At 47.9% G+C, this 120,409-nt stretch overlaps 2 protein-coding genes and 1 pseudogene across 2 annotated transcripts; 2 read left to right on the top strand and 1 right to left on the bottom strand.

The window, feature by feature from the left end:
* Positions 1-45,654: 45,654 nt before the first annotated feature.
* LOC149325109 (arylsulfatase B-like) lies at positions 45,655-113,644 on the bottom strand. The gene is made up of 10 exons (XM_089562567.1): positions 113,430-113,644; positions 110,317-110,410; positions 102,191-102,350; positions 90,971-91,083; positions 74,550-74,660; positions 62,717-62,842; positions 60,340-60,466; positions 54,931-55,227; positions 49,816-50,333; positions 45,655-46,853 (listed from the first exon to the last, which is right to left on the bottom strand). Exons 1-10 carry the CDS (start codon positions 113,474-113,476, stop codon positions 46,671-46,673), a joined length of 1,776 nt encoding a protein of 591 aa, XP_089418693.1. The 5' UTR covers positions 113,477-113,644; the 3' UTR covers positions 45,655-46,670.
* Positions 75,437-79,801, top strand: LOC149325111 (uncharacterized). Its single transcript, XM_089563313.1, has 2 exons — positions 75,437-75,470; positions 78,009-79,801. Exons 1-2 carry the CDS (start codon positions 75,437-75,439, stop codon positions 79,799-79,801), a joined length of 1,827 nt encoding a protein of 608 aa, XP_089419439.1.
* On the top strand, positions 79,885-80,417 carry LOC149325110 (adenylate kinase isoenzyme 1 pseudogene; annotated as a pseudogene).
* Positions 113,645-120,409: the final 6,765 nt, after the last annotated feature.

Below are 120,409 nucleotides of genomic sequence, written 5' to 3'. Positions count from 1 at the left end.
TTCTGCGAGAAGAAGCACGTACCAGGGCCATCGGAGTTCTGTGAAGATGGCTAAATGAAACTAAGCTGCCTGCATTAGAAAGGCAAGCCATAAGGAGCCTACGCGGTAACGAAGGTGTTGTGGTTCTGCCTGCCGACAAAGAAAACGCAACTGTGCTACTTGATAGAGGCGACTATGACCAGAAAATGTTGGACTTGCTGGAAGACAAGAAAATCTACGTTCCTTTGTCTTACGATACGACAAGCAGGCTACAAAGGAAATTGAAATATACCTGCGCTTAAAAGACACGGACTGAAAGATAGAGACACACACACATAGCGCTGGACTTACAACTGAATTTTTCGTTCAAGTTCAAGATTTCGTTCAAGTTTTCGTTCAAGTTTTCGTACAAGTTCGTTCCTCCGGAATAAAAGAAGTTGTACTACCACCTTCTCTGCACCAACAGCTCAGCCCCTGCAATTTACGGCTTACCCAAGATCCATAAGACCGGCGTCCGCTTGCGATCCATAGTGGACTTCATCAGGTCTGCGCTACACGAACTATCAGGATATCTGCATGGAGTACAGCATGGAGTACGCTGTATATTACTTTCTCTGTTCCGCATATTTACAAAGTATTATTTGCGCATTAGGCACGTGCCAACCGGCAAGGTACAAAACATGCACGTAAACGTTAAGTACCGGCTACCACAAACCAACTTCCCTGGTGTTGTTTACCGGATTCCTTGTGGCGGCTGCAGCCAGGACTACGTCGGCGAGACAGGCAAGTTCACGCGGCGACTCAAGGAGCACCAGCGCGACTCCAAAAACAAAGATATCGCTTCCAGTGCGCTTGCTGAGCACGCACACGAGTCAGGACATCAGATCGACTAGGAAAACGCAGCAATTTTAGCCAAAGAACGAATCTTGACAACCCGGCTTCTCCTTGAATCATCACGCATCCATTCGGCAACTCGGACCATGAACCGCACTGTAGGCAGGTAGCTTTCCACTAATCTATTACCAGTCGTTACGTCAGAAATTCCCCGCTTAAGATACGCGTACTTGCTTTGTCCGCTCATTGCGGACAAGGAACTCGTAGAGGTTCCGAAACGTCATTCTTCATTGCTTGACTTGGTCAGTGACTGCAATTCCTATTTTTTTTCTCACTAATCTATGTCTGACCAGATTAATTTCCATCGAACCCTTGACTAAATCCATTTATTGGGTTTCAAGCACCAGCTCACTTAATTTTCTCGCATTGGCACAGCAATTTTCTCGCTCCTCGTGCCAGCACTCGGGCTCTTTCTTTACTGTGTGTTGACGATCGCTGCGCTTTTCCCTTTGAATCTGTGCACGCTTGCGCCGCTTCTCCCTTTCGAGCTATTCCCGCCCGCAGCGCTTTTGGCTTTGAAGCTTGCACTTACGGCGGCGGGCTTGCTCATGCTCACGCCATGCGTCCATTTCAAGCTCTTTGTGTTCGTGGAGCTTTTTGACAATCTCAAAGATCACGTTCTTGATGGTGGACCCCGTCATGCTCGCGCCGTGTCGGTCTTTCAAGCTTTTGGGGCTTGCGCTCACGGCTTTCCAGCCTTTCGACTTCCACCACTCTCACTCTAGAAAAACATCCCAGGCCTCGTTATCTTCTTCAGAAGTCACCTCCTCTGCCCACATGACATCAGGAATCTGCGTCCTTTTTTTTTCCAGGGTTGAACGAAATGCCGAATCCTGACAAATTTTTCAGTTCCTGCACCTGAAAGTTTCCCATCATGCACGATAGCCTCTTGCTGTTCGCCCTTCATCCATTGCACAATAGGGACCATGAACTGCACTGCAGACATTCGTCAAAATTTTTCGCTTAATTTACGCGTGCTTGCTTTGTCCTTCTCATTGTGAACAAGGAAACCTGAGACGACTTAGTCACAACGGGTGACATCGTGCTGGCATTCGCAGACGCAACAGGTGACACAACACAACACCAGCTCTCCATTCATTAATCCCGAGCTACTGGTATGAAACGCACAACACTGCCATGTTTACTCCCACAACACCAGCTTTGCTTTCAATACACTCCTAGTAAGCTTGAAACAAAGAAGCTCTCCCGAATGCTTCACACAGCCCTTCTCTAGAATACAGTAGGGTGTGTTAGACAATTCTGGAGAATTGAAAGCAAACATCAGGTGCTCGCCCAGCCGAGGTAGCTGACGTCGGTCAATCGTGCAGCTGCCATCTACTGTTGGGTCTGCGTATCCCAGCACGATGTCACCCGTTGTTACTAAGGCGTCTTAGGGTGGGCAACGTCGATCGAAAAAAACGAAGGCAAGTCCAACGAAAAGGGCTTTATGTATGCACTTATGTATGTATGTATGCCCCCGGGGCCGCTTTTATACCTTCTAAGGTTGGCCAGCGATGCATCAGCCGGTCCTCCAGAAGGGCGATTTATCAGCCACCTTCGAGCTGGCCCGGGCACGTGTGGGCACGCTTGAAGAAGCTGCTGCCGGGAACCAGGCAGCGAGGAGAGCTGGCGCTGAGCTGATGAGCTCGTCTCGTTGCTTGACCATTATGCCAGCGAAACAAATTTTGTGGGAAAAAACTGGCACAGAACTGGAAAGCGCAATAAAGAGCGGCTAAGAAATTCAAGCTGCAATCCAGTTTGCGCAGTTCACGCGGCCGGAACTCTTATTAATCGTATAGACGCCCCTTTGCAGCTTTGGTCTTTTATTTTCGGCGTTGCTCCGTATTATAGATCTAGACTTGTCACCAAGGGGTAAGTGTCGTGCGCAAAATTCGTAATCAATTTCGGTATTTCTGATTTTCGCCTTATTTTCACGCGGACACGCAGTAGTAGCTTCACACTAACTGGAAGAGGTAGAAGCGCTTCAATGAAAGGCATTGAATTTGGCCTGCATTAAAATACAGCTGGCATGCTATTCTGCGTTGCGGAAAGGTTTTAGGAGAGAAAGGACACAGGAGAAGTGTGTATAAAAGATAAAAATAGAAAACCGATGAACATGATTCTAGTAAGCGCTAGTTGAATTCTAAAGATACAAGAAGCGAAATTTCGGTAAAGTTTTAGAGTTGTTGACAAATCAGATGTCCTGCATGTAGATGGATGTACGCAGCCCCAGCAGCGTGGTTCGTGTGTGTTGTTCCCCTGTGTGGAAGAAGCACATTCTCAGGACGAGGCTTCGGGCAGGGTTTCCTGCACATGCGTTTCCTCACAGCTCCATCGTCTTCGGCGCTTAGCTGGCGCTTACCATTTTTATTTATTTATTTATTTATTTATTTATTTACAGATACTGCAGTCTTGTACAGATCACAGCAAGGGGGGGGGGGGGGGGGGGGCAAAACAAAATACAAGCATATAAACACACCCAAATTCACAACATTTGCAGGCACTTTTCAAACAACAGTAAAGAATTATGATTAACAATCTCGCTATTAAGATTGTTCCACTCAGTAATTGTCCTCGGAAAAAAAGACTATTTAGAGCAGTTATTTCGCGCGTTCAAAGCGGTTATTATTAGTGCATGCCTTCGTCTCGTGTTACAACCTGACCAGTAAGAAAAATAATTAGAAGTATCAACTTTATAAAGTCTTTTTATAAGCTGGAAGAAAAACTTTAATAGACAAACACTATTGCGCTCAACGACGGGCGGTAACCCACTTCGCCTCACGAGCCGACTTCTCAGAGGTGGAGCCGATAGAACCACAGAGGCCCGAACACGGCGCCTCGTCTCGCTCTGTGCTCTTCCAGGCACAAATGTAGCTGCTATATGCTGCATTTTGCTCTAATTTCTGATTGTTTGTTAACGTGAAAGGCTCCCATGTGATTACGGCATATTCTAGTAACGGACGGATTAGGGAATTGTACGCCAATAGACGAACACTAGGTGGGGATGACTTTAGTGAGCGCCTCAAGAAAAAGAGTTTCAGCTTTGAATTTGCTACTACAGCGACTATGTGTTTTGACCACGAAAAGTTGTTAGTAATCCATAGGCCCAAAAATTTATACTCTGTGACCTCTAATAATGATATGCTGTTAGTACGTACACAAAATGAACAGGAATTTTCTTCTGTGTAATTTTCATGAAGACGGTTTTTCAAAATCAATACACATCTGCCATTGGTTGCATCACGCAAGCACCTTCGCTAGGTCAATATTTAGACGCACCTTGTCGTGAATTGAAGACATCACTTGATACAGAATACAGTCATCCGCGTACTGCTTCACGAGGACTGAAAGATCTGCCACAATGTCATTATTAAACAAAGAAATAAGGGTGGTGCCAAAAGAGATCTCTGGGGGACGCCAGACATAACCCGTACAATGCTAGAAGAAATATTGTTTAGAGTGGCGAATTGGCATCTGTTCGAGATGTAAGCTGTAATCCATGTAAGTATCCTGTCGTTTTTCATGTAATAGCTTAATTTCTGAACTAGTTTGTTATGTGACACCTCATCAAATGATTTGCGGGAATCCATGAATATTACGCCTGTTTGCTTTCCCTGGCTAATCGACCGAGCAAAGTCATGCACAGTTTCAACTGTGTACTCGTAGAAAACCCAAGCCAGAAACCGTGCTGAAATGTAGAGCTTTGGCTAATCACAAAGACTAGTTAGTCCGTGAAATAACCAAGGCAGCTTCGATAGCGAGGCTGCGGGATAATTGTGTCAGCACGCCGTCTGTTGCTTTGACTAAGAAAGAATTTTAAATGTTAAAAATGTGATTATAAATCTCCCTGATTATTTGTCTTAGGTCGTCATCTTAGGAATTTTAGGACGCTTGAACGATATGGTTGTGACGCATGTGTTTTGAGAGTTTGAAGAAGGTATAAGAAGCAGTGTTTCTTCGAAATAAATATCAGTTGAAAGTCAGCGCATGTCTCTTGTGCCGGTGTTTTGCGCTGTTTCGTCACAAATGAGTAACCAACATGCCCAAGTTGCTGTCCTGGCGCAAATGAGAGAGTCCAGATGTGTCGCGAGTCTAAATGAGCGATTCCCGATGAGTTGTTAGCACTAATGAGTTAGCCAGGTTAGTCGTGAGTCGGTGCGAATTCCAACTAGCAGTGAACCTAAATGAGCTTGAGTTCATGAGTTCAAGTGAGCCCGGGCCTAAAGTAAGTCTGAATTTGAGTGAGCCCATAGGTTGGCCAAAACTTTTGTGAGCGAGCACTCGTGACTTTTCCGAGGTATCGCTGCAACGTTGTAGCAAGGGCTGCGTTGTACGAGGAAGGAAGGAAGGAAGGGAAAGCTTTATTTTGACTAATGGTTTTTCTTGCGGTTTTGGGGCATCTTCAGGGACGTCTTGGTTCTACCCCCAGGAGCCTTCTCTGTAGAAGTCGTCCGCCTCTAATCAGTGGTCGGTTGGCCTCAGTCCAGGGCTCCGCTGGCCACTGCCGCCCGTTGAGCTCGCTGTACCAGACCTTGTTGGTCTTCATAGCGGTCGCTCGACAGCAGAGTCTTCCACTGCTCCGCACTCGGGTTTTGTATTTTGGGGACCACATCTATGTTTTGACAGGCCCATGTGAAGTGGTATAGAGTAGGTTTTTCGTCGCACCAGGGACATTTGTCCGCGTATATCGTAGGGTGCATTTTGTTTAGTATATGTAGGTTTGGGAAAGAGCCTGTTTGTAATTATCTCCAAGTGACCGCTTCCTCTCTGCTGAGAGATTTGTGCGTTGGGGATATCGCATTCTTCATCCTCTATAGTTTTGTAGTATGGCCGAGTATTCCCTAGGTGCTGGCGCGAGTTCCGCGGTCTCGTCGGATGCTCGGAAAGTAATGTATCCTCGAGCTATCCTGTCGGCCTCTTGGTTCCCTGCCATCCCTGTGTGCCCCGGTACAAACACAATTTTGTGTGGGATCTTTTCGTTTTGTTCTGCCTGGTTTTTAATTCTGTCACTCGCTGCGAGGAGTATACGGAGCGCGTGACGACCTATCCTGCCATTCATGTAATTTCGGCAGGCTGTTTGAGAGTCCGTGAGTATTGTTAGCGACCTCCCGGTTCTATAGCCCTCCGCCACCGCTAGAGCAACGGCTACTTCCTAGGACTCTGCAGCTGTGCAGCCTGGGAAAAACGCGGTGGTCATTTCGCGTAAAGATGAATCGACCACCGCCGCCACAGCGATTTTGGTATCTCCTCCTCTCCAAGACGCGTCTTCATACACGGTCGTGGCTTGAGGAGCGTATGTTTTCTCGATGAATTCGGCCCTCGCTTCTCTTCTGCCTCGATGGAGGTTAGGATCCATGTTTTTTGGTATTGGCGCTACATTGAGGGTCTTGCGAAGCTCGTCGGGGATCGTTGCCGTCCTTGACATTTCTCGCATCTGCCCGCGGTATCCGAGCCTCTGCAGGAGCGCTCTTCCAGTCGTTGTTTGCAACAGCCTGAGTTTTTGCCACTCAAGCTGCTCCTCTCGTAGCTCCTCAAATGTGTTATGTAGTCCCAGAGACGAGTTTTTCTGTAGACGTGTTGCGTGGTAGTCGGAGCGCTGTCTTATACGCTTTGCGTAGCAGGGCATTCGCTTGTTGCATTTCGTTTTTGTTGAGGCACTGGTATGGAAGGCTCTACGTGATTCGACTAACTACTAGGCTTCTGACTAGTTTTAGTGTGTCCTCTTCAGGCATGCCATGTCGCCTGTTAGTGATGCGGGTGATCATGGGTGCGACTTCTAGCGTTGTTGCTTTCAATAGGGCAAAAGTGTGAGTACTGCGCTGGTTGGATTGAACCCACATGCCCAAAATTCTTATTGTTGTCTTTTCGGGTCTGGGCGTCCCTTCTAGGTAGACGTTGAGTTCTTTGTCCTCGTTGGTTGGGACGGTCCGGTTTTGCTTGCCTCTCCAGACTCTCAGCAGTTCCGATTTCTCGGTCGAGCATGCGAGTCCTCTTTCTGCGAGGTATAGCTCTACGCAAGAGGCCGCTTGCTGTAGCCTTTCTTCCTTCTCTCCGAGAGAGCCCGTGTTTGTCCAGACTGTTATATCGTCAGCATACATTGCATGCCTGATGTCTTCGATGTTCTCTAGTTTTCGAGCTAGGCCTATCATAGCTATGTTGAAGAGTAGGGGTGAGATAACTGACTCTTGGGGTGTTCCCTTGTTTGGAGTGCGAATTTTGTCCGATCGATGGTCTCCTATGCTGATGGTGGCAGTTCTATCGGACAGGAAGGCTTTGACGAAGCCGTGGATTCCGCGTCCGCAATCCAATTTGTTTAGGCCCGTAAGGATCGCTTCGTGGCTGACGTTATCGAATGCCCTCTTGATGTCCAGGGCCATTATGACATTTTCTCCCGTCCGAGGTACATTTCGCAGGACATCTTGTATTTGGAGGAGAAGGTCCTGCGTCGAGATCTTCGCGCTCAAGCCGAACATGGTATGTGGTACACAGTCCTTTTTTTCCATGTAATTTTGCACTCTTAAAATTACAAACCGTTCGCAAAGCTCGCCAAGGCACGACGTGAGTGATACGAGCCTGAGGTTTTCAATTTCTAGCTTTTTACCAGGTTTAGATATCATTATTACTTCGGCGTGTTTCCAATCTCAGGGAACCGTCTCCGCTTCCCAATGTTTGTTAAGAAAGCTGACGAGCTCTTGTATGAGGTCCTCGCTCAGGTTGCGGATTAGGGCGCTGTCGATTCTGTCCGCTCCGGCAGCCGTGTTTCTGGTGGTGTTTCTGATGGCCGCGTAAACCTCTTCCAGAGTTGTGGGGCGGTCGAGTTTCTCGTTTTCGGCTCCTCGATACGTTCCTTGGTATCGCGGGGGGTTGTGATCGCCGAAACATTTTTCTCGTGCCTTCTCCATAGGGCAATGTCTGATCCCTCGAAGGAGTGGATGAACCTGTAGATGGCTTTATTGTTTTTTGATTTTATTTTGGTCGGATCGATTAGTGCTCTTAAGAGATTCCAGGTTCTGGCCGTGCCTAGAGTTCCCCTAGGGGAACTCTAGGCACGGTCCCGAATGACGTGGCATTGCCTGAAGATGTTGTATGTGTTCTTAGCAAAGGCCCCAAGTACAGTCTTGAGCCTTCAGTCCCAGCCCACGACCTGCTAGCAATCAACCGACGGATTTCAAGCCAGGCTGACCAAGAAGATCAAGAAAGGTGCCTGTTGGAAGGTGTTGAAGCTTTGACCAAAACGGTCAACACGGCGTCTACCAGGCGTGCCAAAGACCCAACCAAAAGGGTGGTCTCGTATTTTAGGCAAAATGAACTGCGATTGCTTCAGGCAGACAAGAACGGGGGCTTTGTCGTACTACGTCATAAAGATTTCAACGAGAAGGCGGGCCAAGCCATCGCAAAGAACTTCGTCCGGGTGAAACCCAGCGCTACAAGGATCAAGACCAGAGCTGCCGCTTTCTGCAGAGACCTTGAACTGTCCAGGCTCGCAAGCTCAATAACTGCATGTAAAACAAAAGCGCTGTCTGTATTCTTCACTGCAAAAACGCACAAGGAGTTAATGCCTTTTAGAACAATTGTTAACGAGAAGGGATCATGGCAGTTCTTAATAAGCTAGTATTTACTGAAGCACCTTAATGCTTTACAAATTGAGGACCCCTTTTTTACAAAGAATTCGACTGATGTTGTAACCTTTTTCAACTCCAATGACCATATCGGCTACGCCTTTTCAGTAGATGTCGAGGATTTGTTTTATTCATTGCCGCATCAAGGGTTGTTTGTTGCTGTCCGAGATTGCATTGAAAGAAGTGGGTTAATAGGCTTCCAAAACTCGGCTGGTGTATCAGCTGATAGCTTCATGTCATTGCTCGAATTTTATTTGCAAGCCACCTTCATATCTTTTAAAGACAACTTTTACATCCAGAAACAAGGAATTTGTATCGGTTCTTGCGTCGCCCCTGTTCTTAGTAACATATTTTTAGCTGCCATTGACCGTTCCCTAAATGACGAGTTTACTAGTCTGGGGGTATGTAAGTGTTTTAGATATGTGGACGATTTTTTGATTGTTTTATCCAAACAAATAACCTTGACCAACACTGATTCAGTCAGTAGGATTTTAACTGCCTTTAGACAGTATGGGCGAGGTTTGACCTTTACGCATGAACTTCCTTCTAGTGGGTCCTTGCAATTTTTAGATATTAACCTGAACCTCGGCTCGCAACACGCCTGCTGGCACTATGCCCCACGAGCGAAGAAAGAGTTGCTTCCGTATGATTCCGCGCATTCGAAGATAGTCAAAAGAGCAATTGCAAGCTCGTGCCTGGAATCCGCTCTTACCAAGTCATGCCCGCATGCAATGCATATAAGTTTTAACAATCAAATTGAAAGGTTGCTTTCAGCCGGCTTCCCCTGCGACGTCATATCAGCTGTGGCCGAGAATCTTCTCAGGAAGATAAAAAGAAGAAATCGAGGTAGTGTGGATGAGCCGCTGCCAAAAAAGAAGATCGTTGTGGTGCCTTATATACACAAAGTGGCGCACAACGTAAAAAAAGTGGCCAAGAGGCATGGCGTCCCTGTTGTTTTTTCTGCCCCACGGAAACTCGCAGCCTTGTGCCCGAGAACCGGGAACCAAGGAGCTAGAGGCAGTGGATGCGACATAAAACATGCCGAAAAGTATGTGAAATGTGCCACTGGAGTGGTGTATGAAATCCCACTGAAGTGTGGAGGCGCCTACGTGGGCCAAACAGGCCGATGCGTGAATGAACGCGCAGGGGAACATGCCCGATCCATTCGGAATAAAGAAGGAGCGAACTTGCCTGCTCATTGCCTTGCTTGCAGTGGATGCGAGCCTCTGCTTAAGCAGATTAAAATACTAGGAAGAAGTAAAAACAAAACAGCGCGGGAGATTTTGGAGGCCTATCACATAAAAGAAAACGGTGATAAATGTGTAAGCGACACTTCTGTAAAACTGTACAATAAGGAAAACCATTTTCTGCGCACCTGTTGTTGACCAGGAGTTGATTGGCTGTATCCCCCCTCTCATTCCCCTTGTTCTTTTGCTGTGATTCTGACTATATAAGGCACTTTCACACAAATAAACTCAGTTGATAGTTTGCGCTCTGTCTGTCTCTTCGCTTTTCCTGTGGCTGTCTTTTTTGTAGCGCAACTCGGTTCCTTCAAGCAATGCACCAACTTGCCCAACAAGAAGTTCTTCTAAACCCCCTAGGGGAGTCGCTGAGCTGTTTCCAATTTTGTTTCGCGAGTTCCATCGCGTATTCTTCCGCCTTTGCCGTAATTTCTGCTATCTTTAGTTTTAGTTTCCGGTTGTGTTTTTTCTTCCGCCATCTTTTTGTGAGACTGCGTCTCGCTTCCCATAGTCTGAGGACTTCGGGCGTTGCTGTCGTTCTCCTTAGACTTTTTGTGCATCGTTGTCGCGTTTCTCTCAGCATGCCGCTCCATTCATCCAGTGATTGGATACCGCCTTCAGATTTGTTGTAAGCCCCGCGAAACGCGTTCCAGTCAGTGATTTTCGCCTGTCCAATCTGGCGTCTTATGGTGTCGTATGCTATTCGTGTCCGGAGGATAAAGTGATCGCTGCCTAGATTTTCCATCATGTTTTCCCAATGTGACTCCCTGCTCTTCCTTACGAAGGTGAGGTCCGGGCATGTGTCCGTGCTCACGCTATTCCCGATTCTCGTGGGGGTCGCAGGATTTGTGATTAGACTGCAGCCAACGTATTCCGCTACTTCCACTAATGTTCTTCCCTTGATGTCTTGTTTCTTGTATCCCCAACTCCTGTCCATGGCGTTGAAATCTCCTACGATGATGAGTGCATTTTCTTTGGCCAGCTTCTGCGCTCCTTAAAAGAGTTCGAAGAGTTTGGCTTTTCTTTGTCTCGGCGGGCTGTACACGTTCGGTAAGAACGTGCTGCTTCCCTCTCGCTTTTTCTGAATGAGTTCAACAAGCGCGTGCTCAATGTCGGTGTCGGTGATGGTATCCTGCCTGATGGCGGTGATCGTTTTGCTGACTAGGACGGCCGCTTTACCTTCGTTTTGACTCTTGTAAATCTCGTACCCTTGTAAGGTCGGCTTGATTCCACTCTCTTGGAGCGCAATTACATCAGGAGGTGGGATTGTGTGTTTATATATTGTTTTAAGAGGGCCTGCTTTTTGCGGTAGCCTCTGCAGTTCCATTGCCAAATATCTAAGTATTCTTGTTCTTGCCGGTACGTATTGATCATGTTTACGCGTTACTGCTGTTGCCTTGTTCGCTTGCGAAAGCTATTACTGCTGGACGGTTGTGCGCCCTTTCCCTAATGTTTTCGGTATGTTTTTGTTTTCGAAAAGCGCTTCTCATCTCTGAGATCTTCCCTTGGAATTGTACTTGCATCTGTTGCATTTGCGATTGGATTTGCTGCATCATATCCTGCATCTCTCAAATACCGAAATCACTTCATAATAATGCTCTCTCGGACATTATATTCGCATTTAACTTGATCCAACTTGTCCACACACCTACTCGCATTCAAGGGTCGTCCAGCTCGATACTCGATCTGGTTTTCGTTACTGATTATTTTCCATCAACTGAAATAGACACTGAAATACTAGGAGGCTTGTCAGACCATAAGCTTGTGTTTTGCACTCTGCCTTTCCCTGTTCCTCTGGCTGTGAAAAAAAGATAAATCGCCGATTTTAGCATTTCGAAAGGCAGATGACGCAGCCATTCTGACATATCTCGTCCATGAATACACCAATTTCCTTGAACTGTGTATGGATGGTTCGTCAACCATTGATCAGGTCTGGGCATGTTTTAAGGTTCACGTGAGGCATTGCATTGACAATTTCATTCCCACTGTAACTAAATGCACAAAGAAAAAGAATCCATGGATGACACGCGATGCTATCCACCTCAAGCGTAAAATCAAACGACTGAGAAAATCAAACAAAATACGCCCGATTGCAAACTACCTTACTCGCCTTCACTCTCTAACTAACTTATTAAAAAGCAAAATAAAGTCTGCTAAACAGACTTATTGTAAAACCACACTTAATGGGTTCATTAAAACAGCACCCAGGAAATTCTGGAGATATCTAAGTTCCCAACGCACAAGCAGCAAGGCAAAATCCACCGAAGGACTTGACGCTGACACCTTTAACACTCACTTTCAGTCAGTGTTCACATGATAACTCCTCTGACCTTACCCCTGCATTCGAATGTAAGACCACGCTGTCAGGCACTCCTTCAATATCCGAGGAGGGAGTGCTTATGATGTTGTTAAACATGGATGATAAGAAATGTGATGGACCAGATGGAATCCGAACGAATTTCTCAAGCGATATGCCGAACCTATAAGTAAATACCTCTGCCTGATATATCAAAAATCAATCGACGAGTGTAGCCTTCCTGCAGAGTGGAAAGTAGCGAAAGTAATTCCGGTACATAAATCTGGCAATATTTCATCTGCTCCTAATTATCGACCCATATCACTGACATGTACATGCTGTAAATTACTGGAGCACATTATTTTGAAATTTCTGACAAATTTTGCTGAAGTCAATAACATACTCCACAGAAACCAACATGGATTTTAGTAGAAATTATGCATGATTTTGCGCAGTGCCTCAACAATCAGTCAGAAATCGATGCCCTTTTCCTGGATCTGTCCAAGGCTTTTGACCGAGTCTCTCATGCTAAACTCCACTTTAAACTTAGAATTATATTTGGTGATGGACCACTCGTACGATGGATTTATAATTACCTCTCGGACCGTTATCAATTTGTACAATACGACCATCATGCCTCCAAGTTAGTAACTGTTCTTTCAGGAGTACCTCAGGGTACAGTTTTAGCCCCGCTGTTGTTTATACATTTTATTAACGACATATCAAATGAAACCGAAGTAAAAATGCGACTATTCGCGGATGACTGCGTGCTGTACCAAGAAATAAGACTCTAATCACCAGGAAAAACTTAACAATGCTCTAGGAAAAATTGCAGAGTGGTGCAATAAATGGCAGATGGTAATTAATTTTGAAAAAACGGTCTCTATGTCTATTACAAAAAAAAGTGTAAATTAGATTATGTGTATTCTTGGAATAACATGAATATCCGTAGTGTCACCTAATATCGTTACTTGGGTGTGGTCATCACTTCTGACTTAAACTGGTCTACGCATGTTCAAACCATAGCCAGCAAAGCATTGAACAAGTTATTTTTCCTTAAAAGGGCCCTTCGTCATTCTACATCCGATACAAAACTTCTTGCTTACGTCACTTTTATCCGTCCGGTCTTAGAATACGCCAACATAGCCTGGTTCCCCCACACTAAAAACAACGTTAATACGCTGGAGATGGTGCAAAGGAAAGCCGTGCGCTTTATCTTCAACTGCTACGGCCACATGCATTCAGCCACAGATCTTTCACACACGGCAGGGCTTCACACGCTGACCAGCCGTGCCAAATTACACCGTTTAAAGTTTTGTATCTACTTCTTAATAATGCATTAAAGATGTCTCCCACAGACATTGTTCGTATAAACACTACACGAGGAACACGTCACAAGCATGCACTCACCCTTGAAGAATATTTCCGTCGCAGTAATACTTTCCAATATTCTTTTTTTCCACAAATTGTTCGAGATTAGAATCAATTGCATCCGTCAGTCACAGCCCAGCGCACCATAGACAAATTTATTACCCTCGCTGAGAGTTCTGTACTTTCATTCCTCTCATCATAACCTTGCTCGTATTCTTGTATTGCAGTACTCTTATCAGTGTATCTGTCCTCGCAACACCCAGTTGCGGAAATAAACCTTCAAACCTTCAAACCTTTATTGTAATCAAGTGACATCATCAGTTTGATGACATGATTGCTTTATTATTGCCATTTGTATTGCATGTTTTGCCTTTATTTTCTACTCTTAAAAAAAATTAGCACTGAACCTGTATTTGTATGTTTTGCCCTCTCCTGTAAAAATCCCAAGATGGGATTGACAGTATTCCGAAATAAATAAATAAATCATCTGCTGCATCATCTGTTGCATTCGTGTTTCAATGTCTCCTTCGTTCGATGCCTGTGGTTGTCGTTTAGGAAGGGGTCTAGTCGTGTCGAGTTCCCACTGTTGTTCCTTTAGTGTTGTTGTGAGTTCCTCAACTTTGCGTTCGAGCTCGTTTTGTTTGATTCTAGCGAGTTCTAGCTCGCGTCTGAGCGCATCGCTGTTCGCGTCCTTCGGTTCTGTGACGCGACTGTCTTTGTTGTTTGTGTTGTTTATGTCACTACCCTTTCCTACCGAGTGGGAAGCAGTGGTAGAAGCCCAGCTCACCTTGCTGCCCCTTGTCTGGGAAAGCTTCTTCTTTTTCTTTTTCTCTTGCTTCTCCCCCTCCTGTGGCCCGGCTGGTGGTAGAGGCGGGAAGGAGTTGCACCTCGATCGGCTCCTCGATGTCTCTCCCTCTGAGCTGAGCCATCGCTTGGGTGGTCGCCCGCGTTGGTCGCTCCGTCCTCTTTCTCCTGTGGGTTTTGGCCTCGCTTTTTTCAATTTCTCTCGGCACTCCTTCGATCCGGTCCGGTGTGCCTCGCCACAGATTATGCACTTGGGCGCGCAGTCGTGGTCGCCGGCGGGTTTGAAACTCCGCACAGCCCGCACACAATAATGTTCGGTGTGGTGCACACGTCGGAGCGGTGTCCTTGCTGGAAGCAGACGTAACACACTTGCCTAGTCGGGCGGTACTGGTAGCATGGTACTTCTCCTCCGTAATATATGACGTATTTCGGCAAGACTGGGCCGTCGAACGTGACCACTGCCGTCTTGGATTTTCCGAGCATCCTTGCCTGAAGTATGGTCACTCCTTCAGTTCTGACTCGTAAGTGTGCTTTCAGTTCTTCGGGAGGGGTACCTGGGTGTACACCGTGGATCACGCTGCGCAGGACGTCTTCCGGTGCTGCCACGTAAGCGTTTACATCGTAAGTCTTTCCGTCAAATTTCAGGCGGGTAATGTGCCGCACTAGCTGAACCATTTGATCGCGCGGGGTGCTAACGATAATGATATAGGATCCGGTGCGAAGCCTTACAAGTAGGTCCTCGTCCTTGCATTGCTGGCCGCACTACTTGGTGGGTGGTGAGGGACTTCACCATGAGTCCTTTCTTAGGTCGAATAATGATCTTGTAGTCGCTTCTGGGGAGTGGCGACATTCTTCGCCTAGGCCTGCTCTTCTACCTTGATCGATTCTTGTTGCAGCCGGTCGCATCACCCGGTAATTTTCCAACGTGAAGTTTGGCGGCCGGGCCAGTTCCCGTGCATTTTGCGTTCTTTTCGCCTTTGAAGTTTTCTCTGGCGCTTGGATTATGCAAGCTCCCAGCTGGCATCGTTATTGTACCCGGCTGGCTTCGACGAGGAGTCGGACGGGATCTCGTCCTCACTTCCGAAGTCGGCGTCTCCGAAATCGTCTTCATACATCCCTTGGAATTCGTTGAGAAGGACTTTTGATGATTGTAGTAGCACATCGTTGTCTTGGCTGGGCCCCGCAATATGGTCCGTCTTTGAAACGGCGTCGATGCTAGGCGTCGGCGTCGTCGACAAGGTTAGCGGCTCATGCTCTCACGATGTCGAGCTGGGTGGCCCGTTAGGGTTAGCGGGCCGGCGCCCGCTTTATAACTTTCAACTCCGGTAGAAAGCTGAAAACTGGTCCTACCGCTTGAAATTTCTAACCTGGCGATCCAGCACTTGAAATCTTTCCGTTACGAAGAAAATCTGGTGGCGAGAATATTTGGTCCGGTCGAATTTGGTCAAAATGTGCGGAACCGATGCGATGCGCGTCCGCTTCCTTGAACCGCCATGTAGCGTCCCCTGTACGAGGAAGAAAGTACTTGGGAAACATAGAATGTTCGAGGATTCTCTGGGGCGCTATAAAGGGCAGCCTGTGCGTCGACAGAATTTGTTGCTCCCTTGATAAGGTCTGCTGAATCCGTCATGTACAAGGTCGTCCACACTTATTTAGAATACTGTGAAGGCAAGCTAGACCGAGACGGCAAGACGCTTGGGGAACACGGCCGTGTCCGGTGTTTATTCTATCGACGAACCCGAGGCACGAGCCACCGGCAGAGCACCCGGGAAGATGATGATGATCCGTCCAAGTGAAAGAAGATGATGCGTAGAAGATGACGATGGTATGTACATGTGAAAGAAGATGATGCATGGAGGTCAAGACGATGAAGAAGGCTCAGACAATCTGCCCGGGGGGTCGGAAGCGGCCATCCTGGCCGCTGCTAAGGAACCGATGTACCGCGGCGCACAAACGGCTTCAGGCGGGAAACATGGACAATTTCAGTACCGCGGTGGCGTCGATCGGCTGGGGGAACAACTGGTGTGACGGAGTAATTGACTGGAGAAGTCTGGTTGATGACCGTATAGGGACCAAGGTAGCGGTGGCGAAATTTGTCACTAAGGCCAGTGGTGCGCAGTGGCGTGTAAAGGAGAACTTCGTCACCAGGACGGAAATGGACCACACGATGAGTAGAATCGTATCGACTCTTGCGATCTTCGTGGCAGGCTTCAGTGTTGAGGCGCGCAAGGTGACGGCATCTGGCCACACGGGAGACGAACTGGGCAGGCACGGACATGGAGGAATACTCGGGCGTAGAGAAGAAACTGGCGAGAATTGTGGTGGGAGGGCGGCCGTAAACGAGGAAAAACGGAGAGGAACCGGTTGTGCGCTGTAGTGCAGTATTATAAGGGAATGTGACGAACGGGAGAATAGTGTCCCAATTTCGATGATCCGGTGTCACGTACATGGAGATCATATCCGACAGGGTGCGATGAAATCGCTCAGTCAGACCGTTGGTCTGAGGATGGTAGCTTGAGGTTGTTTTGTGAAGGTGGATGAGGCGTGGAGAACGTCGACAACGACTGTAGATAAGAAGGTCTTCCCGCGGTCGCTTAGGAGCACCCGAGGAGCACCGTGCCGCAATACAATAGATCGCAAGAAGAATGTTGCGACCTCTTGAGCTGAGCCAGTGGGCACGGAGGCTGTCTCAGCATAGCGCGTGAGGTGGTCGACAGCTGTGATGATCCAATGATTTCCTCAATCGGAGAGAGGCAGCGGACCATATAAGTCGATGCCGATGACTTCGAATGGCGTGGCGGGACAGGGAAGGGGTTGTAGGAGGCCAGAGGGTGGAGAAGTCGGTCGTTTGCGACGCTGGCACAGGGGGCAGGAAGCGACGTATTTAGCGACGCTGGTGGTCAGGCCAGGCCAAAAGAAACGTCTCTTTATGCGGTCGTAGGTTTTGTGAAAACCTAGGTGACCGGCAGTGGGGTCATCGTGGAGAGCCTCTAGGATATGGCGGCGAAGCACTCGCGGCACGACTGGGAGCCAGCGGGTTCCATCAGGGCAATATACGTAGCGGCGGAGGATGCCATCTTCAACCTTGAAGCTGCGCAGCTGTCGGCGGAGCCTAGCATTGGGTGAGGTCGAAGCGCCGACAAGGCGGTCGATGATGGGGCGACAGTAGGCGTCGGCGAGTAGCTGCGACCGGAGAGCGTGTTTGGTGTCAGAGTCGTCGAAAGAAACTGCTGTGATGTGCGTCGGAGGGAGAGAGGGTCGACTGTGCTCAGAAGAGGAGAGGCGCTGCGTAGAAAAACAGCCGGCGGGCTCCGAAAGTGGGCAGCGAGAAAGGGCATCGGCGTCTTGGTGTTGGCGACCCGATTTATAAGTGATGTCGAAGTTGTACTCCTGGAGGCGCAGAATCCAACGGCCAAGGCGGCCGGTCAAATTTTTGAGCGAAGATAACCAGGACAGGGCATGGTGATCGGTCACGACTGTTAAGTGGCGACCGTATAGGTAATGGCGGAAATTTTTTGAACTCCCCAGACGACTGCAAGACATTCCTGCTCAGTAAATGTGTAATTTTTCTCAGCTGTAGTCAGGATCCGGCTGGCGAACGCAATCACCCTCTCACGCGAGGTTGCGTCGCGCTGCAGAAGTACAGCGCCGAGACCGTGACCACTGGCATCAGTATGCAGGATGGTTGGAGCGGTGTCATTGAAGTGGGCAAGGGTAGGATCCGATGTGAGGGCGTGCTTGAGGCTGTTAAAAGCAGTATCACACTGGTCAGTCCACGCGAAAGTGCTGCGCGCTTTAAGTAGCTCATGAAGTGGGGCTGCAATAGTTGCGAAATTTCAAATAAAACGCCGGAAATAGGACGCCAGACCAAGAAGACGGCGCAAATCTGCAGTCCCTTGCGGACGAGGAAAGTTTAGAGCCGCGAAGATTTTGTCAGAGTCTGGACGAATGCCGTCGTGGCTAACTAGATGCCCCAAAATGGTAATTTCCTTGTGTGCAAAGTGGCACTTCTTGGTGTTGAGCTGAAGGCCTTCTGAAGCGAGGCACGTGAGAACTTCATTGAGGCGCGTAAGATGGTCGTTAAAAGTTGAAGAAAATATAACAATGTCGTCCAAATAACATAAACAGGTGTTCCACTTCAAGCCACGTAGGACAGTATCGATCATTCTTTCAAATGTGGCTGGAGCGTTGGAAAGGCCGAAGGGCATGACATTAAATTCGTAAAGTCCATCGGGAGTGGTGAAAGCGGTTTTTTCTCTGTCGTCCTCGTGCATGGGTATTTGCCAGTAGCCTGAGCGGAGGTCCAAGGTCGAGAAATATTCGGCACCTTGGAGAGAGTCAAGGGCGTAATCAATCCGTGGCATCGGGTAGACATCTTTGCGGGTAATTTTGTTGAGTGCACGGCAGTCACCACAAAATCGTACCGATCCGTCCTTTTTTTAACTAACACTACTGGAGACGACCACAGGCTTGTGGAAGGACGAATTATATTTCGGTGGAGCATATCCTGCACAGTTTCTTCAATGACTTTTCGTTCGGAGAGAGAAACCCGATAAGGCCGGCGCCGTACTATCGAGTTCCCCTCGGTAAAGATGCGGTGGTGGGCAAGGGTAGTCCGTCCCAGCGGTGGGGAAGTAGCATCAAAAATGGCTTGGTGATTGCGAAGCAAGGTGAGCAATGCCTGACGTTGACGCGGCGTGTGGTACGGATTGATCGTCTTGAATAGGGAAGTAAATGTGACGTCTGAGGACACGGGATGCTGAGGCAGAGGGGCGGTGAGCCCCATCAGGGACAAAGGCTGAGCATCCACTACACATGGGAGTGACGTTCCTTTAGGCAACACGAGGGATTCACGTGAAGTGTTCATGGCCGCTACGATCGCGGAGCCGCTGCAGAACCGTACAAGGCTTGACGGGAAGGCGATGCCGCGTGCAAAATGACGATGAGATGGTGTGATGAGTACGTCCGCATCTGCGATGCGATCACAAACAACGGAAAGGGGTTGTTAGCTCTCAGGAGGCAAAACAGTATCAGCTGCGGCAATGAGCGGATGAGGTAGGGCAGAAAAATCAGGTGAAAAATCACTGTCTGTCATATGGATGACACGGGCACCACAAGATATTAAAGCTGAAGCTCCAGACAAGAAATCCCATCCAAAAGTCATCAGATGCGCACAAGGGGAGGGCACAGCAAACTGCACATGATGGCGGACACCGTCGATAACAACGCGCACAGTGCACTTCACGAAAGGGCGCAGGGTAACATTATTTGCTCCACGAAGTTCAGGCCCATCGTATGGAGTCGTAACTTTCCGCAAACGGTAGCACAAATCAGCGTGAATAACAGAAATTGCACCTCCTGTGTCAATCAAAGCTTCAACCGGTAAACCTTCAGCTAAAACAGAAATCATATTGTACGGGTGATCTGGAGGACTTTTAGTGAGTTCGCAAAGTGCGGTTTGACCTCCAGAAACTGTATCGCCTAGTTTTCCGAACGGGCGCCAGGGAGAACGGTTGCAGGTCGGAGTGGGGACACTGAGCGGCGATATGGAGATGGAGACCGTCGTCGGGAAACATAGGCCTCACTTGGTGCAGACGAGGATATCTGTGGCGAAGAGGAGCGGCGAGCAGAGTTGGAAGAAGTTTGGCGCTGATAATAAGAGGTGGAGGGTAGCTCACTCTCGAAGGGCGCGTAACCGCGGCGTTCGTCCTGAAGGCGTCGATGACAGAAGCCGGAGATATGGCCTCTGATACCACAGTAGTAGCACACTGGTCGGGATGGGCGCCAAGGTGCGTAATAAGAGGGCGGAGTTGGAGGCGTCGCCATGGCGTTGATGTGGTTGTATGTCGGAGCCGGTGTGGGTGGGAGCATAGAGGGAGGGGATGATGCAGCGACTTGAGCGTAAGTTGGAGCTCGGCGGGGAGGAGGTGGGTCAGATGCGGCAGATTGCGGTGGAGGGCGGCAGATTGTGGCCAACTCTTCTTTAATGATGCTGCGGAGACCGGTGTCATTAGAAGGTGCGGGAGGATGATCACACCCGTGGCAGCAGAAAGGGCCGAGAAGTTCGAGCTCTTCGCGAATGATCGATCGAATCAGTGTGCGCAGATGGAAGCCAGCGAAGGTTTGGGTGGTAGCAAGGCCGTGCAGCTAGAGCGAGGCCGGGCTGTGCGAGGCCGGGCTGCAATCGAGAGGATTGTAGCTGCTCGAGGCGTTGGCAGGTGGAAATAATGGAATCAACACTTGATGGATTTTGGGCAAGTAGGGTGTTGAAAGCCACAGAATTGATTCCTTTCAAGATGTGGTGCACGCGTTCAATTTCCTGCATGGTGGGACTAAAACGCTGGCAAAGCGCTAGTATGTCATTTATGTAAGAGGCATAAGATTCATCCGGGACTTGAATGCGGGAAGCGAGCTTTTCCTTCGCGACCTCAGTCCGAGCAGCCTGGTCGGCAAAATACTGACAGAACTGCTGTTTGAAGGTAGGCCAATTGGTAGTGTGGGGTTCGCGATTTATGAACCAGTTTCGGGCAACCTCAATGAGGTAGAAAGAAACGTTGAGGAATTTTAAAGCGTCGTCCCACCGGTTGTAGGCACTGCAGCGTTCATAAGTGTCGAGCCAGTCATCCACGTCTTCATCTCGACGACCAGCGAACATAGGCGGATCGCATTGCCGGGTGGGCGTGGTTGGCGGAGGCGGTGCAGGTGTAGTCGATGGAGAGGGTCCAGCAGGGTCGGAGTGGCCTTCGGTTGACATGACGATGGTGGTAGGGCCGAAACGGCGACCGGAACGCAACCCCAGCGAGAGGCAGGGTAGAAGGCAGCAAGGGGATCGAGTTTCACCTCCACCACTTGTGAAGGCAAGCTAGACCGAGACGGCAAGACGCTTGAGGAAGACGGCCGTGTCCGGCGTTTATTCTACCGACAAACCCGAGGCACGAGCCACCGGCAGAGCACCCGGGAAGATGATGATGATCCGTCTAAGTGAAAGAAGATGATGCGTAGAAGATGACGATGGTATGTACATGTGAAAGAAGATGATGCATGGAGGTCAAGACGATGAAGAAGGCTCACTGGAGGCTCTTTGGAGGGTCACTGCGTTCGAAACGGTTGCGCATCGAAGCGAAGCGGCAGATAACGCGAAGCACCACGTTCAGGTACACCTTCTCCTGCGCCACTTTGCTGCGATGAGCGACTGTGTCGCACGTGGTGGCACTCTGAAGAGTGCGGTCGTGCGCTAGCGAGTTCTAAGTAAGAGTGGACGACCCTGTACCTTTTAACGCAACAGCGTTTAGGAGCTCGTGTCGGAAACAACCCGGCGTCGCCATCGATGTTGTCATTGGCATCGCTGACCGCGAGCGAAACATGCCCAGAGGAGCAGCCTAGGGGGCAGGCGCGCCACCTATAGGTCCCGTAATCTAATTAGAAAAAAATTATTTACATATGTACACATGCCAAGGTTACAAGATACATTCACATTTACAAAAACACATGACATTAAGCATGTAAGGTGAGCCAATTAAACAGGTACCATAAACATTTCTAAGTAACTAACAGGAATAGGCAATGTAAAATAGGAATGCATATATACCGATTGACAGAAGAGCGAAAAGTCGATAATTAGACATTGAAACATTGAAAGGGAGACCTTAGCGCCAGTTTGGCCTAAAAACCAAGACAAGACGACCGTTATTAACAGAAATAAATGGGCATGACCATTGTCGGAGAAACTCTTCCTCACCCAAGAAAAAGAGTTCCTCGGACAAAAAACTGATCAGCTCCCGTCGGAGACGGCCGAGAATTGGCCACACAGCGCGGCGTCGAAAGCCACTTGCGAGCGCGGCGCATGGATTGCGCCATAAACTAAAAAGACCTGCAACTATTAACAGGCGAGCAAAACGGCCGCTGGGGAAGCGGCCGCGGGAGACGAAGCCCGAAATGCCCTGCCCACGAAATCCCGCATGAACCGCGCGCCAAACGACACGCGCTACAACACAGGTGACTGTAGAGTGGCGGTTAGATTCCGGGAGCGGGCAATTCGGACGTGTACTGGAGCGTAACACACGCCACCGCTCTAACCGATCACAAGTAGGGAGCACTGCCCAGCCAAGTTTCCAGACAAAGTCACGTAGATGATCTGGGAGAGGTGTCGACGCTAAACGCGTCCACTGAACGCGGCGCATAGGTGAGCGGCGAGACGCCGGCACAACAGGTAACAATAGCGTGCCCATAATGTCCACCACACGGTCTGCAACGATGTTGACAGCAGGTGCTACTGCTCTTACATGCCTGTAAAAGGCCACTGATGAAGCGTAGAAAGCGGTGGGTTGCTCTGACTGGGGTCCATGATTAACAGGGGCCGCCGGATCCAAAAAACGTAAAGAAGGGCCCAAGAAGTACCGAGCCAGGATTCGCGCCGGAGACGCGTTTCCTAGCAGGATACGCAATACTCTTCAACGCTAACAGCGAGGACGTGACGGACAAATTTGGAAAGGCAAACCCTCCTCTCTCCCGTGGTTGTCCAAGAACAGCACGGGCCACAAGCTCGGTTCCGCCTGACCAAAAGAACGAAAAAACTGTAGTCTGCACTCGCCTTATGACACGGAGGGGTGGTTTAACAGTGTAGCACAGGTACCAGAAGGCACCGAGCATGACGGACTGAACCAGGTAGCGCCTCTCAAGCACAGGCAAATCGAATGTCTGCGCCCTTCGCACACGAGCTGTAATGTCTTCGACGACCGAAGACCACACACCATTCCATATTCCAGCACAGTCGTAGGTCACACCTAAAATGCGCATTCGCGCGCACCACTGCAAAGGGATCGAAGATGTAATACGAGTCTGGGTAGACCCCACAAAAAAGTAACAACTCTTCGAGTAATTAAGAGCAGCCCCAGACAAGGAGGCGTACTCACGGAAAACATTTAAAGTTTCAAGCAGGCTGCGTTCATCAGCTAAGTACAGAGTGATGTCGTCTGCATAAGCAGTGACGCGTACCGCTTCGCTGCCTGGCAAAGCCAGACCTCTAATAAAGGAGTGGCGACTGACTGCCAAGAGGAAAGGCTCTAATGCCAAGACAAACAAAAGGGGGGAGAGCGGACAACCTTGACGGACGCCGCGGCGAACATCAAATGCAGTACTTTCCCGGCCATCGAGGAACAGAGTGCTTGAAATATCTCTGTACATCTCTTTAATGAGAAGCACGAAAGAAGGTGGGAAGCCGAAAGCATCCAGCATCCCGTAAATGTACTCGTGCTCTAAGAAGTCGAACGCCTTTTCCTGATCAAGGGAAACAAGAAGACCCTGTGCGCGCCGTCGTAAAGTATACGCTAGGATGTCTCGCGTTACAGACGATAAACTTTGTATTTCACGGCCTGGGATGGAGCAAACCTGGTGGCAGGAAATAAGTGACGGGAGGAGAGCTCGTAGACGACGAACGAGTAATTTTGCTAATACTTTGTAATCTGAATTTAGCAGGGTGATAGGGCGCCAATCTGCCGGACATGTCGACATAGGAGACTTTTTAGGAATAAGGACAATGCGGCCTCTTTTGAATGATTCAGGAAATACGTGCTGAGTAAAGCATATTTTTAATACTTCAGAGAAAATAGGGCCCATAATGTCCCAAAATTCTAAATAGAACTCCACAGGAAGGCCGTCTGGACCAGGCGCTGAGCCTCGTTTCATGGAGTCCAACGCCTCCTTGATTTCATCCGTTGTTGGCACAGCCATAAGGCCGTCATGGAGTTCAGTGGAAACCTGCGGCAAGCCTGCTAAAAATGGGGCTGCGGAAACGACATGGCGATCAACTAGAATAACCGACTGAGCAATACCCCTGAAATGGCTAAAAAACGCACTCAAATCCCTGCCACCTTATTGGGACGTAGCCCCGGTGGAAGATGTAAACGCAGGGGCACCTTGAGTGTACAACAGCTCTTGGCGGGCCAACCGAAGCACCTCGGGATGAGCAGTTAGACTGCGTCGACAACGCCATGCAGCCGCTGTCAAAGAGGAGGCACGTAAAAGACGCTGTAGGCGCTCCGAAAGCTCTTCTCTCCATGCGCACATAAGCGACGAAGGCGACGGGGTGCGTTGAGCAATACGTAGCTTCGCCGTCACCACACGCACCTCATCTGACACGCGTGCCCTAAGGGCTCGACCAGATGCGGCGCAATGGTGACGCCACTGCTCCTTCAGACGGTCCCAGTCACCAGGCACCGCTCCAACAACCGAAAAACGCAAGACCCGTGTGAGCCCGTCCTTAGTGCTGGCGTCGTGAAGTATGCGTACATCCAACCGCCATGGTCTATGAGGTGATACTGCAGGCGCCGGAACCGTGAGTGATAGAAGAAAAGGGCGGTGGTCTGATATGTGCACCGGCGAGGATGGCAGCGTCAGTACATTAGCTACACACACTGACCGCGAAAGGCTCGCCGGAACGTATGCCCTATCTAGCCTACTCGACGATAACCCGCGACGCCAAGTCCACACAAAGACGTTGCCATAGAGGAGCTCATACGCATCCGTGAGCATGAAATGGTTCACTAAGCGGCGCAACTCACGCGCATTCCAGCCTGGCCTACCCCTACCAGGGCCTTGCACATCTGCGACCGTATCGAGCACGCAGTTGAAATCGCCCAACATCACAACATTACGCCCTCCAAGAAAATACACATCTAAATCCTTAAAGAATGCGTTTACCAAATTGGAATGCGCAGGCGCATAAATACAAAGAATTCTCAGGTGAAGTGCGTTAAACGTGCAGTCGAACGCCAACACGCGTCCAAGCGCATCATAGATAACATGATGATCGCGCAACAGTGAGCGGTTCAAAACAAGAACGCCAACGCCGCTAGAACGCGTGCTGGCGTACGAAAAGAAGGCATCGACACCAAACCTACGCTTGAATTTCAACACGTCACTGAGGCGAAAAAAATTGGTTTCCTGCAGGCAGACGATATCGCAACCCGAGGAACGAGCGAATGCGACCACCGTTGCCTGCTTCAAAACACTGCGGAACCCCTGCACGTTAAGAGTAATAATTTGAAGGTTAGTCATTTTGGAAATGAAAAATGAAACCTGAACAGTCGTGATGCTTAGTCAATACAAAGCGCGCCGCGAACGGCGCTAAACCATCTCACTTTTTGCGGAGGGTCGGACCAGAGGAGGCACGAGGCCTTCTAGGCCGACCAGCAGAATTGTCCGAGTCCGTAGTCGACGCATGTGGACGCTTTAAGCTCGAACTCAAAGCGACCATCTCAACATCGGACGACTGTGCGCTGGAAGTGCTGGCGCTGGTCCTCGATTTCGAAGAGGACGGCGATTGCACAGGGTCAGCGTCTGGAGATGATCTTGGCTCCTCTCCAAGCGATGTCGACGACGGCGACGGCGGCGTCGGGTCCTCCTCAGGCGTGATGACTGTCTCGTCAATGACGAGGTTGACTGAAGAGGCTGAGGATGGCAAGCTGCTGTCGTCACCGTCAACCTCAGCTATGTCGGCGTCCCTGCTCAAATCCGCAGCGCTGGCCGCGGGCTGTAGCACGGGCTCCGAGAGGGGCACGTTCTCAGCATCAGGGTTTTCCAGGGCCACAGTAGGCTCGGCCCCTGTGTCATCAGGGACGCTCGGAGAGACTGAGGCCGACGCAGCAGGAACCTTTACTGTCTGCTCGTTTGTTGCAGCACTGGACGCCTCAACACCAGACTCCGGCTCTTCAACGCAGTTACGCTGAGACGCAGCGGAAGCACCCGTAACGGCGGCGGTGTTGGATCCGCCGGTCTCCTTGATTGCTTCAACCGCTCCCTGAGCGGCCTGCGGGGGCGCAGGACGGGCCGCAGCCTCCGAGTACGAGGGCTTGATAGCGCACGCCACAGTAGCGTGCGGATCACCACAACGACGACATGGCAGCACACAACCCTGGCCTTGGTGCCCAAAGACCCCACAGCGGGCGCAGAAAGGAGCCGTGCACTGTGCCCTGAAGTGCGCAGTGGACCCGCAACGCCGGCAAACGCGCTGCATGCCCTTGTAGTCGCACGTCACGCGGTGGCCCGCTGCCTTGATGTAGTTGGGTACGGGTGACTCTGGCTTCATTTCCATACGCACGTAGCGGGTCGCGGTGGTGACAGTGGGACGCGATCCCATGACGTCGCGACTAATGTGCAGCACCTTGCCAAAAGGGGAGAGAGCCTTGGCAAGGGCGTCACTGGGTACACGTGCGGGCAGAAAAAGAACAGTCACCTGGGTCACCTGCGGGCTCAGGGGAACGATGGCGACGCGTTCCTTGCCGATGGTGAGGCAGGAAGCTTAAACGATTTTAGCCATGGCGGCTTCACTTTTCACAGTGACTTGGTAGTTGCGTCCACCGAAGTGCTGGACGCAGTACACTTCCTCCAATCCAACTACGGAGGCTGTCGCATCGACGACATCCACCGGACTAGCCCCCTCAGGGACGACAACATCAAAGGCCAGAGCCTTTGTAGGTGGCTGGCTCACCATAATGAGGCGCCCGCCAGCCGAAGGACACCTTAACAAAAGAGTACGTCGAAAGGTCACACACCGGCCACCGACGCAAGCCGGCGGCCGGAACACACACCGAAGCGTCCACCAGCTACCGATGCAACCGAATTTATCCGTAATCTTGTCCCGTAATCTTGTAGCCTCATCACAACCTGCCCATCGGGTGGCGCATCATGACAGGTGGCAGTTAGAGAAGATTGGCCGCTAGACGTTGCTCGTCGAGAGCAACCTGGATAGCACAAGTTGCATCGGTGGCAGCGCCTGCCATCGCAGGGCAGTAACGGATCACTTACCCGCTCCACCACTGCGCCAGGAGTGCTGTGGAGATTTCCGGTGATATATGAACATTAACCATGCAAAACCATTTCTCATATATGAAAATGAACCCATTAGCTGTCCCGTTATACCCGAGGCGGGCATAACGCGTTATCTAATGGGTTGATTGCCATTATATGCAGAAATTGTCTTTCTTTGGTTAACGTTCATAGATCATACAACATTCATAGATAGGTTGCTCATGCCGGAGAAACCTGCACAGCACAAATTAGACGCAACGTCTAGCAGCCAATCAATTTTAACTGCCACCTGCCACGGCACGCAGTTTGCGCGCAACCCGGTGGGCAGGTTGTCATGACGCCACAAGATTACGGGACATAGGTGGCCCACCTGTCTCCTAGGTTGCTTCTCTGGGTACCCGGTGGGTACCACCAATGATAGCAGGTGTACAAGCTTCCCCTGGTCTGGTACTCGGCTTATTGAGGGTGAAATGCTTAGGAAATGGGTCTTTGACTCCACCTTGAGCGAACGAAGAAACCTTTTGCCATGGCCTTCTTTGGCCATAGATTTCCTTGTACCATATAAATTCATCTTCATCATCATATCACCTTAAGGCGGATCAGCACGCCGATCAGAAGGGGTTCGGCATCAAATTACATCAGGCGGCAGCACACGCCCACTGCCTTTACGAAGTAAACAGGCGAGCTTACGCCTTCTAAAACTTACGTAAGCAGACAATGTGTGTCCGCCGAATTTTTTCGTGAGTGGCTATTTTTCGTGAGAGATAAGGTGGAATTTAAGTGTCGCCTCTAGTTTTTGGGCACCAACTTGCTTCACGGTTCTCGTTTTCTAAAGCCATAAACAACAACTTACAGGCAGCTGTACTTAATAGGCGGCGATGTTCTGGTCTGTCTTTTCTGACATGGTCGTGAGAGAATTTATTGGTAATACATTCCGTTTCCTCACTGTTCGCTTTTCTTTAGAACACCTGTACAGCCTCTCCAGAAGGCAAATGGTAAAGATTTCTGATGGGTCACTACTTCCGTTGCCCACAGGTGTGCAGCCTTACCCTAACCTTTCTTGCCACCGGTGTTTGAAAGAGTTCAGCGGGTGTAGATTCAGTCAGCCTTTCAGAGGCTTCAAACATCGCCCTTGCGCGTGAGGAGGTGCCTTCGCATCGATGGGACACTTGTGCCGTGGTCATTGCTGCCTGTGCGAGCAACGAGAATCTATTGAGCGATGAAATTATTTTTGGGTCGTGATACTGTGTTCTTTTGGAACTTTTCGTCCTAATACGACTGTTTAGCGCGTGGAAAAGCCTGATGATGTATAAACACTCAGAACCACCGCTTTGAACGCGGTCACTGTTCAGAGAAACAGGGCATGTTACTGCAGAAAGTATATGCTGAGCACGTTCAACCGCGTAACTAGTTGGCCTTCCTTGCCGTGCGCGCCTTCAGGAATTTTTTAATTACGCCATGATGGTCGCGCGATAGTGATTTGAGGCCGTGTGTTGAGACTGCTGAATTGTTGCGGTCATATAATGCTCGAGGGTCAGGGAGGTTCTTGATATCGTATGCAACATTAAAAAAAAACTTCGGAAATAGCCGAGTAGCCAAAAAAAAAAAACGTAAACGAAGCTTCTGTGTTGTGCCGCTTCCCGTATGAATCTCACTCGAGGTTAGAGTATGATAGTTGTTTTTTTACTCCATTAGCAGTATATCCTTCTTTCCCAAAAATAACCATGGGGTGAAAATGCGTCTGGTAAAAATGCTTCTGGACCAACCTCCCCCCAACAACCATCTAGCCTTGGCGGATTGCTGTAAATACTCCACGTGTGCTGTTGTGCCAGGGTTCTGCAAAAATCTGCGGGGGCTTAGCTTTTGATTAAGCCTGGTAGGTTGCGAAAGCAAAAGAGCAGCGCCTTCAACTGAAGGAACCCAGTGCGCCGCGTCTACAGGTCACGCGTGACTACCGGCCGCCGCTGCGCGACGGCTCAAAGCGTCTTCGGCAATTTTTTTTTCATATTTTGTTTTTGATGTTGTTGCGACTGAGAGAAAGAAAACATAATCTACTGCTGGTATGACTTCACAGCGGCAGTAGCGCCACAGGTGCGCAGCGCGGCAAACACATACCGTAGCTTCAGCCAGGCTCTCTGAAGGAGCGAGTTGGTCGCCAATAATCTACTGCTGGTATGACTTCACAGCGGCAGTAGCGCCACAGGTGCGCGGCGCGGCGTAACTGCAGCCGGGCTATTTGAAGGAGCGAGTTGGTCCGCTAAAGGTCAAAACGTAACTGCGGCCGGGTCACGCGAAGGCTTGAATGTGCCGGTAGTATTGCTTTCGCAAAAGAACGCCAACAAGCATAAGCCTCTCGTGCCAGATACCAGGAATGTGAAGTGCGCGACTGCGAGAGGCAGACATAAGCCCCCCGACAGAGGGCTCAAAATCCAGCAGCCCGAGAATGGCGTGACCAAGCCAGCAGCTGGTGACTGGGATCTATATTTTTTTCATAACCACAACAATTTCAGCGCCTCCGCATAGCACAAAACCATTCAATCGCAGTTAGATTTCATTAAAGTAGCATTTTTCTAGGCGTAACCATAAGCGCGCTTGCTAGCGAGCGCATGCATTTCTACATTATACCTTTCTGTAGTCACCTATTCAATTTTTAAGGTGGAAGCCTTTATCATGGAAGACAGTTGGGCTAGTTGGTGTGAATTCGTTAATGACTGCGACATTGCAACTAGCGTGGAAACACAAGGACAGCGACACAAGAAACCGACGGGACAGCACGCTAGCGTGCTGTCCCGTCGGTTTCTTGTGTCGCTGTCCTTGTGTTTCCACGCTAGTTGCAATGTCGCAGTCATTAACGGAAGCCTTTAATGCCTCATCGTTGTAAGCAGGTGCTGTCGACAGAAATGTCACGCTTTTCAATTGGTCGAAACGGTGGTGACGTCACAGTGCGCGAATTTCAAACGGGGCCAATTGTACTTTGGCTACTAACCATGCAACCAATTAAAGGGGTCGTATAGTGATGCTGCAAGTAAGTTTTACTGAGTTTAGTTAATTGCTTACTTAACCAATTAGTCTAATTAACCTTTCTAGTCACACCAGATAAATAAATAAAACCGAATCGGAAAATGGCCGAACTTGGGAATCGAGTCTCCGGAGTGCGAGTCGAGCACGCTAGCACTCCGCCATTCCAGCTTTTTTTTCTTTATTTCCGGTATTGACATGTACAGGTGCGGCCAGAATAATACGGAGCACGCGAAAGGCGACCAAGCTAGCAGAAACTGCATCTAAGCGCCACCTATCAGCACAACAAAGACACCCCTGGCTATCCGCGCGCAACGAGAGTGCCTGCCGCCGAGCCCCCCTCTTTGCTGCAACCCTGCCGTTATCACTGTTCGAAAGATGCTGAGCTGGTTCGGGCAACACCGCCAGGTGCTGCCTTCATCCAGGCGTGCTCACTTCAGCCTCGGTGTCGCACGCCGTCGACTAAACTGCAAAGCGGTGGCCGCGCGGACTGAAGGGCCGAGATGACTCGTAATGCCAAAACGGCCGTCTTGCGCCCGTTTACAGCGCGCGCCGCTCCTCGATGCGAGAAACGGAGCAACGAGGCGAATGGCGCTGTCAGCAGAGTATCAGTCGATCATAGAGCAAGGGATTGCATGCTATATGCTGTGATGTTGATAGGCCTGCGGAAAAAGTTGGTCCGTGCTACCGGCGCCATCTCGCCGCGTCCAAATTAAGATAGTTCCTGTCGCCGCTGCTGGGCAGCGCGCATAAGCACGTTTCCGCTGCTCCGCGACCGTTCCTGTGCTCCGTATTATTCTGGCCGCACCTGTACATACAAAACAAGCCGCAATCACCAACTAAGTTAAAAAGTTTCCGTCAGCTGTCACAAAATTCGGCGCATTTTAGGAACAAACAAAGAAAAAACGCCGCGCGCACGGCGTCTCGCCGGCGCGAGCCCAACGGGAGAGAGAGAGAAAGCTCCGCCGAGCGCGTGCCTCTCTCTCCACCGCCATGGCGTGCGCCGAAGGAATGAGTCATCCACGCCGAATTCTCTGGAACAGACGAGTCGGTTCTACAGGTGACGGGGGGAAGAGGGCGTAGCCTTGCGTGCACTAAGACACCTCCCCCTCGCCCGTCGGCGTCGGCGCCGCTCAAGAACACGCTCGAAACTTCGAGATGCGACCCCCGACCTCTGACCAATGGGGACGCGCGGCCGGTGAGAAGAGGAAAGGGAGACAGCACTGCCAATGCTGCGTGTATGTGCGCGCCTACTCGGGTGCGAACAACAAACAGACGGGAGAGCGAGCCTATAAAAAGGGCGTTGGCCGCTGTCAAGTCAGTCCGGACCGCCGTTTAAGCTTCGTCGAAGCGCGCCCGTTCGACTCCCGGGAAAACACCACTCGGCCAGCATCGGACCAACGAGGCAACGTTCGCCTGTCTGCGGGACGGCATCGTCGCGGAACTCTGGTCGTCGGACTGCCGCAGTGCCCGGTGAACAAATTGTGTTTTGTTTGTTTACCTCTCTCTCTTGTGTTAGTGCACTTTAGGTGCAATATTACCTCTGTATTGCATTCTCTCTCGAGTTTAACTTTGCACGAATTGCATTGTTTGTTAATCAGTTGGTGTGTGTTTGTACGAGTGATTGTGAAATCCTCTGTATCGTCTCTTTGCTATATAAACCTTGTTTTGTTTTGTGAACCTTTGGCTCCGACCCATTCTCTGGCTTGCGACCAGCGAAAGCTGGGCACCGAACGCCCAAAAACCTCTTGTCACTTGGTAGCTGGTCTCCGCTGAGTTTGCCACGCTGAGTCGAGGGCATCTCCTTCGAGTCCGAGACCGCTACCCCCACACGCTCTAATGGTGTCTGGGAGCTTCCCACGTAAAAGTGCGCGAAGTCTGGGTGACACAGCCAATCAAAGACTGGGGAAAGGATGTTAGCTAATCAAATACTTGGGAAAGGAGAGGTTCCGAGCACGCATACAAACAGCACTGAACTCGCTGCGTTCCGAACCTCTGCCTTCCTCTTCGTTTCCCTCTCCACGCACGTGCATACGGGACACACGTATGCCACGGGAACAATCACTGAAGTTTCCTTATAAAAAAAAAAAAAGAGAGCTGTCGCTGAGCGGTCCAGCGTTCAGGGGCAACTACAGCGCCTCTTCTGAGTATCCGACGCTCATAGACCCGGCGTGACGTCACCACACTGCCGACAACGGGAGCTAAAAGCATTTCATGCTTAAAACGACCGCACACCTTGTGCGGACGACTCCGCCATTCCAGCTCGATGGTTTCGAATGAACAAAGGTGGGCCTAGTGAATACGGTTCCCATCTTCCTCCCTTCCCGTTACGGCGAGGTGTAGGTGTCCACCGAGCTATGAGAGACAGATACATTTCCTTTCCTCAAAAACCAATTTACCGACGAGCAAGGCGTATTTGTCCGCGTTTCAGATTGGTCCAAATTGTCGTGACGTCACCGCGCGCGAATTTTGACGGGTGTCCACCGAAATAAGTGAGGCAGTTACTGCGCAACTTCCTTTCCTCAAATACATTTTTCGACTAGTGTCTGCTGAGATATGTGAGACAGGTACTGCGTTATTTCCTTTCCTCAAATACAATCTTCATTTTCTTCATTACGGCCCCTCTTTCTTCTTTCACTCACACTTCCTCCCTTCCTGTACCGTGCGGCTGAGGTGTCCACCGAGATGACAGAGAATTACAGCCCCATTTACTTTCCTCTAAAAGCGTTGCGTTCAAAGGGCAATGCATCGCGCCGAACGGGTGTTGGCGTTCCTTGGACTCCGTGGCAGCGCTACAACACGCTGTCGATTCCACTCCTAAAGGCGAAGCTTAAGCGTCATTAATTGGCAGTTAATGCATAGAGTAATATAGAAGTAAAGAGCGGACACTCCCGTAGGCCCCAGCGGCCGACTTTTGTGCACAGCGCACCTAGCGGACCCGGGGAAACGCACTGGCCTCGGAGATGATAGGCGATAGCAGGAATCTTGGAGGATCTACTTTCATTGCGTCTAGTTCGTTCTCCACTCTCGCGGAGGAAGCGGTGTCACATTGCCCAGCTGAGCAGCCGGCCACCCGCTCGTCAAAAGCGTTTGGCTTTGATTGCTTGCCTGGACGCCGCGGCGAACACATCACCCACAAGCCCCAAAGGCGTTATGCCACGCATCGCGTGCGCTTGTCAAGCGGCAGTGAACTTACTACGTGCATTCTGTCAGGGTGACAATGAGCGCATCAGTCACTCCGCAGAACGAAGCCAAGACATGCCAAGACCATACTCTTTTTCTTTTTTTTATTTGCACGTTCAGTGCCATCTGGCGGAAACGGGGAAGCGCCGAACTCGGCCGCGAAAGGGCCCGAGTGTCCGCTCTTTACTTTTATGTTACTCTATGGTTAATGCACCAACAGAATGTGAAGTAGCAGAATGCAGCACAATCGCGTAGCAGAATGCAGCACTCAGGCTTTCGCGTTTCACCACTTCAGCCGCTAAAGTTCCCCGTATTTTTTTCTCTCTTGAGTATCTCTATCGCTTTAGCAAGCCCGCCTTCTCTTCCTTATTTGCGTCAAGTGCAACAGGTAATGTTCGACTTCCAGGAAAAACGTTTGGAGGACGCATAAGCCTAGTCTTTAAGGCTGGGACGCAACAGCGTGCTGCAGTGTTCCCAGGGGGTCCCGGAACGTCATCGCCCGTTCGGCGCGACGCCTTGCCCGAAGGAAAGGAAATGACGCCTGTCCCTCATATCTTGGTGGACACCCGAACCGCGCCGTAAGGGAAGGAAAATAAAATGAAAACCGGTTTTTAAAGAAAGGAAACGACGTCTGAATCTCTCATATCTCCGTGGACACCCGAAAGAAATGGACACCACGGTACGTCTCCAAAGGACCCTTCTAAGTCAACACCGTATTCAATAGACGTGCCTTTGTCCATTCCACACCATCGAGCTGGCGTGGCGGAGAGGTTAGCATGGTCGTGTCGCACTCCGGAGGCCCTGGTTCCGTTCCCCCATTCGACCAACTTCCTCCTTTGTTTTATTTATTGAAGCGAAAAGCTTCACTACGGCGATCGGAGCCGCGCTTCGCGTATGCTGTCTGCCGCGACCGAGTGACGTCACGCGCAATGCAGGTTCAGCCGCGTGCTACTGCGCATGTGCGCCGCCTTCTCTCTGCCGCTACAATTGCACGCATCGCCTCCTCACCCACCGTTTGACGTTTCGTTGCAGCCCCATGTTAGCCGCGTCGCAGCCGGCAACCCTCCTCTCCGCATTCCTGCGGGAAGTTTTAACCGCGCCGATTTCCCCCTCCTCCTCCGCCTCAGTAGAGGCAGTGTGTGGACGGCCGAACGCCTCACTGTTATCGTGGTGCTCCCCGTGCATTGTCCACGAACTGCGGCAGCCATGACGTCAAACCAAGCATAACTGAAGCTTTTCGCTTGTAAATCCAAGCTTAACCAGCGCTAAGGTACTGCCTAATTTTTTACTCCTTCTAGGATTTTTCGCTCACGGCCAACGCCGCCGAAGACGACACACCGGCTTTTCTGCGACACGGGGCCCTTAGCGCTGTCGCGTTAAAAGTAAGTTGAACCGATTTATACACCCTTCATTTCGTAATAGTAGTAGTAACACCTGGGATTTAACGTGTCGAAGCGACACGGGACGCTGTGGTGGATCGCGTACTCCGGACTAACATAGAGTACCAGCGGTTTTTCAACGTGTGCCGACATCGCACAGCTCACGAGCGTTTTTAAAATTTCACCGCAATGTAAATGAGACCCCGCAGCCGGTATCGAACCCGTGACAGTGAGATCAGCAGGTCAGTGCCACAGTCACTGAGCCATTTTTTTCCTTCATTGAACCACCGAGGCATCAGGAGGGGATCTACGACAACAATGCCTCCGAAAGCAATTGTTGCACAATATGGTTGGGTCGTTGGCACTATATGTTATACGCGTTTATGGTACACGACACAAAGAAAATGAAGCCATTCTTCCTAGGTGCATAATGCAAACAAAGAACAAATGAGGGGAAAGCTTCAAGGTTCTTGCCACCTTTCCGACAGGAGGACTGGTTTTCGCCCGGGCAAAGCGTTCATAGTTGGCGGGATTCAAATAGAGCCTTCACTCCGAGGAGGAAGGCCTTATGACTTAGAGCACTACCAAAATCTGATTCAAACAATAAACAAACATCTAGAAGGGGGAGACTCTAATAAAGCGATCATTTGAAATCATTCTGGCTTACAATGCTTTAAAATTGCCGAAAGCGCATAACAAAAGCGCCATTTAAGTTTTTTTCTAAGCACCGGCCTCCCTTCATTTTTTTTTGTTGCACAGACTTGGTGCCATTTTCGCACTGTCTAGCTTTCAGCGGGTAAAGCTAAGCAATAGCACACCTCAGTTTGTCTTAAAAACGTTCGGTTCCAGTTCAGGTTCGGTTCAGGTTCGGTTCCAGTTCGACACCCTGAACCTAGTATCTAGCTGCGTACGATACATGCCGTCCATGATGCGATGCGATGCGATTGTTTTCTGCGTTAGGATTTCCATGATTGAAATGTCTGTGCAGGCTCATCCATCAACTCAGGGGTTATGTGGCGTTATTCATGCATTCCGCGCGGAGCCTCAAATCTAGAGCCTCTGTTTGTGTATTCTGTGCAGATTTTTATTAGCCATTGTTTGTGGCTCGAAGTTATTCTCCAAGAGAACTCCTGGACGGGGCATGTCCCTTTCTTTGCCATGAGCACATACAGTCTAGCCCGGTTATATAGAAGTTGCCGGGAATCGGAAATCACTTCGCTATATCCGCTATTTCGTTATATGTGGACTACGAAAAAAATGCAAACATCGGCATACCGATTTATTGCCGCTGAAAGAAGTCGTCCAGCGTCCCCTGAACACGTTTCGCGAGTGCGGACTTCAGGATTGCGGCTTCCATACCATCCAACTGCGAACCAAAGATCTGGTCGAACTCCGCGATAAAGCGATAACGATAAAAATGAGCCACGCTTCCAACATGCACAATGCTGCCGCGCTTTCTCCCTGCCTTGCGCACCGCAGCACCGACATAAAACAAAGCGCGCGCTGCCACCCCTCCTGCAGACTGCAGTCCAGCCGTGGCGCCGACTGCCTGGGAGAAATAGAGAACCGAGATTGGCCAAGACGGCAGCTCTCTGCGACGTCATCGAAAAAAAAAATCGTCTCTGTTCTTTTTTACATTTTTCCCCTGCGCGGCGTGCTCTACCGCTCTACGCCGTGACGCCGTTCAAGGACGGCGCAACACGAGACCGGCGTGCCATGCGATGCAGTGAAGCAACCTTTCGCTCCGCAGGAGAGCAGACGACGCCACGAAAGGACGCCGTCAGCCGAATTTTGCTCTTATTTTCGCGGAAAAAAATCGCCTCAAGGACGCAAAAATGTGTTGATTGGCAGATTATTTTTCGGTTGGTATTAAATCTCTTCGTTATATCCGCTGACGCGCTCTTATTCACTTCGTTAAAACCGGACCCAAAATGTATTGAAAATGCAAAAATGGGAATGGGAAATTGAAATCCTTTCGTTATAACCGCTATTTCACTATAAGTGGCTTCGTTATAAACGGGCTAGACTGTATTTCGTTGGATGTATCAGCAGGCGAAAAGCTGACGGTGCTCATGAGTCGCGTCTAGACTTGCGGCCTGGCTCTTCAACAAACGCTACAGTCGAAACGAAAGGCAGACTCGCAGGCAGGAATCGAACACAGAGCTCCAGAATCCCTCATTTAGGAACCTTGTCTGTCTGGTTATTCACTGAGGTCAAACCATCACTTGCCGACACTAAAAGGTAAGTTTCGCTAAAGCTTTGCCGTAATGACCATCAAAAAGGCGCAAATGTGCAAACGATTGCAGCATCATACATGCAATGATCGATCAGGTCCACGTATTCAGCAGAGTACGTCCGTAGAATAACAAAAAGCGTTTAAAAGTATATATATTTCAATTATGATCTCGCAAAGCGCAAGCAAGTATTCATAATTCCTCAATACTCCAGAAGAAATCCAGAGCTGTCTTAAGCAGCACATATATGGACTGATGTCTTTGTAGAGCGGTTTATTGGCACGTTCAAGCGGTATTACCGGTAGACTACGGTAATATCGAATTCCTGAAGACGGAGCGCCCAACGGCCAAGGCGTCCTGAGGGATCTTTGAGGGAGGCCAACCAGCACAAGGCGTGGTGATCAGTAACGACGGTGAACGGGCGGCCATATAAGTATGGGCGGAATTTCGTGAGAGCCCACACTACGGCCAGACACTCCTTTTCAGTCACGGTGTAGTTCGACTCTGCTTTGGTGAGAGCACGGCTGGCGTACGCAACAACGTATTCAGAAAATTCGGGCTTGCGCTGGGCCAGGACAGCACCGAGGCCAATTCCGCTTGCGTCGGTGTGCACCTCAGTAGGAGCACTGGGGTCATAGTGCCGAAGAATAGGGGGTGAAGTAAGAAGGCGACGGAGCGCAGCAAAAGCTTCATCGCAGGCAGAGTCCCACGTAGACAGGTCGGCGGGACCATTGAGGAGTTTCGTAAGGGGCGCGACGATAGAGGCGAAATTAGGGACAAAGCGCCGAAAATAGGAGCAGAGGCCCACAAATTGGCGCAGCTGTTTCGTAGAGGTCGGTGTAGGGAAGTCAGCCACAGCACGGAGTTTGTCAGGATCAGGTAGGACGCCATCTTTGGATACGAGGTGGCCGAGTATTGTCAGTTGCCGGGCGCCAAAGTGACATTTCTTGAGGTTAAGTTGGAGGCCAGCACGGGTGAGGCAGCTCAATATCTGGCGCAAGCGCTGGAGATGCGTCGGAAAATCGGGCGAAAACACAACATCATCTAAATAGCAGAGACAAATGTTCCACTTGAGGCCGCGCAAGATGTTGTCCATCATTCGTTCGAACGTGGCGGGAGCGTTACACAGACCGAATGGCATTACGGTAAATTCGTATAGGCCGTCAGGGGTAACGAATGCCGTTTTAGGACGGTCGGACTCAGACATCGGGACTTGCCAATAGCCGGAACGGAGATCCAGAGAGGAGAAGAACTCGGCGCCTTGCAAGCAGTCAAGGGCGTCGTCAATACGGGGTAGCGGGTAGACGTCTTTGCGCGTAATTTTGTTGAGCCGGCGATAGTCCACGCAAAATCGTATCGAGCCATCCTTCTTTTTGACCAGGACAACTGGGGAGGACCAAGGACTGGCAGATGGCTGAATAACGCCGCATTGTAGCATATCGTCCACTTGCTCAGCGATGAGGCGGCGCTCGGGAAGGGACACACGGTAGGGGCGCTGGCGGAGAGGAGTATGTGTACCGGTTTCAATGTGGTGCTCGACAGTGGTCGCACGGCCCAAAGAAGAGGACTGGTGGTCAAACGATGAGCGAAACTGATTGAGCAGGACAAGAAGCTGCGCGTGTTGAGCTGTGTCGAGGGCGGGATCAATAGAGCAGTCGAAAATGTCCGAAGGCAGTGGGTGATCGGGAGGAGCGCCACGTGGGGTGAGGGCAGCGAGGTCGAGACTGGAGGAGGGCGCATCGGTGTCCAAGGAAGAGATGAAGTCAGCGGTTTCAAAATAACCAAGGCACTCGCCACGAAGCAGGGGAAACGCAGAGAATGAGGTGTTGGAGACAAGGATTGCGGCAGCACCGTGGTGAATGTCGATGACGGCGAAGGGAAGAGAGAGACGTCGGCGAGAGGCAAGGAGGGTGGAAGGCTTGAAGAGAACGGTGGCGTCAGAAACAGAGGCGGCGCACACAGGGACGAACACAGCACTCTCAGGGGGAATATCGGTGTCCTCAGCAACAACAAGCTTATCATCACAGCGAATCGGAGGTACGTCGAAAAGTGTATCACAGAGCGGAGAAAAGACGACGTGCGCACGGGCACAGTCAATGACGGCGCTATGGCGGGATAGAAAGTCCCAGCCAAGGATTACGTCATGGGAACTTGCACGGAGGACTAAAAATTCGACAACGTATAAAACATCGGCGATGACGACGCGGGTTGTGCAAGCGGCAGAAGGATGAACGGGCTCGGCGCTAGCTGTACGGAGGGAGAGTCCAGAAGATGGGGTCGTAACTTTTCGAAGCGAACGGCAGAAGTTTTCGTTAATCACAGAAACGGTGGCCCCAGTGTCCACAAGCGCAAGTGTCGGTACGCCGTCCACAAACACGTCAAGAAGATTTGGCGGTGAAAGGCGAAGACTTGAACAGGGCGATGATAGCGCAGTTCGTGCCCCAGGAACTGCGGCTGCTAGTTTTCCGAATCGGCGGTGACGGTGCGACGCCTCATGGGCGACAAGGAGCGGCGGCGAGGGGACGGCGATCGGTGGGAAACGTAGGGCTGACGACCATGAGCGCGATCAGGTGAGGTGCCCCGATGGGGTGGTTCGAAAGATGGGCGAAAGGTGCGATCCGTAGCGGGGTAATCCGGCATGGGGTGTAGGGGTGCAGGCAGAGTACGTCGACAGAGGCGCGCGACGTGGCCGGGACGACCGCAGGCGTAGCAGGTAGGTTTGTTGTCAGGTGTGCGCCAAGGATTGTAGGCAACGGGCGCGAAACGGTGCCGGGGAGCAGCAGGCGCAGACACCGCAGGAGGAGCGTATGCATAGGCCTGCGGCGGCGGTGGTCTTCTGACAACGTCGGCATATGTGAGAGGCATGGGTGCGGGCGCAGGCGGCACTGTTACTGCAGGATCGTAGCTCAACGGGGCGGCAACAGGAGTGGGCTGGATTGGGAAAAGACCGGCCTGGGGAGCCAAGGGTGCCGGTTGCCGAAGACTAGGAAGTGCATCGGCGACCTCCCGCGTGATGGCGTGCCGGATCTCAGGACTGATGACGGGCGGTGACGGGTGTTGATGCGATAGGAGCGAGAGTTGCCTGGCTACCTCGTCCCGCACGAAGTCTTTGATGGTAGCGAGTAATTCATTGTTGATGCCCAGGCCGGAGATGGAGTCGGCAGGTGGGGGCGAGCGACGAGCGCAAAGGCGTTGTTTGCGCAACTCATCGACACCTTGGCACAGGGTGTACACCGAGGCAACGGTGGTGGGGCTCTTCGCCAACAACATCTGAAAGGCGTCGTCGTCGATGCCTTTCAGGATGTGCTTGATCTTTTCAGCCTCGGTCATAGACGGGTCAACACGCTTGCAAAGGTCTACTACATCCTCAATGTAGCTCGTGAAAGTCTCATTGGTGTGCTGAGCTCGGACACGCAGGCTTTGCTCAGCGCGCAGCTTCCGCACGGCGGGACGACCGAAAACCTCCGCGAGGGTGGTCTTTAGAACGGCCCAGGTGGGAATGTCGGCCTCGTGGTTTCGGAACCACAGGTTAGCGACGTCGCTCAGGTAGAATATCACATTTGTGAGCTTGACGCGGTCGTCCCAGTTGTTATGGCGGCTCACCCGTTCATACGACTCCAGCCAATCTTCCACATCTTGATCGCTGTGGCCGCTGAAAACAGGGGGGTCCCGCTGCCGGACGGCACCGGAGCAGATGACTGGCTCCGGCGGGGGGGATGGCTGTTGACTGGGGGCTGCTGACCGGCCTTGGACATCGGGATGGTGCGACTGCGAAGTTCCACGGTGAGGGGGAACGGTGGTGACCGCAGCAACCTCCACCAAATGTAGAGCGGTTTATTGGCACGTTCAAGCGCCGGCGACGAAGACCCTGGCGCAAGAAGTCTAGGAACGAGCGAGGCGAGGGACCGGCACACAAGCGGCAGTTCTCCAGCACGAGCCTCCTACGGGCGGCGCTAGCGCTTCGTCGTCGTTGGTGGCGGTGCTGTATCATCTTCTTCATTCCATCTTCACCAGTCATAATTTGTGTGTGTATATTTCGTGCATGATATTCGTGGAAGATATATTCCTGTTTCGCTGTCTGTTTTAGCGCATTCCTCCGTTACAAAGTATTCGCCGGCGAAAAAAATTGACATGTGATTACGATAGCCTGTAATGCCAGATTTGAGCGGATCTCTTCACACGTCCCTGAACCGTTGGCAGATGGCAGATGGCATGCTACGCTGCTAGCGCACCCTCCGAGATCTTCCCGAGGCAGCTACCCTTCGTGTGGCTCTTCGCTCTGCTACTTTGACAACCGGTTACACTGACAAGGCCAACACCTAAGACGACGCAGTTAGTACGAACCGGTGCCTAAAAGCTGGGATCTAAAATCAAGGCCTGCGAGACGCGACGTCAATCCCGCAACCTGCGCGCCACACCGGGTGATGGGAGGACCCTGTGACGTGGTCGCAATAGCAGTTCTAATTTTTTCAAATAGTTTCAACGGGCATCTACTGCAGTGCGTATGAGAGACGCTAGGAGCTGAGGCTTGGAACGGATACAAGGAGCATTTGCTAAGATTTTAAGCTCAGGGGTGCTATGTGCTTAGTTTTGGGTAATTATATTAAATCTTTTCGCTTGTTCAACCCAGAAGGCTGGCGCAATATAATTCACCTGAATTTGCGGCCCATTTCAAAATCAGGGAAGAGAGGATCCAGTTTATGCTATTTTCGTTGTCGCCGAGGGTCTTTTACATGCTACATCGGGCACAATTTTTTTTAAAGCGCAGCTCTTTGGCTCCCGTTGTCCGTTGTGACCAGCTGTGGACACCTTACTCGCGCTTTAAGCTGCGAAGCCAATTGAGCGGGAGCTCGGAAAGGAGATGGAAGGCGCATAACTCCTCTCTTGAAGCAGTGGATACCTCATTCGAGCTTTAAGATACGTAGCGGTAAAATTGGTAAATTGGCTTTTGAGGACAGAAAATCTCGCAGCATCTGTTTCACTTATCTCGGTGGACACCTGAACCGCGCCGTAGGGAATAGAGGAACGTGGTAATGGAAGAAGAAATTGGCTGCGGTTTAGCTGCAGTTAACCATAGTTGAATTGCGAAAGCAGTCGACTTTATGCAAAATGCACAGCGCCATCTCTCGGTGCTCCGAGAACTAAGTCGTCCATGTTGGTTTCGGTACACGTAACGAAACCGGGCCCCAGCCTTGGATTAAAACGGCTGCGCTTCATTGGAAAAGGGAAATGCCGATGCACTCTTCCGCTACGCTCTCAACTATGCAATGACACTACGATGTGTACCAGAACCATGTGCGTTCCAGCTTTTCGCTTTGGTGTTTTTTTTTTACTCTGTCCCGACGTTCACCGGATGCCAAGCGATCGAGGTATCATATGTGTCAGCACGCCGATCACTGCACAGGTTTCGCTTTCTGCGCTGATTTTTCCGAATGCTTTCTGGGTGATTTGCGTTTAAATTCAGATGGGGACCACAGCTTTTGTTGGCTCCGAACAAAATTAGAAGCCGATTTCTTGCATTAATTAACTCTCCGATAGTGCATAGTCGGTCGGCCGTGAATTAGCGGCCTGCGCCTGTGTTCCTCAAGCGGGTGTTCCAGTCGCGAAGAAGCGCATTCATTAATGTGTAGGCAAATCGTGGCCATGCGCACTCAGGGCGTTCTATCTACGAACCTCGATAACTCGTGCGTGGCGAACTAAGTGCACTCGAAGAACCACACGCCAATTACTACTTAGTTTGCAACGTGTTCCGTTAATTTTTTCGCGTGTTTAATTAGTTATAGAAGGGCTAGCAATCTCTGAGGATCATGCTGTCGTTGCAAGATACCACATACTATTTTCTTATAACGCTTTGCGATCGCGCCCGCATAGATCTTGTGCGCGTTTATTCGTCTTTGTGAAGGAATAGACCCTAAGTATAAAACTGTGGTACGAATGCATTATATTTTTAGGACTCCTACATTCGACATCTGTGGCGATGAGTCTATGCAAAAAAATTCAGGGAGCACTTTGGCTCTTTAAAGTGCTGCAAGGCAAAAGCGTTTCCTGGCCACTGTTTTTTTTATTTAGTTTTTAATTTTTCATATTTTGATATTTATTTATTTTTTGCTGCTTATTTTAATTTTATTGTTTTTTATTTTTATTTTCACATCCTATGTTTATTTTGTTTTCATTTTCGTTTATTTTCTTAATTTTATTTTTTATGTCCCTTTTTGACTTTACTCCTTTTATTTATGAAGCCCATACATTCACTAGATGCTCCTTTATTCATGCTGGAACCTTGAGCCTTTTAAGCAGTGACGCCGAAAGGCGGACGAATATGCCGACGCGTCTGTCGACACGGCTGCCGACACGTCTGTCGACACTTCTGCCGACGCGTCTGTCGACACGGCTGCCGACGCGTCTGTCGACACTCCTGCCGACGCGTCTGCTAACGACAGTATGAGGCATTAAAGGTTTTCGCCTTAAAAGATGGATAATGTATAGCTACTTTATTGTGAGGGAGGGACGCCTTTCCAAACTGGCCATAATTACGTGCGACAGTCTTCTGAAAACGCTTCAGGCTGTCTGATTTTAATATTGTTGTGTCAAGCTCCAATAGCTTGCTTCGCAGGAAAGCCATTCGTCCAGGTTTGGGAGCAAGCTAATTAAGTGTCGGAAGCAACCGAACATGCGAACGAATTTCACACCTGCACACACATCTTGGCCAGCGTATCAAGTCCGTGCATGCACCTATACAACTGTAGCGTCATTCTCTAATCAAGCCGCCGTGGTGGCACAGAGCTGATAGCGCTCGGCTGCTGACCCGAAAAACGCGGGCTCCACCCCGACCGCGGCAGTCGAATTTTGATGGAGGCGGAATGCTACAGGCCGGTGTGCTGTGCGATGTCAGTGCACGTTAAAGAACCCCAGGTGGGCGAAATTTCTGGAGCCTTTCACTACGGAGTTAATAAAACCCTCAGTCGCTTCGGACGTTAAACCCGTAAACCTAACCATGTAATCAAGCGCGCGTTTCATAGCAGCAGGGAATATAAAGTTCCCGCACTTCCGTCTGTGCTGTTATTTAAAGAGGTTGAGAGATCGCGATTTATTCTTTGGCGAAACTTTTTTTCCTGGCTTTTCCCGCAACATATTTTTTCAAAATAGGGATAATGTTTGACTCAATAACGTAAGTAGGAAATCTGAAAACAAAATGAAGATAACTGCATCTTTCCTAACAATATTTTATTTTATTTATTGGCACCTCACAGGCCCCGAAGAGCATTGGGTGAAGTGGGCATATCGAAAAAGGAATATGCGGAAATGAACGATAATAACGGCACAACAGACTCGGTACAAGGCAAATACATGATAGGAACATGAAGTTCATAGAAAACGCAGTTAAACTATAAATGTGCCTACTTTCCTCTTCTTAATATCGATTGATATCATTGCAATACTCGCATCAGCTGCGTTTTTAAGCAAGACGCGGTTTCAACAAAGTGTGCCGAAAATCAACCGGCGCCGGGATCTGAAACAGTGACATTGAAAACCGCAGATGTGCTCATTGCAATATAGGAATGGCATTACGCAGCTCGTCGAGAGTCTTGTGTGATTATACTGCAATCCACAAAGGTCCTGGCATCAGCGAAAACGAAAATTCGCACTCTGCAGAAGTTTGCTAACACATCTGTGCGCTCAGCGCAAAATAACTGATCGCTACCGTACCGGATGAATTCGCATCCACCTGAGAATAAAATAGCCATGATAATGAGCGATGCTTGAACCGGTTCTTTATTGCGCGCACTAAAACGACAACGGCTGAGGGTTCGACTCTCCAACCCGCTTTCCAGTGCTGATTCATGCTATCATCAGCGCCAGGCTTCATTCGAAGCTGAGGACGTGGCAGGAGTAAGCTGGCGCTTAATGAGAACACCTACATTATTTAAAAGATGAGCAGTGCAAGTAACACAGCAGCTGAAGCTCGCCTTTTTAAATTCCACACGCAAGATTCATGGCAGCTATACCGGTATCAAGAGAGTATAGAAAACGATGCACCAGCTCGGCGAGCTTGATCGAACCAAGATGGAAAGCGGGAACTGTGGGCGCGGTGTTGCCAGACCGCCAAGCAATTTCGCATATCGTCTATTCTCTTCCGATTTCTATTACTACAGCTACAGCTTCCTCATGAATATGTCGCAGTCTGCACTGACTACCTAAAAGCTCTTGACCGCGTCGAATCATCTCAGAAAAAAGTTTCTACCTTGCAGAGTAACATGATGCTGCTTTTATGCTGCCACTATTTTGTCAGTTTATTGTGTAAAATGTATGTTGCCAAAGGCAAAGTGCTACAATGCACTTGTATGAACCACCAGTGGCTATTGTGTTCCAGATTGGGCTGGCCCTTCGTCACAAAGCAATTTTTCATTTGGCTATATATAATGCACTATATGCAACTTTTGAAACTGCAGTCCTTGACTGCATTGGGCTTCTTTGCTTTACTTCTACTTTTGAGAGTTGCTTGTGGAAATCTTTCTGTAATGCCCCTCAATCCATACATTGCCCTTAATATTTATTCTTTCTGCAGCTTTGTTCCGCCTCTACATAGGGGGACACAAGCCCAGAGGAGTCTTCAAAACGCCTGAAAGCGGTGCGCAAGCATCTTGCTCAGAAGCTGCGTGACGTACAGCGCAAATAGTGCGCAACATAATAAAGGTGTTCTGTGAAATTTTTTGTGACTATTATCTAGAGACACACATTCTGTTTCAAAAGTTATTGCACCATTTATTTGCAGCATGCAGAAATAATTTTCCAGTTTATCCAAGTTCTCCTTTTCAAGTATTCAGATAATCGTTTTAAGCTTGTCCAAAGATACCAGCAGGATTGTGTGTTGAAACAACGTGAAGGTGCCATGGTCATGTGTATGCGTGAGCTTCATGCTCACGGGCCAACAGGCCTTCAGGCATGCACAAAAGCAGGCCAATACCAGTAGGCCGACACCAACAGGTTAATACCAGTAGGCTGATTACAGTAGGCCGACACCATTAGGTCCAACACCAATAGGCCAGGCAGCAATACACCCAACACCAATAGGCCCAACACCAGTAGGCCGAACACCAGCAGGGTCCCAATTTACGGATTGCCAACAGACCTACAACCTGTTGGATTTTCTGATAGGGTACTTAAAAAGCCGAGAACACCTTTCGAATATTTCTGCAGTCCGGCTTTTGACTGGTGGTTTGGCATTACTAAGCACAAAACAGTGTGAAATAACGGTTTATGTTTTGCTAATGGGCACCACCACCACGTATCTCAAAGAGCGATTGAGTTTCCGCTCTCTGAACAAGGGAGCCAATTGTGCGCCTTCCCCCAAAATCAGCTGAGTCCACCGCGGTGGCTCAGTGGTTATGGCGCTCCGCTGCTGACCCGAAAGACGCCGGTTCGATCCCGGCTGCGTTGTCGAAATTCGGTGGAGGCGACATTCTAGTGGCCCGTGTACTGCGCGATGTCGGGCACATTAAAGAACCGTGTCTGGCCGAAATTTTCGCAGCCTTTCACTACGGTGTCCCTCATCGCCTGAGCAGATTTCGAACGTTAAACTTCATAAACGACAACAACAACAACAAATGAAAACCAACTAAGTCTGCACCTTCCACTAACTTTGCGAAAAGGAGAGGCTCATAACTGCCCCAATTTGTAGGTGGACACCATAGTTTACTCAAAGCGTCTTTCATGTCTCCACTGAAACAGTGAGCCTGACATACTTGCTACTAAGCGGGTTCACACAGAGACCGCTTAAATCCGGGGAGTGCGGCTAGCTGAGCTTTCGCACCAATAAGGCTCTCGGCCAAACACAGTGCACAGTATCAGGCGAAGCGAGTGTGTCTGGTGCAAGGACAGCGGCGGCTCTGTGTCTGCGGTGTGTCCTCGAAGCGTGCCCAGACACAGTCGTTCACCTCAGCCAGTCCCCTCGGATCCGGGATGTGGTGCTTCGGAGGCTGGGCTGCGGCTTCGTACGTATTCAACTTTAGGGACATCTCGGCCACCACCTGAAATTTAGGAAAGGAAGACAGCACGATGTTCAAATTTGATCTTTTCTGGCGTTGGTGGACATCCATCCTACACGACCGGCAGGCCTGTATAGCGAAGTGATCGGCAGAATGGTGGCGCCACTCACAAGGACACCTAGTTTCGTAAGGTGCAAAAAACGCAAAACACACGCACTGTGTATTCTCACCTAGAATTCCTTTCACGCCCAATAAGTCGTAGAATGTGAACGCAGTGATCTATACTCAAGCTTTCGTGCCCTCCAACGATACATGCGGGTAGTAGAGACTCTTTGTTATCCGAGCGTGCTTGGGCAGTTTTAAGGGGTTATACAATACAGGCACCCTAATAAAACAAACATCGCTGGATATGGCAACGAATGTAATCTAATTGACATGTACACAACACCGGAAAAAGAAATACCGAACACAGAAAGAGCAAGATGTGCGCTTGACTACGTATACGTGAGAATCAGAGGCCCGTAGATGTTCGCGGTTCCAAAGCTCCCGCATGCTGCAATACTTGCGGTTCCAAAACGTAATACCGATTGAAATCATAATAGGCTGCTGCAAGCGTCGGAGCTTCCTGCCGAACGCCGTCGAATATTAGACGAAAAAAGCGAAGTTTCTGCAGCTGTTACGTCCCATCTGCCTAGAGTTGCAAGCTAGAGACAAGACTTGGTTTGTTGTTCGCGTTGGATTGTGTGATCACCAGGAGGGACACAGCTTGCGTGAAATGGCCGCATGGAAGGGTAGTACAGTCAAGACTTTCACGCCTGAGCCTCCTGTCATTGACGTCTGATAGTCGCGGCGACGTATCTGAACAAGTGGGTTAGCGTTTCTTTATCCTGTCAAAGAAAAAGATTCTCCTGACAGGTCGGGCGGTTGTTTTAAATGAACGGCTCGAGATCTTCAAGGCAAAAACTGCCGCTGCAAAGTGTAACATTTTCTCAGCGAAGGCAGGCATGTGATCTACTTGTGATAGCCTGCCTACGGCTCCTGTAATAGCCCCACCAGTAAGTACAGCGCTGGTTTGCACCAATTGTAGTCAGGGGGGGGGGGGGGGGGGGGGGGGGCTCCTGGGGCTTCAGCCCGCCCTGAAATTTTTTCGCACAGTCACCGACCGACGCAGCATGGCCCAAGTACATATCGCGACTTCTGCTATCATAGCTTTGCTCTTGCCTGGATCGTTTGCCTTTCCGTGTGTAAAGTTTACGATCTGTGATTGCGCAAGAAGTTTATTTGCCTTGTTTGACGCATTATATGGAGTGAATTTTGCTTTGACACGTAGATGTATTGGAGGCATACGGGCATTTAAATGTGTTGTTGCAAGGTTTTGTGCATACATACACTGACTTTGTTTCCAGCCACACTTTTTTTGTCATTTATGAAGTTGTTCAGTGAGGCATGTTGCCGGGCTAGTTGGTTTAGCATCTTGAAATGTGGAACAATACCACTTTGGCGCAATTAACTTCACAATTTCGTTGTCTTTTTCACCTTGTGAAATTATTCGCGCCAAGGTGGTTTTACTCAAAATTTCAAGTTGTCAAGTTGTATCTTCGCAATTCTAATACCCCATTTTATCTTCGCACTTCTAATGCATTATTTGCAGAACTCATTGTTGGTTGATGGACTCGCTGTTGCGAAGAAAATTTCGGCGCAATTACTTGCACCGAAATTACTTGCACCCCCCCCCCCCCCCGAATAAAATTTCTGGCTACGCCAATGGTTTCAATATTGTGGACAGTGATTTAAGCACTAGACACAAGAAGACATAAGTACTGCTGCAAACCTTTCGGTCAGATTAGGTGACCACTAACAAATCTATTTACATCATAGGCGTCGCTGACAACGGCAGTGAATGCATGTTCATAAAAAACAGATCTAACGATGAAGGGAAGGCTTAAAGTTACAAGCTTCAGTACAGTGTCATTGAAGTGATCTGTCTTGGGTCGGGACAGTCTGCGTTCTTCGAACGAGCTACACTGGTTCGGCTGTTTCAGGTACACATGGTCGCTTCGGGGTTCTGGACACTCAAGAAATTATCTCGTGACCGCTACAGCGACATAAAACAACAAAGCACCTGTGTTGCTCACTGATTGCCACACCTCCACACGTTTTTTAGTGCTGTACTCTAACCACAATGTGCTCAGCGGAGGCGCCAGTCACACACTCTTCTAGCTGACAGGCAGGATCTGGGTAACGTGAGACAGATTTTTTTTTTAGCGAGCAGTTGCAAAATATGTGCTATGCATGCGACTCTGGCTGAAATCTGCTACTGCTCCGACAGCTCTGCTTAGAAGTGACCGAACACTCGCGTTTTCAGAATCACATGCCTTGGCTTTAATGGACCGACTTCTTGAAAGACAGCCGGAAGGAAAAATTTCAAGCGTGTCGAACGCTTATAAAAGAGCAGGGGTCACTCATCTTGAACTTCTACTTGACCTTGCCGCTCAGTAAGCTCAGTCAGTTTTCATGGCATTAGGAAAATGCTTAACCTGAAACCCGTCCAGCCCCAAAAAATTCTAGATTATAGTCATCTCGCATAGTCGCATGCTACAAGGGTACTCACGGAAGCACCTACTGGTTAAGCCAATTTGGGGTGCTTGCAGAAAATGCATATACTACGCAGATTTGGTTCGGTACATGTTGTTGAAATTACGCCCTTCCAGGGTCCACTTCTTGTGTTGCAGCTCAACCATCGAGATTCTTACACAGAAAAAGTGATACTCAGTTTTGATGATACTGAAATCTTATGCCTATTTTTCCCTGAAGAACCTCTGGAATACATCAAGCAAACTGAATAGCGGTAATTTGGCGCATTTACGAAGTCTGACGCTTGGGTCTTTCAAAAGGAATTTCTTTGGCAAATGAAATTTATCGCTAACAGGCACGCATTGTTAATCATTACCATTGCATCGGCATAAATGCAGCACCTTTAGGCTGTCTCGCAGAATTTCCTTACCGATGGTAAGCGGGAGGACAAGTCATGGACCTCGCACGGATCCTGTCTCAGGTCGAAGAGGTAGTAGCCCTCACGGGGCCCTTCTGGACCCACAACCGTTGAATTCTCGGGATTGCAATGCAGTGCAGTATGCTCACGCCACCGAGAAGGTAAAGGCTTCAAGCCACCCGAGTTGCTGTAGAACCGCTGAAGCGTCTTCCACGTAGCAGATGAAGTCATCAGTGCCTCGAGATCTTTCACTGTTGGCGCTTTACCGCATGGTGGGGACTTGCCTGGCGTGGGAATGTGCCGACTGAAGGCGGGGTCCCCGAAAAGGTAGGAAGCCTCCTCTGCTGATGGTCTGGCGATGGATACCAATTTGTAGTCACCTTTTCGGTACGCTGACTGGCCGGAAACAACGTCCAAGTTGACGAGCAATTCGTTGCGCGGCCAAGAGGTCTCTTTTCCTGCTTTTTCGTCTCGCAGCCACGGCCATAGGTCCAGACCGTCCAACATGCCCAGATCAAGTGCGTCGCCGCCTGCTCAGAAACATTAAAAAGAAATAAAAAGCCTGCGCTGCTGTTTTCATTCGGTCTGCAGCGTGTAAACACACAATGAGAAAAACAGCAGACTTCGATCAAGACGCATCCCACTTCCACGACAAAACAGTTCCGAGCATACCTTTGCTCTGCCAACGCATTACGTATAGCGCGCACTTGGGGGCGTTTGCCTCTCCGGACGCCATTTTATACATCAGGTGCAACTCCGTGAAGGTCAGAGCTGTTGTCCGCGCTACTTACATCCACAGCCTAAAAGTAGCGCTTCTTGGTAGTTACTGAAAATTATTAACTCTTTCCTGCAGGCTTAAAACTTGATTCATTTGTCAGGAGATAAATATTCTGTTATCATTGACGAAAGTCTTGAAGTCTGTAAACTATCGTTTTGGATTTGCCAGTTTGGCAAGTGCTGGTTCTAATTGCCCCCGCAACCAAGCATCGACTAGTATTGAGACCATGGCGGCGAGTGAAGCGATCTGGGAACACTTTTTCGAAGCATCATACTTAAGGAACATTGCTACACGGGTGCAAAGTAATTGAGAACTTGTGCAGCCATGCAAGGGTCCCTTTAAGGAAGAAGTCTGTTCGGGAATAACCGATACCTGATAAATGATAAGTGATAGTGAAGATGCCGGTGAATCGGACAATTATTTCGCTACGTTTGAGGTGGAGCGGCTGTTTGAGACCTCTGTGTTTCTGAAACAATGCTGGCTCAGTTTCCCTATCACTTCAAAGCCAGGTACTAACTGTCTGAGTCCACAGGTGTCATTATATCAAAGAACATATATAGCGCTTTAATTCAATCAGCTGATTTCCGAGAGCTTATGTCAACACAATCTGCCTGAAACGATTCGACGCCTGCAGTTCAGTTCCATATACCGCTATATTCAAAGCTTAAGAGAACTTCTTGCTGTGCTTGTTGGTAGTTCATTGTAAAAGCAAAGGCGCCAAAAACCACACACACACACAAGACTCTGTCCCGTTCTCTTGTCTTGTGTGTGTGTGTGGTTTTTGGCGCCTGTGCTTTTACATTCAAAGCTGATTTTACAACAAGATAATGAACTAAAATGTGTACAAAGTATAATAGCGCAAAAATAAAAAGCAAACCGCTAGAGTAGCTGTTTCCAGGACGGTTCAAACCTAAGAAACAGACGTTCACTACCGGAGACAAAGCAGCTGCGGAGTAGTGCGCCATTCTTTATTTGTTCATCCGGAATACGTTGCATCTCATGTATTAAAAAGGGAACATACAGGCTGATAAAAATTAAGCATTCCAAATTTGTTAAAATCAGGCACTTGGATGAACAATTATTGGCGTTATTATATAGAGCACGCTATTCCGTCCTCATTGCAATCAACTTTACCCTGTCGGAAATAAAGAAACGTTAGTTATTTACAAAAAGTGCACTAGCGACCATAACCAGCCAGCACATAGCACAGCTGCCAATTCTGATCGAGCAACCCGTAGAAAATGTTAAAAGGCAAGCTCTTTTTACTTTTTTTCTGCACCTGGACGTAAAATTGAACCATGCACATGAGTCATCACCCACCGTGGTGGCCAGATGGGACACAAAAGATCATAATTGTCACTGTGGGGTTTCATAAGTCAAATCAGTTAACTTTCAGTTACTAAAACAAGCGTGCGCTCCAACCGATTGAATTCAATCATGTTATCATGTGAGCAATCTAAAGCTGAGGTTACCGAGGGAGCTTGGAGGTGGTGGTGGAAAACGTTTATTTGCTCTATTTCGCAATATATTTTTTTGCGGCTTCAGATGGAGTCTTCCATCTTGTCACCAGGGTCGGTTCCCCTAGTCCAGGGCTCCGCTGAGGGTAGCTGTCCTGCGTGCACGCCTTACTATTCCTTGTTGGACTTTCAGGATGTCGCTAGATAGCATCCTCTCCCACTGTTCCGCACTCGGGTTTTCAATTACAGGTAGCTTGTCTATTTTCTGGCATGCTTATGTGGTATGGTATAATGTTGGTTTGTCTCCACACCACGGGCACTCGCTCTTGTACTGTGTGGGGTGGATTTTACTTTGGATGTTTAGGCACGGGAATGTTCCCGTTTGTAACTGTCGCCATGCTACGGCGTCTTCTCTATTGAGTTGTTTGTGTGTGTGTGCGGGGGGGCGGGGGGAGGCTATTTTCGTCTGATCCCTCTGTAGTAGTTAAGAATGTCTGTATAGCTTCGGGCTACCGGCTCGGGTTCCTCAGCGGGGTCGGGAATGTTGGATGCTGAGTTTGTTGCGTGCCCTCGAGCTATCCTATCCGCCTCCTGATTTCCCGTAATGTCGGTATGTCCCGGCACCCAAATTATTGTGTGTTTGGCCTGGCTGTTTTCGGTTTTGCCTCTTGAGCGGAGAATGCGGACCGCGCTGTGGCTGATTCTGCCGTTTAGGTAGTTTCGGCATGCAGCTTGTGAGTCGGTGAGTATTGTAAAGGACCTGTTGGATCGGTAGCCCTCCGCTGCCGCTAGAGCCACGGCTGCCTCTTCGGCCTCGACTACCGTAAAGTTCCGGATTGACACGCTGGTGATTTCTTTTAGGTCTGTGTACGTAGACGCTTCATACACTGGTAACAGAAACCAAAAGAAAAGCAAAGTGGCAACGAGCTTGGAGCGCGACGCTGTTCTCCTTCCAGCAAACCTTTTGAATACTCCTGCGCGCTCTGCCAACATCCAGGATGCCTGTTAGCCAGTGGAATTTCACTTCCGGACAAGAAAATAGCCTGTATTAGCAATTCTCAGTGTTGCCCCCTGTATCTTCACAACCCGTGCTGTGTTCGTGCGCACAACCCGTCCCTTTAAAGAATGCCAGCGACCACGCTATACTCGCGACACCGACTAAAACTACGCTGACTGGGATGAGCACTCCACTGCTATGGTGACCACTTGAGGCTTCACTTCCGTTTTTCCAGGCACACGCTGTCTTCTTAAGTTGTAGTGCCAACGTTTTCAGCAAGAGGGATAACCATTCCTCGGTGCCTAGATGCGGCTCGCGAAGTTAACGAGAGCACAGACTACCTGTAGTTGCAATGTAGCACCGAGCGCCGGCTTAAGAACTAACAAAAGGCAGTAGCAGCGGACTTCGTCGACGCTCTCTTACTGGAACATCGGCTGAAAGCACCAGTGTGAAAAGCGAAAGTAATCAGTTTAAGAAACTCTAGGAAGCTCAGGCTGGTTGAGCATTTCACAGTGTCGGCGGAAAGAAACCGAGGAGGCCAGTAGGCTATTAGCGGCACCAATGGGGAAACAGCTGCCTTATATGCATCAGTATGGAGCCTGTCGCGCACACAGTGGTCAGAAATGCCAGTGCTGTCTTTCCAAAAGGGTCACATAATTTACCGGTGAGCGCAACGGAAGAGCAGCAATAAAAGGGGTCCGCATATTGGCGACTTGCCTACTAGACGGAGAGGAGTGCGGCTAAGTGGCGCTAAGACTGTTCTGGTAGCACGTCCCATTTACATTTGTCCGAACTTTTACTTACATGCTACTTCGCGATCCCCTTACAGGTTACTACCCTTCCTCCCTAAAACGTTTAGGAAAAAGATAGAAATTATGGTGTTGGTGATGATGCGTTTATTGGTACAAGGGCAGCCTTGGCTGAAGAGGGTTATGACATAAGTTCTCTTTTGCTTCAGCAAGGTGGGGTCAAACCACAATTTTCGAGTTATTTCACTCCATACGAACCGAGCTGCAGGCCAAAGAAGTTCTTACCTATTGTGCAATCTCGGATGATGTGGCCATTAGATACCATTCTATGAGCCACCCTTAGTAACTTGTGTAGGTAAATGCTAGAGAGACAGGTAGAATCGCGGAAATTGTACAAAGCATGCACGAAGTAAGAAAAGAGAGCTTTCGATCTGCAGTACAGCGGTTGTTTCCAGAATAGTGAAAATTCAAAATGCAACCTTTTCAGAGGACAACAAACATGTATTTCAGCAGCAGTCATGTGCTCTGTGATGCATGTCTCATTCGTATCATCGAAGGCACTGGGGAAGGGAGCCGTAAAACGCATGCTTCCAAGGCGCGGTGGTCAGAGTGCGCTTCCTGGTGGCGTGCAGACGACGAACGCAAAGTCCCCAGAGTGTGGGCCACAAGTCTGTTCGTTCGAAAGCCTGAAATGCTTATCAGGTGCGCCGGTGTGATAATTCAAAATGTGGACTCGTTACTGTGGAGGGCTTAGTGGCTAGCGACGGTGGCTGACAGTTGCGCCGTTGAGTAATCGCAGTGCGTGTGCTTATGTATTTTACTCATTCGGGGCAGCATTTTGAGACTTAACCAAGGTAAATGCGAAGAAAACTATACACGGACGAGAAGACCACTAACACGGCGTGCCGGTCCTTGTGCTCTTCACGCCCGTGCCTTTTTTTGCGCATTTTGCTTCCCTGAGCATGCACGATCAACTACGTTGGGAAACCTAGTAGTTGGAACCTAGTTGCTATAGTAGTGTATTTGGAACCTAGTAGTGGGAACCGTTGGAACCTAGCAGCTGGCAAATCAGAGATTCTGATCCAAGGCTTCGCGTTCAACTGCAGTAGAGCGTAGATCCCGCTGCGTGTAAAAGTTTAGTTTTACCTGCTGCTGAGTACAATGTGGGCAGCCAGTCGACAGCGTGCACCATTCGGGAGACAGGAGAGCCTCGGCGACTGCGCAGCAGAGGGCTCCAGACCAGGGCTGGCACGCGCACGCCACCTTCCCATATGGTTCCCTTGGATCCTCGAAGGGGCCAGTTGGAGCCGGAATTCGAGACGGGACCCCACGGACTGCCTCCGTTGTCACTGGCGAACACCACTACGCTGTTCGACAGCATGCCTCGCTGGTGCAGTTCGCTGAAGACCCTCCCGATGGACTCATCCAGTGCGTCTATGGTGCCTGGCAAAAAAACATAGCAGGAGCAGCTTTCAGCCACCTTTTCAACAGAGGGATCTGGATGATGGGGGATGGGGAAAAACATTTTTAGGAAACTATACTGTGCTCATTTTCTTGAGTGGAGCCCCCCTCAGTACAGAGCTCAGTGTGCCGCCGGGATTCCGCAGGCCCGCCAGAGCAGCTGTCACTGATCTTGCGGATGTGTGCCGGTAAGAGTTGTCTGAAGTAGGGCTCTCAGTCCATGAGCCCATTTGACACCGCTATTTTCTGGGCACCGCTATTTTCTGGGCACACCCCCGGCCCCTCCACGGCGCCGTCGTCTCCCCTGCTACTGGTATTGAAACAGCGCGATGCGTCACCATGGCACATCATTGACTGGAGGGGTCTTGCGTTGGCTGCCATGGCGGCGCCCAACCAAACAGCAAGCGCGAGGAAAATACATGCACACTCGAGCAGGCACCGTTCGTAGTCTGTGCAAGCGAAAAGGCACATCTGATACTATATGAGAGCTCCGACGTGGTTCAGTACTCTGGCCTGCAAGATCTTGTTTGTAAGTACTACTATTCTTTTACTTCGAGATATGTTCGAATATGAATGGGGTTTTGGGAGTAAATGCTGCTCTAACTACATGCAGTTTATTTCCTCCTACATGAAAACAGAACGACAGAAATCACAAGGATCACTTCTGTGTACCTACTCTCATTGCACAATCTCCGGCCTGACGTCGTGCGCAGTGCAAATCTCCCCTTGGACCTTGCTCTTGGCCGCCTGTTCACCTTAATTTCCATTATAACTCCTGGTAGCGCAAGCCATTCGGCGTGTCCTAGAAGCATGATCATTGTAACTGGATGCAATAAATGGGCCTTTTTCCTAAATTTTTTGGCACCCTCATATATAATTATTTGCTAAGTAGAATGGTACATCCACAGTGCTGGTCACTGGCCAGTGGGTTGCTATGTGGCATGTGCCAATTTTTGGAAGCAGGATACCAATCTTTGAAAGCTGGATATCAGTGTTTGAGATCTTGATATACCAGAGTTCGAAAGCTGGATACTAATGTTCGAAAGCTTGATGCCAGAGTTCGAAAGCTGAAAAGGCAGTCCGAGACTTTTAGTGGCACATGTCGCGGAATGAACGCCAGGACTGCGTTGGCCGCTCGATCGGCCTGACGTTGGCCCAAAACTGGCCTGGAAGCCTAGCTAATATGTCAAAATGGGAGCGTTCTGCCTAAATGTCAGTGCAGGACAGGCCTCCCTGCCAGTTTTTGCCAATGATCAGCCGGCGTTCATCCAATGCTGTTGTGTTGCCTGGGTACAGTGCCTTTGGAAGTACATCGTGCTGTGAGCAGAGTGCATTCGAGGAGAGGCAGTCATGAAGTCCGTTCAGCTTTGCAAGTGCAAGGACTAAGCCATCGTGACCGTGTATCAACAAGAAGATCTTTAATGGCCTTGCACTACTCCAATGTGTACGCTAAGTAGATACTATTCAAGGCGCCTTTGTTGCCTGGCAGCTGCTAGCGTTCGAGTACCTTTGTTTTCGCAAAGATTTTGCATTAGTGCCTCTTTATCTTTTTAGATCACAGCTTCCTGCCTAATCAGAAATTTCAGGGATTTGCGCTATCCCAGATTAGCAGTTGGAGTGTCTCTTTCGCATTGCGCGTAATTGTACTCTGCAGATGTCAAGGTGCGAGGAGCAAATGCGATTGGACACTCCACACCATTCGTCTATACATGAGACATAAGAAATCGAAAGCAGCACGCTGAAAGATCACATTAACACATCAGCTATTTCCTGCGTGGTCTGAGTGAGAGCAAGAAATGTGAGTTAAACATCTGTTTCGTGGCCAAAAATGCGTCGGTTAATTTCTACATCCGAGACCATCGTTCTCTCTCTCGATGTAGCTTCGGAATAGATCGCTCAGGGAAGATAAATTGTTTAATAAATTGCCCTAATTGTGTAGCAGCCCTTGATAAGTGTTTAACCACGAGGTATTTGTGTACCTTTGGCAGGGTGTATTCGCTGTGCGTCTGTCCTGTGTGCGAGCTAAGAGACCGATCGTTAGGATAATTTTTAATTTTCTGCCCTGGATAGTAATATTTTACTCACGCAGTCTCATTAACACTACATCAAGTGTTTTTGCACAAAATCTTATATCCTGGCTAAGAATAATTGCATGTGTTTTATTGCACACTACGTTCTTAATGTAATCCCCATCAACTGCTTATCCAAAAGAGAATAGAACACATTGGAGCAGTGGCCATCTCTTGGGGAAGGGAGCTATTCGATGCAGTCGGTGTTCCCTCTGACAACACCTTTGGAGTCAGGGTTAATCAGCCTTGGCTGGTTTCTGGACGGTAAGTTAAGTTGACACTTTGAATTCCCAAATTCACTGAACAGGAGGAAAACGGCGCAAAAAAAAACAGGGACAAAAGAGACAAACACGACAGGACCAGCGCCAGGACCAGGCGCTGGTCCTGTCGTGTTTGTCTCTTTTGTTCACTTTTTTTTGCGCCGTTTTCCTCCTGAATCATGAACCAACTAGCCCAAACTAGAGTTCACTGAACACGTTTTCCCACGGCGGGATCGGCTAGGGGGCTTTTTCTAAGACTGTCGTGACGGTGAGTGTAAAATCAGCAAAAACTCTCAGCGTCGCATTTTTCTGACGGGGGTTGGGGGGAGGGCTACTACCAGTGCAGCTGCTCAATCACTTGGAGGAAAGATCTGTTGACCACAGAGCGGAGACGAGGGTAATAGCGTTTTCTAAATTGTACAAACGTGTGCGTGTGTGCATGTGTGTGCGTGTGCGCGTGAGCGTGTGTGTGCGTGTGTGTGTGTGTGTGTGCGTGCGTGTGTGTGCGTGCGTGTGCGTGCGTGTGTATGTGTGTGTGCGCGCGTGTGCGCGTGCGTGCGCGTGTGCGTGTGTGTGCGCGCGTGTGCGCGCGTGCGTGTGTGTGTGTGTACGTGCGTGTGTGCGTGCGTGCGTGTGTGTGTGTGTGTGTGTGTGTATGTGTGTGTTTGTGTGTGTGTGTCATCATCTTAGCTGAAGCATCCGGCACATTACGAGGCTGTTTTCCAAGCACCTCATGCAAAACCAAATTTGTGACCCTAGGTTTTAAAAACAGTGGTCCTTAGTCTAGCTGAACAAGAAATTTTCCAAAGATCACAACCAAGTCAAAAAGAAGATTCTTTTATCACTCTCAAAGTAGGGAAGAATGTCGGAGCACCACGTCTCCTTTGCGACCGATTACTTGTGCAGCGCATTAGTGCAGGCGCCTTCAGATGTGAGCGTCTGTAAATTTAGCAGGCTCTGCAATTCTTTACGATGAGTGCCTGCTACTGGTCTGACTCAAAAAGCATCGCGGTGGCAGATTTATTATGGGACATAATCAGTACAAATTTGCGCAGAATAACACAAGACGGGAGGGAGAGACGCGCACACACACACGAGCGCAAGTTTTCCTGATTATGTCGCCACGTCAACTGGCCCTGCTTTCTGCTCTATTTATTATGCGTTTTTGGAGATAGGTGGTTTAAATACAACACGATAACTTCCGCACTTGTGCTCTCTAGTTAAACTCCTGGATTAAGTCTTGCGGTTGCTACGGTAAGCACAAGCTGTCATCCATTGCGTTTCCGCGCTTCACGCGATCCGAACGCTCCAACCGGCTTTCATCTCAGACACATTGGGACAGCATGATGCGCACGGCACCGCCACAGCGAAGATAGGGGCTCGAAGCGGTTGCATAGAGCAAGCATGGAAGCAAGCATAGAGAAGCATGTTTTCCCAAAACATTGCTGCACTTGTGGTGCGAGCGATAAGAAGATGAAGTGTAAACCGCTCTTTGACGAGACAACAATTCTGTTCAAGCATAGGGATCAACTGGTGCGGGAGCTCATGGAAGCGTTTTATATGCGTATCAGCAGAGATAAATGCATCAGTCAGACTTGCGTCCGCTTCTCTGATAGGAAGTTCCGCTTTCTGGCCAAATCACTCGTGTATAAAGGGGGCGACATGTGGTGTTCTTGATGATAGCTTGGTGTGGATTGTTTTGTTTTTTTCCTATTTATATGTGCATGTTTTTTTGAATAAAGCTTCAATTGTGAGTAGCGCTCGTCCTTGTCTTTTTCTCTGCTTAGTCCTTGTGTTTTTGCGCATTTTATCAATATGCTAGAGCATTATGAGCAGGGTGCCTTCTTTCGCAGCATGGGCACTAACTATGCCTCTGAATAGCATAAGTTCATGCAGCCGTACTCGAGCCTCCTAATTTACGCATCGCTTATGACATGTGCCATCATAAAAATATTTGTGTTCTGCATGGATTTACACAATCCTGTTGATAACGCAGCAGGGAAACTGAAAATTCCTTTTGTCTTAGTTCTGGGGCCCAGAAGAAAAGTACCCAGAGAAAACGGTGCTTTTTTGAACTGTTCAACGAGCAAAACCTTTTATGAAGGGGTTAAACAAAAGCTGTGAATCTCTTTTAATAGTCTCTGTGATAGTTCAACGTAGCAGTCGGAAGCTGAGCATCCTACGAAGTGGAACACATTGGCGAGTCGTCTACAGTGCAGCTGGGTCGCGCTTCCACAGCTGCAGAGTTCTTGCTGGCTGTTGTATTGTAGATCGTGCACGTTGTGGTTGCTTCTTGAATGCCGCATTCAGAGGCTTCCTTGAACACGTGCTGAACAAAAAAACTAACAGTGCTGTGGCTGAGGAGTCTTTTTCTGTCGTGACAGCAATCGTGACTTCCTCGCAAGCAGAAAGGGTGGAGCGTTCCTTTTTTTTTTGCAAGGTTTGCTTTTGGACAGCCTAGATTTTTCGTGATCCCTTCTGGTGCATAATTGCATGCATGAATTCAAGCATGAATACGGGCACTTTTCCACGCCAATACCGAGAAATGCAATTTCCCGTGTTGTGGACTCACTTTTCTATGTTTCTTAGAGCGACGAGGACGGCACAACAAAAGCGACTGTTTAGTTCCAGGAGCCTCGTATTCGTATAGCGCGCTGTATGACATTGCTAGTGTTGCGGGCGCAGTTAATAAGACGCGCGTAATGGCGTTCACAAATCCGGCTCGCTGGGCACACTCTATATATATTGCAGTACGAACTTCTCACCAGCCAGCAGCGTCCTGTTCCGGTCAGCGATGTAGGGAAATTTTGCCAGGTTTCTTCGAGGAGCGTCAGTTGTCAAATTCTTGGATTGTCCGTGGGCAGCAGTGGGTGCAAAGTAGAGGAACAAGGGCTGCGACATAAAGTGCACGACTGGAACGTGGAAATAATAGGTGATGTCGCGAACAGAATACCGTTCGTCGCGGCGTGGAGTGGACTGTGGCAACTGTAGTACTCCAAAGTACGCCACTAGCAAAGCGGGACCACAGGATTAGGAAGCACTTTTAAGTGCATGACCGTGTTGATCATTCTAATTCCGGTATTTTACTCGAGGCATTAAGGTTTTGCCATTCAAGCTAGCATACGAGCAAAACCGCGCTTCAGCAAAAGGATCCGAAGTACGGCTACTGCAAATGTTTTTCTGCGCAAAATTTTTCTGAACGTATATTGAGCAGCAGAAAGTGAACAAAAATGTCGAAGAAACATACAGACGAGGACGATGCTGCAGCATCGTTCTCGTCTGTATGTTTCTTCAACTTCATTGTTAACTTTCTGCTGCTCAAATATACAGTCATGAACAAACAGCCTCTTCAATCCACTTTATTAATTTTTGTGAAGTTCTGTATAGTTTAGAACTTTTTTAAGCTACCTTTCTGTTTGTGGATTTGTACAGGCAAAATAAACCTGTGTATGTTTCTTTCAACAGAGCTATGCTTTCCTTCAATATTTCCTTAATCTAGCATTGGGGCAAATAAGCATGAGCGTTTTTCTTTTTGCAAACGTAGAAAGGTGTACTGGTGATTCTCTGGCGATGCCACATATCCAAGGGGAAGTAAACCAAAACGGAGTACTTGGAAGATGTTCTTCATAGGCTATGGTTTGTTTCAGTGGAATAGTAACGCCTTATCGCCTTATTTAAGAGTAACCTGTGCAAGATATACTGGACTGTTACCGGCGGGCTTAGCAGGGTTTCCCATAGTTCTAGCTCTGAGATTATCAGGACATTACATTACTTTTTTTAGCGTTTTGAAGAGTAGCTTATTTATCATCCGCCACAATTTTTTGTCACCTTCCCAATTTTCAAATTCATAAAATGCGGGCCCGTGGACAGAGCAATAAAGGGTCTTATGTCTAGACACTCACATACCACGTATAGGCACTCAGAGAGCAGCGCCTAGACATCTATTGCTTCTGGAAGTGCAGGTTAGCGGGAAAAAAACTGATTTTTTCATACAAAGCACAAAGTCGCGCACATTTTTCCTATCGTGATGAATCTCCAGGACAGCAGCTTGGGCATGTTGGTTATTCATTCTTGATGGAACAGTGCAAAACATCGGGACAAGAGACAAGCGCTGACTTACAACTGGTTTTTATTTCGAAGAAACATTGCTTCTTATACCTTCTTCACCCTCTCAAAAAGCACATGCGTCGCAACCATATCGTTCAAGCGTCCACAAAAAAGCAAGACAAATAATCACAGATACTTATAATCACATTTTTAACATGTCAAATTCTTTCTTAGTCAAAGCTACAGACGGCGTGCTGACACACTCGTCGCGCAGACTCGCTATCGAAGCTGCCTCGATTATTTCCCGGACTAACTGGTCTTTGTGATTAGCCAAAGCTTTGCATTTTTGGAAAACCGGTGCATTTTTGGAAAACCGGGAAAAGCTGGCGTGAATGTAGTGATGACTGCTCCTAATAAACTCAAAAGTCTGTGCAGACGAGTCAACTCCGATCCGACCAAAAAGAAGCAGGGATGCACGATAAAGCATCGAACCCCCTTTGTGGAGTGCACCGAAGGCCTTGTTTATTCGTTGCCAGTGACTTGCGGTAAACAGTACATTGGGCAGACTGGCAGGTGCATGAATGAAAGGCTGCTAGAACACAAAAATAATTTCGAGCAAGCTTGCAGGAACCTGGGAATCCATTGCAGAGATTGCCCTTCAACTAGTTGTGCACCGGTTTTCCAAAAATGCAAAGCTTTGGCTAATCACAAAGACCAGTTAGTCCGGGAAATAATCGAGGCAGCTTCGATAGCGAGTCTGCGCGATGAGTGTGTCAGCACGCCGTCTGTAGCTTTGACTAAGAAAGAATTTGACATGTTAAAAATGTGATTATAAGTATCTGTGATTATTTGTCTTGCTTTTTTGTGGACGCTTGAACGATATGGTTGCGACGCATGTGCTTTTTGAGAGGGTGAAGAAGGTATAAGAAGCAACGTTTCTTCGAAATAAAAACCAGTTGTAAGTCAGCGCTTGTCTCTTGTCCCGATGTTTTGCGCTGTTCCATCAAGAGTGATGAATCTCTTCTGCAGCAAGTGCATATTAGCTGTAAAACACATTGATATCTTTTTTTGCAAACAAAGCTCAAAGTAGCGCACCTTTTTCGCATCGTGATGACGGATGATGTCAACCGCCCTGTCGGTGAACAGCTGGGTCCTGTACATTCCGTCCGTATCTGCTGCAAGGGCCTCATTCTCCCACATGTCGACGCCGCAACTACCATTCTGCATGCACGAGAAGAACGAACTACTCAAGGAGGCGCGCATCTCAGTGCATCACGCGTTTTGTACTTTTTACTGCTTTAGCTAAAACGCCATTATTAAAGTAGTTGAGTGAAACGGATATTTCTGTCTGGTCTTGCGCAGGAACACTGTTTTTTTTTGGTGGGGGAGGCGAATTTATATTTACTAATAAATATTATCACTACAACTAAGAACACTAAGCTGAGCATCGTCTAGATTTTACTCGTCGGAAACAGAAGGCAGAAAGCAATAAAGAAACAATACAATCACAAGCAAACAGAAAAGTTTCCACAGTTGGACTAAAAAGGCTAACTGCAGAAAAGCGAGTAACCAAACATAGTTTGCTGAGGGACTACAAAAGATACTGGGAGTGGGAAAGAACAGGAACCGCGTATCTCCACAAACAGCGTCCTGAGTTGTAGATAAGCTGCTGTTCAGCCAAAGGGAAATGGAGGAACACCTATCTGTTCTAATTTCAAAAGCTTGTTATGCGTCACCTTGTGAAAGATTTTTGTGAAATCTGAAAAATAAATCAATTTGTTCAGATTTGTCCGAAAGTGCACTGAACTTATGAATGGCTGTTGCAAATTGAGCAGCGTAGAGAATTCCTTCCTGCAGCTGGTCTGAACAGAGTTCTGGCCATCTTTAGATTTCAATATTTAGAGAGTAATGGGTTCCAAAAGCTTAGAATAAGATGAAGGTTTATAGATTAGGCTGCAGTTTTTCCACAAAGGGACGGTCATCATTCTTGTAATAAGGATCATTTTTGCTTCCAACCCGACAGACGGCAAGAAACAACAATAAGGCAAGGACCCGCGCAAAAACTTGCATACAAAGCTAGACTGTGACTAAGAATATTGTCCCAAAAATGCATTTGGAAGGCCGTCCCGTTCTAGAGAACGTTTAGTATTCAAATGACATAGCATTTCAATGACAGTGTCAACAGATAAAATTCAGAGAGGTTCCAAATAATCTCACTAAAACGTTAACATTTTAGTCGTCGATTGAGAACTAAGAGTGAGGGTGCTTATCAAATCTGACAGAACTCTTTGGGCAACTAACGACGTATCCATTAACAGCTTTTCTGTCAATCTGTGCTAATCTCCGATGTGATTTCGAATCGTCAACAAGTATGGCATTCTGAATCTTAACGTATATATTTCACAGCACATAAAAATTGTGCTAATATATTAGGCATCGTGAACTCTCATTTGTGGGGAAGAACTGCTGCCGAAACAATGATGTCACATCGCATACTCATCCACCAGCGATGTTCTTCAACACAGATCTTTCTCCAACGCTCGATATAAATAGGCCATTTAAACTGAGCATTGTGATTATACGAGGGGCTACAAGACCGACCAGTTTCTTTCAGTGTGCGTGTGCCAAACAAAGATTTGAGAGAGGTTAGGCGTCAGGACGTTCATGAAAAAAGCCGGAACAGAATAAAGTGTCATTAGCACATCTACCGATCCCACCCTTTTCCGAGATAATGACTGCGACACTGATTATGTGTATGAACACGATAGACGCAAACAAAATTATCAATCAGTCAAGGTGACAAAACAAGACCAACGTGCATGACACGCTGTGCTGAAGTAATGAAGTCTTTGTGCAGCTGACCTTTTCCTTGAAACCAGTCGCTACGTTCTGTAACTATCTGTTAAGCACCCGTTACAGATTTAACCAGGGCTGTAATTCAAAGTTGTAGGTTTAGACATGTAGGTTTTGCTGAGACAAACGTGTGAAGACACTACAGCGGCCCAGAAAATGGATGTGGTGAGACTAACAAGCACGTATCTGTATCGAGAGTATTGAGCAGGGAGCCTAACAATTGCTTACTGACATAGAATACATGCAGCGCTTTTGCATGGGTTATTTTAATAGCTATATGGCGACGTGTGCGTGCTGCTGTTAGCGGCGGGCACAGAAGTACGGGGGGCACAGTCACTGTCAAGCCACTATCTGGCTTTTTGACTGTGTCCTCCAGGATCAATGATGTTGAAATAATTTGATTTGACTTGATCCCATTCCTGCCATCGACGCGAGCGCCCATACTATTGCTGCTGCTGTTGCAAACCGCGACGTGCGGGTGCCGCGGCGCGTTCGCCATTGCCGCGCGAGGTGGAAAGAACCGGAGCCGGCGTTATGCACGTTCGAACACCTCAAAACCAGAAAAAGAACTGAGATGGCGAGAATCGAAGGCTGTGAAGCAGGTGGCAATCGCGAAATCCTGTATTTAGAAGCAATGAAGGAGTAGGACGAAAATATTTTATTTGTTTATTTATTTATTGTAAGTGCTTAAAGCCCTCATGACGCATTATTATAGGAAGATAAACGACTTAACATATAAAACGCAAAGAGGTTATTGGCAACATATCAGCAAGACAACACAGCATAAGAAAACAAGAATAAATGAATTCACAACCAGTTAGCATTAACGATAACATAACATAAGACACATTACGTTATCATTTCAATAAATGTTGGAAAATTTGGTGCGCAAAGCACGTCATTCGAAAGATTATTGTAGTCAAGAATTGTGCTAGGGAAAATGAATACAGTAATACGGCTTTGATAACTGTAAATCATTTTCTGTTGTCAAGTCTCTCCGATATGTAATGTGGGCGCTTTAGATAAGCGCTTTAATTATTACCGGTACAGTCATAGTACATACCATATGAGAAAATCAGTCTGCAGATTTTTCTCTGGATAAGCAAACTCTTCTACCGAATGCGGTCACGAATTTTTCAGCTTTTTATACGAAAGTTATAATTCCCAGCCACAAGCCTCTCGGTGCGTTTCATTACCCTTTCCAACCTGTCTATGACAATACCGGTGAATATGCTCCAGGCTGCGCAAGCACAGTCCGGCACTGGTCTGACATTTGCCAAGTGCAGAGTTTCCTGAGTACGTGGGAATCACTTTTAAAATTCCTTTGGAGAATACAAAAGATGACACGCCTTGCCAGTTATTATGTCAATGTGGGCTGTCCAATCTATGTTTGTTGCGATTTGAACTCCTAAATATTTTGCCTTTTTGTCAGGATATCGTGGGCGGCTTGATGTTTGGTTGGCACCCAAGTTCTAATTAATCGGGCCAACCTGCCGACCACTGCACTCTCCGTAATTTTTGAGGGGGAGGAGCGACAAACTTCTACGCACCGCGTGCAAAAGATGAGGTTAGACTGCTGACCGATGATAGGGGAAACACGCGATTAGCCGTTGACCGGAGGCATGAGGCGCAGGCAAGTTCTTTACCAAACCCCTTTGCTCGGGAAGATGAAAAAAGGAAGTTACGACACCAAGCTCAACAAAGAAGAGTGCATGCACCGACGCGAAGCGAATTACACACACAAAATGAGAACACAAGACGACTATTAACAGGAAGAGGAAAACAACAGGGCAAGAACTATACAACCACGTTACAACCCCAAAGCAATACTGTGCATAGGGTTACGACGAGGCAAAGCGACGGGACAAAGAAAAAGAGTACAAAGGAGTAGGGAGAAACGGCGCCTTAGCTGCGGGGTGGCAAGGTCCGGTCGCAGGAAGCGTCGGGCTACGGAAGCGCGCGTAGTGATGGGGGGTTGCGGATACGGGCGAACTTGGGCCACGCGTCTTCCACGCGTCTTCGGGACCGTCGTCGCCGCGCTCTACGCGTCAGGCACCCGCCTTAGCTCGCTTGCCGACCACTTCCCTGGCTGGCCACACGCACGTCCGAACACACCGAAATCACGGTTTTCCCGCCGCCGCGTTCTCGCGGCAAACCAAAAAAAAAAATGAATCCTCAAGGCCGAGTGTTCCAACGATTTTCAGGTATAGAAAGTGAGGGAAACGAAACACCAATAAACTGAGAAGGGACGTGAGGAAAGGCCACGGTCCTCACGAGGAACGATGCTAACTTGCCAACGTAGGGAGGGGTGCCGAAGCATTCAACCGACCGCTTCCAGTCCTCCGCAAGCGCTCGCTACCCGACGATAGTGCTAGGAGGAGCGGTGTGGCCTTGACCCTCCAGTGCCGCGAGCGGTAAACTGTCCACGCGTGGGGCAAGATCGTCGCCGCCGCATTGCTACATGCCTGCGAACCACCGGTGCTGTGGCCAGCCGTGGCCACCTCGGTCGCAAAAAAAAAAGAAGGAGAAGGCATGCACACACTTTGTGACACTTTTGTATTGTTTGAATTGTGTCATTCCTTATCAGGCACGATCCAATTTTTTTTTTCTTTTTTTGGCAAACTGCACAGGCTAACACTCGGACACGTTCAATGTCATGTCCCTCTTCAAGCACCGGTCAGAAACCTTGTCAAGGTTAGTTTGTGGCAAACTCAAACCATCAAAGCACTCGACAGGGGAATACAAAATGCAGTCGAGATGATATAGTATGGCAATGGATCCTGGGCCGACAGGTAAACTGGTGAATATGAGGAACAACAATGGTGCGAGCACAGAACCCTGTGGCACTCCAGATGAAACACACGCAGGAGAAGAAGACGCTTGCGTGCCCCTTGCGCTCCAGGGAGTGCATGCGCTTCAAGAGGGAAAGTCGTGGCGAGCGTCAGCAGTATCTGTCTTGCAGCGAGTGCCACGCTTGGCGCTAGGCGCGCTGGGAAGTTGAAATACCTTGCAATGCCAATGCCGCAATAAAAGAGCGTTTAAACATAAGTTCGTACAGCCTTGAGAGAAACGCAGCCCTGCGTATGAGGCGAGGACTCCCCATCCGCTTGCAGCCGGTCTGCTCTCAAAGTTCCTAACGGTTTCCGTAGGCGATTCACCATCGTGCGTGTATTCGTGCGACTTAGTTCCCCTACCTCCCCACACCACCTCTCCGCGGAACTATTGGCACTAACGGTAGGGAGCATAACACGTGGCAATTTGATTTTTGCACGCAGGTTACGCGCCTATATCTAAACTTGAAGGCAGTGTTTTTTTGTTTTAATTCAAACTGTCTGTCTACTGTGCGAGGTCAGTGCACGTTAAAGAACCCCAAGCAGTCGAAGTTTCTGGAACCCTCCACTACGGCGTCCCTCTTAGCCTGAGTTGTTTTGGGACGTAAACCCCGATAAACCAATACGAACCAAACCCGACTTTGTTTGCGTTTCGTGCGGCGAATTAGAGAAACCCCGGCTTCTATGAAAATTGTGAGCGATTTAAGTGCCCTTTCAAACGTGGCGGCTGAGTGCTGAGTATTGCTGATTTTGTACTGTCCTCTTGCCTGTACCCTTGCGCAGAGTTTTATGCGAAGTTAAGCGTTTTGCTTTCCAAAGGTACTGTGTGTCTGTTTTTCATTTGTGCCATGACGAAGGGGTCACTTTGCTTCGAGATTACAGTTGTGTGAAAGAGATGCTTATAGAAAACTTTCGAATCCTTAGCATTTACCCTGATCCTTCAAAATAGCCTGCTGTGCTCAGTTGATTGGTGCAACCTTTCGCTTTGGCGAACGTTTCTTCACAGTGTAAGTTCGTTCAGAAGAACTTGTTGTTGGGCTAGTTGGTAGTTATTCATCATTAAATTCAAAGGCGCCAAACCACACACACACACACACACACACACACACACACACACACACACACACACACACACACACACACACACACACACACACACACACACACACACACACACACACACACACACACACACACACACACACACACACACACACACACACACACACACACACACACACACACACACACACACACACACACACACACACACACACACACACACACACACACACACACACACACACACACACACACACACACACACACACACACACACACACACACACACACACACACACACACACACACACACACACACACACACACACACACACACACACACACACACACACACACACACACACACACACACACACACACACACACACACACACACACACACACACACACACACACACACACACACACACACACACACACACACACACACACACACACACACACACACACACACACACACACACACACACACACACACACACACACACACACACACACACACACACACACACACACACACACACACACACACACACACACACACACACACACACACACACACACACACACACACACACACACACACACACACACACACACACACACACACACACACACACACACACACACACACACACACACACACACACACACACACACACACACACACACACACACACACACACACACACACACACACACACACACACACACACACACACACACACACACACACACACACACACACACACACACACACACACACACACACACACACACACACACACACACACACACACACACACACACACACACACACACACACACACACACACACACACACACACACACACACACACACACACACACACACACACACACACACACACACACACACACACACACACACACACACACACACACACACACACACACACACACACACACACACACACACACACACACACACACACACACACACACACACACACACACACACACACACACACACACACACACACACACACACACACACACACACACACACACACACACACACACACACACACACACACACACACACACACACACACACACACACACACACACACACACACACACACACACACACACACACACACACACACACACACACACACACACACACACACACACACACACACACACACACACACACACACACACACACACACACACACACACACACACACACACACACACACACACACACACACACACACACACACACACACACACACACACACACACACACACACACACACACACAGGAAGGCGCTCTCTCTCGTCTTTCTTTCTTCTCCTGTGTGTGTGTGTGTATGGTTTGGCGCCTTTGAATTTAATGATGAATAAGTTCGTTCAGGTGGTACTTCAGTGACTCAGCTGCAGGCCGAAGTATCAGAAAAGGGAAGGCGAATGGCGAAGAAAACTATTTTGATCTGGAGGTGTATTTTGCTGCCGTGTTCTGAACATTCGAATGGCAATTTTTTTATCACATATTTTGCTTCGAAGGAAGTGAAACAATACTCCGGACGAGTAGATTTAAAACATCTTATCAACTAGTCGCCCAACTTCGACATATTTCGTCATGACCATGCTATTAAGCGTGGTGGCCGTGTACTAATAGCGTCACGCCACCGGCTGCAGTGTCAATCATCGTTAGAAAAACTTTTCGTATCATGCTACGCATTTTCACCTCCACTCATTTTCGAGGTTTGTTACCGCCCGCCAGATGGCAAACCACTTTGGTAATGCACTTTTGTGAAGCTCTTAACTACATTATCGGTTCACATCCACACGCTGCTATCGTACTACTGGGTGACATTAAGCTTCCCGGAATATTATGGACTCGTTTGTCACAAAATGCACACCACTCTAATTCTCATTTTTACACCATTTTTTCTCCTTGGACTACTCATCGTAATGTGAAAACATTTCCTAATTTCTCAAATGATTCTGCTGCTACAAAGGAAGGATTTGTAAATATGCTCCTTAGGTTAAGCGTTAAACCTTCGCTCGGCCCAGATAGAATACCGAATGCTTTCCCGCGATGCCATGCTGACGCACTAGCGAAATTTCTCGTAGTCCTTTTCAACCCGTCGCTGAGACCCGCTACTATTCTACAGGTCTGCATGTATGCGAGATTTTCACCAATTTTTAAAAAGGTTACCCGCTTTTTGTCCACACTACCAACCTATTTCTGTGTTATCCACTTGCAAAATGCTCGAAAATATAGCTGCGATATCCTTCTCAGACTTCCTGGATAAACGCAACTGTTTATCATGTTTTCATCATGGATTTAGAAAATAAATTTCTACTGCCCCTGAGCTTTCAACGGTTCTTCATTTCCTTTCTGATCTTGAGAAAGCAGGTCAGGTTGATGTAATATTTTTAAACTTCAGTAAAGCTTTCGACTGTGTCCATTATGACAAATTCATTCTGAAATTAAAACCGCTTCGTCTTTCTCAATTTCTCATAGCCTGCGTTTCTGCTTAGTTAGCCGGTCCCACAAAGTATTTTATTTATATATTTACAAATACTACAGGCCCTTCTCGGGCCCATGCAGGAGTGGATACAAAGGAGGCAATACAGGGGAACAAGTTAGGTACATATATAATACAAAAGAAGAATTTATCATCATAGCGGCATCGTGGTGGTAATGATGCCAATTCAGGGAAAGGAATATAGCGGGTTCAGTACGGAAACAAATATAGTTACAAAAAATACGAAATGAAAGTCAGCATCATAGTTTTATCACGGTGGCATTATACTGAGGAATCAATGCTATTGACATGCTCTATGAATGATTCAATTGAGTTGCAGTTTACAGCTGTCGAGGTTAGTTTGCTCCAGCTAGATATAGCCGCTGGAAGCAAAGAATATTTGTGAGCATTAATATGGCTTATGAGTTGATGCAGTGCTTTCTCATGGTTAGTTCTCGAAGAGTGACGAAATGGTTCCTGGAGGTATGTTTCTCTTGATATGTTCAAATGGCCGTGATAAAGTAAGAACAGAAATTTTAGCCTTGATGCTGTTCTACGCTGCGCCAAGCTGTGAAGATCTGCTTTGTGAAGTAGATTAGATACGCTGAAACGTTTGGAAAAGCTTGAGTGTACAAAACGTACTGCTAAGTTTTGAATGCGTTCTAGTTTACCTATCAAACCATATTACCACTCTCCCATTCATCTCAGGAGTACCGGTTGGAATTGCGTCTTGGCGCCGCTTTTGTTTTGGTATTTTTATAACATCGTAGAAGTAATTACTGAAGCGATAAATGTCGGTTTCTTTTCAAATAATTGTGTAATTTTCAAGAAAATCTTTGAAACTGATCAAACTGCACCGAACTCATCCTTAAATTTTATAGGCGACTGGAAGAATCAATTGGGCATGAAATTAAACTTCCAGAAATTAGCCTTTCTACGCGTATCGAGAAAAAAACGTGATCTTCAGTTCACGTACGTCATTCAGGGCTGCGACCTTGCTGAGCTTAATGAATTCCAATACTTGAGAGTGACCATAACAAGTGTCCGTTACTGGAATACACATATCAACAATATTTCCTCATAAGCTTTCCGGAAACTCTGTTTACAACGTAATAAGCTTAAACACGCCACATCTCAAGTTAAATGCCTAGCATATACTTCTCTGCTTACGTCCTAAATTAGAATCTGCTTGTATCATCTTCGACTCCTTCACTATGAACGATACTCACACATTAGAAAGAATACAGCGCTGAGCTGTTCGCTTCAGATATTCTCTATTCGATCGCACAGTTTCCGTTGCTGAAATGACTTGCAACGAATTTTATGCCCTCCATTCGAGACGCAAGTTCTTACGCCTAAATTTCTGTACCAATTATTAAAGCATAAACTAGCTCTGCACCGTAACCGATATTTAACAGACAGGAAAGACACGACATACTCATTCGCTTTCTTTGACGACCTACTTCACAAGGGCAAACTGTCACAATACATGATAACTGTCATCTATCTTTGAATATGATTGAGACAAATATTCTAAACTCCAAGGATTAACGGCCAAATCATGTTTGCGTTTTAAATTTTTTGTGCATCTATTTCACGCCGGTATATTATTGTGTGGGCATCATTATCCAACTCTGTTTGCTGTTTTGCAGAATTCCATGTCTGTATTTGTGTACTTCGCCATTTTCTTCAACGTTACATTGCACCCCAGCCTCCTTTCTGCTGTGTGAATTATACTCCTGCACTATTCCTCTTCGTGTGCAATGATAGACGTTTTTCTTTTAGCTCTGTTTGCTGTAAAACTGGTCTCTTTCCATGTTTCATGTACGCGGATCCTGCTTGGGCGTTGGCCTGCAGTATTTCGTAAATAAAACAAAAATATTATCTAAACACGACACCGAAAGTACTTTCTAAATTCATGCCAGATGCTAGCATCACAGCTTATTTCTTAACCACCTCGAGCGACTCACAATTCGTTTAATATCCTTCACTTGTTGCTCACGTTACACGCCGATTGCCTTGCATCGCAACTAACCTGCCAGAGCTAAGTGGTCATGTTGTTATTCATGCTTCATTCCATTTTCACTTACATCTTTAATAAGACGAAAAATAAAATAACTGTCTATGACAAAGGCCGCTACAACGCTGAGGACGAAGAACTAGCTAATTTGTTATGCGTTACTATTTTTCTTTTCACAAGACGTTGCAACGAACTGAATTTTGTTGAAACTCGAAATGCAGAGCCTATTACAAAATTACATTCCCAGCATCACCGCTACTGAGTGAACCCATTCACCATGGTTCACCATAACTTTAAAGCGTTTAGCAACAATAAAAGATGAGAGTTCGGTTGCTGAGCGCGTTAATACGCAGTGTGCGTAAGTAAAATACCGCAGCACACCACAGAATGGAATTGCGAACCTCTCGCAAAGAAAGATCAACGATCATTTTTCGCATCGGCTTTCCCTAATAAGTTGCGCAGTAACCCCAGGCAGATATGGAAGACTATTAGCCACGCACCCCTAAAATGTTTTTCGTTTTTTAACACCCATGATAACCCTATATCCGAATAAGAAATTCCGAATGTCCTTGCGACTGCTTTCTGCTCAGTATTTACCTGAACGCCAGGAAAACAACTAATTGTATTTCTTCCCTCCCATAACTCCCATATGCCTCAAAGAACGTTTCACGCTAGCGACATTGCAAAACTAATCATCTCTTCTTGCTTTCCATCGCAGAAAGTTCTATCCAATCCGGAAATCCGCACTTTCTGGTTGTGACCTCAGCTCCGTAACTTCTTAAAGATGCTTAGGAATTAACCTATCTGCCGACCTTTCATGAACCGATCACTTAACGAAACTTACAAGTGACGCTAACTGTGTTCTCGGCTATTTATGCCGCAACCTTCGAGTGGCCCCTCCTTCTGTAAAATTTCTAACATACTGCACCTTCCTTCGACCAAAACTCGCATGAGCTACCTGGGACCCACACCAAACTAACCACGTCAACTTACTAGAATCCGTTCGAAACCGTGCTGCGCATTTTATTTTTTCTGATTATTTATATACCCCAAGCACTACTAAACTCAAAGCGCAAGCTAACCTGCTCAAGCTTTTATATCGCAGAAAAGTCACTCGCCTCTCCCTCGTCCATAAATTATATTATGAATCCCCGGTTAACCCTGCCATTCTACCAGCACATCCCACTCCTGAGCCTCAGCCAAGAGGAGACCGTGTGCCCACCTTCAGCCCGTTCATCAGCGCATATTTACTCATTTTCCGTAAAAACACCCACGGCCTTCAATGCCCTTCCTGCTGCTGCTCTTCTCCATTGCAGTCCCCAACGCTTCAAGCACTTCTTGAAGAACTCGTCTGTCCTCGCGAATGTCCACCCTTCATGCAAACCTCCGGCACAGGGGCATTGGAGGTATTGAAAATGAATAAATAAATAAACATTTTTTTAGAAATTTCTAACAGTCACCACCATTCCTGAACACGATATCTTCAAGCGCAATGCTTAATTCTTGTAGTAATAAAGACAGTGATTGAGTTGAGAACAGACGAAGGATGCAGTGTGATGTGAAGTAGAAGTTTCAAGTAACTGGCAAGAGCAGTACACTAAAACAGCAGGTGAACTCACGAAGTCCGTCAAGGGGCTGAAGTAGTACTGCCCGTAGTTGTAGATGCCGAAGAACGAGTCGAAGCCTCTTCGTATCGGCGTGTACATGACACTCGAGTAACCCAGGTGCCACTGGCATGAGAATAAACAAAAACGAGTGAAAATCTGACCGCTTATACATAGCTTGTGTACGGTGACTAAGGAAGATTGTAAGTTGGCCTGTATCGATAAAATAACGGCGTTTTTGCATTTTTATTTACGGACATACTGGCGACCATGGTTAGTTCAAGCATGAAGGGAAATTTATACAGCAGCAGAAAATCAAATCAGATAAAAAATATAGAGCAATGCACATGGCAGTTCACAACATAAATGGTACTTACAACATAGAAAGTTTAAAACATAATAAAACCTTAAGGTGTACAAGGACCTCCGAGGTGCAACACAAAAGACAAGTAAAATTTGCAAGGAACCAGTCGGCATAGAAGGCACTTGAAACAATCGAGGAGCCTGCAGCTAAATAAAACGTTTTGCGAGTTATAAGGAGCTAATTAGCAGAGTTCAGGAAATGCATGCGCTAGTCCATGGAGGTGTAATTACATCTGTGTGAACAGTCCCAGTAAGCCACGGTGCGAAGGAAAAAGGACAATTTATGCATGTCTGTTTTTGCAAAATATAGCGATAATAACCTAGTATAATAGTGTGGAGTGCTTTTAGCAGCCTGTGGAATTAAATATTGCGATGGATGAAGTCCAATCTTGTTCTTTATCAACAAGGAAAAGAATTCTAAACAACAGATTTTTCGCCGCACTTCTAGGCGCGGTATATAGTGAGTTTTCAACGAAAACACAGACAACTTTAACTCATAACGGACCTTTTGTATCGTATAAAAGCCGCAAAAAGATGAAATGCAGGCATCGCCACCACTGGCGGGTTTTCCGGGTAAGCTCCGTTGCATGGAGAAAATTTTTGAGGTGCACGGATCCCTGAGGCGAAGCTACTTTGTCATTGGCTTACTAATGGTGATCACTGAGGCCTGTTTTGTGTGGGCCTCCCAAGTTTCAATACCAGTGTGTGAGTGGGCGGAAAATTTTTGAAGTGCTTTTTTGCTGCAATAAATGCGTCATTATTGGGCTGGCAGACGAAAACTTAACCCAAAGGAACAAATATTAGTTTCTTACTTAGAACAAATCTTCGATACTATTTTTTTCGGATACCTTATATTTTTTTGCTAAGGCTGAGACAGCATTCGCCAAATTTGCTTGACTTTACCTGACAAAATTATCATTATCGTCATCATCATCAAAACATTTATTTCTATCATGATATACAGGTACAAACACAGTTACATTTAATCCAGGAGGAGGTCCTGCAGCACATTCTGTCCTGGCATCTCCTTAGCTTAGGGGTTAAATAAGCTTAAATAAGCTAGGGGTTAGGGGTTCAATAAGCTTAGGGGTTAAATTACAGGCAGTTAAATAAGAGATGAGCACCTATTAGTGCACAACAGAGAAGTCCATTTTGACTATTCATATTTATCCATATTTAATGCACACTCTTTTTCATATTTTCGCAACGCACCTAGTTCGGTTCTCGGCCGCATAGATGGGGATTCATTCGGATCACCCTCGCTCCAAACCTTTAGCGTGATATTCAGTAAACATGAGAATAGAAATGTGGGGCTTTTGAAAACATTCAAATGAATGAAGGCGTCAGCCCTTTAAGCCGATTAAGTATAGCTGAACGTACATTTCCAGTGATTCTATTGACGAGAGTAGGAACATAGTAGCGTAAGAATAAGACGCGGGTTTAATTCTGGCCGCGGCTTAATTTCGATGCAGGCGAAATTCTAGCGTTCCGGGTACTGTGCGATGTCAGTGCACGTTGAAGAACCCCAGGTGGTCGAAATTTCCGCAACCCATCACTACGGCGTCCCTCATAGCCTGAGTTCCTTCGGTACGTTAAATCCCAATAAAGCAATGTACCAGCAGAGTAAGACTTTTTTTGTTAAATTGGACATAGCTGAATGAATATAGAATAAAAATGTCTGGCGGTTTAGCACTGCTCAACGAAAAATATTGAACGAATGCACAGTGCACACCACCGACACGTACCCGAAAGCACAATTCGTTTGTCTACTGACCCAGGGAGCCACTTATGCACGTCTTCAACTTTTTCTTCGTCAAAGCCAATTGACGCCGGCGGCCTATACTTCCCTATCGTATTTCTACAGCCATGTTCTCAATGCCAACGTGTATTGCTCTAGTGCCATTGCGCCTCCACCAGAGCGTTGTCCAAGCCTATACAAATTCAGTACAAAGGGCAAACGAATATTAGTTTGATAGTAGCATTAGCTGATGAAGAAGAAAGACGCTGTGCAATGCATAGTACGAGAATGTGTTACAGTGCTCTCCCGTGTGCTGTTCTTTTGCCTTTAGTCTCTTCTGGTGAATAGCAACCTTTGCCTCCGATTCTTGGCCGATCCCCCAGTGTAGGTATGTGCCATATTTTCAAAGGTTAACAAGAACAACGTGTGTTACAGTTTAACAAGAGGCGTGTGTCGGCACACAGAAGAAATTGCAACTCTACAGTGTCCCCTTCAAAGGTTCGATGCCGAACACTTTCGAGCTGCCCATTTACGATCCCACAGCAATCCCTCTTTGCAGTGTGAGGAGCCAACTAGGCAGGCCTTGCCTGATGTGCGCCGCCACGTGAGTGCCATGCGCGTTTCTGAGCTCTACTGCGGTGGCGCACTGGTAACAAGTACAGGTGAAATAGTAACCGAGTTGCCAAAAAGCTACATCTCGTTTTTAGGCTGCCGCTTCAAGCATTCCTGACGATGTTCATGTAGCGTGCTCACCGTCTATGGTTTCGCCGCTTTGTGGGGACGAGTGAACGATAATAAGTAGTCCTATAACATTGGGTTAAATGGAAGTTGCAATTAATCAATTACCCCTTCTCAATTACGGCCTTCTCAGAAGAATTTCATAACATATTTAAATATTTGTTATTTCCTATTTAACTCCACATTTCCGTGACCAGTATTGATGCTGCATTTTTCCCACAGTCATTTAGTAGAAGTCATATTGTCTTAATACCAAAAAGCTGACGATAAGTGAAAACTACGAATTGTGGATAGCTATGCAACTATCACTTTTTCTATTGTTGATTACCAGATCTTCGCCAAAATACTTTCAAATCGGCTACAGCTTGCAATGGCTACTTTAGACCTCAGCTAACGTGCGGCGTGAGGGATCGGTCAGTACCTAATATATATATATATATATATATATATATATATATATATATATATATATATATATATATATATATATATATATATATATATATTGTGATGCCGAGACAGCAGAGGTGAAGGAAGCGGGCGGAAGAAGACGCGGAAGTGAAATTAAAGAAAGGCTAGGCAATCGAGCGCACGCTCAGCTCAGCGTGTCTCTGTGTCAGTCTACAATGGCGCAGTCGACCAACGTCGGGCCCGACCCGGACCTCCACGACTCGTCGCTCCTCCTTCGAAGCGGCCGGGCAGTCACACGGCCGGCTCCCTCGACGCATGGGACTCCTATTCCGCCCGAGAACGGCGTCCATGCCTCCTCGGCGGATCGGCCTTGGCCCTTCTTCCCGAAGCCCTCTCCATCCTCCGGGAGTTATCTGCTTCTTTCACTGCAGCGCTTGGTCGCGCTTCACTGTGCTCTGGATACCCAGTAACCCCCGTACAAATTCCGGAGTTCCGTGGATTTTCTGACGACGCCGAAGCGTGGATTCAAGTGGTCGACGCTGCTGCCCAGCGTTTCGCCTGGTCTCCAGCCACCACGCTCGCCGTCGCGGAAGACCATCTCCGTGGTGGCGCCCGCGCCTGGCACCAGTACGAAGGGCGCCGCTACGCCACTTGGCCGGCCTGGACCTCTGCACTTCTTGCCGCGTTTACACCCCTGGCCAGTGCGCACGACGGCAAACTCACGACGATGAGAGCGCGGCGCCAGGCTCCAGATGAAGACGTCGCCCTTTACAATCATGATAAGGTACGTCTTCTGCAGGTCTGCAGGGGCCGCACGTGGCCGCAGCAGGCGTTGGGCTCTGAGGCGCCCATTGCCGCGGTGGAAGCATCCGAGCTCCTCCAGGTCGGCTCCAACACAATCGTCAGTACGCCTCCGCTGTCACCGCAGCCGACGAGCGGATACGCGTTCCCCGTGATGCACTGCTCTCAGATGACCGCCTCCCTCGCCGAGGTGTCGGCAGTTCCCGGCCAAAGTGCAGCCTGCGCTCCTCCCAATTCTATCGGGAGCGCGGGCTCCGTCTCAGCAGTGCCACCGTCCCCGCTGATGTCTCGGCCGCCGTCTCATGGACCGATGAGGCATCCCAACATTCCGGCATCGACGCATGATGGGCACCGCTTCGAACGGCCCGCGGCGCAGCCACCTCCTGCAGGCAGTGCTGGATCCGTGACGCCACCTTCGCCACGACACCCGTACTTCGCATGCTCTGTGACGGATGCTCCGGGCTCAGTGGTTATCAGCAGCGTCATCGGGTGCCCAAGTCCGAGCGGTAATAGCCTGGGTAGCATGCCGCCTGGAGTGCGGTCGCCTGGGTTGCCACCTCAACGGATGACAGCAACTACAGGACAACCGCGTCCCCTGCTGCCGGGACGTCAGTTTCACGAGCCAATTTTCCCAGACAACGAAATCCGGCGCCAGCCTGTTTCCAGGGTGGACTTCGGCGAAGAGGACCGCATCGACGATGGTTACGAGGCCCTCGGCGGAAAGTGGACCCCTCCAGTGCCACCTGCTCAGCAGCCAGCAACTGCCGGGTCCCGCTCCGGACGCAGGCTACCAGTAGGCCGTTCGCGGCTGCCGCCTTCTCCGGGTTCCGGGGTCGGCAGCGGGCCATCAGTATCGCGCCTCCAAATGTTCCAAATCGAGCAAGGATTAGACGCTCCCACGTCCCCTCCCGTTCAAGAGAGGCTGCAGCAGGACAGGCAGCTTGATGAGAATCGAGAAGGTAGTCCGCCACCGGCGTCGCCCTTGATGCGTCGACGCAGCTTCGAAGACACCATCTTGCATTACGACCTCGCAGGGCCACGGTCGAGAGTCTGCAACTGTCCGGGTACTATTCTAGTCTGCCGCGGCACTCCACGCCGATCCACCAGCGGACGACTTCGCGGCGCCTATTTCAGGGATGCCGACGATGATATGGACGACCTGTTCATGATCAGAAAGGCCGAGAGGAAAAAAGGAAGAGAAGAAGGAGGAGAATAAAGAATAGAACGAAGAAGAAAAGAAAGTGGAGGAGAAAAAACCGGAGGAGAAGGCTGAGGAAGTTCCGCCTCCAGCCAAGCCTGCTCCTCCCCCTCCTTCAACGCCAATGGACGGGCCTCTAAAACTCAACGTCCCCGTCATGTTTGTCTTCGGCGGCCCCGGCTCCGGCAAGGGTACCCAATGCGAGAAGATAGCGGCCAACTACGGCTTCACGCACATCTCTTCCGGTGACCTGCTGTGGGCGGAGGTGCAGTCCGGCAGCGACCTGGGCAAGGAGATGAACGAGATCATGACGAAAGGAGAGCTCGTCCCACTGGTCATGGTCTTGCAGCTGCTGAAAGAAGCAATCAGGAAGAGCGTGGCGACAGCCAAAGGGTTCCCGATTGCCGGTTACCCCAGGAACACCGAGCAGGGAGACCGCTTCGAGGCTGAGTTATGCAAGTGCATCAACCTGCTCTACGTCGAGGTGGAGGACGAGACCAGGAAGGAGCGGCTGCTGAAGCGGGGCAAGACGAGTGGCCGCGTGTACGACAACGAGGTCTGCGTGCGACGCGGCCTACAATCAACAGGGCGTCCGCAGTCGTGGCCGAGTGTGATGCCGAGACAGCAGAGGTGAAAGAAGCGGGCGGAAGAAGACGAAGAAGTGAAATTAAAGAAAGGCTAGGCAATCGAGCGGATGCTCAGCTCAGCGCGTCTCTGTGTCAGTCTTTACAATATATAGATATAGTGCGCACGGTGTAGCAGTATTGCAGTGGCGCTCAAGAACAATTACCACTACTGCAAATCGACCTCGCAACTGCATTCTATCGGGTGTCACAATCATTTATTTTTGCTCCTGTAAATCGCGTCAATCTTGGTTCAATTCTTACTACTGGGATGCACCTTTGTTACAAAGCCTGTTCAACCCGCTTGACTTTTCATGGCTGTCAATTCCAACCAGTCCTAATCCAGTACTCTTTGAAACAGGGTTGTCCGCTGTCCCCACTCCTGTTCGTATTATACTAGGAACCATTTTGTCTAAGTGTTATGAACAGTGCAGCTGTCCATGGTTTTCGTATTATGGGTCACGAACTGAAAATATTAGCTAATGCGGATGACCTCGCGTTATTGTGCTCTGATAAGCCAAGCATAGAAAAGATTATTCGTTTAACGGAGGACTTCGGTTCAGTGTCAGACGCTCGAATTAATCATTCCAGGAGTTGCGGTCGCTGGTTTTATATGTGGGGAACGACATCTGCCGAGTATGCTGGTATACAGTGGACAAGAACGCCACCAAACTACCTTGGCGTCCCTTTGTGCGCCTATAAGCACAGCGCACGTTACTGAAAAGACCAGGTGCCCTCTCTTCAGCGCTATGCTTAAAGTTTCGGGCCCAATGGTCTCTCAATTTTCAGCAAGGCAGCCGCATGCAATTTGTTTCTCGTCAAAAAAATTTATTATGTACGGCAAAATATTCATTACACAAGACTTGATATCCAGCGTTTCCAAAGACTTTTCGACACTTTTGTGTGGGTTTAATCATTTGAATCGACGAAGCGTGATAACCTTTCTTGCTTGTCAGCTCTGGCGGCCTCGGTGTATACCACCTGTATTTCCGACAGATGGTTTCACGTTCCATGTTTTTTCCAGGACACTGCAAACCCAATAATGCGTGCATTCCTCCAAGTAAAGTTAGTTAATGCTCTTCCGAGCATCTTTGTGTCTTCTAATGTTGCTGATCGCCCGTGTTTTTCGGGATTCATGCATGAGGTGTATTTGTCTGTTCGTTTCCTATTTGTTCGTTTTTATCTGAGTTCCCTTTTTTGGTGACGAGGAAACTATTGCATTGTAGTGTTTGTATCACGATAAGCAAACGGCTAACTCACGACCACGTGCCGGTATTTGGGCACCGCCCCCTTGCCTGTCTGTATCTCGATATAAGCACATGCGTGTTGGTTTGCACGGGCAGTCGTCGACCAGCGGGACGCGTGGTCTGACGGCCGGATCACAATAAACCCGAGTTCTTGTTGCACCTCGGCTACAGTGTCGTTTCCCCTCTCAAGACACGACAACTTTTTGGCGACGAGGATGGGATTCTGAAGCAGAACGATGACCGATCCCACGGGGACCGTGAAGACGGATATTCAGCCAAGCGTGCAAGAAGGACAACGACGGAGCGACTCGGAAACAGCCAGGATGGTCACGATTGGGCAAGTGGAATCTTTCGATGAATCTCGGTCGGATTGGGAAACTTACGAAGAAAGGATTAATGCATTCCTTAGAGTGAATAAGATTCCAGACGAGAACAAAGTAGATGCCTTCCTGAGTATGGTGGGTCCGAAGACGTACAAGTTATTGAAGAGTTTGACTGCCCCGAACGCTCCTGTTAGTCAGTCTTTGTCAGAACTGCAGAAAGCATTACGAGAGCATCTGTCACCCAAGCCATCGGTTATTGCGGAAAGAGCAAGGTTTCACCGAAGAACGCAACAACAAACGGAGAGCATCGCGCAGTTCGTGGCAGGGCCTCAAGCAATCTGCAGAAACATGCAACTTTGGAGCTAACTTAGAAGAAACTCTGAGAGACAGATTTGTATGTGGTATTGCTAGCGCTGGCATCCAGAAGAGGCGTTTTGTTGAGGATGCATCTCTGACTTTCAAAAAGGCGGTTGAGATAGCCTTATCAGTTGAGGCGGCTTCCAAGAACGTCACAGAGCGCCGACCTAGCAGTGCAACCCAGGAAGACCTTCAGAAGTTTTCTGCAGAAGAGTCCCTTGCACGGAACGGTTCACCATGCACGCGATGTGGCTTGCGTCATCGCAACCGGGCTTGCCGGTTCCGAACAGCGACTTGCTTTAAATGCCACCAAGTAGGGAATATTCAAAAAGTCTGCCGCTCCCAGCTTGAATCTGATTCGCACCCTTCGAAAGCGAGCGGGCAAGACGCACGAAAAAGAAACTTCCGGAGGCAAAGCTTCGGCGTGTTCGAGACCGAGGAAGACATCGAGCCACTGTTGCAAACAACGCACGAGAAACCACGTCAAGAGCCGATACGCTTTACGCTGTGTATTCAGGGAATGCCGCTTGACATGGAGCTGGACACTGGAGCAGCAGTGTCAGTGATGCCGTACAGTTTATTTCGCTCACGCTTCCCACAGATGAAGTTAAGCCCGGCATCGGTGTTGCTTCTTACGTACACAGGGAGTGCGTGCGCCCGAAAGGAGTGGTAACAGTAAACGTGAAGCATCAGCATCAGTCTCTCCAGCTACCTCTGCACATTCTCTGCCAGGAGGGTCCTGCTCTCATAGGACGAGACTGGTTATATCAGCTCAGGCTCAATTGGAGTAGCGTTAATCACTTGGGTGCGCAAGACTACCGGGACTTGAAACAAGTCTTAAACCGACATCCGCAGTTGTTCAACGATGAACTCGGCGAAATTCAAGGTGAGCAAGCTAAATTTTTACTGAAGCCAGAACAGCATCCAAAGTTTTGTAAAGCTAGAAGCATTCCGTTCGCACTGAAAGAAGCGGTGGAGAAAGAACTGGAATAACTAGTTAGTCTGGGCGTGATCGAGCCCATTTCGAACAGTGCTTTCGCCTCACCAATTGTACCTGTGGTAAAAAAAGATGGCAGCGTACGCATCTGCGGAGATTATAAGGCCTCTTTTAACCCTTGCTTAAACATTGACAACTACCCCTTGCCTAAGATCGAAGAAATCTTGGCCACACTTTCGGGAGGGCAGGTGTTCTCGAAGATTGACCTGAGCAGAGCGTATCAGCAAGTGGTAATGGACAAGGTTTCGCGCGAGTACCTCACCCTCAACACGCACAAAGGACTGTATGCAGTAAATCGCTTAGCCTTCGGGGTGGCGTGTGCGCCTGCTATTTTTTAAAAGATAATAGACAACATGTTAAAAGGATTGAAAGGTGTGATATGCTACCTAGATGATATTCTCGTCACGGGCCGGAACGAAAAGGAGCACCTAGTGAACCTGGATGCGTTACTGAACAGGTTGCACGAAAGAGGAGTGCGGATTAAGGCAGAGAAGTGTGAATTTTTGAAACCAGAATTGCAGTTTCTGGGTCACGTGGTCAGTAAACAAGGAATTGCAGCATCACCAGAGAAGGTAAAGGCCGTATTAGAAGCCCCAGTCCCAGCCGATAAGAAACAGCTGAGAACGTTTACGGGCATGGTGACATACTACGGAAAATTTTTGCCAGAGTTATCAACAGTCATCTTCCCACTGAATCAGCTGATGTGCAAGAATGCGCCGTGGGTCTGGAGTGAACAGTGCGACATAGCATTCAAAAAGATAAAAAGGCTGCTAATGAAAGCGCCGGTGCTGGCCCATTACGATCCGGAAGCTCAGCTTCAGGCAGTGTGCGATGCCTCATCTTATGGGCTGGGTGCAGTCTTATCGAAAGTGGAACAAGATGGTTCCAGGCGGCCGATCGTGTTTGCATCATGCACATTACCGCCGAGTGAACGGAACTACAGCCAGTTAGAGCGAGAAGCGCTCGCCTTAGTCTTCGGAATTAAGAAGTTTCATTACTATATTTACGGTAGAGAGTTCAGCTTGGTAACTGATCACAAGCCTTTACAGACGATACTCGGTCCCAAAACAGGAATACCAAGCATTGCCGCGGCCCGTTTGCAGAGGTGGGCAATTACGCTGTAGGCTTACCTTTACGATATAGTATATCGTTCAGGGGAAAACAACGTAGAGGCAGACTGTCTGTCGCGTCTACCGCTGCCCGGGAGTGGCGCACTTCGGTGGGAGACTTTCCCGATAACAAGCTCAGACATTGCGCGGGAAACATCACGTGACCATACCTTATGGCAGGTTCTTCACGCGGTAACGGGTCAATGGCCCGAACGAGTGGCTGACGAGGAGATGAAACCATTCGTTTCAAAAAGACTGGAGTTGTCGGTTAACCAAGGATGTTTATTTTGGGGAATGCGCATTGTGGTTCCCCCTTATTTACAGAAGACAATCCTGGACTAGCTGCACGAGGGGCATCCTGGAGTAGTGCGGATGAAGGAAGTTGCCCGGAGCTACGTCTGGTGGCCAGGAATTGACGCCGACTTGGAGAACACCGTGAAAACGTGTGCGGCTTGCCAGCAGCAACGAGCGCTGCCTACCCAAGCTCCCCTTCGTCCGTGGGCTTGACCTACGAGGCCATGGGCCCGACTCCACTTGGATTTTGCTGGCCCGTTTCTTCAGCGCAACTTTTTGGTGTCGGTAGACGCTCATTCGAAGTGGCCGGAGGTTTTTCTGATGCCGTCGACCTCGGCAGAAGCTACCATCGGTAAGCTGCGTGACCTCTTCAGCCGTTATGTATTGCCCGAGGTCATCGTGTCAGACAACGGGCCGCAGTTTTGCAGCGAAGAATTTGTTATTCCTCAAGATGAACGGAATAAAACATGTACGGTCCGCGCCATATCACCCGTCAAGTAACTGTTTGGCTGGAAGATTTGTACGAACAGTTAAAGAAGCCCTGCAAAAGGACAACAGAGCCCGGCCCATTGAAGAGCGACTAGCCAGTTTCCTTCTAGCGTACCGGAATACACCTCACGCAACCACCCAGCAATCTCCGGCTTCGCTTTTGATCGGGCGACCCCTCAGAACTCGACTCGATTTACTTAAGCCTAGTACTCGTTCAGTGGTCGAGCAAAAGCAATTTCGACAAACTGGCAATCGAAGAGAACTTCAGAGAAGTTTTTTCGTTGGGGACAAAGTGTTTGTGAGGAACTCTAGAGTAGGTCCAAGATGGTTAGAGGCAACGGTGACGTCACGCCCGGGGCCAGTGTCTTATGTGCTACAGGTGACAACACCACGTGGGGTCATGGAGTGGAAGAGGCATCAAGACCACATACGTATATGGCAGGCAGACCCGGAGGCAACGTCAGCCGATCATGGTTGTGGCGCCCATGGTGAGGACTCCTGGCAGCCGTGGCAACCATCTGGGTCATCGACGGGCACTGATGAACAGAGTGCTATGCAGCCGCCGAAACAAGCAGCGGGCACAGCTGAGAAAGATCCAGGGGCGGTTGCTGCAGGAGGCGGAGTATCGACGGAAACCCTCGGTTCCGAAGACATCGATCACGACTCGGGATCTTCTCCTGGCGACAGGAGCCACGAAGCCTCAACACGACATCGGTATCCGACAAGGGAAAGACGTCCGCCGGATCGGTACACATCAGTGCTGTGATTGTGTCAACCAACTTTTGGAACTAGAGTTTGAACCGTTCACTTGTTTCTCTTATTTCTGTATAAAAACTAACCGTTTGTTATAAATGTCAACCATGTGTAATGAGAGAATGCATCGTCTAGGGAAGGGGGAATGTAGTGTTTGTATCACGATAAGCAAACGGCGAACTCACGGCCACGTGCCGGTATTTGGGCACCGCCCCCGCACCTGTCTGTATCTCGATATAAGCACATGCGTGTTGGTTTGCACGGGCAGTCGTCGACCAGCGGGACGCGCGGTCTGACGGCCGGCTGACAATAAACCCGAGTTCTTGTTGCACCTCGGCTACAGTGTCGTTTCCCCTCGCAAGACACGACATGCACAAGGACTTAATCTGTATGTTTTTTTCTCATCCGACGTATTGCTCTGTGTATTTTGGTTTACTGGGACATGACCTACTCAAGAGAGCCCGCAAAGTACTATACTTAACACGTACAGTAACATTTTTCTTTAAGTTATACGCAGAGACGTTACCAGTTAAAACATGGCTAGAAAAAAAAAGCATTTTCGTATCTAAGGCGAATTGTCGCCTTTTGATGCTCCTGAAACGATTGAACATTGTTTCATTAATTGCAAAGATGCAATACTTTTCTGGGACATTATGCAACGGACATTGAAGACAAGACTATTTCACGCTGCATTCTGTGCGATCTCTCCCTGCACTAATTTTGTCGATGAAGTCTTAGATACGTCATTTAATTGGATTACATAGCGTATGGAGAACACGCATGATGGACCGACATTGCAAATCTGTTGTTTCTGCTAAAGACCATTTCTGTAGAATAGGAATTGTATGCCCAAAACGAGCTTGAACCGGAGTGGCACTCACTCTTTGTGCCGTGTTGTTCATTGAGATGTTCATTGCATTTTTTTCTAGTTCTTTGTGGCTTAGATGTGTCGTGCCATTATATATTAGCTATGTGCCCCGAATTGACTCTTCTCGTGCTTCGTCCCGTATATGCGTTGATGTGCCACTGTTTCCTCGCACAGTAACTAGCGAAGCTGATCAACTCAATCTGCCGCAGGCTCGAATCCCAGTCGCGGGTATTTACTTCATTTATTTTTATTTACTTCTTTTACTTGGCACAAATCCACATACATCACAAACCACGTGGCACAAACAAACACATATCCTAAATCCCAAAAACATCGCGAGAACTTGCTCGAGAGTTGCTCGGAATAGGGTTTTCGCATTGAAAGGAAACCCGATGCTGCCACTGGTTTTTGAAGCCTGAGACCTCCCACTGTGGCGCGCGTGGCTCTACTTGCTGTTATAGGAGGTGCCGCGGTGCGTTGGTATGCCATTTTCCAACTAAGGTACGGCCGCCGCTGTCCGCATACTACCCTCAAATGTATTTGTGTTCATTCGTAGAGTAAAGTTGGGTACTGCCCAGAGTCAGCCCTAAACATAGCTTCGAACTTCAAATATATGCCGCACCAAAATAGAACGTGACCATGTGAATATGTGCGAGAACACCCTTCGCAGCACTGCAAGCGGAAACGAAAGTGACTGAGGCGTTATTGCTTTCGGTGACTAACTGATGTGCCATAACCAATACACCTTCACAAGACTGAATTCAGAGAGATTAATTTTTATTCCTGACTAAATCATGAGTGTTCCATAAATTTCAAACCAGATGCGCGGCAGTCTTCCTGAGATGTACGCACGGTAATTGCATCTTTGTCATACGCAAGTCACCAATTTTGTCCATCCGCTGCCGAAGTGAAGGAGGCATGGCCCCGAAAAAGAGCAATGTTTTTTCCTTTTTTTCACTTCGTCGTGTGCTAATTTATTGCTATTATCATCTGGTAGGGTGTAGTCATTCGTCCCACGAGAGGAACGTACTAGTGCATACCTTCGTCCATAAAAAGCAAAGGCTACACAGGAACAAAAGCGTATCGCCAAAGTAGCGACCGAACCTTTGACTCTTTGGTTAGCTGTCGAGCATACGACAGCCTAGACCACCCCACTTTTTTCTCTTTGTCACCGACTGCCTGAATTAATATAATTCAGTAGACTAAAAAGATATACAACAGGAGGCCGAAGAGATGTTTTACAGATAGGGCATGCAAGATGAATGTGTTGTATTAATATTATTGCTGTTTTCTCCAAACGTGCGATTACATAAGCGTCCCATGCTTTTTCAGAATGCTTTGTAAGCCTGATAGCATAGACGTAGCGATTGTAATGGCGTGCCACGCACAAAATACTTTCGCAGCAGTGCTTGTACTGACGCAAAGCTCTTCGCGGCCGCGCAATTATTAATCGGTACTCGCTTGCATTTTGGGAGAAGAATATGCGACTACTGTTGAGTAAGTGGAAGTTGAACGTTACACTTCTTAAATTCTTAGATTCCTTTCCTGGCAAGGGGGGAGGGGGGCAGATATAGGCACATTGGCACCGAGTTGCCGTTACACTGTGAAATTCGCAATATTGCAGCAAAGAAAGGCAATTGCACCTGTGTTTAATGTGTTATAAAGCAATCCATCCTGTCAAGGTTCCAAAAAGCGTCGTGTACGCATCTCAGCATCCCAAGATGTCATTCCCTGTGATGTCTATAGACCTTCCTTTCAGCAGAGTCTAGCATTCGCACGGAGGGTGACAGGGCTTTTTTCATGGACATCTTGTGCCATTTTTCTCTCTTGTTGCGTCTGCCAGCGCAAATCTATTACAAAAACGCAGGCCACAATTTAATTAGCAACAGATAAAGCATCAGCGCATGTGACATACGTCCTCTAAAAAAAGACAGAAATTAACTGAACAACGGGGGCCAAAATTCTTCTCTCTCGGTTCGTCTCATTGGGAGATAGCTAGAAGCACTTAGCCGTTCAGATCTATACCGGGATGCTTATTCCAGCAGTTAGCCATTTTGCGCAACAACCGTCCTTTCCGGGAGGCAATGGTCGTCCTTAATACAGGAACGACCAAAAATCGCCTAGGGTGTATCCGTGACATCAGTAGAGTTAAATCCTAGACCCTCGTTAAGTGTTCAAGCCCAAAAGCCTTCGGCAATAAGGGGCTTGCTGCGTTGCTCATAAGGAGGACGGCAACAGTAATTCAAGCCAAGGAAAACCATGAAGATGGAACAATCCCCGATGTTTTCCATAGATTCGATAAGTTCTAGCACTATTAGCGAGTCTGATGGTAACAATTTAACGTCGTCAAATTATTTGTTCACCAGGACTGCTATTAAATTTTGTCAGTTGTTAGTGAGCAATTGTGTTGTTTTCACTCTGTCTCTGTCCCTGTCCCTGTGGCGCCCCACCAGTATGAATTCGTACCAACTCGCCCAATTTTCAACCCTTTTGTACTAAAGCCACTCTATTTGTTCTGCAGGCGATCTAGGCACAATGTGATTTGTGTAAACGTTGGACAATGATGAAAGAAGCTACGAACGAAAGGATATTAATTTTATTGATTGATTGATTGATTGATTGATTGATTGATTGATTGATTGATTGATTGATTGATTGATTGATTGATTGATTGATTGATTGATTGATTGATTGATTGATTGAGCTCCTGATGTTTACATTTAGAGCACCGCTGTACACTGTAGAACTAAACTGCAAATTTTTTATTCATTAAAGTAATGGTTATTTTATGGCCGCGTAAACAATCTACTTCGAACAAGAAACAAAGATACTTCCGACACGGCAGCACTTTCTCGATAATCGATATACCATCAGTTTTCCGGAGCGGAAGGAGGAGGTAGAAGAAGAAAGGCAGGGAGGTTAACCGGAATAATATTCGGTTTGCTACCCTACATGGGGGGGAAAAGGGTGAGAGGGTAAAAAAATGAAAAAGAAAAGAGAGTAGCAGAAAACTAAAGTCACTATGAAAAGCCAGCGTTCGTTAAAGTCATGCCTATCATGCAGGCCAGAAGTCCGCAAGAAGCGTAGCAGTGCCTTGAACGCCTTCACCGCCGACGATCGCCGCGGCGAGTGGCCGAGAATCTTCATTTCCGTCAGTGGGCGTGGATCTATACTCCAGCGCATGGCTGATGGACTGCCTTTCGGCACTGTAGGCAGGGCAATCACAACGTCTCCAAGGGTGCAACTCAAGGAGCGATTCCTATTATCACCGGCACCTTTAGCTTTTACGACAGAGAGCTTTATGTCCTCCGCGATACTGATGTACAGTCTTTGTCAAAAGTAAGCAGGCTGCATGGTTTGCTTCTCATTCGTATAGTAAACCCCTCACGTCTTCTGTAAAGATCAAGAACTCCTTTGAAGGTGAGGGCAGGGGTTCTCCTTACCATACAGAGATTTAGATCTTGAGGGCTGGCATAATAGCTTTACTATACGACTGAGAAGCAAACCGTGCGGCCTGGTTACTTTTGACAAAGACAGTACATGTTGCAGAAGCGAACGCAATACGTGTAAAGTGCGTAATGAAATTTAGTAGAGGATGACCACGGTTCAACACTGTCCGCTGAATTTAGGCTACGGCGCTTTCAGTGAAACGGTCTGTTTACAAGCACCCACTTCCATGTTTTCAAAAACTCCTATTTGACTTTGCATACACCCTGAAAGATATAATGTTTTGCAGTATACATTTCTGTAGCAGGTGAATTAGGAACACACGTTAGTTGCCATCGTTTTACAGAATCCTATTATTTCTTTTCTCCCTTTGTTTGGATGCGCTATGTTCCTTCCTTCAACTCCCGAATATATGACGTATGCTAGTAATGGTTTGCCCAGTTTTTATTCTGTGTAAAAACACCGTGCTTCGCCACAAAGCCAGGGACTGAAGACTGAGTCTGTAGTGCTTTTTCTTACATTCATGCCAGATACATATGCCGTGAACTACAATCCTTGCTGACGGAACTCACCGATTGACAAACTTTCACTTATATTGGTCATTGTCGCCCATTCGGCCGTCGTCTGCAGAAAGATGGTAAATATCGAAATGCAGATGCGCATAAGGGACATACACTTACTTTCCCCACAGCGTACGTGTGGTACCCAAGCTTGCGCAGATGCTGAGCCATGGTCAAAACGGTGGTGTTCATGCCGCCCTCCTCAGCGACATACATAACATTATGCTGAAGACCTGCGCAAAGCAAGCGTGCGTGAAGGAACATGCAAAAGTTTGCAAAGTGGCGCGCGTACGTTCAATCTAATTCGGAACAGTGCATGAACCCGACTATCGTAAAGTGATTTTGTGGCCTACATCTGCGATTTAAACTACTTTCCAGCCGGGGCGAATGAAACTTGTAAGGTTTAAAGAAAATATTCAAACCGGACGCATGCAGTTCCTTTTTTTTTATCTTAGCGTCCTACTATCAAAGGAAAGGGCATTTTTGCAAAAGGGAAGGTAGGACTGGACATGTGACGAGACAGTTTGTCGATTTTTTATCATCCGGGTGTTACCATCTTCCATTTTTATCAGCTGCTGGTGTGTATAAAGAGCAGTGTTTCCCGAATAAAAATTCAGTTGTAAGTCCAGCGCTGTGTGTGTGTGTGTGTGTGTGTCTCTATCTTTCAGTCCGTGTCTTTTAAGCGCAGGTATATTTCAATATGGTAAACCAACTCGCCCAACAAACCACTCTGCTATCCTTGTAATCTCTTGCAGCGGCCGGGGTGAAGGTAAAGTCCGGTTTTGTGAAACAGCGGGAAAAAAATTCACTGGGCGACAGTCTTTTGTTCGTCAAACATGCAACATAGTATACTCTTTACTGACGTGCGCGTTGAGTATATGGTATAGAACTAAAAGGGGCCAGTTCCCGCGGTGACAGGCTTTCTTGACAGTGACCAGAAGGCTACTGGGGTGGAGCGTCCTTTATTAGGTCATTTTTCCAAACTGTTCGGCCGCGCGACGGTGTTCCTGACATCCTAGTGAGTTGCACATTTCGTTCCAGGCTAATTCCAACGCTGGGCAGCTAGCGTCATCTATGGACGTTCCTTGTAACTGGGTGGGCCTACCAAAATCTTCATAATCTGGAAACCTGTTTTCTCCTGGACTTTTTAGACTTCGAAATTTCGCAGTAGTTTAAAAAATATGCCTTTATAACGAATTTTACAAAATACAATATATACTCAAAGAAAACTGTGCAGGAAGACAGGGAATCCATCGGCAACGTAACTTCATATTTGTGAAGTAGGCTTTGCCGAAATACACCACATCGTTGCATAAACAGTGGTGTTAACAAATTTTTGTTTATACTTAAAGCTGCAAGACACGAAAAGAGCTGCGCTGATTGCTGGATATGAGACCTGCAGGAGATATGAGCCGGCCTCGTGAGTATATTGTTTGCAGCGCGATAAAATTTCTGGATACCAGTGTCTTGCTAGACTTCCTTCTGAAAGCAGCGATACAATTCTTAGGTAATCGTCGAGCTCATTCCTCTGTTTTAGTGGCGCTTTTAGTGGAGCAAGAGGAAAACTGAGCTGTTTGGAAGGTCAGCGCTGCTTTAGTTTGGCAGGCGACAGCAAGCAGAAATTGCAGAGAGTGCGCTTGTTCTCTGGCATCGAAGGAGTGTGCACAAGGATAAAGTGTAAGGGCTAAGCTTGACAGGTCGTTTTTTCTGCATCATCGTACAAGCCTCCCGCAGAGTGCCACGGCGCATGCACCCTCTAAACAGACATATCGGCCAACCCTGTCTGGTATATATCGGGATCCTTTCGTGATCTTGCAAAAGACCGTAGAAAATGATAAAAAAAATCATAAAAGCATTTGATACTCGGAGTCAGAGAGATACTTTAAAAGAAGGCATTTTTAGCTTGCAAATAGCTGAAGCTTTGCTACCGGACAATAGTTAAAAATGATAAAAGGTAAATGAACGCTAAACAATTACATGCTTTCATAACTTACAAGTGCTGACGAGAGATAAGCCTCTGTGTTTTGTAGGTTTAGTTTTATCACCGAATTCTCGCAGCGGAACCACACTCCCTATTCTTCAAGCAGTACCAAATACCATTGCGCCAATTGCTTGCTTAAAGAATTTTCTCGACTGACTTAAATGCGTTTAAAACGAAAAAGGATTATTCTGGGCGTCTTCAGGAAGTTGTTGTAGATTACTGTAGCGGTGAGGGAATCTATCGGACGGCATTGTTATGCAGGGTCGCTCAATGACACGCATGTACTGCAAATAAGACCGACACTCTATCATTATGACCTGATCAACCGACGGGTTAACTGCGCACCACTATTTTTCAGGACTTGGTTTCATACAGACGCTAGTGTAATAAACAAAAGTGGAATTTAGTTTGTTTTATCAGTGTCCCTGAAGCTTCTCACACTATTTGGTACCGGTCTAACGCCTATCACTTGCTGGAAGTGTAAAAGAACAGAAAGAGCGTTTTTTTTTTTAATACGGTCTACGCGTCTTTTATATTGTTCAAGATTTGCGAGGTGGCAGCAGAGCACCAGAGCAAGATGACCAGCGTGGCAGGCTTCTAGTTCGAACAGCCCGTGCCGGGCGAGCGCTCCGAGCACGCGGTGTTTATCTTTATTCTCCTCTATCGCGGGCTGGTAACGCCGATCTCAGCGCCTGCGCTTTATAGTGTCGTCGGGCGCTATACGGCCCCCCGCCTAGACGGAACGGCGAAATGTACGGGCCGACGGAGCAGAGATGGAGTAGCCACGGCGGCAAGCAGGTCTGCAGGTGGGTCGGCAACATTTGAGGGGAGCTCCTGGGACGTGTCTCGAGATACGCGGGTTTGAGTCGATCGAGAGAGACGACCTTTTCACGACCATCGAGGAGGATTGTCGCTGACTTTGCTGTCCAGTCGAGGACGCGGTACGGGCCGTCGTATGAGGGGGTAAGAGGCGCCTTTACAGCGTCTCGCCTGAGAAAAACATGCATCGAGGAAGCAAGGTCTAGGTGCACGAAGACTTGGTGGGCAGGTGAGCGAGGCGGCACTGGGCGGGGTCGCAGCGTAGCACCAGAGCAAGGTGACCAGCGTGGCAGGCTTCTAGTTCCGAACAGCCCGTGCCGGGCGAGCGCTTCCAGCACGCGCTGTCCATCTTTATTTTCCTCTATCGCGAGCTGGTAACGCCGATCTCCGCGCCTGCGCTTTATAGCGTCTTCGGCTGCTATAATGTCCCGGTTTGCTCGCCCTAGTACCAACTCTAGTACTGCTCGTCGAATAATGCTTGAACATCGCATGAAAAAGGTTTCAATGTCACTTTTCAAAACAAAACCACGGAAAATTATGAAATAAAAATTCGATAAAATTAAAAATTGTGTACCTGGGCATTGAAGTTAGCTCTTCTATTGTTGCGTGCGTTCTTCACTGCTTTACTGAACTCGCACACACGAGCGTTAATAAAGAATTAAAGGATAAATACCACAGACGAGATGCACAATCAGCACAGGTGGTAAGAATGAAGTTCAGAATGTTGGAAAAGTAGCATGGTATACTAGTCGACTGCATCCTTAATGTGAGGTCGAAAATGTGGAGAACAAGCCTAAAAATTCCGTCGTCTCAGCAGTAAAAGTGAACCAGGGATTTTACTGCCAGGGCCATGTTTTGCTGGGAAAAAAAATCGCCAAAGACAGGAATGAAAATACAGGGCCATGAAAATACACCAACACTGAGTGCTAAAAATGACACAAAGCCTGTACTATTTTCAGATCACTGCTAGTGTATGCGTACCGGGAGGATGTTTTTAGAGGATAGAAAGACTACGACTTCTCGGCGCGCAGGTAGGCAACACTGGAAACAGAAACAGAAAATGCACTTAACAAAAAATGATCTCTGGTCATGCGGGAAAGCTGTTTTATTTAGAGCGCTGGTGGGCAATGAACACGTGTCTGCCACAGATGACAGTGTGCGTCGTTTGCTAAGCGGACTTCTAAAGTTACCGAAAGGTACTGAAAAGAAAGAATAAAACGACCGCTACCCGTCAGCCTTTCCTAGCGTTACGCGGACAGTGGAGCGACGTGGCAAGCATTATGTTTGCTGCGTGAGGCTACAAAGCGAGCGCTTCCAGAGCTCGGAACGCATACGTAGCATTTCTAGTTGGAAACAAGTTTACCACGCCCCAGTTTTAAACCACGTGAACTAAGTTGACTTCGCCACTGTGGAATGAATTTTGTGATGAGAGTGAGAGCAACTGAAGTAATGTTCACTAAAAAGTAGTTATAAGCTTTTCACCTTTCTATAAGGAAAGTGTCCTTTCTGTTGTCACATAATTTTAAAAATGCACAACGATGTGACGAGCCTTAGTCCACAGAAACATTTATAAACTGAGCGCCCCGGTGTTTTCAGTCGGAGGGAAACGATTAAATTACGCAGCTCAGAGCAAGAAATGTTTTTGCCTCAGTGCATTTCTATTTTTCATTATTGTCGGGTAGTGCATGAAATCCTGGGTTGTTACGAAGCGATAGGTATTTATATTCTGCCAAACCTAATAGGACGTGAAAATCTCAGGTTTCTGGCCATGTGGCCATCTGCCATTTCATGATTTACTGGTTATTGGACTTGTCGATTTCTTCCGGGTGCAATTGTTTGTTTGTTTCTTTAAGCTGCAGAATAATCCTTTCTTTATTTGCACCCACTCTTCCCTCTTTCGATCTCTTAACGTTGCACCTATCACTTTCCTTTCCATAGCTCGTTGCGTTGTACTTAACCTAAGCCGAACACTTTTCGTTAGCCTCATAGATTTTGCCCCATAGGTGAGTACCGGCAATATACAGCTGTTGTATCCTTTTCTCTTAAAGCATCTTGTTAAACTGCCATCATGATCTGACACAACCCGGCATATGCTATCTACCCGATGGTTACTCTTCCAATTATTCCCCTCTCATGATCCGGAGCAGCGGTAATTACCTGTCTTAAGTACACATATTTCCTTACCACATCCGGCAGCTCGCTACCAGTTGTGAACTGCTGTTCCCTTGGGAAACTGTTGACCATGACTTTGGTTTTCTGCATGTGAATTTTCACACCTACCTTTCTGCTGTGCCTGTCTAACCACGACGCGATCCGCCTTCAAAACGACGCCGTCATCAGGAAAAGCTTCTACCACACGCCCCACCTACAATTCACATATCTGACGAAGCCGTGACCCGACGCCGAAGACGACATGCAACGCCAGAGCCAGGACATCCGACTTAGAAGTCGTTATCGACGGCTAGAAAGTTACCGCTCTAGTCGACACAGGAGCCGATTATTCGGTGATGAACGGACCGTTCGCTGCGCAGCTGAGGAAAGTAACGACCGTTTGGGACGGCCCACAAATTCGCACCGCAGGGGGCCACCTCATTACGCCATCAGGACGATGCACAGCGCGAGTGACTCTCAAGGGACATACCTATCCCGCGACCTCCGTTGTGCTACGGCAATTTTCCCGCGAAGTGATCTTGGGCATGGATTTACTTAATGAGCATCAGGCGATCATCGACCTGCGATCCAAGATGATCACACTTTCCTCGTACGAGGCAATCCCGTCGACGAGATCTCCGGAACATCACGTTGCGCTGAGTGTCCTGGAGGAACAAGTGAGTGTCCCACCCCGCTCAAGCGTCATCATCACCGTAGGCGCCACGGAAGCGGATAACACTGAAGCCATTATCAAGGGGAACATGCAGTTGCTTCTCGACCGAGGAATCGGCATCGCCAGAGGCATCGCACATTTCCGCAAAGGACAAGCCGAAGTATTCCTGACAAACTTCAGCGAAGAATACCGGCACGTTAACAAAAGAACGACGATTGCTTTCCTCGACGAAATATCCGACGTACGAGACTCACTCGCCCTCTCCGATCCATCCGTAGAAGATTCACCTGACCAAGAGAACTCGCCCACTTTCGACATAAGCCCAGCCCCGCCCCGGACCAGACAAGACCAGATCCGCAATCTCCTTCGGAGCTACAGCCAGTGTTTCTCGTCGTCGCCAAAAGTCCGACAAACGCCAATTGCCAAACATCGCATTATGACCGACCAGCACACCCGACCTCTCCGCCAGAGCCCCTACCGAGTGTCGCCGCGAGAACGACAAGCCATCCGGGACCAAGTGGAAGAAATGCTGCGCGACGACGTTATCCAGCCTTCAAAGAGCCCCTGGGCGGCACCTGTTCTAGTGAGAAAGAAAGACGGTGCACTTCGATTCTGCGTTGATTACCGGCGCTTGAACAACATCACAAAGAAGGACGTCTACCCCCTCCCTAACATCGACGACACACTGGACCGGCTCTACAACGCCAGGTATTTCTCATCGATGGACCTCAAGAGCAGCTACTGGCAAATTGAGGTCGATGAAAGAGATCGCGAGAAGACCGCATTCATCACTCCAGATGGCCTCTTCGAGTTCAAGGTGATGCCGTTTGGTCTCTGTTCCGCACCAGCGACATTTCAACGAGTAATGGATACAGTGCTGGCAGGCCTGAAGTGGCAGATTTGTCTGGTATATTTAGATGACGTCGTTGTCTTCGCCTCGAGCTTTGAAGAGCACCTGAAAAGGCTTCGAACAGTACTAGACGCAATCAAATCGTCCGGGCTAACCTCGAAAGCAGAGAAGTGCCACTTTGCCTATGAAGAGCTGCTGTTTCTAGGCCACATTGTTAGCAAGGAGGGAGTACGCCCAGACCCGCAGAAAAAAGCTGCTATCACAATGTTTCCGCCACCGGCCGGTAAGAAAGCTGTGCGCGTATTACCGTCGTTTCGTCAAAAACTTTTCGCGCATCGCCGAGCCACTGATCCACCTGACAAAGGCAGATGTGCCATTTAAATGGGAAGCGCCGCAAATAGAAGCCTTCAAGGAACTTCAGCGCCGTTTACAGACCCCACCAATCCTAGCGCACTTTGATGAAAACGCCGAGACTGAAATTCATACCGACGCAAGTAGTGTGGGCATAGGCGCTGTCATCGTTCAGAAAATTGACGGCGTGTAGAATGTCATCGCGTACGCTAGCCGTTCCCGGTCCAAAGCCGAGGCTAATTATTCGACAACTGAGAAGGAGTGCCTTGCCATCATCTGGGCTACGTCGAAATTCCGCCCCTACCTGTGCGGACGACCGTTCAAGGTGGTCAGCGATCACCACGCACTGTGCTGGCACGCCAGTTTAAAGGACCCCTCCGGCCGCCTTGCACGATGGAGCCTGCGGCTCCAGGAGTTTGATGTAACCGTCGTTTACAAGTCCGGACGTAAGCACTCTGATGCCGACTGCCTGTCACGAGCCCCTGTAGATGCACCGCCGCCGGACGACGATGAGGACGCCTTCCGGGGACCCATCAGCTCCAGCTCTTTTGTACAACAGCAACGCGCGGACGCCGACATAAAATGCCTCATCGAATACATGGAAGGCAAGGTTTCTTCACCGCCCGCCTCGTTCAAGCGAGGATTGTCTTCGTTCTGTTTACAGAACGATGTCCTCGTGAAGAAGAACTTTGCAGCGAACAAGCGAACAAGACAGCCTACCTCCTTGTTGTACCTGTAAGTCTGCGCGGAGAAGTTCTTCAGGCCTCACACGACGAGCCGACAGCTGGACATCTCGGGTTTTCACGCAGCCTCCGCCGCATTCAAGAAAAGTATTACTGGCCCCGACTGTCCGCCGATGTCGCACATAATGTGAAAACCTGCCGAGATTGTCAGCGACGAAAGACCCCTCCAACCCGGCCAGCAGGATTTCTGAACCCCATTGAACCCCCCCTCAAGGCCCTTTCAGCAGATCGGCATGGACTTGCTTGGTCCGTTCCCGAAATCAACATCTGGAAATAAGTGGATCATTATAGCGACCGACTACCTGACCCACTACGCCGAGGCAAAAGCCCTACCGAACGGAACAGCAGCAGAAGTCGCCAAATTTTTCGTGGAGAACATTCTGCGACACGGCGCCCCAGATGTGCTCATTCACGGCGGAACTGACGCAAGCCATCCTCCATTACGCCAAACCAGCCACCGGAGAACAACTGCATACCACCCACAGACCAACGGACTGACCGAGCGCCTCAACAAAACCATCGCCGATAGGCTCCCCATGTATGTCGATGCCAAACACAAGACCTGGGACGTCATCTTGCCTTACGTAGTCTTCGCCTACAACACCGCAGTGCAGGAGACCACCCAGATGACGCCTTTTAGGCTCGTCCATGACAGAGAGGCCACGACCACGCTGGACGCCATGCTACCGAACGTTAACGAGGAAAATAACGTCGACGTCGACGCCTACCTAAAACGCGCAGAAGAAGCCCGAAGGCTTGCCCGATTAAGGATCAAAGACCAGCAGCGGACTGACGCCACACGCTACAACCTACGACGACGCAACGCGGAATACAAGCCAGGAGACCGAGTCTGGGTTTGGACACCCATTCGCCGCCGAGGATTGAGCGAAAAGCTTTCGCGACGCTATTTCGGCCCGTACAAGGTTCTTCGTCGGCTTGGTGAATTGGACTACGAAGTCGTCCCTGACCAAATGACTGAATCCCAGCGACGCCGCGTACGACCCAAAGTAGTCCATGTTGTACGCCTAAAGCCCTATCATGCACGCTAAGGGACGCCGTGTTTCCACATTCGGTGCTTATTTTTGCACAATCCGTTTTTGATTGTTGATAGCCGCATTATGTTCTAAAGCATCGAGTCGATGCTTCTTTGAGAGGGGAGTAATGCCGCGAATCTTTGTAGCGTTTGTTTGTTGTGTTTATTGGTTCATGCTTCAAGGCTGCCGGCGCGCCGCTTTATCGCTTCGTTTGTGGCGCAAGACGCGCCTAGAATTATCTTGATTGATCGCATCCAGGCGGACCCGATTCGACTTGGTGCCAGAAAGTTCTAGAACCTTTCACGCTTTATCTGGAAGGTTCGCTATCAGCTTTAAAAAGAGCACGGCTGACAGCGGCGGGCATTCTGTTCGACGACCGCCGAGCACGCTGGTTGCTACGCCGCCGCCGAGTGATTCGGTTCTTTGCGGGCGCAAGTCAGCCCGAATAAAGAGTTTCGTTTCGAAGACGTTCTCGCTGTGTTCCTGTTCGCCGGTCTTCAGTCACCACTACGTGAAAATATTATAATTAATATTTATTTATGGTCATAACAGGTACATCTTCAATAAAACAAGCTGAGCGGATCCATAGTCAAAGGCTATGGATTTGTTTCTCGATATGGCGGGAGCCTTCGACAGACTACCGAATTCCAAACTTAATTACAAATTCCAGCCGAATGGACTTGCATCCTATTTTGTCGAGTGGATTAAACCTTATCTGAGAAACAGAACTCAGTTTGTCGAGGTAAACGCTGCCTATTCTAAAACACTTGCTGTCACTTTCGGAGGCCCTCAGGGAAGCGTGTTAGGACCGTTACTTTTCTGAATATATATAAATAATCTAATAGATCAAATTTCCCCTCCACTAACTCTAACACTGTTCGCAGATGAATGCGTAGTTTCTTGAATAAACAGCGCGAACGAAGACGAGCACAACAGACAAGGAAACGAACGACACAGCGCTGAACCGAAATAACGTGCATTACATGTAGCTGAAGCCACAAGGGGGATAACACGAAGCGGGTCAAAAAGATACCCCGTAGGAACGCCCGAAGAACAAGAAATAAGTTGCGTTAACACGTTTTGGCGGGCTAGTTGGTTAAGCAGGTTAAGAACGAGCGCTGCTTCGTTCGTTTCATTGCCTTTTGTGCTCGTCTTCGTTCGCGCTCTTTATTCAAGATGCTTAACCAACTAGCCCGCCAAAACGTGTGAATGCGTAGCTGACAAAAAAAAAACATATCAGCAGCAGACCTCCAGACGCTTCGAGAACCCATGATAAAAATATGTCGATGGTGTGAAAAATGGAATATGAACCCTAATATAGACAAGACTGTGTTTCTGCGGATTACTTGGAAGAAAAATGTGAGCTCTTACCAGTAGCACCTTTTGAACAGTAATATTCGCGAGGTTCCCTGTTATAAATACCTTGGAGTCACTCTGACTAACAGACTAACTTGGAGCGCTCACATTTCTGAAATCTTCTCGGCCGCGTTCACGAAGCTCTGCTTCTTAAGACGCACCTGAAACACACTCCTAACAACATAAAGTTAATGGTATGTGATACTTTTAACAGTTCGAAACTTGAATACACGTCTGCTATATGATATCCGCACACTCAAGAAGTTATCAAACCGAACTGTTTCAAAGAAAGGTGGTTCGTTTTGTTTTCAATGAATACAGATGATCCGACTCTCCAAGCAACTTACGGACGAAAATAAAACTCTGCTGCTACTTGTGCGCAGCAAAAAAATCAATCGCAGTTCCCTTATTCATAAAATTGTGGCAGGTAAACTCGGAATTATTTCTTAATTTCTCAGCCATTGCAGCACTACAAAGACCCGCCATACCAAGGAACGCTCTTTACAGCCTCTTTTTTCCAAAACAAACGCATACAAGCACAGTTTCTTCTCACAAACTATTTCTGACTGTAACGCACTTCCTGAATGTTTTTCGGGCTACCAATGTTGAAAAAAAATTCAAAATTATTTCCTGAATTACATCTACGTAGAACTTCTGTACTTTCGTGCTGTTGTGCTTTTTTGTTTGCGCAATTTTGGATGTTCTGGTTTCATACTTTTTGCAATCTTTGCGTGAAATGCAATGTATCATTAAAATTATTTTTGTTATGATTGCATTGTATGCCCATCTTGCCTGGGCCAATCTGGCCTGCAGAATAGTGCGGGCCAATCCCCCCTGCGGTATAGTTAAATAAAATAAATACATAAACACCAATAACTTTAAGTCTTGTTTTCTTTTTTCTGTGTTTCCTAGTTTTCTTTCTTATGTTAAACATTTTTATCGCTGCCTTCTGTAATAACGCTCTGTAGTATCGGGGATTTTATCCAGGCTTTCACGGAATCCCGTTTGATCAGATAGTGGTATAGTAGAATGTGGCCTAGATCTCTTTGGATGACGTGGAAATCGTTGCTACAGAAAGAAACCTATCAGTGCGGCTGCACTTGGAGTCCTTGATAATACAATCTACGCCGAACACTATCAGCAGAACCAAAAGAAATCTTCACCCGGCTTACGCAAAATCATTACGTCGACTGGTCAAAGCTACATAAGCTGCATCCTTATCAGCCGGTTATTCTTTGTGAACAAGGAACCTGTAGCGGTTCCGAAACGTCAACTAACCCCTTTTTCGACGTGGTCAGTGACCCAAGTATACATTCTAGTATCGGGGTTAATAAATTAAATTGAAGTAGCTCAGCAATGGGCCGATGAGGACGCACACTCACCGAGCCTTATTGGGTAGAGCCCTGTGAGGATAGCGGCCCTCGACGGCGTGCATGTCGGCAGCGTGTAGTACTGGCTGAACAGAGCTCCAGTTGCAGCTAAGGCGTCCAGGTTTGGCGTTGGTATCTGGCAAGCGCCGAAGAGTGAGGTGTCTGCCCATCCCTGAGTGTGTAGTAGGAAGAACATACTTGCATCACTGTGGCTCTTATGTAGAAGGGATAATCTGCGCATTTTCATTGTGGTCTGAAATGGGGCGACAAATTTCGCATCAATCTGATTGGCTTTCTGACTCCCTCCGTCCGAATGTCACCTTTCGAGACCCGTCGTCTCCTTTCACGTCCACCCCGACAACGTCCCTTCGGCAGCTTTTCCTCTCCATCTCTTCTCCGCTGGTCGACTACTCCATAAGCCGTTTCGAGTCCGTTTAAGTCTCTTCATTTAATCCCACTTCCCCAGACGCAGCCTGTGCTCTGACGCCGAGGGCCCACAATTGGTGCACTGAGTGCTCGCCCTTCAAGGAGGCCTGAAAAGGAACTCAGGATCAAATCAAGCCAAATCTGGTCAAAATACCTGCTGTCCCCAATCCCACCTAATTCCCACAACCCAAACCAATTTCCAATTTCCCATTTCCAAACGCCCACCCCATCCCTCTACGTCCCAGGGGAGATCAGGGGAGTCTCCCCGGGCCCGCTTCCTCGGCGGTGGGTCGCTGAAGTAGAGATTTCCCTATTGATTTCTTTCCACCTTCGGGTGGCAAAAATCACAATTGCCCTCGGGCCAAATCTTTTATTTTGCCATTGGGCTTATACCCGCGATACATTAGTGGTGCGGGAGAGGCAAATTTTCTTATTCATTTTTGTCGCCTCAACTACCATTTGTCTTCGTGTGACTGTGACTTTCACTGTGCTGTCTTTTTGGTTTCCGCTAGTTTTAGTTTTGTTTCCCTTACTCTATCGTCTTCCCTTGGAATAATTTTATTGTTTTAGCATTTAGATACTTTTAATATATCTTTAATTGATTCTAAGCTATGTAAAGTATTGCTGATCTGGGCTTCCTATCTCTTTCTCTTATGTTGATTTTACGTTTTTTTAGAGGACCAATGAAAGGAGTGAAAAGGATAACACCTAGCTCTTTCAAGATATATAAGCATCATGCAACTCCCCCTTTTCTACCAGACATGAGACTGTCTCCCATACGTCAGGTGAAATAAACTTCAATGTTGACTCCCGAGAAAGAGCGCTGAAATTCATGCACAAAGGGTCAGTTCCTTATCTCGGCGTGTACTATTAGCAAGGAATGAAACGCGAACAAGAAAACTGAGGTGGCAACACAAAAACACCAACATATTAGCTCCTAGAGAGAAACTGCAAGCGAGATTGGTTAACATTTCTCGAGAAGACTGTTAGCGCTTTCGCAATTCAATTAACCTGAGCTTTTATTCAGCTTCCCGTGGCTCAGAGCTTTTTACTTTGCTGTCCTTGGCTCAGTTGTCTTGTTCGCGTTTCATTTCTTGCTGATAGTACATGGCAAATAAACGACAGTTCACTTCGACAGGCACAATCTGAGTAAAGACCCACGAAACTCTTTCGATATATGCTTCTGAAACGATTTTCGACACATTAGGGTGGCAGATGATCACCTCACACTTGAACCTTCAAATGCAAATGTTCAGCCAACTCAGACTCCACATGAGGGGTTTAGTTCGCTCTCTAAGAGTCGGTTACAAGGTATTTATTCAAGCAGGAGAAAATATTCTGAGCTTATACTATCCTCACTGCACGGTTTTGGACTGTTGGCGCAGTGTATTGTTCCGAAAGGGCCGCTTTGTCGGGGAGTGCTTTGAATCATATGTAAGTCGATTTAGCGCTAAAGCAGTACCTAAGTCATGAAACTTCTCCGCATCTCTAAGGGAGAGCTTGGTGCGCTGGCTTAAAACAGCGGCGCGGCTGTGCTGGCACAGTCGAGGAGACGACGCTGTCAAGTACAGTACACCCGGTATAGTTAAATCATTTAGAAGCTATAATAGGGCTATCCCCAGTGTGAGATCAGCACAGCACAGCATAACAGATAGCAGCTTGGAGCTGACCAGTCTTAACTGACTAGTCTTAAAATCTTTCACAACGATTGCAATAATATCTTTTATATACAGCGTGGCGAGGTAGGCGGTGAAATTAAAAATGAAGTTGTGGGTAGAAAGTTATAAGATACTGGAAGAACTTAAGAACTGGATCAGGAGCGGTAGGCGCTTAGATGATAGCCTGTTAGCGCTTAACCAATGCATAGAAATAGCTAAGGCGGAAAACGAATCTCTTTACTTAGCCTTCCTGGATATAAGCCGTGCAACCACAGTGTGAGCAGGGACCTCCTGTGGAGCATACTAAAAGATCGAAGTATCGTTCATGAGATGATTTGCTTCCTACATGAAATATACCGACATAAAAAACTTGAAATTACATGGGAAGGGATAACACTTAAGTAAACTGTCGTGACACACAATGAATTAAGGCAAGGTTGTCATCTGTCACCGCTGCTGCTCATGCTTTGTATGATAAATATGAAAGTAACATTACATTAAAGAAATCTATTTTATAATCTCCAGTGCAGATTAGACGGACAGGCCATACAGAAGATGTTTCCCTGTTTAAAGCATGCGGGCGATGTAACACAGCAGGTAGCCAGGAAGATTAGAAAACTGGTTAATTATTGTGGAGCAGAAGGAGACTCTCTAGATTTCAGTGTTAGTGCAACTAATTTAGGTCTGGTGATACTCAGCGTTATTATTTCGCAGGTGCTCACAATACAGCGCCATTAAATACCCAGAGTCGCTTACTACAAATATCACGGGGTATGAGTAAATGAACGACAGATCTACACAGAAAAGTACGAACAGTCTGCCGAAGATAATGATACACAGGGCATTATAGGGTACAACAAATATCAATTACTGAGAGGTATTTGAAAACGAATAATGGTGTCAGGACTTTCGGGAATGCGGTTTTCTGCCGAAGGCACACTTTCCATCCAGATTAGAAATAAAAGAGCTGTTCGAAGAGTAGCGCTAGGTGCCGATGCCAGAACCATAGCGAGGCGCTACAGGAGGGCATGCGCAGGGCATCGCTCGGAACATGGTAAGCTCCGGTCTAGGAAATTCAGCTATAACAGGCGGGCAGCTAAGGTATTTAAATACTTATACACAAAGAACGCTGACTCACAGTGGCGTAAAACAGAACCATGAAACTTACCAGTAAGTATGCAAGATACAAGGATGGAGAAACAGGGGTTTAAACGGCAATAGTTATAACTTAGTAATTTTTGTGAATGAGTAGAGATTTTCAGAATTTTGGTACAAATGATCTATAAGGGCAGCGATAAGGCTTTATAATACCTGTTTGCGAAACGAAAGGAGGCATGCATGTTGCATGTTACAGCCTATGTGGGGCAGACAGCAGATTTGCATTGGCAGCCCCATTTGGGCTTGGCGCTTTTTCTCCTACGAAGAGCCCGTATTCGTGTTTGATCAGCCCTCAAATCCCCGACAAGGCCGATGTAGGCATCATGAGGGCACGCGTTTTTGGCAGCCCCGCCCCCGCATGCGTGAGATCTACAACAGTTTTGTGTAAGGAGTCCCTATGGGGCTTGGAAATGTTTTTCACGGATAGATTTCTTTATTTTGTACCTGCCTTCAAATAACCACAAAGGACCGATTTGGGCAGCAGGCGCGGGTGCTTGTTTTCCAGCCCTGCCACGGCCGATGAAGGACCCACAGCAGTTTAGTTTGGGCAGCATTATTTAGACATGAGGAGGTTTTTCTCACTTAGAGCCTAAATTTTTGCGGCATGTGTCCTCAGGTTCCTACAAGGAACCGATGTGGACTGGATGCAGAAAAGCGGTGTGAGTTAGCCCTTGTAGCGCTGTTATAGGAACCTGACAGCTTCAAAATATTAACATTAACCCACTTATTCAACAGCGGGGTCACCACAGGTAAAGAGGGGTTCCCCAGCTAAACTTGGCAAAGTGCGAGCCACATGGTGTGATAATTGCGGAAATAAGAAAAGGCAGATCAGGAAGGAATTGTTCTGTAACAACTCAAGAGGCAGTGCCGTACTCTTTGTGGCTAGATCAGGGTGTCTTAGAACGCAAAGCTACAAAGAGAAATTTAACTAGGCTGATGACCCTAGACTATGGACTGCTTGGAAGTCGTTGAATTCTTGTGTGTGTTTTTGTGAACAAGCCGTCGCTGTCAATGAAAAATGCCTGCGGCTTGTATAAAGGGCTGTCGCTCTGGCTGCAGGAGCAATTACGAAAAGGTCTGCCTTTTTCATTTCCTGTCTGACAGTAAACTTCAAGAGAATAGGAGTTGCTCCATACAACGGAAGAAAAGTTTGTGGCCCCTCTTTCGATTCGTAACATGAACGGTTGTGAGCAGCATTTTGATCCCACGGATATCGTTCCGCTCGACGATTTGGTATTGAATGGGGGCTTTTTGTCTCTGCGACGTGAGCTACCCAAGCTTAAGCCTGACGCTCTTTCTAGGATATTCTACTGGCGCTCACGATACTTAACCAAGCCCAAACCGCGTTCTCGGCCATTAAGTAGGCGACGTCGTATCGCATCCGATGCCTGAACAGCAGGGGACACTTCGGGTAGCTCGTGCCAGAACTCACGCGGCCATCGGAGGCGATGAAGGTGAGGCTTGGTGTCAACACAGATCGCTCTCTAGTGTCAAAGCTTCAAAGCTAGAAACACTAAAAGAAGGTATTGGCTTAGTGACACATTTCGAATTTCATTTTTCAGATACTTTACAAAGTAAACGTTCCGCGTTTAACAATGCCTGGGGACAATAAAACATGCGCTGTGCAAGAATCGCAGCTTCGCGAAGTAGGTGCAAAGTGCCCAAGCTGTTGTGGCACAATTTTAACTGCTAAAAGCTGCTATGCCTGCGCTTTTTTCTGCTATTCATAGTATACGCAAATTAACTGTTCATTCTATACAAGATATTCGCTGTTTAATTTTGTGCATTTACGCCACCGAAAACGGCAACGAGATAGCTAATGTATTGTTTATTAGCTTTTATTCTATACTGACGGCTATTTAGCGCTGTGAATTCCTCCTGTTAGCACGCAGTGAATAATACCTGACAGATGGTGACTCCTTTAATTTTTGGCAGATGGTGACTCCCTTCCTGATTTCTGGTTTCATGCTCGATATTTGATTATGTGATTTGTTATATCTGCAGTAAGCGAAAAGTTAATACGCAATAAATGGAAAGTTATAAACAGTTCAATCAGACGTTTTTCGTACCGCTCAACAACTTTCTCATTAAAATTTATCGCCTCCCTTCATTGCTTGTTAATTTGGTTAACTAATTCGACTAATTATGCAACTAAGCAGAAAATAAAAATATAGTGTGACTTCCTTGATACAATAACCAGCACCATGCATTTAGTCACGCGGTCTTTGAGTAGCGCGGCATATTTTTAAACCCTGGTTAAAGTTAGCTGGGACAATCTGTAGTTAAAGGTTGTTTATTTTGTGCGCATTAATTTGTCACCTGATTGATGTAATGAATACGATTTGTTGTGGAGCAGCCTTTCGGAGAGCCAGCCTGCTTCTTTCTTGCACTGAAGTCCAAGGTTCATCTCATGGGATTAGCGAATGCCTGTAAACAATATTGTCTGCTCGATCTCATTTTGCAAGTCCGACTTCTTATGGAATAAGACGGTAATGGCGTTAGTGTCTTTTCAGATATTCTCCTCTGCTTCAGGTGATGAAATGTACAGCGCATTTTTTTAACAACCACTCAAAAAATTCGCCTGCACCGAATCGCCTCCCATCTCTTCCGTTCTTCTCTTGGTGTGTTGCTTGCTTCTTGTTTCGCAATCCACTGGCGTATTCTATCGCACCCCTTGCATTATGAATGACATGCAAAATATTCTGGCTTCTACTGAGATGTATACAATTCATCTACTTTGGCCATTTTACGCATATGGGCAAGGCCACTGCCATCCTTATCTCTTAAGACGTAGAGTCTTTGCCCAAAGCAACCAGGCAGCGGGGTTTGCTTCCTTGCTGTGTATTGCAGCACTTCTGACTCCCCGTTAAGCTTAAAAGTTTTGCACCGTAAGAAAAACCGTTTGCCTCACCTTAGTGGACCCTTTGATTTTTTAGGGTGCCCTAAGGGCTCTAATGTAATAATGAGAGCAAACCTTGTTGTAGCGTTATTTTTGCTAAGACGTTGCGCCGGGTTGCGCGAGAGCACACATCTTCTGCATGCGCAGAAGCAGAAAAGGTGTAATTACAGCATATAGAACGAATATTCTACAGCTATCAAGGTCATTCACCGTTCATGAGCTAAGACGTTTTCAAAGCTAAAAAACACTTACAAGGTCAAAACACGACAGACAAAATTTGATCAGCAGAACACTAGTAGAGTTTGTTGGGACTCACCCCGAAAGTACTTGGTGTAGCATAAGCTACAAAATAAACTTTATTTATGTAGTTATAAATGACAAAAGAGGAATAGTAGATTTTGTATTCGTATATATAAAATATATTTTGCTGGTAGTCCGAACGAAAACACTCTTACTTATTCGCGAAGTATCAATGCCACGCCATTTAATCTCAATGCTAAGAATTCATCAGGACCTAATCGATACAAGTGCATTTAATTAACAGACGTCATGCCAAGCAGGTTTCGGGCTTTCTGAGCGATATGTTCAACTTGCCGATTGCCAAGAGAGAGAAAGCAGCTGACTGGTGCAGTGCACGTGTTGCAGAAATTCATAAAAAGGGTGACTGGCTTTTTGTAAATAATTATCGCCCAGTTTGAATTACAAGTACTGGTTGTAAACTGTTACAGCACGCTGTTGCACGTTACGTTCATGATCTTTTAGCTGATAATAAAGTGTTGTCGTCTCCTGATGGCTTCATAAATCTTTTCCATCGTTGCACAGTTTGTTCAAAATGTGCATGAGTTGCTGGGTATAAATATTGTGCCTGGGCTGGTAGATATTCTCTTACAATTTTCGAAGCCCCTCGATAAATTGCATCAAAGCAAAATACTCTATAAATCACAACGCTTTGAACTGGTTTTTAAATGTTTTGGTATGCCACTGCATATCTCTGAAATATATGCCAGATTGTTTAACTCGAAAACTGTGGGCCTACAGTTCATAGTTTCCTGGTACGTAGAGCCTATCGCATCTAGCTGCCGTCATGGAGGAGAGTTTCCACCACAGGGAGTGAGATGGAGCTATAACTCTGGCAATTACTGCTGATCACTAGCCCTAGTAAGACGGCGAAGTATCAGGGATCTTTTTGCTCTTATTCCTGCGTTCGACCCCATATGCGCGAAAAAATATGATCAGCGTTGCCCTGTCATTTTATAAAGGCACTGTCGAGGTCCATCTCCGGACGGAGGAGACTTGTGTACTCTACACACCGACAACGTTCCGAAGTTTGAAAAGGTTGTTCTACTAATTTCTCCATTTTTTCGTTGGGCTGAGAAGCTTATTGCGCCATTTGGACGCTCTGGATAGTCCTAAACGTGTGCACCATTTCGTCAGGCATGCTTAAACGACAACTGCCGCAGCGAGAAACGACACGCATAGCGCATGCGAAAGGTATAGAGGTGAAGGGAATTGTCTCTTGGTCATACTTTGTGAATCGTTATGCATACACAATGTTCCTAATCTAGTTGGTTTGTTTTGGTTTATGGGGCTTAATGTCCCAAATGTACTCAGGCTATGAGAGACGCCGAAGTGAAGGGCTCCGGAAATGTCGGCCACCTGGAGTTCCTAATCTTTTGAAACTGAAAGCAAGCCTTGTCAGTATACCCTTATAACGGTATTACTTCCACTGATGTTACAACAGGACTACTTCACTGCTTAGAATTAAATAGATTTTCTCCCTTGCGTCGTACAACGAGCATATGCAGTTTCTCATGCACGTCCACATTGCTTACCACACCTCGTTTATTCCTCTGCATTGTGTAACTGAGGCATGTCCAGAGAGTGCCCGCATGCGGCAAATAAATACGGGTTGGCTCTAGAGGGTGCTACCGGGAGAGCGATAGATTTCAGTTCTTCGATTTGGCGGAGAGCGAAAGGTGTGGATAGATGTTACTTGCTATATCGTCCGCCAAGATGAAGATGATGTGCGGACGCTTTCCGTCAGCCCAAACAGTCGACAGCGCCAGGCAGGCGACAAGGGCCGCGATCGTCCTGAAACGTGTTCAAAAGACGTATTTCAGAACCCAAAGAAGGAAGAAAGAGACGCAAAAATAAAAAATAGAGCTAAGCTTTCAGGCTTAGCGCATTATTCAGCGAAAGCTGCTTAGAACAAAGTCGGCAAAAGGTAAATTCGGTCTGGCGCATTCATGCAACCAGAGCATTAACAATGGAACAAGCATACTTAGAGAAATCTTGCGTGTCCGACCAACCAACCTGACACAGGCTCGTATACCTGCTTCGATGCGGCTTTCTTTTCGAGTCTAGCTACTTGGCGTTGGCCTGCTTATTTCAAGCATGTTTAGGGGCCTGGCTTAGCCTGTCTTTGTCGAACTAGTTCGGCTACTGGGCTTCGCTGCCTTTTTTTTTGCCGGGACCACCGCTCGCGGTATCGTGCTGACCGTCTGGATCGCGGATCAACACGCTTTGACTTTCCGTTCAGAATAATCAATTCCGCCAGCATGGTGAATTTACGAGCATCCTACGGCGTACAGTTTTCACGAATATCCGTCTTCGTCTCCTGCTCTTCACATCTCGTCAACGCGGCACTGAACTCCACGGCTGACTGTGCGACGTTTGCAACCCTCAAGGGACTCTTGTTACCTGATACATTCCACCACCCTGTCTGGAGGACGTCCTCTTCCCCTCGTACAAATCCATGCCAGCTTTGCTGAACAATGGCTTTGGCGGTTATTCTATGAATTCTGGGCAGACCTCATCTTTTTATCGTGCCCAATTTTTTTGGAAAGGGCAACGGAGCTCGCAAAGCGTATACTACCGTTTCCCAAAAGAGTTTAACGATTTTTGAAACACGTTCTTCCTGAGAAATCGCAGGAATGCGCATGCTTTGATTCTGCCTTGCTGTTGCGTTTATATTGCTTCTTAAATTGCTACAAGGCCGCAGTAAATGAAAAATAAAAGTTTGGCTAATGGGTAAGAGTTTCGCTTGCAAAAAAAAAACAATTGGTTGGAAGTTCTCTGCAGTGTAGCTCTTTGAAAGAATTTTGAATACCTCGGGTTATTTAACGAAGAGAAATAACTTAGCAGGAGATAATTTTCGTCTCGTTCTGCGTGCGATGGGAATAATAAAAAAGGCAAACATGAAACCATAGCACAAATGCGCGAAAACAGGTTTGTAGCTCAGTACTCTGGTCTGGGTTTTAGAGATTTAGATGGTTAGAGTTTTAGAGAGTTTTAGAGAGAGGAAAATGCCGCTTGAATTTCCTAGCCATTTAAACGAGTGTCCTTGCAGACAGCTAAACCACAGTGAGCAAGACACGTAATAAAGGACATAATTTAAAACCGCGTCGAGTTCGTTAATATTAAGGCAAAGGTGCTGGGATAACTTTGTTCAGCTTTGCTCATGTGGCGGTGTGCGTGAGAAGAACGAAACATGGAGAGGAATGCGCTGAAGCTTGCACGGCTCCAAAACACTATTTTTTGTAACCACCTATTTTGACGTCTTTGCTATTTTTCACACTCACGTTTTCTTAGTAAGAAATTGGAGCAGTCATTCCCTGCGACCCGGCTGAGGCTTCGATAAACCAATGAAATCCTTATGCAGTTCTGTTGATTGGGCTGCCGGCTGCCCTTGCCTCTGGTATGGAGTTACTACAGTCCCAGATGCCTGACGCACTTCCTATTGACGGCGTGCATTTCATTTCACCGATACCTCTACGGTTGTCCGCTTGTTTGCAGACGTGAATCTTGCGGGAGCCAGATACTTTGGCTAATTAGTTACTTTAACACCAATGGCTGAGGTGGGGTGAAGCTGCCGTCAGGCGGTGAAGGCCGCGGCGCTTCAGATAGGAGAAATATTTCTGGAGTGCCACAAAAGAAGGAGGGAATTGGCACACGTTAGCGTTCTCGCACTTCAGATGAAGCCACCGACAAGGGGATTGGAAGGGAGGGCGGGTCCGCTCGGACGCAGGCGATTGTCAACAGGTACCTTTCCTAAAGCGTGGTGCGCGCTCCTTTCTTGGTGCTAGCCACGGGCCCGCCTTCACTATGGAAAAGGCTAGTCCCGTCATAGCAGCGCCGTTAGGCCAACATTGGTATGTGCCGTTCGTTTGTGTTTATCTGTAGGGGCCATGTGGGCAGAGAGCTTCGAGGAAGTTGTCCGAAGTCCAGAGTGGTTCGGCGAACTCAAGCGAGTGTAATGAAAAAAAAAGCCAATAAAGTCGTAAACGAGGCGCGGCTTTGCGCGACGCGTGGAGTGCGTCAGAGAGCCCCTAGAAAAGGCATGCTTATCGGGCAAATGCGAGCCTCTAATCGTTCAGAATGTGGTATCGCGTTTATCGCGACCAACGCGGCTTACGGTAGCACTTATTTGGCGCGATGTGGAACAATTTTAGAGCCGTCTGGGAATGACAGGTTGCTTATAGCAAGTTTGAAATGGATTTCGCCGGCGCTTTTCATTTCGGATGCTGCGTGGGCTTTGGCAGCTGGAGACTTCAGGAGCGTATGATAAATTGGTGTTAAGCGGAGATTGAAGAAATTTCAGGCAAAATAACTGAAGTGTGTGGAGCTTCTGGAGCACGAACATTGGTGAAGAATGAGCTGGGTGCAGGCTTGTAGGTGAGGCATGCATTTCATATATTATGCAGCCGGCGGTGCAGACACAACATGGAGCTGCCTTAATGAAAAGGCTTCACCAACAAACGCGCATAAAAAAAACGTAGGCACAGGCGGAGGCGTACACACACCACGAAATTTGATGGAATGAGGACTTAACTACTAAGGCAGTAAAAAGAAAGATACCAAAGTCGAGTTTTTTACAGAGCACGTGCTTCTGCGATTTGGTGAACGAAAGGTTTAGGACAGCTGGAATATGACTGGGCGAATAACGCAGTATACTGGAAAACAATGATCTCTTCTCGGCAGCAGAGCGGAAGCGGCATTACATGAAAACACAACAGGGCCATTCAGTGGGAAAGCAATCACGCACCTGCAGTACATTCCAGTCAGCGCGACAGATCCAAGCTTTGGGTTAGTAGGTTTAGCGGTTACTCACCCGGACAAGTGGTTGAGTAGGGAATGTGGCTGCTGCCGGCGGAACATCGCTGCCGTGTACTTTGAGAAGGCCGCTCACGGGTTTTTGCTCTAGTCCATACTCGTGCCCACCGACAGAGCGCCTTTATTGGTTGAAGCCGCTCCGCACAGCGAAAGCCGCGTCACTCTGCAAAAAGCGCTTGTGACTAGCGTGCTTCCCGCTTATAAAGCTCACCGACTGGCCTACTGCGCATGCTCCGTTTTTGTCTTCCTGGCTCGCCGGGCTCGCATGTACAGATGCAAGCCCGCTTGCTATGAGCGCGCGAGTGGTGTACTGCGTAGAACATGGCGTGAAATCTTATCGCTGTTGCTTTGTTGTTTCACTGCCCTTGTGCCTTTATCATTCTTGGAGCTATGGGGTGGGGTCTGAGTGCGATGGCTAGGTATACAAACATCTACAAGGAATAAAATTTCAAGTTTTGCCCCGCCGAAAACAGCTCGAACGCTCCAGTCATGTCTGCTCACGTTCTTACATCAACAGTTACGTAGGAAGGAATAATGTAAGGATTATCTGAGTTTGAAGTGGGATGCCTCGTTGTAATGCAGGATGGATTCTAGATTTGTTCTGTCAAACTATAGCACCACAGCGCCCCATTACAAATGGCGCATGTTATTAAGCATCGTATTAAGGACTACTGCACAGTGTGCAACCACCGCAATAAACGTGTCAGTTCAATGCTCAACACGGGCGTGGCTGTTTTATTCTCCCTGAAGTTTAAGAACTCCATTGGATGGCAGAATGCATAAATAGGGTTGGGAAATTTACTTTCGAGCACAATTCCGCTAGCAGGTAATACTTACCGGCTTGCAGGTAGATGATTACGAATTGAAAAGACCCTTACAGAAATTCTCAATTCATTCATGGTTTTCATCTTTCGGTGCAGTGTTATTAAAAAGGAAGGAAAAATAAAATTGCATTGTTTTAGGTACCGCACATTACCGTGTCATGCGGGGTGCTTATAGTGACACGCTTAGGTTTCCTTAATTACTTTACAAAAGCTACACACTACAGCTACTCACCTATGGGACAGAAACCCGGAGACGAACGAAAAGGGTTCAGCTTAAGGTAAGGACAACGCAAGGAACAAAGGAAACAAAAATGATAGCTGCAACGTTAAGAGATCGGAGGCGGGCAGAGTTGGTGAGAGAGCAAATGCGGGTTAACGATAACCTGGTTCAAATCAAGGAGAAGAAATGGGCTTGGGCGGGGCATGCAATGCGAAGGCAAGATAACCGCGGGTCCTTATTGGTAACGGAGTGGATTCCAAGAGAAGGCAAGCGTAGTAGGGAGCGGCAGAAAGGTAGGTGGGCGGATGAGATTAGGAAAATTTCGGGGATACGCTGGCCGCAACTGACGAAGGACAGGCTTAATTGGAGAGACACGGCAGGGGCCTTTGCCCTGCAGTTGGCGTAATCAGGCTGATGATGATGATGATGAACTGCTTTACAGACTTCTTGCGCGGGCTCCGAAACCTCAATAATTTCGTATCCTGGTAAGCGTTGTTTAGAGAGAGTTACCATGAGTCGAAGAGAGTCTTCCGCTAACTCGGCAGTAAATATATACGCCTTGCGAGCGGCCAACCATTACCATCGACTGTCGTGGCTGTGTTTTTGGTGCAGAGAAATTCAACTGCTATTAGAGAAACTCCTGGTTATCCTACCGTGGAATGTTCTCAAAATCTAATTCTAGCTCGTTAGTACCGCGTAGGTCAGTTTTTTCGGTTCTTACAGCAAGAAGGCGCAGAAACTCCTGAGTTTACAAAAGAGACGTGGGGCGAAACTTCCAGTGCATTTACACAACAGAAAGCTCAAAAAGTTGTTTACGATTGATTGTTGAACAGCGCGAGCGAAAAACGTAGCCTTAATGAAAAAGAAGAAACGAAGAGCTCTGAAAAGACCGCAAAGGCGTTTACTTCTATGAGTTGAGCATTACGTAAGGCGTGGCATGTGGCGCTTGATTCGTGATTCATGGCACTTGCTACATCGCCCTCAGTGCCCAGTAGCTGAGCCATTTATCAACATGTCACAACTACGGACAAAATATTCAGAATTTATCTAACGTTCCGGCGAGCCCAAGAACAAGCTCGGACAATGTCAAGGTTCACTGTTTCACTCTCGGGATAGAGAGCGAGTAGTTAAAGGGCGCGAAAGATCCTGCCTTACGAGATCGCGATAATAAGAAGATAAGATAATATCGCAAACGCAAACAAATGCGAAACATCAAAGCTTGTGCGGCCTTTCCCAAGTTTCAAATTGAACACGGTGGCTTTGTTAATGCTCTTGAGGATGCATTTAGCCCCAAATCCTACAACTTTGCCTGATGAGTTTGCTACTCACTCTGAGAGGTGCTGCAAATCTTATTGACTAACCTGCACTGGACTGCCTCATTTCTTAGTAACATTTACAACCCCAGCACACCCGTTGCCTCCTAGCACACATCTTCCTATTTCTAGAATGGCTAAAAAAGATTAAAGCCCGACCGATTATCTAGTGGAAAATTTCTTGCTTTAGGAAGGGTAGCGCATGGTCACCTTCAGACGACTCAACTTCACCAGTGATGCTGGCATATATCTTAGCTGCTCAGAAGAGGCTCCAATTCAAATACCTTTGGTTGTGGAAATGTCGATGGTTGGAGATGCAGGTATTTTGAAGGGTTGGGCAGATATGAGCGGGCTGAACTTTTGCACTCGATCATGAGATTTCTTGCGTTCTTCAAATGTCGTTGTGATTATCGTTCAGTTAACTCATTCTTTTTTCCATGAACCCTTTGATCACCCGTTGGGTAAAACTTCCCAGCGACTCCTTTCCCGAGTTCACCACCAGCACCCTCCACTCGCCCCAACCCTTCACCTCATGTGAGGTTCTGGTTAAGAATTCGACGAACGCTTTCTTCAAGGAGAGTGATTATTTTCTGTGGTTTTAATTGTCTATGAGATACGAAAGTCTAAGGTCACTTATATCGAGTAGAGTTATGTCAGTTTGGATGCGCGGTCCTGCCCGCTCGAGCCAGTGGAGCCCTTGAAGGCGGACTCCATCGACAAGACCCAATAAACATTCCCCTGAATTTATTCATTAAAGTTTACCTACTTTTTTACTTACCTGTACGTGGAAATATGTAGTTCAGTATAGACTTACGGGTTCATTCCCACGCTCGTTAACAGTTTCGCGAGGCGGAGCTCTGCACAACCGGCGTTTCATTGAGCAACCAGAACTGCGGGGGTATACACAGTGAACAGATGGCGTCTTCTAAGCCCACGCAGATGCCCACCTATCTCCCCGTAGACCTGCACCGAAAGAGCAGAACGCGTCTGTTTCAACAAAGTCCTCCATTCGGAGAGGAAGGCGATCAAAGCCATCCCCCCCCCCCCTCCCCCCCGAAAGCCTACTACACGGCACGTGTGTCCACACACCGCAAGCCCACAGCTGCTGAGGCTAAGCCGCACTCGCACTGTTCCCCATTTTATTCCCTAACTGAAGGCACGGATACAATGTAGATTTACGGTTGGAGAGTAAAACCGACTGCACAAGTGCAAGGGATGAAAGCTGTTCAAGCCGAATAGAGTGAGTTCACCGCATCCATTTACGCTGACTGCTTTCTGCGCCGAATGCTACTAAAATTTGACCCTACAAGACGGAGCGAATGACATCGAAGGTGAATGCTACTTGAAAGTGGTACTAAATTTCTCCATGTGTCAGGGTTAATAACGGAGTGCTTAGTTTTGAGCACTGCGCCGTCCTAGGCTGTGAGGTGCGGACAACTTGCAGTAAGTTGGGCTCTAAACTACATGAAAGATACACAGGTGCCGGCACACAGACCACTCACTGCTAATTTTGTCGGTGTGAAAAGCTGTTTCTGTAGCGTTGGCAGTCATTGTCCTCGCATCTTTCGTGATAAATACTGCCGCCGCTGCACAGCTATCGAGCGCAGGCACGTCGCAGCTGCTGCTCATCGCTTGCGTCAGGCATTGTCTCACTTCAAGTACTGTTTTTTTGAGCTAGTTTTGTGGCACTACAAGCAATGCACCAGAGCCCCAAAAATTGACCAGGGACGGAAATAAAGGGCGCCCTCTAGGAACCATGTTTATTGTCTAACAAAGCGCTCGTAACTGAAATAGGTTATAAAAAAGCGTCAGACAAAGTCGAAAGTAAAAATGAATGTTCTGTAAATGCAACTAACATCGCTATCTGGAGCGTAAAGCACCTGCAGTAGGTCTCAGCAAAAAAAAAAAAAAAGCAGTGGGTTAGTGAGTGCCACGTATAACTATAACATCTGATTTAAAACTCATTTCTCATCTTTATGAGGCGATGCTTGTTTATGTGGCATTCGTGTTGTTGCTATGCGTTTTGTATGATGTAGCTGGAAATATGTAGTTTTGGTATCCTCTCTTGCTTCAAACGCTCAGGTTTCTTCAAAAGTCGTTCGAGAGTTAAGAGTAGACAGAAAGGAACCAATGATCGCAGCTTCAACAGGTTAAAACAGGTTGCTGCCATGTGCAATTTGATGGCGAAGCCATTGCTACTCTTCTGATCAAAAATAAAGGAAAGCTTCATTATTGTATTCGAATTGAGAGCTCAAGTGGATGTATGTGCACTAAATAAATATGCTCTCATTCAATAGGCTGTTGAAGTTTTCCTCGTCTCACTTTATGAACGCGTTGGCTTCATAACCTGCTCTACGGTAACAGCCTACTTGTGTGCTGCCGTGACTGAAAAATGCTGATTGGTGAATACTCTATTCATAATGATGTGATATAGAAAAGCAGTTTCGCTGGAAAGTTACAAGTGGGATGAAGTGTAGTCAAACAGCTAACCTGAGGTAACCGGGTCGCTGCTTTAGCAGCTCTGAGGAACTTTCGTTGAAGGAGATAAGTGCAGGCCTTCTACGCGCACTTCACACAGCACAATAGCTGTATTACATTATAGGAACACTTGATTAATTAGGGTCACTTGTTTCCGTCACTCGTTAATGCTGGCAAAACTGTGTAATAATTTTTAGGATGACGGTAATAATACCTATGATAATCAACAATATTGTGTAGGTTGCATAAGAAGAACCTCATTGGAGTGTAGGGACTCTATAAAGCTAGAGCGTCATACTCTTAAGCTGAGCTTAAGTGCGCCCCAAGTTTATCTTCGTCGTTAAAGTTTCTTTCATGAGCGAAAATTTAACTCCACACCTAACAGTATGAACGGACGTATGCCAGAATTAAAGCAGTGAAATATGTGGAATGATATAATCCGTCGCGACTATAACGGGTACAGGTGGGTGGTGGGGGGTGGGGAGGTGAGTGAAAGTTGTTGAAGGTGCATTTTTTCCTTTGAGTACTAGGATGTGCAACCAACAGAGTGTGCATTAAGAATGGAGGCTGAACGTACAGCCCCCCTCCTCCCCCCTCCCACATACACACAGCGCAGCTCTTTTTGGGAAACGAGGCTTACTGCTAACGCAGTAAAAATAACGACAAAAAGAGATTCGTAGCAGTGGCGGCGCAACAGAAAAGCTCTGTTTACAGATGCTATATGCTACTAAGCTATCTTCGAGGCTTCTTTTTACAGTTGTTGCATACAATATTTGGAACCTCTCTGACCCTCCTCATGCCTTACTTGACTGCGTCTAAATCATCGATCTCGTCAAAAGGCCTCACGCCGCCATGACTCCCTTTTCCCGCCCACACATGAAAATTTCAGACGGCAAACACGTCAAAGAAGAAGGACCAGAGAGGAAGCTCAACTTGCGAAGCATATTCCTCCCGTGCTATAGTGCACTGTAGACTGAGCAGTGACTTCTGCGTGTTCATCCATCATGCGGGTTTTCCACACGCTAAACAGATCTATGATAACAAAGAGTTCGCACGGAATTCTGCAGTTTTTCATCGCAGACATAAATGCTATAATGAAACGCATGATGCCAATTGGTTTTTAAGAGACTGCTTAAGCATGTCCCAAAAGAGCGCAGAATAACGACAAAAATATCATTTTATTGCTCAATGGTTTCTCGTTGCTCGCAAAGTAAGAAATTCAGTGACCAAGGCATAAACGTCTCCTCGGCGCGAAGGTATACGGCCTAACACGAAAAGACCACGTTTGAAGCGTGAAAAAGGTTTTTGCGGCTGATTGAAACTCACTTCGAGCCCACTTATAACGAACATGACAGTCACGCGGTTCCTTTTGTTAAATCTGATGCGCGTTGCAAGTGGATTCTTCGTATAACAGCCAAATATACCTGGGCCGCTAAAAGTGGCGTTTATTTCTTATAAAACTGCGCTATGCGCGCTTAGTAGTGCAAAGCAGAGCCTGCCGCGGCCATTTCCAGGTTATCTAGGGCGGCCATTTATTGCTTGTCGGGACCCATCCTGCCAACTGTAAAATTTAGCGGCGGGGTATAACTAATCATCATTGAAGTGTCCACGGCAGTTGGTGGTAGGTCGGCCACATAAATAAGATTCCTGGCAGTACGGGAGTGGTCGGACTTGGCGATCAACGTCTGCATCAGAGCACGCGCTTCTGAGATTTTGTGGTCCGCAGGAGCGTAGTAAACAGAGGAAGCCTCTGGCCTTCCATGGATCAACGAAGCGTTGCCAGAAATATGCATTCGTCTGCTCAGGTGTCTTTTCGAGCTTCATCTGGTGTTCCTGGGCCAATAAAGCCACAGATGTAGTGCAGTGCTTGCGGCGCAGAGTGAATCAGTTGAACTGTTCGCTGTATTCCGATTCCTACACGTGGTAGCAGCGCAAAAGTTGGAACCGACTCGGTGGCCTATGCACAGCCCGTGACCAGCATGGCCAACAAGAATTTCAAGATTCTCACAACACTGCTGTTAGTTCATCCACGGCCGTGGTCAGTATAGCTTCACCTTAGACGGTGTCGCTGTCTCGCGCGCACCACTCCTTTTCCAATTAGGATGCCTTGCCCAGCTCGCGAACGCGTAGGCAATGATTGCCC

The sequence above is a fragment of the Amblyomma mixtum genome, chromosome 10, assembly GCF_055824585.1.
Source record: "Amblyomma mixtum isolate Tamu chromosome 10, ASM5582458v1, whole genome shotgun sequence".
Classification (NCBI taxonomy): domain Eukaryota; kingdom Metazoa; phylum Arthropoda; class Arachnida; order Ixodida; family Ixodidae; genus Amblyomma; species Amblyomma mixtum.
This window is presented reverse-complemented; position numbering and strand designations above follow the sequence as displayed.

Bases quoted from the DNA above. Each gene is read 5' to 3' on its own strand.
- LOC149325111 (XM_089563313.1), top strand. From the start codon at position 75,437: ATGCAGGCATCGCCACCACTGGCGGGTTTTCCGG. The intron at 75,471-78,008 runs GTAAGCTCCGTT...ACAATGGCGCAG, and splicing joins ACCACTGGCGGGTTTTCCGG to TCGACCAACGTCGGGCCCGA.
- LOC149325109 (XM_089562567.1), bottom strand. From the start codon at position 113,476: ATGTTCCGCCGGCAGCAGCCACATTCCCTACTCAACCACTTGTCCGG. The intron at 60,467-62,716 runs GTGCGCTACTTT...TTTATGTCGCAG, and splicing joins GTCATCACGATGCGAAAAAG to CCCTTGTTCCTCTACTTTGC. The intron at 50,334-54,930 runs GTAAAACTAAAC...GTTTCTGAGCAG, and splicing joins CACATTGTACTCAGCAGCAG to GCGGCGACGCACTTGATCTG.